We start from the raw sequence: 125,742 nt of genomic DNA, 5'->3' as shown, positions 1-125,742 counted from the left end.
TACTAAAGCACAAATGAAAATATAATACAGTTGACTACCTCTGCCAAACATTTTGTAAGGGAACTCCTGAGTAGTCAGATTTGCTCAGATTTCTACAACAAACCACCTTGCTGAAAACTGTTTGCACTGTGACATCCACTCTGAGCTCTAAACGGTCATGCAGCAGCACATGTAAAAAAAAAAAAAAAAAAAAAAAAAAACATTTTAAAGTGGCAGATACATTGTCACTGGGACATATCTCACTCTCTCTTTCGGTAGTTTAGTTGCTTCTCATTTGTTCCATATGTGTGTTTGATGACATGGTAATTAGTGCCTTTAGGCAGCTAGAATGTTGCTACCCCAAAATTAATGTGTACACCATGGATTTACTTGACTTGTGGAACGCCTCTGTATAATCATTTTTGTTAGCTTCGGTTAATTTACTACTTGTCATCAAAAGAAAAATTCATGTTTAAATGTGTAGCTGCTGAATTAACTTGTCTTATTGTTACCACAGTATATAACCGTACCTGAAGCTGTTTCATTTCACTTTGCCTGGTTCAGTATGCATGTTGCACTTTCCTGACTTGTCACTGTCTTGGGTCATAACTGAAAAATGATCCTGAGACTAATTCACATACCCCTGTTAACAACAACAACAAAAAACACGTCACCTGCAAAGGTATGTAATACCAAACTAACGCAGATTCTCGATTTACATGTATGTAAATGTATTACGGGTCTCCCTCTCTATACATTTCTCCTAGCCCAGAAACTGGTAAAATTTTATTTTTTTTATGATAAGCGTGCGCCACTTTAAAATGTAAACGAAGTCTTATGCACTACTGTAAAATGGCTGCGTCCAAAATGTTGTAACCGCAGGCAATGCTGATGCCATCCATGTCTTTTAAGATTTATTGGTTGCAATGAAGGCTTACTCAGACAGCTGTGGAAGTGTGCACTAATAGTATGTGCATGTGTGTGTGTGGGGGGTGGGGGGGTGTAATGTGTGACTGTATGTATGTGTGCCTGAGTATTTCAGAATTGTATGTATGTGGGTGTGTGCAGAGGGTACATGTGCGCGCGTGTGTGTGCGTGTGTGTTCCTGCTGTGTGTGGCCCAGCGCAATACAAATAAAATTAAACCATGACTTGACGACTTTTCCGCGTTTTTCCATCACAAAGTGACAACTATTCTAAACCTGGGAAATAAATGCTTACAGGTCACATGGATGACTTTTGGCTGCTTTTCTATAACGACTCTCCTCTATTACTACAAATGAAAACAAGTCAGACACTGAACTCTTCAACACCAAATTATAATTTATTAAGAATGCAGTCTGGCAATCAGTCTGCAGGTTAAAACAGAACCAGATGCTATGAAGGACACCAGCGCAACATTTTAGCTGCAAATCAAAAAATAAGGTTGCAGTTCACTGACCCGGTGTGCTAACTATACTTATAGCCTGATATTTAACTTACGGTTGAAATTGTCCAATTCCATCGTGCAACCCAACACTGTAGGCATGGTTTTAGGGTGCGAAGGAATGGTACCACTGTTTAATTCACATTACTAGTTAAACTATGCCATGAGTTGAAATACTAACTTGTTCATTGTTTTCAGCTTTTATAGTTTGATCTTGGTAAACAAACAGTATGTATTGTGACGTTTGGACATTTAATAAAACATATGCGTTAGATGAGGATAGCATGCTTAGAGACAATCTAAGGAGCATATATAAAAGTATTTTATACACGACATTGCTGACTGTTTTTTGAGTTATACTTTGTTTGTTGTTTTCTTTCTTTACAGACAGTTACTGTAAAGAACGTGTGCGCAGAAATTCTCTTATTAGTTGATAAAGAGAGTTGCTTATAAAGACCAGCTTCCCCGAACAACATACCAATTATACCTGTTAATTGTCTTTATTTTAGGGCATCCTTAATTTTTCTTCACAAATTTCTTCCATCCTTCAGTTGGATAATCTTTAAGAAGTTCTAAATTAATGGTACCGGTATTTCAAGTGTTCCTAGTTTGGAGGCTTATCATTTTCCCTAATTAAGGAAGTAACTGGGAGCTATGATTATTATGAGTATATTTTAATTCCTCAGTGTTGTAAACTTGGGCAAATAATGCAACCACTTTTAATTACGTTAAACAAGGAAAAGCTTTGGGAGTGTACTAAAAGAGAAGATGGGTCATTTTGTCACCACACAAAACTTTAACCTGGTAACAAAACAGGATGATTTGGTTTTAAGACAAACAGACAACAAACATTATCCGATGTTCTGAAGTATAAATGCTAGCACTTGTAGACACAGACACCATTGTTGTGCAATCCTCTGCGGCTGTATTAATCGTCCGTGATATAATAATCGAGGCCTTATCTCTTTGTAAAGGTTAGAGTTCTCGACGCTTTGGAGACTGTCCCCATCCCACACTCCTTTCTTCCAAGGCTATCCTTTTGCTTTTACAATGTCATTCCTTATATGCTTAACTTTAAAGACCTTGCCCTCATTCTGCAAGCCAGAGAATAATATTTAACTATGTGCTAAGCAGTCTTAATGTACAAGCATCTGATCACAGTATCATCAGATAAACTACTGAGCTTTAAATGTTCCAGAGGTTGGCAAATTACTAGCTGTAAACAAAAGGTAATAAACTCTGCGAGACTTCATTGTTAAAAAAAGTACTTCAAGAAAAAAGGGACTTCATGAATCGCCAGGAAAACAAAACAATGCTCCCCCGTATCACCAGCGCAAAAAACATCTTGGATAAGAATGGATTATATGGATATTCTGATGTGTCAAGAGCCTTTCATACAGCTGCTACAATGGCAAAAGAAGACAGCAAAGTTTATTTAGAGGTTACGTCTGCCAATAGCTTACTTTTCCTTCTTAACACACAGACGTGTATGTGTGTGTGTTACAGTTTCGATCCAGCAGACCTTCTCTATCTTTAATGTTTAAAGTGTATTGAAAACTACAGCCTTGGGCCTGGTCGTGGCAGCATTAGAAATCAGACAGCTTCTGCGCCTTGGATTGTTTCTTAATGAGATTGTGATGGGGGAGGGAAGGTTGAACCAGCGAAATGTGGATTGGGATGTGGATTGCGAGATAGACACCGGTATTTATTCACTTGCACTAATCCTGCTTCTGTTAGATACTATGTTTTTGCAATTTTAAAGACGTATATTTGGCTTAGACTATAACAGGATACTTACTCATAGCTTCAGCTAAACAAAATGCAATTAAAACATATATTTAGAACAGCATTTTGCTTTATTGTTTTCACAACTTGTTTATTTTCATTTTAAATGTTCATATGAACTCCTAAATATTTTGTATTGCTTTTGAGTACTTCGGTTTTGCGGACGTAATGACCAATTAAATCGTTGTTTTTATTTCTCACTTACTGGACACATTATTTTCCAGATACAACTGTCTAGAATTAAGCAAGATGGGTTAAAATTATGTGTCAGTATTTCTGACGATCGTTAGTTAATATTACTAAAAACTTAATAAACTTGTCACACACACACACACACATTTTCTTGCGACGTCTTGGTTTGTGTTTATTAAAATATTTTTACTCTCTATTTCTATAAAAAAGAAACACGCCTGTATTTGCTACGGACATCTGAGGCCTATTTGTTGTCTCAACTTTGTGTAAACAAATTGTTGAAATTATTTAGAAATGTGCTGTTTTCCCCTACTAGAAAATTGCAACTCTTTAACGGTTAATTGTGTTATGGGCAGACTTATGGATAGATATATTCAGAGCTAAAAGTGACAAGACTGGAAGCAATGAAACACTTAGAATACAAGGAAACTCTTAACTTTTGTTTCTCAAAAATGTAAAGGCATGTCCAGAGTTCACCTTAAAAAAATGCAGGGGCGCAAATTATGCATAACCGAACTTGTGCATTTACAATTATTAGTAGATTTTGCGCATAATTACGGGTTTGTAAAGTGAACGAAAAGTTTTCCTGAATTCTCCAGACTTAACGGAGGATTCATTTATTTATTTCCACGCAACAAAACTTCTGCAAAATGCCGTGTCTTTTGTAAAATCTCGCACCTTTATATTTCTATTGACACTATTCTCCTAATGAAAATAAATCCTTCAGCCCATCTTTTTGATGCCCTGTATCTTGGGTCTATTCTCCAATTGTAGTCTACTTTCTCAGGCATACCAGGTTTTGTTCTATTCCCTCTGCTCCCTTTTCTTAGAAAGTGGAGTTGCTAGACTCGTCTAGTGAACTATTGACCAACTACTTCCAATCCACAAAATTGTCTGCACACAGACTCTGTCCCCAGGAGAAACACAACATAAAACAAACACATCTAGAAGGCATCAAGTCTGCACAAAAACGGCATTGTAACGGCAAGCTAATAGTAAGCAAATGTGAGTAAAAAAAACATCTTATGACTGTTTAAATGTCTTCACATAAATGAAGTATTTATAAAGCATTCACATAGGAAAATACATCACAGTTCAATGTTAGAAATAGGGAAAAGTCACAACACAAACAAAGCAACACTAAATGTTGGCTTTCCAGCTAACATACTTTACTAGCCGTGCCTAGCAAATGAAGACACCTGGTTCCCATAAAAGTCCATTCCTTTTTCATTTTCTTTCTTCATCTTAATTTATTATTAATTAATATGCTAGTAGTTATTTACTGTTGCAAACATTTTACGCTAAAATACGCCCAAATAATATGAAAATTCAACTGCTCCATACTGTTATGGTATCTGAAAAAGCTGGTAACTGCTTTCAGACCCTCATATTACTTAAAGTTTGCGTTAATATTATTAACCTATAATTTGTTCATCAAAGTAAATGAAGTACTATTTTAGTAATATTCACCCACACCAAGTACCAAATTTTAAGAGTGATATCCTTTTCTATTTCTGCCAGCATTCTTGCCTCTTCGCAAAGCTAACCTTTAATACTATGATGTGTACTTGCCCTTCACAGTAACACACTAAGTATAGAAATACAAAAGAGAAAACAGTAACTCCTTCACCCATTATAACGCAAACGTGTAGTAGTGATGGTAATTATTATTATAAATAACTACAGTTGTGCAGTTCCTTAAGTCAAAATTATTTTGATCGGTATGCTAGTTCATATAAGCATCGTGCTGCACCGTTCTGTGCTACTAATTGGGCTTAACATTTGTAACATGCTGTAAAAGTAGATGGTTATAAGAATCAACAATTTCAGCCACATTTTCTTGTAAGTATAAACAGTGATTCCGTCAGTCATTGAGTACAAATAAATTTCATGGTTCGTAAAACCTGTAATTATGCCCACCTTAGTGAAAATACATTTCATTTAAACAGTGAATAAGGTACTGCGATGTGCCCTTTCTTATGAAGCTGTGTTTTGCTTGAAGTCATGTAAGTGTGTGTGTGTGTGTGTGTGTGTGTGCGCGCGCGCCTTTTTCTGCCTGTCTATAGGTTATATACACAGAAGTTATATTTTGAGAGTTCAGAAGTCTACAGCCAGTAGCTAAACACAGAACGTATTTGCAGTTAACAGCCACGTTCACACAAAAGTGCAGTCTACATTGTTGTATGTTGTACTCCCATCATGGATGCTCATTTATTATAACAGAATTATTACCTCCACCTTTGACACCTAGCACGCATACTGAAACTTTTCATTGCATCTGAAACAGCTGTTATTTCTACAAAATAATGGTTTCAGAGCTTGTATAATACAGGAATCGAGACACAACAATTTGAAATACAAGTTTACTCCCGTGACAGAAACACGGTGCTTTTGTTTGCTGAAAGTAAAACAATGCCTCCATTCTAAATGTTTAAATACATGGTTAATTCACATGGCAGGTTTCAGGAACACCCTGACATCTACCAGAAAAGCTACTCTAAATTCCGTATTCACACTACTTTTTTTCTTAATGATGTTAGAAGCAATCAGTCCCAAATTTAGTATGTACATTCCATTGTTCTAAGAAAAAAAGCCTTACCGCTTCAGTTGTGACATGCTTTATTTTAAAGCTTAATCTTTAAAACGATGCTGTGATAGTTCTAGCAACTGTTTTATAAAATTAATTTGACATTTCCATATATATACATCCTTTCAATCTTTTTTTAAATGTCAACAATGCTAAACTTAAAAAATAATAAGCTTAAAAGCAACATTAAACGCCACATCCAGACGAATCTTTCCAAATACGTCAAGTCATTGAATTACTGGAAACTTTGCAAGAACAGTGCTAAAAACCACGTGGCCCATTTCCCCAACAAAGAGCCGTATTCTATATATTTTTTTCTTTTTTAGTGGTGTATGTCTTTAGTGCCAGTTTCCTCGTGTTACTTGAGTCTTTTAGTTTTACCCATTCGTTGTGTGTTTTTGTTGTATGTTATAGCTCAGACTGGCCTATCTACTGCGTACTGACAAGCGCTCAAATTGGAGGCTGGATTCTGCACAGTGGCGTATCCAAAGCTGGAGTGCTGTTTGGCTTTGAGTCTCAGGCTAGCCAGACTAGAGTTGCAAGTGTCCCTGTATACATAGGGAGGAGTAGGCGGGCCATATGGGCAGGCAGACGTGGGTACAGCAGAATTCAGCGACGGGCTGCTCAGGTTGTTCAAGTTATTGAGGCTGTTGAGGCTGGAACCTGGCACTCCAGTCACCGCAGATGGTACCATGCTAGAGGACATGCTCATTGAGGAAATAGAGTTGGGTGGTGAGAACATTGTCTGGGAGGAGAGAGGGTTGACGTTCATTGAGTTGAAGAAAGGAAAGCTTTTTGTGGAGAGTGAGGCTGAGGTTAGACCTTTAGCTGCCCAGTTGTTATAGGAGTAGCTAGGGTACATGTCATCATAAGGCTGCATGAGACCATTGAACTGGGGACCAAAGCCATTCTTGCACAGCTCAGCTTGTTGGTTCCTCTCTCGTTTCCTCCACTTGGCACGACGGTTCTTGAACCAAACCTAAATAGAGAGAAACATTTAGCACTAGTTAGAATTAATTAATTAATGAGTTTATTATCATGTGTACATCAGCAATATATTTCTAATCCATCCATGGGTAGGCCACGCAAACAATTGGTGTGAAGCAGCTGCTAGGGTTCTCCAATAACAGAACAGCAATACTGAGATTCAAGCCAGACTGCTGTAAATAGTCTTAAGGCCGCTACACTTTATTAGTACTACATTGCTTAGCTGAGTATTGGCATTTTTTTTCCAAACAGCACCATGAATCCCCATAGGCACAAACAATGTACAATACTGTGATGTCTCACTGCTCATTACAGACAACGCTTTCAAAATTACATACAAACCAATAAAACACCAATCCTGCCACTGTTTTTATACTGCATTACCATACCTGAACATGAAGGTGGAATCCTGAAGTTTCAAGATGAAACAATTCCTAGAAAGGCAGTTGCAGGTACCTAACTTAACGTTCTCACTACAACCGCTGATTTGATCTACAGTTCTAAAACACACACACACACACAAAGCTAAGGGAATATAATAATTATGTTTCAGCCTTATCACAAAATATATATTTATTACAACAGTATCACAGAGAACTATGTTATAAACTAGTTATAAAAGGTGCATATAAAATACAGTTTAACTAGCAATTATACTTCGGGCATTATAACAATCATTGATGTAACTATATATCATGGGGAAAATTAATTCATATAATCTTCCAACCCGAAGAAACACAATATAATCTGTGAAATTATCCGCCATTAAAAAATATCGAAGCGGTCACACATTTAGCTATGATGAGCATTTTGAATTAATTCGTGTATTTCCATGAATGTGTCGTATTATGAAAAAAAAAGTAAACAACGTTTTGATATAAAAGAAGCAGAATAATCCTGATTGCGCAGAGTTTTTCTAGTAAACGCTCCCTGTAGGCACCTCTCATCTTTCAGAAGCATGCAAGGTTTGCATTTGATTGTTTGCTGTTGCATACACTGTGTTAAGGGACATTTAATTACAGTTCGCTCCCAGACACTAGAGAATGTGACCTCTTTGCAGAGATAGTCGCAATCCACATCCTGATGCCATAAGAACTGGGATTTGGTCTGATTCCTGCAGGGCTAAGTTGTGTATTGGAAGCACAGGCCTAAAGACCTTTTGTTTGCATTTAGTTTTTTTTTTTACATTAGGTAGCTTTTAGTGCTTTAGACTGTCCAACAGAGCCACCGGCACACAAGTAAGTACTCGAGTAACTCGGGTTTACCATGGCTCAAATATTTGTTATATACCTACTCTCAACTCTCCATGGTTTTGGACCAAAATTGTGCTGCCTGTTCTAATCCCTCCTAAAATTGGAAATTTATGAAGAAAGGTGGTGGATTACTTTTAGTTAATAATTACAATAATTAACATTATAAACTTCTTTTACGTCACGTAATGTATATAGTTCAGTGGGCTAAAAAATGGAACTCTGTCCCCACTAGCATTCAAAACACATCATCCAAAGCCTCCTTTAAAGACCTCATCAGGCAACATCTCAAGCAAACTTGGCAATGCCATGATTGCTCCCCAGGCTAGTGAAAGTGGATAACATATACATACTAAATCTAGAGCACTTGATAAATAGTTTTCAATCTTACTCACAAACACTGGCTATTCTACAATGTATATACTGTAACTGTGTACTACATATGTATTCTACCTATGTTACAAATTTCAGCTGTACACCACAAATCTATTAATTACCTTTATTTTTAAAATTAATATATTTTTGTTTGTTCTCTCCACTGTAACTGTTTATGTGCCGCATACCACTGTAAAAACATGTCTCTTGTAATTTGTGTGTATACTGATCATGTCTAAATAACTAAATGTGTCTGTAATTTTTCTTTGGGGAGCTTTTTTCCCCGGGCCTCTGCTGAAAAAGGGCCTTTTCGGCTCAGTCAGACACCCCCGGTTAACAAATGTAAAATAAATAAATAAATTCTCTTATTCTGTCAACTTCTTAATGCAGCTTGAAATCTGGCGTAGTGGTAAGGTGCACGCTTCCGGTGATTTAATTATTTGCACTGTTTTGCTGCTTAGGTGTGTGTGTATATATATCACTTCTAGAGAGTTATTATTGTTCTAAGCATGAAATATCCGGTTAGCTTGAAATTAAAATTGACAGAAATGTAGTACGAAGGAGAACGCATTTTCCGAAATGAAGCATTTGAAGCACACTATTGGTATTTTCATCTAAACTATGGTTTTCTTGTTCGGCGCACTTGCTTATTCTGGAACTGATTTATGCCAGACTGGTACTGTGCCTATGTTTATAAATAGCCATTTGGTAGTTACTAGTCTCAATGGAGCCATAACCCACTTGAAAGGCACAAAAACACGCAGTCAGTGCTGACTGCATCTGTGCATATATTAGGTTAATAAAGTATGTGATATTTATTTGACTGCGCATATATTTATTAATCTCACACAAAGGTCTTGTAAACGACATAGGCGAAAGTACATGTTGCATGCATTATACCTACTGTCTACTTGAGCATGCACATGCAACGTTATTTTCACTCTGTATCTCTATCTGCCCTATTATATGTGTGTTTTGAGTAGGGATTGGAATGGGTCCATTTATCTCAGTCCACTACCTCGCATAACAAACTTAATAAATATATAAAATAAATACAAAGGCGCGTTTTAGTGTCATTACTCTGTTTTTGAAGATCCTAAGCCGTTTCCGAAATTTGAGAAGAAACAGTAGGTGTATTTTGCCCCATAATGTTAAACAACGCTGCCGCTGCCTAATACTATAAAAACAATCATTGCTCCAATCTTAATTCTTCGTCAATAAACTGCAGCCGTGAAACAACTACAATGGTAGGAACTATATGTAACCAGGTGCTACAAGCGATTTGGAAAAAAGTTAATATGTGCCCTACATTCCCGTAGGCCCTTAAACTGAACAATGTTAATTTTATGTAACTGAAAGTCTAGTCCCCACAGAAGTCATTAAACAATTCACATCTGAAATTTAAAACACTAACTTGTAGCTAAACAGCTAATAGAAGGCCTTCAGGGGCCCAAAGTCACCTCACCACCGCAGGCTACATTAGGCAGCACCCCTCTGGCCCTTGAGTTATTTGAAAGGTAAAAGTAACCTATGAGAGGCGGTTCTTGCTTGAGTGAGTGAATAAAGGGATAATCGGCACTTACTCGCACCCGAGCCTCTGTGAGGTTGGTCCAAACAGCGATTTCCTCACGGGTGGACATGTCGGGGTAGCGATTCCTCTGGAAAGTAGCCTCAAGTTCTTGTAGCTGCTGGCTTGTGAAATGGGTCCGTTGGCGCCGCTGGCGTTTCTTCTTTGAGGGGTCATCCTGCCCAGAGTCTTCGTTCTTACTGGTCTGACTCTTCTCTTTGTCTGAAAATTCAAATAAAAACAATATCTTATCTACTATTAACGATTCATCGGCCACTCGAGTAGCGCCGACGTTGTATTATCCCTGCAAAATTATTTTAATGAACGTCAATATTTTATCACACTGCACTTCAGTAATGCAACACAATGCCACCAATTCATCAACTATTTACTTATTTATTTCCTTATCTGGATTAACCATAATCCTTTCAGACCATTTCAGTGACAACCTGAGCCAAAATGGCAGAAAAGGGCGTGGCTGCCTCAGTGTTACATATGCAGCAGGCAAAAATAACAAATAGAAGAACAACAAGAGAACGATAAACATTTATAATGCAACACTTTATAATGCAACACGTAGTGCCTAGACATGTGGCTGACTAGAAATTCGTCTGTTTAATCTACATTAATCTTTTGGGTTTAAAACAAGGAGTGAATGGTGTATCAAAGGAAACTGTAAGTAAAGCACTATTAATAACGACATTAAACAAATTATCATTAACCAGGTCTAAAGAGAGAGATTATGGATGGTGTGTGCATTTCCTCTACAGCACAGTCACACATATGCGTGGGACACACACACAAACAAATACGCACACACGTGCATATGCACAAATAAACACGTACATTGTTTACACTGTCATCTGTACATTCACAAACGCAGCATACCTCTCAACTGTCCAGATTTGGCAGAATGTCTAGCTTTCTGCCTCAACGTTTTCTGGCAAATCACTCAGGATTAAGTAACTAAATAATGACATTTGAGTTTCAGACTTCATGTCCTTCGGAAAAATGCATACTAATACAAAGTATTGTTATTTTATCAACTTTACAATTTTATAAGAGCAATGTTAAATAATTGTCCTTGTTCTGGGTCTCCACATTTTCTCTTCACACCACACATAAATAAATAGATAAAGAGTGACAACAGGGAGTGTCGCCAGCGAAAGTTAAAAAATGTTTTAAGGCACCGATGTTTCCATCCTATTTTCGTGAATTAAACACAAGTCAGTAGCCATTGGACTATGTATAATCGTTCTGCCCTTTACTAGTAGTAAGTCAGTGCACATACACTTTACTTAAGCTGGAAGAAAATGAGCTGCTTACCTATAGCTTCAGGGCTGGATGAATCTGATATAGTGTGTACCTCCAGTCGTTGGTGCTTGGAGTCAAGAGCCCGATGCAATGGCTGCAGCCCCCCCGAGGCCATGGCAAGAGCCGCTTGGTGATGAACCGAAGAAGGGGCGGCAGAGACGAGTTTAGTCCCAGTTATATGCTCCAAGTGCAGAGGATGTTTCATCGAGTTCATCGAAAATAGGAATAACAGAAAAACAAATAGAGGGTTCTTTTCTTTTTGGCTTCCAAGTCGAACTCTAATGTCAAAGTGACCAAATGGAATTTTTTTTTATTATTAACAAGAAAATAAATGAAAATAGATGTGGCAATGCATGTCAAGTATGTAAGAATCAGATACACTGGAAAATATTCCAGGCTATTAAGTTTTTCTTGATGGCTTTGCGTCTCTTAATTAAACCTTGCCACAATCAAACTAAACGTGAAGTAAAACAACAGGCTCATGAAGTTGCAGGTTGAGCGATGTCCTGGTTGACACACAGATACACTGCTTTAAAGGTTGTAGTGCCCGACTGACAGTGACAGGTAGATGATGTTAGATCCAAGAAATAATGAGCACCCTCCAGTACTGCCCGGCTCAGCATCTCCCTGTTTGCTTTCCAGCTTAAAGCCCAAGTCTCCCTTGCCATCCCCTGACGTCATATCACCAGCCCACTACCTTTACGGCAGCCAATGAACGTAGTGGTGACGTTGCCACCAACCAATCATTGCTTATGGAGATTTGAGCCAGGCACTTATTGTCCTGTAAAGAACCGCCAGGGGAGGCTCCTTAAGGGCTCTCTTCAACGGGAGTCTGTGAGGTGAAGCATTTATCTAAATTTCTGCAGACTGCGTTATTCCTCTGCAGCATTATAAGAACTTCCATGGCTCTTGACTCTTCATTCAAGGATCTTGGGAACATTTGAAAATAATCAGCTGCAAAGAAACCTGATTAGTGACACATTTTAATATGGATATTGACATAGATGATAGAATAAGAATACGTTCAGGAAAAAAAAAAAGCTGACTCTAATGACTGACCTGGCATATTTTAGAGGATCAGTACAATATCTTAAAGCAGAATAACTGGCATCTCTTGGTGGTGGTGGAGGTGTGTGTGGTGGTGGTGGTGGGGGGGGGGGGGTTGGTTTGGTTCCAATAAATTAAAACTATTTCACTGCAATATTTTTGATTGCGGTTGCATTTTTTAAGACAGTATCGTGTGTGAAGGTGACTGTCTGAACTCTGGAAACTGCAGAACAAAAATAACTTTGGCAAGTGTGCAGTTCAGGCATATCTTGCACAGACTCATAGAGGAAGCAGCTGTCTTGCAGAAAACAGTGAGCTAGAGCTGTGAGCAAAAATGGGATAAATGATGGAACAGACTGACGGTACAGGCATCGCAAAAGTTGATGCTTTAACCTTTGAAATAATGTAACTTCTTAATTGTTGCATTTGCTCTGTTAACATATGAATTAATTGCTATTTTGCGATGAATGCAGTTGTCACTTGTAATTTATTATACGGATTAACACCAACTTTTAAAACCACAGCAGAACCATTAGCAAAACAGGCAATGCATCAACCAATAATGTATACGTGCACTCTGCTATGAAATCTAGCACTTTGTGGCTGCCATGTGATTGATTTGGCATGTACTGGCACGTACAAAGCCAACGAATAATGTTAAGAAAGTAACATTCTGTACTGATCATGCATATACCAAACCACACATGTAGGATTAATACCTATCACTTTTTGAACTGCACACTTTCAGGTGAATATATTTATGCAAAATCGATCTATTTGCAACTGTCAACATCTGTACCAAATTAGGAGACACAGAATGGCATATATAAAGGGTATATATATATATATATATATATATATATATATATATATATATATATATATATATATATATATATATATATATATATACATACGCGCGCACACACACACTGCACCTGCAGCTTGCTGAGGTCGCACTTTCTGGTATCTGAGAACCTCACGTGTAGATGAAATAAGCCTTTCTGAGTAGTACATCATGCTCCTATTTAACCAGAGTGTAGAATGAGCAAAAATCAGCTCACACTGCCAAAAAAACATTGAAGATAAACTAGCTAGGCTTAAAATGGCCTGTAATAGTGGTTAGCCTAGTATTTAACTATGAACCTATATAACGCTTTTACTTTTATTTTATTCAAAAACAGCAAATACGATGGCATATGTACAACACTGGGAAAAGCGTGCGGATACCTGAGGTTATTTTATGGTTTGTGTGTTAGTGTTTTGAACGGAATGTACAACCATTTATCTGGCTCACCACTCCTGATATATACCATTAATAGCCGCATAAACTAATCTAGTATTATTAAAGGATAAACACGACATGCACGTGACGGTAGCTAACACAAACTGCCTTTTTTGTTGTTATGTTCATAGGTTCATAACCTAGTAATCTCCCATGAACCTAACTACAGAAAAGTCAGTTTGTGTTGCATCTGCGTGCTGATAAGGTCAACAATGAATAAGACAAATGTTGAACCAAGTTATGTTCGAGTCCGATAAAAACAACCTGTGATTCTGTTATACTTATGTAGTGGATAGTCTCTCCTATCTGTCTGTGGATGCTTTATTCACAGAGTATTTCTGTAGCTTGCTAACACGAGATCTTTGACTGCATATTACAATGTTTTAGCATGCATAACAGGAATAGTAAAATCAAAATAAAATGACAGGTAACACTTAAACATGAGGTTTGACTATATTCTATTTGTATATGCTCCAAAGACTCTCCCTCCTATCAGTCTTTGGGATTTTATGCATTCAGTATTTCAGAAGTTTGCTAACATGAAAATTTTCAGTACAATGATTACTTTTTTTATATATAATAGCAATACTAAAATAATAATAAAGTGGCATTTAATGGAACACGCTCACGGCAATCTCTAAACCTGTAAGAATGACATAAAAACCGCTTCCTACCTATATTCCATCCCTTTTTTCCTTCTAAAGCTTTACAATTGCTGAATTAAGGTACAGACTGCTCACTAATTATCTAGTCGTTAAAAGGTGCACTTTACCCTAAAGATTTGATGAAGACTGCCCTTCAAATCCTACAGTGTTCAGCGGAGACTGTCTACTTACAGATGTAGTGGCTTTTAATCTGATAAGTCTCTGATTTGCTTAAGTCTTTTAAATAAGGAGCTTTAGCCATTCTAGGAGTTACCTTATCGGATTCCATCTAATTACAAATAACATGCAGATGCATGCATGCAAAGAAAATACCACACTGACTGTTATTTACTTACGATTACCATTAATACGGACATAGAAACTGGAGGCTTATTTTCCAGCCTTTGCCATAGCAGTTTGAGTCTCAAATTTTACATAAACTGTGATAAGAAAAAGATAGGGGTGTCGTTTGAAAGATCTTTGACTCCACTGGCAATAGTTTTTTTTTTATTAATTTGCAGACATACTCAAGCAGAGATATTTTGATCATTAAGCTTTGGAAAACTATGGGTGGAGGGGTCTGCAGTTTGAAAATTTTCCAAATCACCGCTGCATCCCGAGGCTTTGAACCTTATTTCACTAGTGACATATCTGGGCACATGGTGTTAATAACTCTAAAAATAGCCCTACATACAGAAAACAAAAAATGACTCGACTACACCTTATTCTTTAAGGTACAAGCACCATACCCAAAATGGAACGCATCAAAACAAGTGACTGGCGAGGGCGACAACAGTGGGAAATAAATACTTTACAAGAAATAATATTTCCAGCGCTGACTTTCAGATTTCCGTAATAAAAGATTGAGTAGAACATATGAGAAAAAAATGCTATAAGTATTGGACTCAGTAAAGAATGCAATTAGATTCACTTCAGCATTTTTTGGCCAACCATCGCAAACAAAATCAGCAACCACTACCTCCGGCTGCTCATAAGTGACCGATTAGCCAACTCGGGCACCGATTTTTCGAAGATGGTGAATCAGACTCCAGCTAGTTTACGCAACATTTTTGCTTCGGCTGGTCTACACAAAACAATTGCTGGATTATTTGTGGGAAAATACAAACAACAGGACGGAGTAAACTTAATCGTCCAAGAAAGGTATATTCTTAAGTCTGTGCAGTTTAGCTCCGCAAACATCGAGCCCCGGGGTAGCCAGTCTGCAACCAAATCGTTGACTGATGGAGAAATATGTCTTCCCACACGCATAAAAGGGCTCTTCTTCTGCCAAACGTCCATCGCATAGGTAACTCGCCATGTTTTGTGATATGCGTGCATGCATAGTTTGGAAATGAACTGTCAGGATTGTTCAACATTGGAGTCACTGCAAGGAGTGCTTTCTTTTCATATGCCCAGAGAGGATATTTTTCCTTACTGAAACTTGAGACTTTGCAGGACCGTCCACATTCTTCACCAGTTCCATTTTTAAATGTATCAGCAAACTATAGAAACCATAATCTGAAGTTATTTTTTTAGCTGTTGTTATAGCATCTTTTTGGGAAGGGGGTGTTTAGGAGAGAACTAGGAAATACTTCACGCATTTCACAAGACAAGAGTTATTTCAGACTTCATATCCTTCAGAAAATGTATGTTAACGCAAACCCTGTTATTCTAGCAACTTTATAAGCTTACATGAGCAATACTGAAAATTTGTCCCTATTTTTGGGCCTTTGTCTCCCAATTTTGTCAGGCTTTGATCAGGTTTTTGCACTAAAAGGTTGAGAGGTATGGTTGTGATAGTGGTGGCGACGCTGGTTTTAGTGGAGTGTGCGTGTGTGGGGATGTTCAATGTGTGCGGGGAAGGGGGCGTACTTAATTTGAACCCAATACATGAACTCACGACTAGAATTGTCTTGTCTCTTTCTGCTTTCGAAATCTGGTAGTAGCTTCCCCATGGATGTGTTCTGGGTATATAGCTCATACAGAGGTAACTAATGTATAAGAACTACAATATGAGGACATTCCTGAAGCTTTTCCAAATAGTTCAGGCATACCTCCTAGCAAGTGCCTCATTATGAGGAGGATCCTTCCTCATTTGTGGATTAAAAAATTCCATACTCCACTCTGTTCCACATGGAAGCCACTAAAAAGGTGTGTCACACATTCATTAGTATCCTAGTTGAAGCTGTTAGTAAGCGTTTCACAGTTTGCCTGTTTGTTCAACATTAAGACAGATACCGTTCCACAATTTGGAGAAGGAGAGCTGAGAGTTTGGAGTTCAAGCTTTACAACCCTATGATGGTTCTGTTCAGGATTCCGTCTTCCTTGTCATGTTAAGTCGGGTGGCTTGTTTGAGGGCTACAAAATACATCACTGTATTCAGCTAAGGCATGTCCAAGTCAAGAAGGAATGTAGTGGGGAAATAATACCATTGGAGTGATTAGACATTTTACTTTATTTCGGTCTGTTAGCCGGGTTAATAAACTGGTTTAAGAACCATTTTCAGCCAAGACCTGTGCAAAAGGCAAATACAATAAGACACCAACAAAGTACAGTAAACCATGAATGCAAAATACGCAATCAACAATGCAGAGATAAACATCCAGACATCCAGGAATGATGTAGCTGTAGGAAATATTCATACAAACCTGTAGCAATTAGTTAAATGTATTACTCTACAGAAAAAAAAGCGTTGTTTTCTGTATAAAAGACATAAAGCCTTATCTAAAATGTAGCAGAGTAGATTCCAAATGTTAACAGTATGAGAAATTTCGTAACAATAACAGTATGAGAAAATGTGAAGCAGTTGGTCACGCTGACAATGTTTGATCAGCACTGTTGCAGGATAGCAGGAGTTATATGGCTGTTACAGATTTGGTTATTACTCTGGTTCCGTCAATAATGAGCTTTGCTTCTGTCTTTAAGGCGCACTGTTGTTAGTCTCATTTTAAGATCAATGAGATTTTCTGTACTCGTTTTGTTCTGGGAAATTGTTCCAGAGAGAGGGCACAGTTTTAGATGAAGTACATCATGTGCTTTAAAGGGAAGCCTAACTAGTTGACTCTGATCAGAGTTCCTTTAGGGGCATGTCTTCTGTTTAGTAAAAAGTATTGTTTCTAGAAGAGGAAATTGCTGTCAATGAGTAGCGTTTATAAATGAATTAAGCAAAAGCTCAAAATGGAAGCCAGGGGCATTTGGCAATGTTGATAGGATGGTATTCTCTATGACAGGCGATGTATTAAACTATTTGAATTTTATTGTCGGTAGTCTGTATTAGGGATGCACAGTGGGACGAGGAAAGGGCAACGATTAGAGGGCATATTCCATTCTGGGTATAAGTTCGCTAACAGCAATCTCTCTTCTCATTTCTGCAGTTATGTTTTGGTATTTTATTGGAGACTTTGAGTAGTGGTAATATTTTACTGGTGATGATTTCAGTATGAGGTGTTAAAGTGAGATGAAGGTCATTCTTTGAATAGGAGTGCCTGAGAGATCTGTGATAATAAAACTTGTATTTCTAAGACACTGCGGTGTACCAATAGCATAATGTTTTTTTAACTAAGTATTAATTTGTTGGTGTATAATCCGTTCCATAAGAGTGAGAAGTCAGTTTTGTAGCTCAGTAGCAATATGATTGGTGTCATTCTCCTGTTTTTGGGAAGACTATATACTCTGCATATAGTATGCAGTTTAGCTGTGGTTGCTCACAAGACAAGTCCTTGACAAAGAAAGAGACAGAATTATTAAAGATGCCCCAAGATGTACTCACAAGGAACTCGGAGGGAATATCTGCAACATTAGAGTGCCTATTGGCTCCCACTACCAGGGATGTTCTACCACAGAGATAATTTTTGAACCGGGTTGTAACTTAAGCATTAGAGTTCGACCCACTGTAGAATATATTTTTCTGACTTTGTTAGGCATAGACTGTTAAACGTTCAGATTGCTCTGTCTGGCTCTCCATGCATCTTTAATGACTGTGTTTTAAGATCTAACCGATTATTTTGTAGTTGTAATTTATGCTATTTCCCAAGTTTCATAATGCTGCGATTACCGATTTTGAAGATAATGACATTACTATTGCATCAAGTTTATCCTTTTTTTATAAACCATGTTGGAATAGCACTCGACCTATGTATACCACTAACTTCATAGTGAAGTGAGAAGAGTTCAAAAAGAAATGACCATTAACATATACCTGTCCGACAGCATTAGCAATTCCCCAGTGGATATATAGGTACCAATAACTCTCTACCATGACTTATGTCCTATTAGCATCCAGACCGTGTATACACTCACGTTTACTATTTTAGCCTGCCAATTAGCCCTTTAAATGGAAGTGTCCAGTGCACTTGCAAAATCAAGGTAAGTAGCACGTAGGTGCATAATTACACCAAACTTTGGTAAACTGCATACGCGTGTGCATGCGAGCGCCTACCATGCATAACTATCAGCTGTCAAACTTTTGAAGAATTTCCAGATTTTTGCCTCATATTTTTGGTCTGTTCCTCGTGAAATTTGTGGTTTATTTGATTTTTGCGGCAAATCAGTGAGGACTGTATTCACTAAATAATGGCAGTGGCAGACATTAGAATTTCAGACTTCATATCCTTCAGACAATGCATGGTAAACTAAGACCTTTTATTCTGACAACGTTCTAAGTTTATAAGAGCAATACTTAAAATATGTTCCTATTTTTGTGGCTTTGTCCCCTCATTATTTCACATTTGTTCAGATTTTTATGCTAAGAGGTTGAACGCTATGGTTCCATGCACACTCATTTCAAGGTTTCTCGTAAATTGGGCAAAATGCTTCGTTTGCTTGTCATTGTTACAATGTGTTGGGTAACCCCTATTAATACGTTTTGGTAATGTCATGCTGTTTATTGTTGTAGTTTCCAAGCATTCGTGTAGACCGCATTCCTTTTTTCCAGAAGGTCACCCAGTATATATTGGAAGAAATAAGAACGCCTTTTTCACCCTCAGTTGGCTCAGTTAGTGCTCTTAAAAGAACCGCTAAGTAAAACTTTGGGAATAAACAATTTTAGCTGCAGTGAACTTGGGTCCCCGTCGTGTACTCACTGAGTATCATTTAAGAACAGTTCATATTATTTAACAGGAAAAGGATATTCGCAGATTAATTAAATCATTAATTAAGTTTTGATGGTATGGAGACAGTACATCTGGATTTTGATAACGTTTCAGATTAATTAATTATCTCTTTTTTCTAAACAAGGCTTTAGTTACAAGCAAGACCATCACTCTCTGTTAATGTTAAATCAGTTCCCATGCATGTTTTGTGTTTATTTTATGGTGTACTTCTGCTACTTTCGAAGCATGAAATACCTGTAAACAGAACCTCTTAGCATGAGAATTCTGCATCATAGTGTCACGCATTCAGTGTTGGCATTTTTAACTGATACCCATGGTAAATGGGACTGATACTTATTATTTCATTAACAGAAGTACTCTGTAAGTAAAATATCACGTTTTAACCATTCAGTTGGTTGAAGTTGTTAGTAAACTGTTAGCAAGTGTTCCACATTTGCCCTCCCCTTTGTTCAACATTATGAGAGGCTGTGTTTCTCATTTTGTAGATGGAAGATTGAAAGCTGTATCTGGACAAATCCACATATAATAGGGGATAAAGTCTAGCAGCTGGCACAGCAAGTTAAAGCTAAGAGCTGTGGTCAGTCCCCTGGATAGCAATACGTTAGTAGTAGGTGGTAGGCTAGTAACTACCTATGAACTTACAACCTGGGACAGATTTAAGTAACTTCTCTTAGAAACTCAGAAAATAAATAGAATAAATAACATGTTTTACATAAGCATGCAGTTTGTGAAGGATATGAAATATGAAATTACTTAGTAACCCAATTTCGCAATGATTTGCAGACAACCCCCAGTTTTACGCGGAACAGCTCGGCAATACGTGACAAAGATCTTGGTGTGTACACACACACACGCACACACACACACGCGGTGGTGGTGCTGCGGTAGCGTTGTCGCCTCACAGTAAGACGCTGTCCGGTTCAGTTCTCAGCTAGAGCGTCTTCTGCGTGGAGACATGTGTGAATGGGCGTACATTCGTTGAAGGTTGTGCGTCAGGGCTGGTAACTCGGCACGTAAAAATCAACTACCGATCATTAGCGGACCGGAGTTCCGCTGTGGCGACCCCTAACTGGCAAAAGCCGAAAAACACGAACAATACACACAAACAAAATCTGGGCAGTTAAGACGTATGAGCAGCGTCTTTAATACCGAAAAAAAAATATCAAACCCAGCACCTTCCTGATTTTCATTTTATAAGCACTAATTATTAGCACATGCTTGAAGTATCTTCGTAGGTTATGCCTAATACATGTACTTTACATTCTTAAAAATTACTTTTCGCGATGAATACTTTAAACTGGAGACAAAGGCAAAAATGATACGTGATTTAATTTCTATCTTGTGTAATCTAACAGTTGTTTGGAGATATACGCTAATAATTCATTACATTCACATGCTTGAAATTAAAGACATTGCTAGATATACCTCTAAACTGTCTAGATTTTCCCAGAATGTCCAGATTTTTGCGTAATATTTTGGTCTGTTCTTCATAAAATTTGTGTTTTTTTCTGGCAAATCACTGAAGATTGAAGTCACTAATTAATAGAACACATTTGAGTTTCAGACGTCATACACTTAAAAAAAAACATGCTAGCACAAATCTTGTTACACTAACAACATTCTAACCTTTTAAGAAAAATATTTAAAATCTGTCCCAATTTTGGGTCTTTGTCCTCCCGTTATTTTAGGTTTTTTTCCAGATTTGTTGTGCTAAGAGGTTATGGGCTATGTAGCTAGTCAAACTGTACAAGAAACACAACAGCATGGATGACAACACCTGTGCACTGGACTTCATGAGCTGGGTCTTTCACATTCTATATCCGCTGGTCAAAGAATGTGTTTCATGGGAACAAGTGGCATAATATAATCGTCTTCCAAAGTCATGCCAAACACTGAATGACTATTGTCTACACAATCTGAAACAAAATATATTAACATCAAACAGACTAATACAAAGGGATTCTGTAATTTTATAAGAAATAGAAATAAAAAAAACATCAAACAGACTAATATAAAGGGATTGTGTAATTTTATAAGAAATAGAAGTAAAAAAACTGCAGGCAACTCAGGCAAATTCGAGTAGTGAATGTGTCAAGTACTTTACGGATATGTACTAATCCTTATATTATTAATCTGCACACACACACACACACACACACACACACACGCACACGCACGCACATACGCATGCACACAAATACACACAAATATATTTAAACCACTCGCAGACACTTTACCTGGAATACGTTTTGTTTGCAGCCTTTATGCACTACACAAAGACATTTTCCACGTGTCTCATAATTTATCCCTCACACACTTTGAGATTTTCACTTCGGTGACTTTCATTAGTGAGATATAAAAGCGACGCTCGTGCGGCTGTGCTGCAGTAACAATGTTGATGTTCCATAACCTCAACAACTGAAACAGCATAAGCAAATTTCGGACGCATCATCAGGTGTTTGCTGCACAATTTCACAAGACTTCCAGTTTATTTTAAATGCAGAATAATAGAAGAACAAAAGAGAGGAGTGTTAGGTAACCCAGACGAAGTACTGTGCACTAATTTTAAAATTACTTGCAGAGAAAACACAATTCAACCTTATTACAATGAGTTATCACTCATAAAAAAGTGCCTTTAGAAAGGAACATTCTCACATTCTACAAGCAGCCGTGGGCTTCCAAAACATCATCAGCGTGATTAATTGGAGAAACCCAGTGACACTGTATAAGATGTAAGGTTGGCGTTCAGCTAATATATGCATTTTTAAACAGATTGTGAAATAGTGAGAGAAGGATTGTGTATGTTTATGTGTGCACGGTGCGCGCGCATGTGCACGCATTGTGGGGAGGGGTGGTACTGTGAAACTAATACCAACCCTACATTCCCTCCAAACTTGCTGTTTGGTAAAGCTTTCTAATTTCCAATTTTTTGACATTGGACAGTTGAACTTAATTACTGTAACCTGACTAATTAGACATAATCAATGTCGTACTGCGTCATGGTTCTCAGTTAAACATTTTCTTTCTACCTATCTATCAATCTATCTGCAGTTTAGACTGATAATATATACGGAGAGTTAAATAGCGTGGACAAGCCATAGCACTTAACCTTTCTTTACTCAGTGTGTGACGTGTGATAAATAAGAATATGTAAGAGATGACAAAACTTGGCAATAAAAATGTAAAGTGCAATAATTTCTGCTAAATTGCAGGATAACATAAATATCAATATATGCTTCAAAATATCATTGCAATTGTGTAAAATCACCTGCTTTGTAAAGCAGGTCGGGGTATACAGAACTAATTAGTGTCAAAAGACACATTTGAGTGATATGTGGGCCAAGCTAGTAAAAATACTCATATGCCTAGTGGTAGGAATGTAACTGATAAAGAACTATACCGTTTCCGTTTATCTTCACTCAAGGGAATGCAGACATAATAATTTCAGTTTTACAAAGTCAAGGAAAACTACTTTCAAGAGGTATACATGATTTTACCCTCCGATCTGTGTGATGAGGATGATGGGGGCACTACTACTAGTAGTAACAACAACAACAATGGTCTTCTTTCGGCTTTTCCCGGTTAGGGGTCGCCACAGCGGAACTCCGGTCCGCTAATGATTGGCAGTAGATTTTTTTTTTACGTGCTGGCTTGCCGGGCCTAACGCACAACCTTCAACGAAGGAACGAACGCCCATTCACGCATGTCGACCCACAGAAGACGCTCTGACTGAGAATCGAACGTGCAACGTCTAACTGTAACTATTATTATTATTCTTATTTCCACAGACGTAACCTTAAAGAGTGATTTTATCAAATTATGCTAACCATGGAAATGTTTGTTTGTTTACTCATAATTTACAGGGAAGTACTGCTTTGAAAAAAGTTATAATATTGTAAGTAAAAGATACAGCACTAATGACGAAGACTCTTGTGCTAGGGCCTCAGTCTCTTTTCTGCACTCACCATATAACTTAATGGTTTAATATACAGGCTTTGCAAAGGCAGTTTGGACATTAAACTGCAATCTATTTAAGAAGAACGTTACTGTCATGTTTTCTACTTTTCAGATAGGCTAATATAGTTTATTAATAATGACAAAAAGTCAACAAATCTAAGAAAAAACATAATTATGGTACTTAGCATCTCAGCATATGCACGCAGACACATGCAAATACAAAACACACAGACACACACACACAAACACACACATTCACATGTAGCTGGAACATGTTTATTTCACCACCTGAACAATATATTTGTTTAGTTATATTTGTTTGATGGGATAGTGCACTGATTAGAAGTGGCTTTTTTCAGGTAGAAGCCCAGGTGGAAACAAAAAGTCACTTGTATATAACACTGGCAGTGTCTCATGCCAAGCCAAAAAAAAAGTGTACAATATATACAATACAATCAATGCAGATACAAATAACAGGATTTACAATTCATTCAGAAAACAGGTTGCTGAGTTCATGTAAAATGCATTTACAATTGTTGAAAGAGGGTAATGATGCAGATGGTGAATTTGGAGGGTGTGTGATAATACGGGATGGAACATTTAGGTGACGTTCTTTTTGAAGAAAAGAACATTTTGTATAATTTTGAAGGATGATTTTTAAGATCCTTTTTGAAGCTGGATAAGTTAAAGTTTTACTTGAGAAGGGATCGCTAGAGAAAGTGGGAGTAAATACAGAATAAGCATACCTGGTGAAATGGAGGGAGGATCTTGGAGTAGATCAGAAACATGCGATTTGAGAGCAACAAGTTTTATTAATTTTTCTCATGCAGTTTAACAGAAAATGGGGCATAAGATTTGATACAAAGTAACTTAAAGTGTTGTGCACTTAGGAAAAGGACAGCTCTCTGACACACCAAGGACTATGATAGCTTTATACATTAATATAAAAATCACTCACATTGTTTCTGGTCATAAAATCAGGATTGTATGTTTTCTGCAACTTGTATAAGGGCACATTCGATTATTGTCTTCCATCCTATCTGCCTCCAAAATTAAACAAAATAACTTACCTATCCTTTTGTTAAGTTGTTTACTACAGAGCTCACTAAAGGTGCAATGAAAGTTACTAGCAATAGGTTATTTAAGGATACTTTGGGACATCTGCAGCTTCTGCAAAGTATTTATGCTTAGTTTGGATCATACAGTTTTAACTACATCACAAAAGCAGATTCTGACTTTCTGAATCTGAAAAGTAAACACATTTGCTGTGATGTACACAGAAACTTAATAATTGCATTAATATAACCACAACTACTATAAACTGTTCATTAAAGAGAAAACTATCAATCTATTGCTGCCCTTAGTGACAATGTGAATGTTCATTGCCACCCCAAGAGTTTACTAAATATGAAGCTACCCACATTTCTCATATGATGACTGTGCTTTAGTAAACAATAAATGGGCACATTGCCAATATGTAGAATAATATACCTGCTGCAACACTTTAATTTCATGCAAGAGATGTATATTTACTCCGACCTTTTAACTGCACATTTCTGGGTTGTAGTTAATTGATATATAATTGTTCAACTCCAAAATATATAAAATCTGTTTAAACAGTGACATTTTCAAGATTACAAAACATATTTTTTTTTCTTTCCAGAAAGGCATACCCCACACGACACCCCTGACCTGAAGGCAAGCTCTCGCCTAAAAAAAAAAATCTATCTATTTATTTATCTATCTACATATACAGACATACATACATACCTCTCAACCTCTTTACATAAGAAACCTGGACAAAGCTTGAAATAATAGAAGAACAAAGCCCCCAAAATGGGGACAGATTTTAAATATTACTCTTATAAATTCAGAAAGCTGCTGGTATAGCAGGATTTGTATTAGCATGCATTTTCTAAAGGCTATGAAGTTTGAAACTCAAATGTATGTCATTATTTAGTGACCTCAATCCTCAGTGATTTGCTAGAAAATCACAAATTTTATGAGGAACAAACCAAAAACATCAGTCAAAAATCTAGACAGTTAAGAAATCAATTTATCTATCTATCTATCTATACAAACATATATATACATACACGCACACGCACACACACACACACACACACACACACACACACACACACACACACATACACACACACACACACACACACACACACACACACACACACACACACACACACACACACACACACACACAGATATATACAGAGAAAGAGACTTCACAACTGTCTAGATTTTTGCTTCATGTTACACACACACACACACACACACACACACACACACACACACACACACACGCACATTCATACACACACACACACACACATGCACATTCACACACACACACACACACACACACACACACACACACACACACACACACAGATATATACAGAGAAAAAGACTTCTCAACTGTCCAGATTTTTGCTTCATGTTTCACACACACACACACACACCCACACACACATATATATAAATATAAATATATATATATATATATGTATATATATATATATATAGAGAGAGAGAGAGAGGGGGGAGTGAGAGGGAAAGAGAAGTTAACTCCAAGGCCACACAAGCTCAGGGGAGATTGAATAAGTTATACAAATGCCGCACTCTCCTACTTGCTCTTTTCTGAGTTTACTACCATTATGAAATGGTGGTGACCTTCCAGTGGTGATATTCTGAGCACTAGTCAACTGATCTATGACAAACAGTAGATTTCCCAAAAATTACATCCGCTATGTTAAAAGAGGAAGATAGAATTTTAGAACCACAAACCTGTGTATCATAAGACAAGAAGTATATACTCAACACCCCTCTCAATCTTAAAGTGCAAGAATCAGAGACAAAGTCAAAAATAATGTATGTGTGTGTGTGTGTGTGTGTGTGTGTGTGTGTGTGTGAGTGGGGGTCAAAAGCACAAAATATGTACAGATTTGAAAAAAAAGCTCTTATGAACTTAGAAAGTTATTAAAATAACAGGTTTTGAATTATCACACATTTTCTGAAGGATAGTCTGAAACTCAAATGTCTGTCATTATTTAGTAGCTGCAGTCCTCAATGATTTGCCAGAAAACTACAAATGTTACACGGGAGAGATGAAAAATCTGATATTTAATCGAGTCATTGATTTTTGTTTTGTATATCCACTCAGTCAATTTCTAAACAACTTTAATGAATTATCACTTGTGATATTGGCAAATTTAAATTTATATAAAAGTAATCAAACTGTATTAACAAGTTCAAAACATTATACTTCACATATATTGCTATATATCATATAACCTAAGCAGCCAGGGTCGGCCTTAGGTCAAGTGGTGCCCTAGGCAAAAGGGCTCCACAGTGCCCCTGCAAACACCACCTGTGCCCCCATCCTGGTCTATTTACACCATCCAGTTTGCTGGAAAAGCTCCCCTGCTAGAATGGCGACCCTAGGCAGCTGCCTAATTGGCCTATGCCTAAGGCCGGCTATGTAAGCAGCATTACATAACTTATTCAATTTCTAACCTTTTTAAACAAGAAACATCTTTATTAAACCATCACTTATGACACAGGCAGCCATACATTTATAAAAATTAAAACAAACCACACTGACACAGTCCTAGTTGCAAGCATTTTAAATCACAAAACATACTGACACACTCCCAGTTGCAAACATTACCCATCACTTATAATCTACCGGGTCATTTTCAGTCAAACATTACATAGCTCATTTAAGTCTTGCCTTGCTTCAAACCTCATTCCTCTCCTGTATGTATTGTTCCCACAATTCACATTTTTCCTGTGTAATTTGCTCTTACCCTTTTCTAAAGATCTCAGTTCCAGTCATTTTTATCTCTGTTACTATATTCACTACTTCTAATATAGTTGGTTTAGATTTTGATTTCCATTTTCTAGTAATTGCTTTTTTGGCAGCCACCAGACACGGCAATGGCTTACCATGTCTAGGCAATTCCGATTCTGGATCACAACTCAGAAAAATCATCTTCTTCGTCATACCAATCTGCCCACCCAGCATCTCTAACAGTGCACCTCACACAGAATCCTTAAGATCTGCCAACTCACTGCACTCCCAGAAAATATATTCCCAGTCACCCCTTTCTTCACATACCTCCAACATTTTCTGCCCACCTGAGGAAAAATTATTTGAAGGCTATTTGGGGTATAAAAATGTCTCTGTAAACATTTCCAAGGAAAAATTTTAAACCTTCTAGATTTTGTTGCATATTTGGGAGACATACATATATCCTCCAATTGTTTATTTGTGAATTGCTTATCCAGTCTTTCTTCCCAATCCTTTCTAACCTCCTCTGATTGATTCTTATAGTTATCAGGCAATATTTTATATGCTCTACTAATTATTCCTTTCTTAATGGCAGATTCTGTTCTAGATTTTGCTAAAACGCTACCCACCAGTGCTGGTGTTTTGTTAAAAAAAAACATAGTTTCGAAAATCTACAGCAATTTATATTAGTTGCCTTGTTTGGAGAAATGTACAGAAGAGAACCATTCAGGCCAGTAATGTTAACCCTTAGTAGTTGTATACATGATATATTTCACAGCCTTTATGGGCTCATCAGTACAGCACAAGTACGTATGACAAATACAAAGAGGAAATAGTCTAAAATTTTATAGAAAGCAAAGCTGTGTACACAGTGACTGTAGAATTAGAAAGACAGGAGCAAAATAAACTCTTACATGTTTTTATTGTCTGGCACTTTTTATGTTGAATTAAGAGAGGTATATTACTTTCTGAAGAGAAAATCTTACCAGTTGGGGAAGATGTCCTTTTCATTTTCAGTTTTTACTCTATTGTGCCTATTCTATTTAGTAATACCTTATGTATAAAACTACAAAAAAAACTATCAGAGTTAGAAAGCTTGCTTTAAATAGCTGATGATATAATTACAATCAAGGCATTCTATTATCTTACTGATATTCAATTACACTGAGATATTTCAGTACTCAAATTATTTCTTTAGACAATAATAGCATTAAGAGGTCACTATTACTCACACACATGATACTTTTGGTCTTTCAATCTGTTTTAGTTATATAATCACCCATTGCTGTTTGTATTTATTGTTCACAAAAAGTCTGCAAACTGCAAACAGTTAAACTGCCTCTTGGTTTGAGGTCTCTTTCTTTTATAACAGATGAATTACTACAATTTCTTAGACTGCCACTTCATGTATTTGATATATAGTTCTTGTCACCACGAGCTTTACTTCTACTGTTTGGCTATTGTAAAAACAGAAAGTGCAGTAGATTCTGAAAAGAACCTAACATCTTAACACTGCATGAAATCGGATGAATTACTCACACTTAGAACGCCCTTTGATATGTAGCTTGCAATTCTTAAATATAGTTATATAACTCATTTGTCTTGTCATATTGATTTTTTGGCAGGCATGTTAAAACATGTAAAAGTAGCAGTTTCTCAGGCCTGTGAAAGATATACTTGTATTATGCTCAGCTTTAAAGGCCCATTAGAAATCATTGGATTCACCGAGAATGACAATGGAATGCTTTACACAGAGCTAACTTACAAATGTAACTTGCCTCTAAATCCCTCACTGCATGCATATCTTGAACTAAGTCATGTCCGCTCATGTGAAGAATGAGTCATAATGCCTATGTATGTGTGTGGTTAAAATGGTGGTAAACATAAAGCACATACAACGTACAGGTTATTAAGAAATACCGTACTTTAAGTGTCATTCTTATTGCTATTATTCCCTCTGTACCTTGAAATAATAGTTAAGACTGTTGCTCCTGGGAACGTGCTGCATCTTTGACTGAAAGTATAAGGCACTGTATTTTCTTGTTCTCAATTTTTTCTTCATTTCCCTAATTTTGTGGTGTAACAAATATATATATATAAGTAGTGCTTTGAGGCCTGTCAACAAAGAAACTTTTTTTCAAGCATATCAGCTTTTAAATGACTATTTTTATGCATAGTGCAATGAGAATAGGCAAGTCACTGTTTGCTACATTCTATATGTTCCTCATCCTCAGTTGGTTTCATATACAAAGCTAATCTTCAAATCGCATCTTACATCAAGGGTTAAATTAGTTGGTCACCATGTAGTGAATTGAGACTATGCTTTTGGCTTTTTGGTGGTAGACTGGTATAGGAATAAGGGTAGGGACCATAAAGGATAAATTAAGAGACTTATGTTACATAATATGCCATGTCAGACTTCATTAATATATTTGTATTGTTTACTCATTTTTTCATTGTTGTAATCAAATGTCCAGTGTAAATCTAGATACTGGTACAAAGCCCAACAGCATGACAGACAGAGACAAGGATGGGGCATTACAGATGTGTAGATATAGTGTATGCTGGTTTATGCATTTATTATATTTTTGTGATTAATATATCTCAGTTGGTTTGTAATCCTTCCACAGGGGAGACCTGAGGTGATATTACTGGAAATTTGGTAGTGATTTTATGGCTCTGTGCTGTATTCTGCCTTTCAGTGAAAGCTGCCAGAAGGACTTACAGTATCTACTCCACCAACTAGCAGAGCAAGCATACAGAACATAGTTTAACACTAAGGGAAATGGATGAAACCACAAAACAGAGATTACCACTGTTCATGCTAGACTTCATTATCACTACTGGAATATGAATGTTATCCTGTGAGATTTTTTAACACCAGTATATACACTTTACCAGAAAATCTCACTATGTGGCTTTATGGACCATTGTCACAATATCAGACATACATCAGGGAATTAATAAATCAAACTAAATAAATAAAGCCCCATGTCTTACATCTCATGAGGTTTGCCACTTGTAATGTGAAGTGTGGAACTGGAAGCAATGCCAGCACACTGGCAGGCTGGAACAAGATGGATTCAAAAATGTAGATCTTCACAACAGAAAACAGTTTTAAGGATATGGACTGCCACTTAAAAGTGTTGTGACAAAAAATACTTTTTTTAGATGCCACCATTGGAAACTGTGCTTCTACAGTTTGAAAATCGTGTGGGATACTGGTTTTAAGAGATCTGGACAGTCTACTTCCATTTTAACTAATACATAAGTAGAAATATGAAACAGGTTGCAGGAGAAGTTTATTTTTTTATTTTTACAATTTAAAGGTGACTAACTCTTGTCATGGAAGCTATATCACTTTTTTTGGGTCTATATTAAAAGCGCAAAAACCCTAGTCACCGAATACTAAAACAACGACGCATATTCCATGAACTGCAAATACACTGAATGCCCTAAACTGCGAAATTCAAAAACTCGAACCGTCATAGTTGTCCCACCCCACTGCCTGCTACATACTACCTACCCAAACAAACTAAATAAACCACATACATACACTAACCAAAACCCTACTTCTAACCCTAAACTAAACCCTACTTCTAACCCTACACTAAATCTTGCATATACCACCATGTATGCACTTACCTTAACCCGCACCCTAACCCTAAGGTCCATAACTATCGCACACTTACATTAAGAAGCTATACCCAAACAAACTAAATAGTCCACACACACATACACTTAACAAAACCTTACTTCTAACCCTACACTAAATCTCACATACATTACCATCTATGCACTTACCTTAACCCGCACCCTAATCCTAAGGTCCATAACTATTGCACACTTACATTAAGAAGCTATACCACAGAAGAACCAACCATGACGATTCGATGTTTCAGATTTTGCACTTCAGGACAATCGATGTTTTTGTGGTTTGATGAAGACGTGTCAGCATTTACGTATTCGGGTAATTATACCTTCAAACTTCTAATATAGACCCCTTATTTGATTTTAAGAGCCCAAAAAGCAGAAAGAAAAAGAAGAAGACAATTTAAAGGTGACTGCATTTTTCCTTCTTGCACACAAAACTCAGTCACAGAACATCCTAAGACATTGCTGTTTTGAGCAACTGGCATTTGAGGCTGTTGGGACTGTGGGCATTGTAGTCATAGCAAGAATCTAAACAGATGCACCATATATTGTGAAATGCTGTTCTCTGTAAGCATTCCGATTTGCTGCAGATGCTCATAGTTCTGTGAATAGAGTATACTACAAAAACTCCTCTTTATTCCACATTGTTTGCATTCCTGTGTTATAACTCCACTGGCAGGTTGTACGTTTAAGTCAGCCTAAGGCTCCACCTAGTAATTCCACTGTGGCCAAAACATTATCAGAGGTGAGCTGCATCAGAAGCTGACTGCTGACAGATGTTGCACTTCAGACAATTCATAGGGTGCCCTGGCTATGAACCAGTTTCCTGCTCTGCTTCCTTTTCAGTCTGGTAATAAACACTATCTGCTTTGGCTCAGTGAAGCAGTAACATTCACTCCCATGGCAACCATATGCCAAACATAGTTTGCACTCGCAACGTGTAGCAGATATAACCCAATGCAATTACAAATCGAGGCAATCAGTTTTGTATCTGGAAGAATGTCTCACACAAAAGCAAGATCTATGCATAAAGAGTGGAGAACAAATGGTGGACAAAAAGCAACGATGTATATATGGGCTAATAAGAAAATGATACTCAATTAACAAAAATGGTATAACGTTAGATATGAAACCAAGTAACATTTATTGATTTCATTAAGAAAAATAAATGTTCTTGGAGAAAGAGAGTGAGGAATTAGTAAGTATGAAAAACTTCCTTTTTGCTTTGATATGAATCAGAAAGTAGGTCTGCTTTATAGGTAAACATCCTTCAGCTACACGTACCATAGAAAAAATATCTAGCTGCTCTTATTAGCAAAAGATTGGGATACTGTAGTTAAAAGCCACAATCCAGACAAATTGTAAATTTAAGAAAAAAATGGAATGAATAAATTAAACATTTTTTCCTAGTGTGTGACAGGCAATTTCAACAGTGCCATAAATGAAATATGAATAGGAAAGAAATGCATATATGAACCAATTAAATGCGGCATGATTATTCATATTACACACCCACATTTTCTGTAACTGTATCTTTCAAAATGTGGTCTTGTTTACAGAACTATGTCCAAGCTGCTGAATCCCTTACAAAGGCACTCTATGAGCACCTACAAGAATGCATGGATCGTGCTATCCCAAGCAAAACCAAGACTCACTCCTACAAAAAAAGGAAAACAGTCTGGTGGACCCCTGCCATAAACAAGCTATACAATAGAAGGAGGAAACTAGTACAGAAAAGAGTAAAATCCCAAGAAGGGAAGACATCCCTGATCAGTATCAGCAAGAAACTACGATCCCTCATAAAATCATCCAAGGCTAGCTTCGAAAGAAAAATTGCCAAGGGCTCCAAAGATAACCACAAAGTGTTGTTTAGCTGTGTCAAGAACCTAAGTGGAAACTCTCAGATCTGCTCTGAGTTAGTGCAGAATGGCACAAAATACACTGAACTGACTGATATTGCCAACATTCTGGCAGACAGGTTTAGTGCAAACTTCACCCCCCTCTCACCCCCTAAAGGGCCCATAACCATACCAGAAGAATGTAGTGCCCCGGCAATCACTGACACACAGGTTAAAACAACCCTATCCAAAGCCAAAAATACAGCTTCAATGGGACCAGACGGTGTCCTAGGCTGTGTCTTACACAAGCTCCAAAATCAACTAACCCCTCACCTAAACACACTGTTCAAACTCAGCCTCTCTACAGGCTACATACCCATAGAGTGGTGCACAGCAACAGTTATCCCACTCCACAAAGGTGGAGCCACAATGGATCCCGGGAACCCTATCGCCCTATAACCCTGACTAGCCTGGTCTGCAAGGCTATGGTGCGCATCATCATGGAATTCATTAACAGAGACATTGGGAAAACTTCAAACATTGGACCCTACCCAGTTTTGCTTTGTTAAGGACAGATCATGCTTCCTAAACTTGATGGACTTCTTTGAGACAGTTGCCAAGGCTTTAGATGAGGAAAAGAAAGTCCACACAGCCTACCTAGACCTCGCAAAGGCTTTTGACATCATTCCCCATTCTGGTATTATAGACAAGCTCACCAGCCTGAACATAATCCCCTACGTTACAAGATGGGTTGCCAATTGACTCATGGATAGAACCCACACAGTGATAGTTGCAGGCTCTAGGTCTGACTCTAAACCAGTTGCAAGTGGCATCCCCCAGGGCTCAGTCCTGGGACCCCTACTGTTTGGTATATACTTCTCAGAAGTACAGACAAGCACAGGAGGACTGTGGCTGACCAAGTTCGCAGACGACTGCAAACTGGGGGCCATAACTGACTCTCCAGCTGATACAGACATCCTCCAGAAGGGTCTCACTGAGACGGATACCTGGTGTCAAAATCATGGCCTCAAGCTAAATGCCAAAAAGTGCATAGTCATCCCCTTGGGAAAAAACAAAGTACCCGTGAACTACCACATACATGGTAGTCCCCTACATACAGAAAATGTAATAAAGGATTTGGGGACCCAAGTAGATAGTAATCTCTCCTTTGATAATCATATTGCCAAGGTGATTAGAAAATCCTTCTATGTGTCCCAACTAATCACAAAAGGGTTCACATCTAGAACAAAAGAGGTTATTGTGCCCCTCTACATCTACTCATCACTCATCAGACCCATCATAGAGTACAACACCCTATTTGGGATGTACCTTAGAAGACACTTGCAACAGCTGGAAAGACCACAGAAGTACCTCACCAAGAGGGTTACTGGCCTCAAACATATGCCCTATGCAGCCCGACTGAAGAAACTCCAGCTGTACTAGGTTGCATACCGCTTACTCAGAGGTGATCTCTGCCTGACATACAAGGCCATGTCCAACCCAGAATTGATGGACATGCTCCACCTAAAAAAAAAAAAACAAATCCCCAAGAACCACACGCTCTAGGGATCTAAATGTCACCACAAAGATAAATAGGACGTGCTGGAGGGATAGATTCCTGTCCCAGACTCCCCCATGCTTTGGAACAGGATTACAATCTACATTAGGCAGAGCCCCTCACTAACACTCTTCAAGAGAAACCTTGATGAGTGGATGGGAAACAGAAGATTTACACTGGGGATCACTGCAGTGACTCTGCTGGACAGAGGCACAGGGAACTAATGGCTCTGCTGGACCGAGGCACAGGGAACTAATCTAAGGGGGCGGCGAAAGTCAAAACATTCTGGCTAGGCTTACAGATGCCCTCGGGCAGATAGCCTAGTACTTACCTATGAACCTATGACCCTATGTTCATAATTAATATTTTCTACAATAACCAGATGCTTTCTTAGGCTTGCATTTCTTTATAATGCTGTGTTCTTATGGAAGCATCAAAAACTTTCAGCTGTCTTTGACAGCCATACAACATTACCTAGCACTTTGTAATTAAAGGTCTTCAGATATATATTACAGCTGCATGCTGTTCTAACTCAGCTGGTCATATTTCATAACTGATCTCATGCACATACCACAGTTTATCATGTGGTCTTCTAAAATATGCCCCTCAACATCCTGACACAGAAAAGAGAATTTAATTTCATTTATCACATTCTTTGATTTGTGGAAAGCTTCTTCATGCATTTAATCATGTGAAAAAGACCAAACAATTAATGGAGCAGCCACTTTAATTGATACACAAAAGCAGTTCACTTTTACAATAAACCATCACCTTGCTAATTCCAGAAGCATTCACTCCATACTGTCCCGTCGGCTGCTTCCCTTTCATCATCTTCTCCTAACTTTGTTCCATTGCTTCGGTCCTGTTCTTCTTATCTTCTGGAATCTCCTGTGTTTGTGTTCTCACCATTTGTGTGATGTCATATTTATAATATTTGTTTTTTACCTGCATATCTTGCTCACTACTAAACTACTTATACTGCCAGCAGGATTCCATTGCTAGTTCTGCTGCCTAACTGTTATTGTGATAGTGATTTGTTACTTTGTTATGGGACTAATAGCTGCACCAATGTCAGTGTTCAAAGAAGCATGCAATGCAGGCATTACTTGCAGCTGTTTCCCAAAACTGTTTGATATAATTTTTTAATACATTACTGATTATGGATGCTGCATGTTTTAAGTGCTTCTGTATGCAGGATATACATTCTGTAGCAGTAGATAATGTACGATAAACTCCATTTAACATTACTATTACCCATTCAACAATGCTTGATCAGCTAAATAAATAATAATTACATTGACAGATTACTTAATGGCAGGGCCACATGAAAATTCAGTAGAAATAAAATGAGAGATCAATGGCGAAAATGTATTCTGTTTAAAATAATAATAATACTACTACTAATAATAATAATAATAACAATATCCTACATCTATTATCTAGCTTAATATTCTTAAGCGAATGTTAAAGTTTCTCACAATGCTTCACGTTTTCAGTGGCATTTTTGGGAATGACTACTTTGCTTTGACCTTTACATAAAATTGTTTAATGTGCACATGTGACTGTATTTAAGCATATGTGCAACACTGTGTTAGGTATTATTTATACGAGGGCCAAACAAGTACATTTTATGTCTATATGTGTTATCGGAGCAGTGTAACTATTTGTAATATATGAGCTACTATTCCCATGCATTGTTGTATCCATTATTTCATATTGTTTATGCACAGGACAGCAAATACATTCCTTTTGGTTTAGTTATTCAACCTAATTAACACTTGTGGAGCTTTTCTTCTTGGATTGCTTTTTAAATGGACAGCATTTAAAAGGGGTCAGTCTGGTCAACAAAATAAAAAAAAAAAAAAAACAACCAACCCACCAACCAACTGACTGAATGACTGACCAACCAACTACAAAACCAACCAAAAAATGATAAACAAAAAAAAAAAAAATGAAATATCTGCACGTTCAGGTATATGTTATATTAGATTCTGCTAGTGGGATTTCAGGAATTGTACATTCTCTTACACTGAGCAGGTGAAACGTATGAGTCTACTTTTTAGGAAAAAGATTGTTTTTGTTAAATTTTACAATAATGTACAGTATTGGTTATTCCAAGAAAACTGACTTGATTTTAGAAATTATTGAATACAGCAAAAATCTGGTGATTTCTATTTCTATTCATCAATTTTCCTTCAACTATGACCTCCAGCTTCTGTCGCTTAATTAAAGCCCAAAAGAGCTGCTATAAAATTTCAATGCATTCTTTTTAGGAAGACTTTAGTTTCTTGGAATCATTTTCTGTTTATTTTAAGTAAATTGTATATTCCCAGATTATTCCCTGACATCCTGGAATGAGGAAATTTTTTTTCAAATAAAGTCCCATGGTGCTGTTCAAAGGAATTTAACATAAACCTCATTGTCCTTGTCACCTATGCCAAGAATACTGTGGCTTGAAACCATCTTCATGTTGGGCCACACAAAATGTATATTTCAGTAATAATGCCACTAATTATCCATTGTCCTAAGTAGAGAAAGTTGCAATATTCCAACTATCATGATATGCTACATTAATCAACCTGCTCATTTCGATTCTTTGTAAGAAAGCAGATTTTTTCGAGCTGAAGTCTTTGATTTGTAGCAGAAGCTGAAGTCTCTCTCTGTATATGGACAGTATGTACAGTCATGATATCAGAGAATGCTGCCTAGGTCTTACGTTTTATGAGGATTCTCAGACAGTCACTGAGACTGAATAGGACATCATTCAATAAAAGGAAATGGTTTAATAAACATGGTACAGTACAATATTTTATAGCAGATTATTGCCAAGAAACATAGGAACCAATGATGCTTACTGCTGCCAACTGCAGAAAGTGCATTTCTTTATTAATTACTTTGCTTTCATTGTTTTGTTCCCAGCGTTTCCACATAACTGTTCCATATACTTGTTTCCCAATTATATTTGGTCAACACTTTTGTTGAAGTTAATGTATCTTTTAGTGAACAAATAATTCCTATCATTGTTCAATGTTCTCCCATATTTTAGCTCCATCTTTCACCTGTTTTATTTTTTAAATCTGAGTTTCTGAAATGTACTATATTTATCTTATAATTTATGATCACGGTATAATTAAACTTCCTGTTCCAAACCTAAATAATTCATCTCTGCATATGTACTCATGCCAAAATAGCTTTTTCTCTCCACGTGATTTTGCCTCATCACCTGTTGTCAGATTTATAGGAAAAGTCCCTTCAATGGCTTTAGCATATTTTGTGTGATAAAGTTCTTGTTTTTAAAGATACATTTTGATTGAATTACTTTGTTTTTCTTGAATATATTCTTGTTTTGTGTATCAGTATGACTGATGCAAATGCTAATTCTATGTCTGTTTTTCCTCTCCAATGTTTTTGAGTTTAGATTTACTTTTTCAGTCATGTCTCATGCTCTCTCTACATTCCTTGTCACATATTACTTTGGTCTATTTGATCCAGACTGACTGAACAATTGAATACACGGATGCTTTAGAAGTGGACATAGTATTCCATCTATGACCTCTCCAAGGGTTTCGGCAGTGGCTTCATCACCTTTTCCTTCATACTAGCAGCACCCCAGCAAAAAGGCTAAGAAGGAGCCTTCCTTCCTGCACATCTTTTTCAAACTTAGCAATGATTTTTAGGTCACTGCTGCATATCAAATGTCCATTCTACTTTACAGTTCTGATGCATTTTTTTATTTATGTAAAGTTGTTGTTGTTTCTTTCGGAAACTCTGGTCCACTAATGTTTGGTAGTGGATTTTTACGTGCCGAGTTACCAGCCCTGATGCACAACCTTCAACGAAGGCACGCCCATTCATGCATGTCTCCACACAGAAGAAGCTCTAGCTGAGAATCGAACGGGACGTCTTGCTGTGAGGCGACAACGCTACCGCAGCACCACTACCGCAGATATTTATATTTTTATTTATGTAAAGTGAATGTCTTTATTTCTAGGCTTCAGTTTCCTGTGTGTAAGATCTTATCATTGCTGAATATTAATAATACTTTACCTGAGAATTTCACTAGTTTTCTAAGATCAACTAATGCATAGAACAAACCCTCATGAGCATCAAACTGACTACATACAGCTATAACTTCAGTGAGAGGCCAGACATTTTACTTTTACTCTTTTCTTGTAAATGAAAATATTTTGGATGCCCAGTCCTCATACCAGTCATATAGTGTGTTTTCAGATACACTACATTGCTAGTACTAAACCCTGCAACAGTCATAGGTTTGATTTCAACAGACTGCATTTTCCTGATATATGACTTTAAACAAGTTACTTGACCAGGCATTAGTCCCCACTTACCCCTGAAAAAGTCCTGTGTGCCCAGTGGATTTACCTGATAAACAAATACAATATTTTATTTTTCAGAAGAGATACAGGATTGCATACCGACAATTATGTCAGCATAACATTTCAAATAGCAGAATGCTTACAAGATACCTGGAGAGATGCTGCCCATTCAGAAACTCTGACAGCTGCTAAAGGTGCGAGTATCTTAACAAAAAAAAATATATATATATATATATATATATATATATATATATTATATACACACATACATGCATATATATTTCATCATGATTTTTAGAAGCAAAAGGTTCCAAATTGCTATGAGGTAGCTTATCATACACTGCATATTTGTATATACAGCACTTCTATTAGACCAATAGCTGTATTGCTTTAAAATGTTATTACTCTAATATGAACATATTTTATCATGAAAAAGATCACTACTAGCTACTTTCATTTAACACCTTTCATACATTGGGGCTTCATGAGAATCCCCCCAGATTTCTAACAAATCTTCAAAATCTTAAAAATGTTGCCAATTGTTAAGTTTGCTTTTGATGTTAGTGTACTAGGAACTTCATTGGATAATAAATCATCAGCTTTTGAGGATGTCCAAGATGTGCCTGGACATTAATCCCCTCTCAAACCTTCTGGAAATATCTCTTGGGATACCTTTCTGGATATTTCTCTTGACACTATCATGGTTATGGCAGGCAAGGAGTCATCTTGAACACAGCCACTATATTCAGCACATTCAACATGATACAGTTATCTTTAACACATCTCCAGGTTTATTTGAGCAACTTTTCATCCTCAGTATGAAAAAAAATATTTGGGTTGCTCCCACTACTTTTAAATGTGATAAACCTGTCTATGTTCTCATTCTTCCTTCTTCCTTTCTTTATGGACACAGCTGTCTTTCTCTCTAACCATATTTACACTTTTGTCTAGAATGGTTTTGTTTCAGTTTGTCTTTTCATGGCTTAAAATTTCAGATTTTAATAGGAAAGTAAGTACATTACTCCTACTCTTTCTACCCTACAATAAATCAATAAATAAGCTGATGAATGATATATACCTGACAAAGGAGTTTTCTGATATTCCAACAAAGCTAAGTGCACATTTACCTAATAGTTAATATGAAAGCTGCGTGATTTCTTCATAAGATTTTTGACAGCCTGTACAGTCCTTGTGACTTGATCATTACACTTGAATAATTATGACATAAGTCTGGATGTCTAAGCTCCCATTGCTATAAAAATTCTCTTTACATTCATACATGCATATTGATGGCCTTTATCAGACATTATCACATCTCATGCCTTGGAAGCATAGCCTTTAGTATACTTATCACTATTTCCCAGTGTCTGGTAAACTCAAAACCTCAGGATACAAATAATAATCAGCACAATTTATATATAAACAGCTCTAATACTGAAAACAATCTTTTTACTTTATCTCAATAGTCCTCCTCAAAATGAATAAGAAATACATTCTTACTTTGAATTATTATTATTGTAACAAGCATTATACATATCACAATTCTAAATTTCTTGTTCAACCTACATGGGTTTTCCTGGCTACTATAACATAACACAAACTCTTTTTTTTTCTTAATGCTTCACAAGTCCCAAGACATGAATCCCAAATTATTGCCAGCTTTTATTTCCATTAATTAATGCTAACTGAACATCAAACCTTGCATGCTACAAATCTCCTTTCTAATTGGAAAAAAGATGTCTGTATTTCTTTTCTCTTGAAATATTTTTGTTGTGGCCACCCTCTTATGTACACTTCTCAGATCATCTGCATCTCTGAATTAACCTCAGTACTGCTGAAACTCTTGAAGCTTCTTTTTCAGTCAAAGGCAAAATGAAATTATCAAATCAATTTCTAGTTTATCACAAAGCAAATCATCTTGATGTCCTGATAAATATAAATGATACAGTGCAGTGACAGTATGCATTTCTCTTCCTAGTTTATACCTCATAACTAAATCTTACTTCTGTAATTGTAATAGCATTCTCATTACTTTGAGCAGTGCCTTAAACAACTTCATATCTGTATTCTGTAATATAGTATGGCTTAAATTTACTAAAGCATAGGACTCTCTGCAGCCATGCATTATGGCTAACAACTCTTCTATTTGTGCATATCACTGCTAGCACTCATTAAAGCCTTTGGATTAATAGGTGATTGATTTCTCTCTTTCTCTCTCTCATCTTTTTTATCACTGCACGAGTTCTGTTCTGATTGGTTCTTACTTGAAATATACATGACTCATTCACATCAAAATACTTCATTGAGGGAGCCATTTCAAATGTAATTGTATACTCTGTACGTCAGTACTATTCCATATTTTGTTCCAAAAATGTCTTTAATGACAAATTTATATCAAACACATTCATAATAAACTTTGAAATATAGCAATAAATCTCATAAGAGCTTATTTATCACTTGCCAGTAGTATTTTCACTACTGCTTTGGCTTTTTCGCTTTCTAGGTTTAAGCCTTCAGATATTAAGATGAGATACCTATATCTCACTTCTGTAAATTTAATTGTAAAGTTTTGTTCAGTTTGAGTTTATTTTGTTGTCAATCACTTCATCAATTCAATCAGTATTACAGTATGCTCTTCTTTGTTCTTACTTTGCACTAGTACATCATCAGTTATATTAACAATACAACCTGGATCCTCAATTATCTGTGTAATAGCTCTTTAAAACACTTCAGATACTGATGATATATAATAAATGGATATCTTGGAGAAATCTCCCTTTCTTTGAGGTACAGTGATCTCAGAGTTATTACATGTAAGTAATGTTGATGTGAAGGTTCCAGCCCTCACTTGGGCTGCATGGCATTTGCCTCTGGGGAAAAACACTTTTAACTAATAGAAACATTTGCATTTCACTGCTGTTACATTTAATCACAATTCGTTTTTCATGGTTTTGGGAGCCATAATGTTGAGTCTTGAATTTCCAGTAGGACATCAGATAGCTAAAAGTCCATTGATTTCTTTATCAAACTTAATTTGCCAAATCAGCAATAATGCTTTGCTCCTGACATTGCAGATGCCACTTCTTCACCTGCAGAAAGTGGACAGTATTCTTAGCAAAGCACTGTTAAGATACTGTGGCTCAATACAAGTATGATTTTTATTTAGTTTTACAATGGTATCCTGTTATTGACTCATGCAGAAGGATATGTCTTTCCTAGATTATAACTGCATACCCCATGTAATTCAGCTCTTTCTCAGTTCCACTCCTTAAAGCTATTGGAATGTCCCTTGATGGATGCACCACTGATGTCATTAAGGTGCTTTTCTGAATATGATGAACTCCTCATAGCAAATAGTCCAAGCCAGTAAATAAATTATTGCACTGTTTAAAAAAATTAGCAGTATGCAAATTTTCATCAGATTCATATGGTAACAATGTGTCACACTGTGAATTATTTTTACCCTGTCAAGTGTCTGGTAAGTCAAGTGACCTGAAATGAATACCACACTTGATATGACAACTACTGGAAGTTAATTGTGTGTTTGTCTTCCTATATTCACACATAAGCATTTGCTGACCAAATGGATTTGCATAATAAGCAGAATAAGTAAGAAAGTTTCACAATAGATTCAGTTTACTTCATTCATGTTTCACACTTTGGGTATCACAGATGACATTAAATTTCAGTTGATTCAATACCTGTGTCTTGTCTAAATGTTACAATTGAAATCTGAGCATCTATAAAATATTTTGGCTGTACTTTTTCTAGTAGTGTTCATTCTTTGTACATTCTCAAAATAAGTCATGCTCACAGATAATTCCAATACTTTGTTTTAACATATGACATCTCTCTGACTGAAAAATTATTTCATTTTGCATATTTTTGCAAAGTGATTTCTTTTCTCACATCTTTTACACATATTTACTTGTATGACATTTCTTTTGCCATTATTATAGCCACATCTTGTTCAGAAATTATGACTGGCACATTTCTCTTGCTTTCTATGCTTGCCAAAGTTCTGAAAACTAATTTTTTAACCTTTTCTATCTTGCAGTCTTCTCCTCTACATGCTTTAAACTTAACTTTTTGCGATCTCTTTTAAATGTAACAAATTACTTGTCTTACACATATCAGTTACTTGACAACATTAAATCTTATTCAGTCAATCACTTACATACATACCTACAAATATTTAAAGCATGGGCATTAATGCCCTTCTAGCTTGCCAATATACCAAAACACTTGTTCCCATAATAAGTATACAGGCTGTTCTTAAAATATCTAAATTAGTACTTGCTTTAATGTAATTTGGTAGTCTGTTCCATGTATCAGCTACTCTGTCAGAAAACCCATTAGTAAATTTCTCATTTCTATAGAATCTTCTACATAGGCTGTCTGATATTTCTGTAGTACTTTTTGTTAACCTCAAACATTCCCACATGTAGTTGTCACTAAATGCCCTATATACTTGAATAAGATCTCCTCTTAGATATCTGTAAGAGACACTGTACAAGTTCAGATATTTTAGTCTTTCATAATAACTTAAAGTTTCACATCCATGGATACCCTTGGTATATTTCTATTGTACTCTTTTCAGTTTACTCATGCTTGTTTTCTTATAGGGTTTCCATATTGTTATTCCATACTCAAGTTTGGGTCTAATGTAACTAACAAACAATGACTTCATTATTTTTGATTTCCTAGTTTATACAACCTATTGCTCTATAACTATCATTAAGCAATTGGCTAATATGATTAGAAAAAAAATCATTTGACTTAACATTAAATCTCATTCTTTAATCTGCCCTGTATGATTACTTGTGATAGCATATGTTATTTTGTTTCACAATAATGATTGATGATACTAACTAAATTCATGAAGTGTGGCTCATTTCTTTAATTCATTAATGTAAGCATCGAAAGATGGTAGTTGTGCATTTTTTCCATTGGTTCACAGTAACTCTGAACAATACATCTTATTTTGGCAATACTAGGGCAGAATTAGTAGTTAAGTTTCATATTGTACAGCACAAAATTATAGTAAATGGCCAGATGAAAACCAATAGGGATTTATAGCATCATGTTGTGTTACTGTGCAGCATAGAAAAGTGTACATTTTACAATTTATGCAAACAACTGCAGAATGACAAGCAAGTTAAGTCATGTAGGGACATAAGGAATAAAGGCATACAAATGTACATAGATGGAATGAGGTCATGATTCATAGATGAAGCTAGAAGAATGTGCTCATAGCTCTGCTTGACACAATACAAGAGAAACGCACACATAATATGTTTGATTTTCACATAGCAAAATACCACAGTGGGCATCTATTGGTCATTAATTCCACTAGTTATCATTTGTTGGCATGATAAAGCATTACGTAGTGAAGAAAATGGTCATGGCAGTGAATAATGTTCCAGAGTTTCACAGTTCATGAGATTTCTGACCATTCCCATGAAGGCTATTAGGGTCTATATCATATGAGTGAAAGTTTAAAAATGTGAACGCTCACAATCTCAAAATCACCGGACCTCGAAGTGCTTATTCTGAGATCGCGGTACAGTGAAGATTGGAATATTTGCCCTTTCCTCACTGTAGTGCGATCTTTGGAGTTGGTATATATATTTAGTGAGGGGTGTGGGGGGTGCAGCCCCCCACAATAGCAAGTTTGAGGTACGGTAGTTTGGAGATTGTGAGCATTCGTGTTTTTAAACCTTCGCTCATATGATATAGACCCAGCTATTATAGTGTGTAGAGCTCTGTTAGCATGTCACCTGCATGCAAAATTTAGTGGAATGCATGGCCTTCTTGTCCCTGAGAACATAAAAGGGGATGTATAGTTCTTTCATTGTCCTAGCCACTGGGACCTTTCTTGGACCAAATGAGAAGAAATTATGTTTATCACATGCCTTTTAGACCTCTGGTAGCTTGCTCTGGTAGGACTCACTAGCCACTGGGACTTTTCTTGGACCAAATGAGAAGAAATTATGTTTATCACATGCCTTTTAGACCTCTGGTAGCTTGCTCTGGTAGGCCTCAAGGCCTCATGGGGTAGGGGATAGTGTGTTACCATGAAATCATATCCAGAATAGAGTCTGGTGGTGAGTCATCATGCCTTTGGAGGTGAGGTGTTGTTACCATCCATTAGGATGGATGGCAGAGTGTCATATATTTCATGATGGAGGTGATGACTATGCACCCTATGATGGCTTCTCCTGCTTAACCACAATGGGTATGTAATCTACCTTAACCACTGACAACACTGCCAGTCAGGGCAGTGTTAATGTCATGTGCACATGTTTGTTTGGAGATAGAAGCTGGTGAAAACTGAATTTCTGTGTTCCAACACAGACCTCATAAGACCATCAATGACATAATGGAGGTAGAAGCTGGTGAAAACCAAATTTGTGTGTTCCAACACAGACCTTATAAAACCATCCATGACATTAACCATGGATTCCATGTGTGCATAGAGTTGCTAATAGTGCTGGTTAGGATCCTCATGAATGGCACACAGCATGGCAGTCAGCTTCATAAAAGATGCAGACCATGCCTGGATAATACTACTACACAGTTGCTGTTGTGCTATGGTAAGCATATCCACATCAGATACAGTGCACTCATCCCTGCTGTAGCTACAAGGAGAACACTGATACCTGTAGCCACAGGAGTTCCCTTACCATGGGGAAAGGTGAGCTCAAACTGTATAGTCTCAGATTCATCTGAAGGTAAGGGTGTAATTTCACCCTATACTGTGTGCAGCTGTCCAGTCAGGATGGAGACCAGCAGTGACAGTGTGTCATCTAACCTCAACTCTTTTATTTGTCTCTTGGCATTATCACCAAACTCTTCACAGGTACAAACACCAGCTTGTTGTTCTGCCTCAGCCTCCACAAGCATCATTATAGGTACACACTTTCTTAAGAAGTTAGATAAATCCATCTTATCTCACAACTACATATTACTGTCTACTTCCACAGAGCTAAAATAAGCAAAACTACATTAAACAAGACATGGAATACCAGGATATTGGAAACCCTTCATTTATTCATCGAGGTTAAGTGTTCTGATGAAGTATTTTATTTTATAAGACCAAAGTGCTTAACCTTGACAAATAAATGAAGGGTTTTCAAGGCCCTAGTATTCTCTGTCTCTTTTAACATAGTTTACTTGGTTTTACCTCCATAGAGCTCTTTATGATTTCACAAATGACTGATATACTTCAGATGTAGCTGTTTATAGCTTCATACCGACTTGTAAGGTTTACAGATATTAGCATTCAGACTGGAAATACATGCCCAAAACTGCAGCTTTATTCCACTTTGCATACTATATAGCCAAGAGAAGACAAGTACCATGACAGTCCATGAGCTGATTTATTTCACTGATGTGTATATGAGAGAAATATACTATAAAGTGCTTAGGCATATGACTGATGTCCCATACATGTGGGCTTTTGCAGAAGATCTAAGCAAGTGTGTGATTTCTACATATGAGCAGTGATAAGCTGCATTACTCACAGTTCAGAAATCACAGTGTATGAATGATTCACTGGCTACTATTTTAGTTCTCAGTAAAATACTTCAGTTTTTAGAAGGTACTCATGGCTGCTTCTGCTAGTGTCTCATGGGAAGCATCTTCCTGATGCATAAAAATGGCAAAATTATGCTTTGCCTCCTTGTAGTCAGTTCAGGGAACAGCTACTGGGGTCTTATGATGGTCCCTTTAGAAAATGTAATGCATGATTTGATCTGACTGAGGTGTTCACTGGAGCCATAAGCATTATCAGAATAGAACAGCAGTGCAGGCATTGTTATGATGACCTCCAATGTTGCCATCCGGAAGATGAATTAAGTTGGAAGCAGAATTTAGCCAAAAATGCTTGAATGGTATTATAAGTGTCTGTCATTGGAATTATTTTAGGATGTATTGCGTGCATGTGTGTGTGTGGGGGGGGGCAGTAGGGGCTGTGTGATGACTGCATGTCAGGTGAAGATGTTGAAAAGTATTGAAATATGTTGATGATATGTTTGTTGGGATTTCAAGGGACTTGTTATATGACAAGATTATGTTTAACTGTCTCAGGGTGTCAGCATGTTACTTATTTGATCTTAGCTTATTATTGGAAATAAATATAAAGCTGCTTGTTTTGTAAATTCCTTCATTGTGATGTACCTGAATACATTTGCATAGGTTTATTTTATCTGTTTTTATTAGCAATAAACAGGAACACCTTTATGGTAAAATCATACTCAATGCTGTCATATCCAGTTATCATATATAGCTCTGTGTAGGATCCCACTCTTTGACCTTGACGCAATGACTCTTTACAATACATTGACTCCATGTAAGTGATTATGTAACTCATCGCTATCTTCCTTCAAGAAACACACATTTAAGAAAGTTAATTTAATGCAAGCATCATTAAAAAACACTGTTCCTAAATTCATTGATCATTTAATTATTTTGATGCATCAAAATATTTCAGAAAAAGGACTTTTATCTAGAATTTATAGGATGATTAAAAATAGTATAAAATATTACAAAGAAAATTATTGGGATTATTTAATTTCCATAAATAACTATTACCCAAGTGATAATGAAAAAAATATATGATTCTATCATCCTCTAAACAAACCACTTCCTCATTAAAATGGAAATTATTTTCTTGGAAATGTATGCATAAAGCATACACCACCCCACATAAAATTGAATTAATGTATAGAAAAATTTTTGATTGTTGGAGATGTAAGTTGAATATTAAAGCAGATTGGCAACATATGTTTTTTGAATGCAATGTAATGAAACCATTTTGGAATGATATTAATTCTTTCTTACAGGTGCCATTCAATGATAAATTTACATTATCTAAATCATTAATCTTATTTAAGACTCCAATACCTTTTTGTGTTAAAAGAATAAATCACCCACTTCTTAGTATTTTATCAATCACAAGAAAATTGATCATCAAGAATTGGAAAAACAAATCAACTCCATCGTTGAAAGAACTTATAACCATTGCAACCAAAGTTTGCCATCTGGAATTACTTACGATCAAGGAAAGAATGACAAGAACTATCATTTCTTATAACTCTTGGTTGAAACGTAAAGAAATGCTTAATAAACAGTCATCCATTGTTTAGAAACAAAAAATTACTTAATAGTTATATGGAGTGTTTTTTTTCTCTCATGTACAGTAGACATCTTTGTAAATAGTTGCTTTTTGTTATTTTGAAATGATATTTTTACTCATTGTTTAATTATTTAATTTCTATATAAATTATATTGTAACATTTTGTTATCCTTCTGTAAAATCTTAATACAATTGCTTAAGAAAAAAAAGAAACACACATTACCAATCACTTATGTGACATTCATTTCTTTAAGAAGATTATATAATACACAATTTTATACACTCTTTTATAAACAAATTAATTTGATATTTTGAAACATGTTCAAATCCATCACCTCACTTTTTTCAAAGTTTGCTGTATATTGAATAGTTACAGAAATTAGTTTTGTTAAAAATCATCTTTTTTATGACAGATACCTTTACTTTCCAATGGTAAAAGGAGTCCAGCAGTAAGATTCTGCTTGCCGACACTCATAGTTACAGACTTATGACACAGTTTGGGGTCCAATAATTGACCAATCTCTCTCTCTCTCTCTCTCTCTCTCTCTCTCATTTTCCTGTTTGTCTGTCTGTCAGTCTGTCTGTGTCTCTGTGAGTGCAGCTGTATCATCTTTTCAGACTCAGGATTGGACTAATTTTCATTGCAATGTTTTACTGCTCTGATATCTTGTTGATTGGGCAGACTGGGTCAACTCTAAAATGGCACTGCAACTACTGATCCACAAACTATTAATTTCTAATAACAGCCCAAATTTCTAGTAATATGTCTAATGCCTCCTAACCATTATGCCAACCTCCCACTATCTGGAGTTTTAAGTCAAAATCTTGATTTTAAAAACTTTATACTCCATTTTTTTTCATTTTTTTAGTATAGGAAATGCTTGTATAGATTTGTCAAAATGAAACTTTTGTTTATGTTATTTTTTCTTGAAGGATTTTTGAAGGTGTTTGTTTACTGTCTGCAGTCAATAAAGTGAATGGTGTAGGTAATTTGGATTTTAACTATCTAATCATAAGTTGTGCTGAAGTTAAACAGATTGTAAAGGGGCATTCCTACATTCTTGACTAGAAATATATAACCATCAAATGGTGTACTGAGTATGCACAATTTGGATATATCTTCATCAAGTTTAACTTGCCACCAGAATCAATAGCTACTCTTAGTACAGAGGAGAATTTTGCAATAGGTGTTGTTTCCTTTTTGACAGCATACTTAAATTTCTTTATGACTGCTGCCATACTATTTAACCATTCAAGTCAGTTCAGTTTGTTTCACCACAACTTTCACAGCTTCCATACAATCTAATTTCTACTCATTTTCAATTCTGAGTACCATGGGAACTCTTCATATAACATGAACCAAATGCCTTCAAACAAATCACAGTATTTCTGCAAAGAAACATCAGAATAACAAACTCAACATTCTGAGTCTATTGTTTCTGTATGTGCATAAAACACCAAGCAGACAGAGTAAGACACTTTATTTGAAATAAAATAATAGGTTCATAGGTTCATAGGTTCATACTAGGCTATCTGCCCGAGGGCATTTACAAGCCTAGCCCATCATTTTGTGGCTTATGCCACCCCTTTAGTATGGGGAACTATAACCATTATTTTGCTGTGCCTCTGTCGAGCAGTGACACTGAGGTAATCCCTGGGGTATATCTGCGATCTCCCATCCATTGGTCAAGATTTCTCTTGAACAAGGCCAGCGAGGTGCTCTGCCTCACATGTACCGGGATTTTGTTCCACAGCATAGGGAGTCTTTGGGTGATGAATCTATCCCTCCAGCACGTCCTATTAATAGCCGTGTCAAGGTTTAAGTCTCCCGCCCTTGTGGCTCTGATGGATCTAGATTTTTTGAGGTGAAGCATATTCATCAAATCTGGGTTTGACATGGCCTTGTATGTTAGGCAAAGGTCACCTCTGAGCAAGCGGTAAGCGACTGAATAGAGCTGGAGTTCTTTCAGTCGGGCAGCATAGGACAGATTTTTGAGACCCTTTATCCTTTTGGTGAGGAACTTTTGTGGCCTCTCCAGCTGCTGCAAGTGTCGGGTCAGATACATTCCGAATGGGGCATTGTACTCAATCATTGGTCTGATGAGTGATGAGTAAAGGGAGACTATGACCTCCCTTGATCTAGATGAGAATCCCTTCATGATAAGGTGGGCAATGTAGAAGGTCTTCCTAACTACTTTAGCTACATGGGTGTCGAATGACAGAATAGAAGCAAGTCAAGCACAGATATAAGATTTCACCACAGGTGACTTCGACAGATCTGTGACCTAACCACACAAAGCCTTTGTCAACCATGACCCAAACCAGGGTGAAGCACGGATATCCACTATGTAAAAGGCAGCCAGAAATCTCTCCACATCCATGAGATGCTAAAATTGCAATGTTGTAGCATTCAGACAGATCACAATTACAAAATACACCTACATATGTAGTACTAAAGCAATCAAAATATTAAAATCAACTTATTTAATAACAAACCAGAATGAGTTAAGAAAACATAATATAGATAGCAAACATTGCCGATGCTTACCATGTACATCAGATTCAAAGTAATCCAAAAGTAAAAATGCACACTATATTTGTGCTACACATAAGGCCCGATTCCTAAAGGATAACACAAAGTGCACACTAACTACACTTTGTGTACAGTTTCTGAATTCAAGGACAGTCCCACCACAATGCTTGTGATGTCTATTCACTCTGAAAGGTTACACTAAACATACACACAGTGTACACTTTGTGGGAATCTTTATGAATCTGCCCATATATTCTGCCTCAGAGTTCAGCTAGGTGAGAACCGATTGTATCTGTGTAACTGGAGATAAAGCATCATTTTGGATGCCTTAGGGAACACACAAGTGTTTATTAATAAGCTTTTAGCTTCTTACTATACTACATCGAACATGAAGATTGTTCTAGAGCACAGATATCCTGTAGAATAAACATGATGTCTGGTCTAACTTTATTTTCTATAGATTTTAAGAGTGAGCAAAAGAGCAAAGACAGCCAAGCAACTGAAGTAGGACATAAGAGTAAAGCACAGCAGACTATGTCTTCATCTATTACTGCACATCGTCACTGACAACTTTAAGCACCTAACAGAAAACCATTAAGTACTGCACATAATAGGTGCTATGTTCCCCTGGTTCATAGCTTATGGGTCAAGTAAGACCATATTTAATTAGCATTTCCCTACATCAGTGGTAGGTTAAAACATTAAGGAGCTGGAGTTGTTGAGACTTCTGTATAGCTTCAGAGCGATGAGACAAGTTACTCTTCTGGTATAAAACATGACAGACCTTGTAGCATTTTTTTTTTAATTTTTATAATGTAAGCAATGACAGTCAGGGTGGCCAGATTCTTATTATAGTGGCATAATCCTTCTGTTCTGAGGCTTCCTTTTCTTCATGTTTGTAGTATCCATTTACCTTAAATGATTATCTTAACTGTTATAATAATTATCAGTTAAATACTTCAGCTTTTGTTTGTAGAAAAGGAGGGTAGTAAACTATACCGCAAAGTATCTGAAGACAGAAGTTGTTCATAGAGAACATACATCTAAGATTGCTACCACCTTGTATTAGCCAACATTTCTGAGATTTTAAGTGTCATCAAATAGAACAGATTTCACTTAGTAGTGTTAAGTGTGATGTAATACAGTATGAACCACTGCAAAACTCCGAGCAAGTCATTTTGTACTACATCTATGATCACATTATGACCAGTAAGCACTGATTAGGTTGCACTTGAGGAACCCTGCAGCAGAACACAGGAAGATGAAAATTTTGATGCAGCGCAGGCAGGCACACCTTGGGATGATCCCATAACTATCATCAATTAGATATGTCAATTCCTGTAACATTTCATAAAACGCTGAGGTTTGTCTTCCTTAGCATGAAATGTAAATTACCTGGAATGTAAGCTTTATCTTAATAACTTGTTCCTAATTATTATGGTAATCAGCCAAGTGGATAGGAGAGGTTTACTTCATGCTAGTTAATGTATTACATTACTATTCTGGGGTCTGTTCCTGGTTTGAGAATAGAACTGATTGAGGAACTGTCAGAGCTAGGATGATGGCTAATATATCTAAGGATGATGTGATGCTCTCTGAAATGGAGATCACAGCACCTAATGATTTATGTTCTTTAGATGAGATTTCCATGTATAATGTTAAGCATCTGTTGCTGATGCGTGATTCACACTGGAAAACAAAAGGCAACGCTTGAATGATGACACTATTATTTTTTGTTGTTGAAATTTTACAAAGATGTGCATTTAATGACTGGCTATGCCAACAGTACAATTCATTCACCATAGCTGGAGTCAAGTTAAGGGTAAACTCTGGGTATGCAGCACTCGGACTGTGTATGTTGTGCAGTTACCATGCAATTTTCTCATTTGAATCTGGCAGAGATATCATCAGGATGAATAAGGATATACATGCTTTTGCTTTTGATGAACTGTTCTGGGTGAGAAAATTGAGAAACAGGTTTATGTTTTCAGGGGAAGTGTTCACAATGGCTCCCAGCAGTGTCTCTGTCTGAGTTTCCAAAGTGTGATTTGTGGAAATTCAGACACATTTCTGAGATACAAAAGTTCTGGGTAACTTTCTGTGTGAGTAATTTCGGAGTCTTAACAAGCTGGACTTGTATCAGACAAACATCCAAGTAATGACAACACTCTGAAGCCTCAGGCAGGTAGAAAATTTAATTCCATATTTAGAAAACACCAAGATAAAGCAGAAAGACCACATGGCAAGGAAATGAAATAGTAAAAGCAGAGTCCCTCTTAGAATCTTAGGAATCATTTGTTTGTTACCATTTAGAATTAGAATATGATGAAAAAGGCATCCCAATATTCAGTATATTTTTAACCAAGCCTTCTGAAAAAGAAAAGTGTGACAGCTGACATCATGAAGTCTCATTATGAAGATACTGACATGTATGAAACAGAAATACAGAATAGACCTCCGTTGTTCTTTTCTCTTTGTTACCACAAAAAAACTTGAGTAAGAGCATTTCCCTAACTCAAAAGGAGATACTGGCTGAATTTTGTAACATCATAATGTGATGATTCAGAGGGGAGATGCATGAACCTGACCTTCTACAGAATGAAAATGATGCTGGAAATGGGAAAGAGGTACATATTCTGTGGTGTAGCCGTGGAAATGTCTTTTATCATCAATATCTCTGCTATTGTAAGATATCAATGTTTGAGAAATAAGGAGCACATTCCTGTTCTTTGGCAGAACACTAAAATGAAAGGATGGGGTCAATGGTAGAACCCATCACATGGAACTAGAAGTAAACAGTTTCATTCAGATATTTGTGTGACTGCTGCTTTCATTCATTTGAGTGCTGGTTCTGTTTCCTTTATGACTGAATTTTCCAGAAGGATTAAGTCTTGGAAGGGTAATCTCTGACATATTTGCAACTTGGGGAATGAGATATTTGCCTTACATTGCAAATAGCCTTGTGCATTTCCTATATTTCCTTAGTATTATTTTGAGAGTGACCAAATAAAAGTGTTCTGCTGGGAGTGACACCCAGCAACTGAACCCTAACATTTGGGAACAGTTTTTATATTTAACCACACACATCTTAATAACACTAAGACAGCTGTTACAAAGCTGGCAGCTATAAAGTCATTACCAAACTTGATAAAATATGACCCTATCTCATCTGCAGTCTAAACCAACTGTATAATTTTCTTCTTAAATAAATTGCCCTGAACATCTAGAACTTAGTTAAAGGAAGTACCCAGAACATCTAGGACCTAGTTAAAGGAAGTACCCAGAACATCTAAGACATATTTAAATGAAGTACACAGAACATCTAGGAGTAGGTCCTCCTTTCTGATAAAGAGTGCACCCTTGTACTGCACCATATGGGTCTGATTCCTGCTGCAGACTCTGAGAGCTAAAGTAGCAGACACACATATTCTCTTCCAAAATCTGCTTAATATTCCATTATATTTTTCTTTATGAAGAGTACTTTGAGAGAATTTGGGTGTGTTGGAAGGATATATACATCAGCCATTGCTTTTAGGCAGAAATATTTATTGCTTCAGAATCCTGTCAAATCAGTTAGGCTTCTTTGGAGCAGGAGCCTTGCAATGCAGTTCTGGAAAAACCCTAAGAAAATATCCTGAAATTATTCAGTAGTAAAAAGGACTGGTAGTATTTTGAGTCCAAATTGGTTAATCAGTTTAAGATTTCCAAACTTCAGGGAGGATATGGGCTTCTCATGCCATGTAAATGTTCTTTCATTAGGCATAACATGTTAACAAAAGAAGCAAATGCTGGAGGGGAAGCAAAGAAGAGTGGGATCATCTTCTGAATCTGCATCAGGTCCATTAGGGATTCAGTGTGATCTGAATAACTTAAAGCTCCATGGAGTATTAGAAGTCCAGAGATCACAGCTGCACTGTTGTGGGAGCTGTATCAAAACTGATTGTACAGGCCTGTTTCAGTTCATTGTTGCAGCTGTCTATAGACTGCTTGAAAGTGCAGAAATCATCACTATACAACTTAACCAGCTTGGACCTCCCTTGAAAAGAGAACATTAGCCTATCTGTAATAATTGTAGTTAAGTATTCTGTGCCTTGCACAGTTTTCTGACATTGTGCACCCTCATCTCTAAGTTGGGGAACAAAACAAAGTATACTCTGAGTTGTTGATGACCCCCAAAAATACTCTTCTCCTGTAATATGTGGCTTGTTACAGCTAAAATGCCACACAGAAAGCATCACCGTGCTTCAGGTCTAACCATATAGCACACAGAAAGCACTGCAGTGCTTCAGGTCTAACCACATACCACACAGAAAGCACTGCAGTGCTTCAGGTCTAACCACATACCACACAGAAAGCACTGCAGTGCTTCAGGTCTAAACACATACCACACAGAAAGCACTGAACTGCTTCAGGGCTAACCACATACCACACAGAAAGCACTGCAGTGCTTCAGGTCTAACCACATACCACACAGAAAGCACTGCAGTGCTTCAGGTCTAACCACATACCACACGGAAAGCACTGCAGTGCTTCAGGTCTAACCACATACCACACAGAAAGCACTGCAGTGCTTCAGGTCTAAACACATACCACACAGAAAGCACTGAACTCCTTCAGGGCTAACCACATACCACACAGAAAGCACTGCAGTGCTTCAGGTCTAACCACATACCACACAGAAAGCACTGCAGTGCTTCAGGTCTAACCAGAAAGACGGTATTGGCATTTTTATGTGAATGCTGCTACTTTACTGCAGTCCCATCAGTATCTCCTCTTCTTGCCCTCTAACACCTTGCACCCAGGACGGCTATCCCTTCGCACCTCCCTAGCTATGCTTGTTGCTGGGACTAACCCAATCAATGAAGACTAAATACATACATACATACATAAATAAATAAATAGGTAATAGATAAATAGATAATCCTGACATGGTTGGAGTAGAGGATCAGCAAGTGATCTGTGGGATATTAATTATTTTTAAATCTTGAATTTTTAGGTTCATATGTTCATAGGTGTGTACTAGGCTAATGGCCCTGGAGCCTTTACAAGCCTAGCCCATAGGATTACCCTGGCATTGTGCCATCCGACCTTAGTTTCCAGTGCCTCTGTCAAGTAAACCCACTGGAGTGATCCCTGGGGTGAATTTTCTATTTCCCATCCACTCATCAAGATTTCTCTTGAAGAGGGCCAGTAAGGTGCTCTGCTTGACATATACGGAAAGTCTATTCCATAGCATGGGCAGTCTCTGGGTTATGAACCTGTCCCTCCAGCATGTTCTCTCGATTCTGGTAATGAGGTTGAGGTCTCTGGAGTGTGTGGTGCGGAGGGATTTGGATTTCTTCAGATGTAGCATTTCTAACAGAGCTGGGTCAGACATGGCTTCGTAAGTCAAGCAGAGATCACCTCTAAGTTGGTTAAATAAATTTAAATGCACCATGTGACTGCATTTTGATAGAACAAGACCATAGGATGGCTGCTATGATACATTAGCAGACTGACTACCTGTCTGTGTTATGCTGGGATATAACATGATGGTAAGGAGAGACTCCGTGCATGCTAAACATTTCCTAAAGGGTGATGATTATGTGTAGATACAAGGAATCAGTCTGTTGTTTCCTGTATGATGCCCTTCAAGGCTGTACAAGTCTTAAACCTTCATCATGAGGACTGCGACCTGCCTAACTGATTGATTTTTTTTCTTTTAATAAGCTGGAAACATGCCTTAGTAGGTTGAAGAATGTAGCCATGTTTATTTTGTATCAGTGCCACCCCTGAAGTATCCCTCTTAGTTATTCAGTTTAAGAATTATTACATAGCCTACTTTTAGATGGGACAGATTTTTAGAATATAAGAACTGCATTTCATTTCATAAGATGATCACTAGTGATTTTTAAGGAGCACTACTTATAATCAATATCCCTGCTTCTGTTAATGGGATATTCAGTTTTATTTTATAAGGCTTATTAATAAAGAGAGATAGATAGATGTATTTATATATACATATGTTGTTACAGATAAACAAAAACAGAGATGTATTTGTAAATAAGTGACTGCAACAAAAGTGAAATACAAATGCTTTATAATGAAAATATGTGTTAGTATAACCTTGATAAGCTGGATGAATTGATGTATCTTAGTGAAAATGGCATTTTATTTCACTTCAGTTTCATCATTCATGCTTCAAGTACTGAAATAAGTAAAACAACACCAAACAAAACAAGGGATACAAAACTTTTAAATATATATATATATATATAGTGCTGTACTACTGAAATTTATACACTATATATACATTATGAGAGCTTGAACATCAAAATATGGACCTTGGTAATCAGTTTTTCATTGTCATTAATAACTGCTGTACAGTATTGATAAAATTAAAAACGAATTGCAATTAATCTAATCAGTTTTGTTAATGGGAGCTTCCATCACTAGGGTTGACTATAATCGATGCATCTGTAATATATTTACTTCCTTTTACATTCTGTACAACTACTATGTTACAGTTCTTGTAAAAAATCTGCAATTCTTGACAAATATGACTAATTATTATAGTGGAGGAACAGACTGTTTGATATGTATGCTTGTCTTGCTAAAGTCTATATATGTCTTATCCTCAGAGTCATTGCAATCTAGAAATTTAGCAACCCCATGAAAGAACTCTAGTGGACTTGCCCAATATCCTCTACCCAAAGTGGGTGCATGTTTTCTAGGGTCTAACACTCCACTAGCCTCTAAGTACTGAAAGGGTTATTACCTACCCAGGGTTCCATCATATTTCCATTAACAGATGAAGGGCAACTGTGATGTAATTTCCCATCTCTGTCCTGCTAACTCTGTTGTGAAGTGAATGCTTATCTGACTTCTTATGGATAAAGAAACAACTCTGTCCTACAATTTGCTAAAGAGACTTCCTAGTTATTTCACCAGGTCAATCATTATTTCTTTTAGAAATCTGAGGTGAATTTCATCTGGTCCCAATGTCTTACTGACCTACAGAATTAAAAGATAATTCATAGCCCATCCCTATGTGAAAGAGTTTGAATGATGTTCCAAATGACAACATTTGTACTTACTTGAAAAAGTATATGTTTATCACCATTGTTTTGTAAAAGAGTTCTATTTGAAGCAAATATTGAATTGATCTGCCTTTTCTGTAGCAGATTTCATCAGTTTTATATCCCCTTGTTAAGGATCACTATGTTTCCCACCTCACTTCTCTCCTTAACATGCTACTTAGGCATTTTATCCTGTTTCCCGGTAGTACATTCAATTTATTCATAAGTCTGGATCATCTTTGCTTGACTCCTTCTGCTTTACCTCATATTCCCTGTCCTGTGAGAATCAGTGATTTTTTTTTCCTTTTTGTTTTGTAAGTAAAGTTTTGTGCAATGCATGTTGTTCAGATGTTAACAATGTTGAATCCTTCCTAGTACGTCTGTGCAATGCATGTTGTTCAAGTGTTAATAATGGTGAATCCTTCCTAGTACTTCTGTGCAGTGCATGTTGTTCAAGTGTTAATAATGGTGAATCCTTCCTAGTACGTCTGTGCAGTGCATGTTGTTCAAGTGTTAATAATGGTGAATCCTTCTTAGTACTTCTGTGCAATGCATGTTGTTCAAGTGTTAATAACGGTGAATCCTTCCTAGTACTTCTGTGCAATGCATGTTGTTCAAGTGTTAATAATGATGAATCCTTCCTAGTACTTCTGTGCAATGCATGTTGTTCAAGTGTTAATAATGATGAATCCTTCCTAGTACTTCTGTGCAATGCATGTTGTTCAATTGTTAATAATGGTGAATCCTTCCTAGTACTTCTGTGCAATGCATGTTGTTAAAGTGTTAATAATGGTGAATCCTTCCTAGTACTTCTGTGCAATGTATGTTGTTCAAGTGTTAATAATGGTGAATCCTTCCTAGTACTTCTGTGCAATGCATGTTGTTCAAGTGTTAATAAGGGTGAATCCTTCCTAGTGTTTTCCACTATAGCCCTTTGAGGTTTTTTTAGTGAAACATTACATCATCACTTTCTCATTTTGACATTTTTAGTGTGCGTAATGTCCAGTGGCCTGTGTGTTGTATGGCTATTAAAAAAATCATGTGCTATGAACCAGATGTTACTGTAGTCACGTTGCAGTATCTATTTACCCACTTTCTAATCACGTTCATAGGTTCTCTATTCAGAATATTTAATGAGTAATAGGCCTAACACTCATCTCTCCTGAGAAGGTTTAAATTTATAACAGATTACTTCTCTGACTTGTAGGAAATTAAATAGTGTGTCTCCAGTGGATTTCTCTATAGCAGATCTGCAGCTCACATCTAGCATATTTAGATCCATCATCTATAACACCTTTTGTCTATTCTTGCATCCAGCACAACCATCTAGTGTTGTTCTGTCTCCTCATCGTCTTTCATTGAAGAGCCTGTAAATAACCTTTTATCTGAATGTGTTCCTGTGTGCGTGTTGTGCTGTGATCAGCATTTTCCCCTCACTTTCTTAGTTCTTTACAAATTCTTTTTTTTTTCTTTCTTTGTTTGAAAAGCCAGTTTTCTACAGTTAAATTTTCCTAGGTTTTTAACAGTCAGTCCATTGTATGTCAGTGTCTGTGCTTCGGCAGCTGATTCTCATTTGTCTGTGATGATCACTACAACATAGTTTCTACATACTGCTGTTATTAGGAAGGAGTGCTGTATTACTGGGTTGTCATTTGCAACTCCAGGACATGAGGAGAGGTTTGCTTTTTAGTTATATATAGACACAGAACACAGTCATGTTATCCCCTTTGAGAACATGTTTGTTTCAAATGCGCTCCATGGCAAAGACAGCTATGTTCTTCAGAGAAATGAAAACACTCAGTCATGTGGTAATTTACCCATCTTTCTGATATTCTGGAAAGAATTAAAATTGGGTACATATCTTCCCCATGGAAAGTAGAGGAGGTAGCCAGCATCCTACCTCATGTTCGCCAGCAGCTAGAGCATCAGCACTATCTGTTGTTCGAAAATCACCGGTAACATGGTTAAGATCAAAGCCTTCAGGTGAGTGCGGTTGGCTACCTGTCAGCTTTGTTAACTTGATTCCCTCTTTTATTTATTTATTTTATTTAGTAAGCCACTCCACTACCTCTCATCCCTCCTGATCCATGTGGTGTGTTATTCATCAGGCTATGTTAATGCCTCAGCCATGACTCACAGTGTGCCAAATTTATTTATTTATTTAAGCTTCTTTACTGCTCAACTCTCCAGATTTTTGCAGCGTGTCCAGATTTGTGCCTCATATTTTTGGTCTGTTTCTCATAAAATATGTGGCTTTGTGGCAAATCGTCAAGGACTTAAGCCACTAAATAAAGACACACATTTGATTTTCAGACTTTACATCCTTCAAATAATGCATACTAACACAAAATCTGTTACCGTAGCAACTTTCCAAGTTTATAAGAGTAATATTAAAAATATGTCCATGTTTTGGGGCTTTTGTCTCCCCTGTTATCTTAGGCTTTGTCCAGACTTTGTATGCTAAGAGGTTGAGAGGTTTGCTCCAAAATCAATGCTGGCATTCAAAAGATTTTCAATGGACAGAATCACAAAAGATCCTGCGACTTATAATACAACAACAATAATAATAATAAATATATGTGTGTGTGTGTGTGTGTGTGTGTGTGTGTGTGTGTGTGTGTGTGTGTGTGTGTGTGTGTGTGTGTGTGTTTATAAGCAAGCAGCAACATGGTAAAGAAAGAACAAGTGCTTATACATGGTTCCATTACCCCTATATCACCCATAAAAGTGGACTTCCCCCTCTATATCCACATTACTTATTTGTTCTCATTCTAATATTATTTCAACATAGAGAAAGAATGATGCTTCACATAAATGTAAACCATGACTGTTATTTCAGGGCCCATCAACGTGGTTTCAGGGGAGATATGCAGGTGGAATGGTTAGTGACCAATAAGTAAAGAAATATACCTTTAGTTGAAATCTTCCAGGAAAAGAAATTTAGCCTCGAGCATGTCAGGGTAAATCATACACAGATGCACATATACTATGTGCTAATATTTTTAATTTTGCAGGAAATTCTCATATTGCTCATTATGCAAGTCGAGAACATCACATTTTCAGAAACTAAGCAAAATGCATTTCAGACTTCTTCACTGTGTCATGCATAAACCTAGAACACCAGTCCTCTTAATAGCTGGTGTAACATGCAGTTACAGAGACCAACAAACTGCCAGTTGCAGACTGCTTATTATAGACACAAGCACTGTGTGATGAGCAACACTTCAGAGCTGCAGTTTGCACTGTGCGCACTCACATTTACATTTGACAGTAACATCTTCTTATAAAATAAAGCTTACTAAAAGTTTTACTGTACAGAATGCTTCCAATTCAACAAATGGGGCGGTATATATATATATATATATATATATATATATATATATATATATATATATATATATATATATATATATATATATATATATACACACACACACACACACACACACACACACACACACACACACACACACAGACATTAATCTGACTGCTTAATTGGTTAATTGGTTAAATACACTGAACATGACTCCATTCAGCAAAATAAGTGTTGTAATTATTCTATGGTAAAGCAAAGGCTTCTGAGCTTCAAACCTCTAAGGATATCTGAAGAAAGGAACTGTTACACTCAGATTTTATTCCAAACTCCACTCGACTTTAGCAGACAACTTATATTCTATAAAAAAACATTCATGGAAAAATTCCTTTGGTAGCCTCTTATTCAGAACTGTAAAGCAATTTATTTCAGAATTTGTCACTGATCACCATCAAAAAAGAAAATGGAAAGAAATGCAGGTATCAGCCGTAAATTTAATTAAAAAAAATCAGTAAGCTCACACAAAAGGATGAAGAAAAACGAACATGCTCCAAATACAGGACTCCGTGAACTTCAGTTAAGAATAGTGTGGCCCAGTATTCATTTTTACCTAGAGTTTTGCTGGCAGACGTGTTTGGTGTACAGAAATACTGCGAGTTTTCTTTCTTGAAAGGAACTTATCATCACCTGCACAGGTGGATCAAAATAGACAGCGATACTTTGCACTGCGTGACAGAAGAAATGAAGTCACCCAGAAAAAGTGGCCAAGTTAGCTAACCCTCTGGGCATTCATTAGGCTGTGGTCAGAGATTTCAAGAACTAATGTGTTCAAATGTAAAGTACAGTAAAGTAGCTCTATTTAGCATACCTAATGTTATGTGCTTTAAGGGCTCCACAAAGTGTGACAAATGTCTAACTCCGAGGATTCTTTAAACAGGATGGGAAAATCCTGACAGATACAACAACAAAGCAAGGGAGTAAAAATATCTTGTCTCACTACAGGGGACTTATAATCATTCTTTCTCCTAAAACTGTGAAATAGCTAAGACAAAAATGTAAAAAAAATGCTTGAGCTTGTTATGTATATTTGATTTAATGGCTAAGGCAGAAATGGTGCGATTGCTCATTCTTGTTAGGACTTATCCATCCATCTAACTGTCTACTGATCAAGCTATCTGTTTATGCATAAAGATGCTCCGGTGTTAGTTATTTATTGCTGTCAATAACAACTGTTGCAGCATGACAGATGGACATAGAAGTCCATCTTACAACTTAACTATAAGTATAGATACATGAACGTTTTGTCTAAAGAAGCACATATGCAGAGCTAATGTTGTACTCATTAATATATAAAATTGCACAGTATTATATAAAATTATATGTTATGTCAGTTCCAGTATACATGACACTTTACAAATTTACTGTAAAACTGCTCAGTTGAATGCTGACAGCTGGTGTTTTGCAAAGTAAATGTAATGATAGCAACTGAAAAAAAGATCATCTATCTCAAGCATTTCTTACAGGTAGAGGTCAGAGCAAGTGCAGCTAAATGTTCTGTTTGTAATATCTGAACAACTTACAATGTATGGATGATCCTTGTAATATGAGAAAAATCAGCATCTTAATCTCATTTTTCACTAATGGATCATGTGAAAACTGTAACTATGAGGTTTGATGCAGAAGATGATGTATATTGGAATGAATATTGCTGGCAGGTGATCCTTAATGCCTACAGTGTACCAAATTTGAATGATAAAAAAAATGAGTGTTCATCTTTCTAGAAGGACGTTAAAACATTGAATTAGCTGAGTGTGGTTGTATTACTTTTTATGTGTGTCTAATGCTACTATTTGTTGTTAAACATCGTATGATAAAGTCGAGTTTGTTTTTAGCAACAGTGCTTACTGTGTTAATTTTACTAAAGCTGATAAAAGTAAAGTTTTGAAAGTATTTTTGTGAATTTGGTTAACGTTAGATCTTGTTAAGATGTCTTGTGGTCCCATCTTGGGGGGTGGGGGACTAGGTGGAACCCACCTTCACAAAAATGAAACTATTCCTTGGAGAAGTGGCAGTAATGCACAGGAGTGGCCTGTAGGCAGAATTCAGGCTCACCAAACCACTGATAGGTGATAGTCTTCATAGCAAATGTACAGAAGTGTGTACTGTCAATGGGAGGGCACTGTGGGCCACAGCAGTGAAGCAGTTTTCACATTCCCTACTGCCAGTGGGAGGAATTTTGTGGGCCACAGCAGTGATGTAGTTTACACACCCCTTACTGTCAATGGGAGGGCACTGTGGGCCACAGCAGTGATGCAGTTTTCACATTCCCTACTGTCAATGGAAGGGCACTGTGGGTCACACCAGTGATGTGGTTTACACACTCCCTACTGTCAATGGGAGGGCACTGCGGGCCACAGCAGTGATGTGGTTTTCACATTTCCCACTGTCAATGGGAGGGCACTGTGATCCACAGCAGTGATGTAGTTTACACTCCCCCTACTGTCAATGGGAGGGCACTGTGATCCACAGCAGTGATGTAGTTTACACTCCCCCTACTGTCAATGGGAGGGCACTGTAATCCACAGCAGTGATGCAGTTTACACTCCCCCTACTGTCAATGGGAGGGCACTGTGGGCCATAGCAGTAATGTGGTTTTCATACTCCCTACTGTCAATGGGAGGACACTGTGATCCACAGCAGTGATGTAGTTTACACTTCCCCTGTGATCCACAGCAGTGATGCAGTTTACACTCCCCCTACTGTCAATGGGAGGGCACTGTGGGCCATAGCAGTAATGTGGTTTTCATACTCCCTAATGTCAATGGGAGGACACTGTGGGCCACAGCAGTGATATGTTTTTTACACTCCCTACTGTCAATGGGAGGGCACTGTGATCCACAGCAGTGATGTAGTTTACACTCCCCCTACTGTCAATGGGAGGGCACTGTGGGCCATAGCAGTAATGCGGTTTTCATACTCCCTACTGTCAATGGGATGACACTGTGGGCCACAGCAGTGATATGTTTTTCACATTCCCTTTTCCACAGTGTAGGTTTATGCTATCAAAATGCTCTCATTGCTTGAATACCAGTAGGAGCATATACGTTATAACAACACCAAACTAATAAACTTATAAAAAACAAAAACTTGAAGACAAAGCAATGTGACTGCAAGATACTTCACTGGTGCTTCCTGGTACCTTGGCCACTGTGGTGTGTAACTATTCCCTTGAAGGCAGTGGCCGAGGTACCAGGAAGGTCCAGTAAAGTATCTTGTACCATTAAGTATTTTTTCTGTAAGAGACTGTGATTACTTCCTGGACACTTAAGGAAACAGATGCTGCTGAAAACACATGCACACCAGTTCTATAGTTTTACATGTTTAATAAGAAATATAGTAGCACTGGTGCCAAATATACAGGATCAAATGAACCGAAAAAAAAAGAAGACATGCAAAGAATACCAGGTGGGCTGGTGAATCAAATGCCGAACAATGCGCTGCGTGAAATACCAAGGAGCTGTTACGGTTAAATGATAGATATGATCACTGATAGGCTGAAGCAGCTCTGCACTAAGCACATGCCAGGCCACATTCCAAAAGGCTATTTATAAAAACTGATGTCTGTGTGCCAGATTCAGACTAGTTGTGATACTGGATGTTTGCCACTATTTCTGTTGCAGAGTTGAATGGAAATGTGGAGACAGTGATTTTGAACACCTAAGATCACTCTCTACAAATATGGCAAGAGTGTGTGAAACAGCATTATAGAAATGTGATAACATTTCAACTTAATTATAGGTGATAGTCGTATTACAAATAATATATAAATAATATGGCAAAGTACCAAATTAATATAATAATGACAAGTATTGTCTATATGTAGTGAAATGTGTTACTATGGTAGCTTAACTTTAGTAAACGCTTTTAGAACTACACAGTTTATACTTTAATTAACAGTTAACAGTAAATCATATTTATCAAAACTTAATCTTTCAATTTTAAATATGTGGTTTTGTGATACTTTAGGGAATGGCTTGATTTTAACTGCAAATATATTTTGCAGACTCAAAGTATTCTTCAACTTTCCCAAATAATTGACCTTTATTAAATTTGTATTAACTAGCGATGCAAAAACCACCTTCTTTCTAAGTTTATATTATCTTGTCTTGGCAAAGTCCTTTTGTTGAATAATATATAAACACATTTATTTACATTAACTGATATCTCCCATGTTATATGTGTTATATACATGATATGAATGTGCAAATAATGATATGAAAAAGGGATGTTAGTGCAGCTTCATGAGCAGAAAGAAAAGGTCAGTGAGCACGCTCTGGAATTTATCTCTCAGTCAATCTCATCAGTTACTACAAAGATTTACAATCAAGCAAAGCATATGAAGTTTAAATGAGCAAATTTTAAATTACAGCTGGAAAAAGAAGGAGTAAAGTATATACCAAATTAAATACATTTCAACATACATGTGAAACAGACTATGAAAAATGGTAGTATTGTAGCTACTAATATGCATGCTTTAAGATAATGGGCATTCTAAACAAATCCACATCATGTACTTAAAATGGGATCTACATCTTTAAAATAGCCAAGACCTTTTGCCCCACTCCTGTTCTGTGTGGCTTGTTTTGTTAGAAAGCCTCTAAATGGATGTTCTTAGCTTTGCTAATTTTCTCTTTTCCTCAGTGTCAGCTTCTCTGTCATTTTCATTGTGACCTTGGGAAGGCATAGAGTATAACCAAAGTTTTATCACACTCACATCTGGTATGAATACAATTAAGCTCACAAGTCATGTTTTCATTAATTTAACTACAGCACTTGATTCTGGTAGACGTGATGTACTACTTAGTAACATTAATTGCTTGGTCTAGTTAAACATTTTTGCAATGGTTCTCTGATTATCTCACATGTTCAGCCCACATTGTTAGAAGTCTCTAATAGCCTTTTCTCTTCTGTATATTATCAGGATTTGGCATTTGGCCTTCTACAACTCAATACATATAACAACCATTTGTGTTTGCTTTCATCCTTATCATTATGTTGTCTGCATAGGATATCCTATTATACTCGGTTATCGTGTTATTCTATTCTATTCTAGTCTAGAAATAACCATGTCTTTCCTTCAGCTTAACACTCTTTCTTATACCCACACAACTCTTATGCATACCATTGATAAAGGCCCTAGTTATGTTTACTGAATGTAGACAGAAATACTATTGTGCAATCCCAATCACTTAGACTCCTTTGTGAAATCCTTTAGCATGCTTTGTGGCCACCACTGACCACATTGCTTTGTCTCCAGTTATCTAATCTCTGCAGGACAATAAAGTGTTGGTTAGATACAGCTTATAAAAACTCTATCATTCTTACCACAACGAGTCATAAAAATATTACAGACCTTTCTACTTCCTGCTGTCACTTATGATATAGCTGCATCCTCTCACACACTTGCTTATAAAATCAGATGGAACACACAGTAAATCTGTATTCTATGCTTGAAACATACATGGTCCACTTTTACCAGTCTGGATTATCAATCACATACATTGAACTGACTTTTGTGTTGTGTCCCCTGCATAAGAGAACATTCTGCATGTTTACTCCATATTTCAGGTTTCTAAGCTATTTATAATAAATCCTACTTCCTATACCTAGGCTGTAGCAGAAAATGCAGTATGATGGCTGTGTGGAAGAACAGCTCCAAGGCAATTAAATTAAAGTGTCACAACATAGACAGCATCCATGGTGTACAAGTTTATCAAAATATAAAGACAACCTTCCATGTGGTAGCAATGTCACTTCTCCAGAATCCAGAGGAAAGACAATTGTTATGGCTGGAAATTATTAGCAATGCTAGCAAGTATTACATATACTCCAGGCTTGAGGTGAGAACCAAGTTGCTAGCTATAATGGTTACAAGCATTTGACGGACTTGTGTAGCTTTGCATGTGGCTGGGCACAGATGACTTTAATTATATAAGTACAAAAATTCTTCCAGGGCATCTCTGAAATAGAACGGTCATTGGAAATCTAAGAGCCCATGAGGTACTTGAATCTGCTCTTTTGATGTAATGCAACCAAACTCTGAATAAACAGAAATACTATGCAAAATGCATAGTGCACAAGCAAAGAGCACCACTGACTGAAATGGATGAGCAGGAGAGTCAGAACTACTAAAGTAATGCATACATAGTTGGATTACTGCACTTAAATAGGGTGCTAGTTCTGCTCTTTCTTGAGCATCATTTCCATACCTGGAAGTGAAAGACTTGTAATTACAAGTGGAAAGGGCACACAGGAAAAACCTGAATGTGTCACTAAAACTTGATCAGAGTAACCATTGCATTGCTGAACTATAAAAACAAGGAAATTATTTTAAGTACAAATGACAGAATGACGCCAGGTGAAGATGGGGCAACACATTGTTTGCATTACATAGGACATGTCATCTCTTTAACAAATTAAATTAATTAGTTACAGCTCTTGGGGACACAAAAAGATACTTACTAAAATGCAAGCCTCAGCAATGGGTCTCATAAGATCTAACATACATTGACACTGCTAAATAAACAGGGCAACAAACCAACACTATTGCAATCAGCTATGGCAGAATCCAGTTAAGGAAATGCTTGTCCCTTCAAACAATATGCATACAATTTTAATGAGAACTCAAAACAATACTGTATTGCAGTCTGCTACTCAGGGAACTGGAAAGAGAAGCTCTTCTTTTTAATAATAATAACACTGACAATACTCATTTGTTAACCAGGTAGGCCCACAGGGCACCTAGTCCTGACTCCCTCTTCAGGGGTGAACCTGGGGCAATTTCTAAGTGATATTAAACAATAAGCAGAGTATTTTATTGCCGTGCCACAAAGAAAAACTATCTGGTGAAAAAAGTTAGAAGCAGTAGAGAATTGCAATTTTTTAGCCACAGACAAGCACAAATGGGGCTCAAGAGGAGGCAGTAACTTTGTGAAATGTTTATATTCTTATTCAAGATAAAGATTTTTATTCAAATCTGAAAAGTCACTTAGGAATGTTTTCATTCCAGAGGATACTCTCATAATTTGCAGATAATGTAAGAAGTATTGCAGGACATTTGTGCTTATTTTATAGTTTTTGATTTATGGGATGAAAGCATTCTTAAGGTACTGGATTTAAATATGTATCTTCAGGTTTACCGGCAGCTATCAAAACTGATCATCTATAGTTTCAAACAGATTCAGACATTTAGATTATTAATAATACACTGGTTTGTAGAGTGATGTGACCATGAGTCATATGATATGGTAAAGTCCAAGGTGTCTAAATCCATTAGTGTTTAAGCAAACAGATATGAAGCTAATGATGAAAACATTGGTTCAATACATTGTAGAGATTAATGAGGGAAGAGAAATGCAGAATACAGGGTCACTGAAGCTATCTTTCAAGAACTGTGTTAAGCAAATTAGCCCTCTGTTTCAAAAAATAAAGTGATAGGGAGTAGAAGCGGGAAGTATTGGCTTTGAAACAACATACTGATGCATTGTCTAAAAAGATATTACATTGGAACTGTGTTAAAATATTAATATGACATGAAGCCAGGAAGAGTTTAAACAGTGCGGTGGTGGTGCTGCGGTAGCATTGTCACCTCACAGTAAGACATTGTCCTGTTCGATTCTCAGCTAGAGCATTTTCTGTGTGGAGACATGCATGAATGGGCGTACCTTCATTGAAGGTTGTGCATCAGGGCCGGCAACTCGGCACATAAAAATCTACTGCCAATCATTAGTGGACCGGAGTTCCGCTGTGGTGACCCCTAACCAGGAAAAAATGAAAGACACAACAACAACAGTAAGACAGCAAGACAATAAGGACCAGGTGGTTACAGAAAAAAATATTTTATTGGTCATAAGATGAAAAGTGAGAAAACTGTCTGGCTTACAGTTAGAAAGAAAGAAAGAAAGAAAGAAAGAAAGAAAGAAAGAAAGAAAGAAAGAAAGAAAAAGAAAGAAAGAAAGAATAAAATGGTTATTAGATAAATGATAAACCACAGAAAATTGCAAAACTGCTACACAGCAACTGCTACAGGTGATGAATGGTGTTTGTGGAAGAATTTATGAAATCCAAGAGCAGGTAGAAGGGAAGAAGATTAGAGCTACCTTCATGACTCAACCTTACCAGTTATTTGGGAGTCAGAGGAGGAAGTTTGCCACAAAACCTTTTCAGAAGAAGTACAGCAAGCAAATGATTTAAAATGTGCTCCTATTGCATATATGAACAGTATAAGAACTGATTTTTTATAAGTGACCTCAGAGAAAAAGGACCCACCTGCTGGCTAACATTTTAACAGTTTAAGGAAGTAAAGGAATGACTCTTTCTTGGGTAATGATAACTTAATTATTCTGCTTCTTAAAGCTTGGACACTAGCAGGGTCACCAGGTACTCACAGGGCCAGAGTTCTCCTGTCCACAGATGTTCATAACCTTTGACACCAGCAGAGTCACCAGGTACTCATAGTGCCAGAGCTCTCCTGTCCGCAGATGTTAATTACATTGGACACCAGTAGAGGCACCAATTACTCATAGGGCCAGAGCTCTCCTGTCCACAAGTGTTAATAACCTTGGACACCAGCAGAGGCATGAGGTACTCATAAGGCCAGAGCTCTCCAGTCCACAGATGTTAATCTTTATGCTCAGCTTTGGGCCCTAAGACTTGAATGTTTAATTGCTTTAGATATAAATAATTGCCAAGAGAGATCTGTGAAATGGAGAAGCAATGATGCTCATACCAGATCTCTGCTGAATCTAAGGTAGTGACCAAGGGTTAAGTAGGATTCAGTAGCTGCTAGCTGCTAAGATATGAAGAAAGTTCGGTGGTAATATTTTTGGGAGGCGCATTCAGTGCACTGAAGCTATATGAGAAGTACTGCCTAATCTTGGCAATCTTAGCTGCAAATGCATACATAAATAAATAAATAATAGCATCTTCTCACTGAGTGATTGATAAAACTAACTAAGCAATAAAATTAGGCTAAACAGCATTTATGACACTCACTAAACATGGTTGAATGATTAGATAGCATTTTTTACACGTTGTTTCTGTTCAGCATACTAAATAAGGAATCTCTAAATGTGCTATCAAACAGTCAAGTATTTCACTGTTTGCTTTCTAACTCCTATCCCAGCCAGTGATACTCATAGCATAAAAACAAGCTATGGGTCATGGTGAACATAAAGAGAGGGAGTGCTAACAAGCTGGGTACTAGCATCTGGATTACATATCACAATACAAGTATAGGCTAAGGTTAATGAAACTGGGTCATAACACTATCCCTTCAGCTACTGGCCCAATGTAGGTATTAAAATGAATTGATACTGTAAAGGTGCATACCCTGAATCAGCTCAATATGAGGTGGAACAACTGATGGGGACCACAACATAATGTGAACAAGGCGATGGTCAGTCCGGGAGACAGATTTCACAGGTAAGCAGTAGGCTAGCTGCCCTTGTGGGTCATTTTAAGCCTAGACAATTTCCCTCAAAGGTGAGAATCAAACTCTGCACCTTGTGTCTGTGACATAAACACAGACAACTGTTGTGCCAACTCCCCAACTAAGACAGTGTCCAAGCTGGAGACACAAGACAGGTGAGTAGCCAAATTTATGAGTATCACTAGGTACTATATGAGCAAAGAAAATACTCCCTAAAAGACTGAGAAGTTCCATAGTATGTAAATTTATCTCAGTGCTGACTCAGGCATTAATAAATTTGATAGCTAACAATCTCTGGTACCTCCAAAAACTTGATGCTGAAAATTTCCTAGATGACCACATGGACAGTATGCCAGGACAAATATGTGGTTTGCTCTTGCCTCAAGAGCACTCTCAAAGCTGTTGGCAACTCCAACATTCACCTGAAGGCTATACCATCACCGATACTATACAGTGATACCTGGAAGAATGGATGCTGTTAAATGATGTCTAAAGTTGAAACTTAACCAGATCTCCTTGATAAATGCCAAGTCAATGCTATGAAACATGCCTGAGACTATGCTTGTTCCCAACAGTGCTAAAAAACAAGTCTGAGACAATGTTTGGTTTGCTCCAAATTGACATAACATTAAAAATAGTAGTTTGAGACAGAGATCCATTCAAAAAGGCTATTGTGGAGAAACTTTGTGAGCAGATAAATACTTGTGGCTGTTAATAAAATGCAGATATTTCTTGAGAAAGCAAAATGATGGAGAGTAAGCTGCTTTGTGAAAGAGAGCAAAAAGTATTTTTGGATGAAGGCAGAGAAACCAGAAAACATAATCATTGGGTACAACAATGGGTGTACTCACCAAAGAAAACACTCTGGGATTTTAACTCTGATGACATGTGACTACTTACCAGTTTAGAAACTGTAAAGTACTATAGCAAAACAAATTGAGATCTTTAAAAAATGGAAGGAGCAAACTAGATAGGAAAAAATGGGAATTGTTGGAACAATATACGCAGAGCAGGAACGAGGTTTAAGAGGCAGGATTTGAATGAGCTTAACTGACAGTGACTGGATGGTTTATAAGTGATGTATAGTGTTTACAACTACAGTTGCTTCAATGGTGCCTGTGATGTAAACTGTTTGCAACTAAAGTGATATCATTTTATGTTTTTCATTTATATAAATGTAAGTTTGTCTTTGTCATATGTGTAAATTTAATAAAGATATTTGGAAAAAAAATACATACATACATACACACATACATACATACATACATACATACATACATACATACATACATACATAACTAACTAAATAGAAAAGGGAACAGAATGGACCAGTACTGAATGATATGTCTGTCAGACTTCAACATATTGTGGTAAAGGTTTATCAGAAATGGAGTTTGTCCGACTGCCCTGGGTGTTTGTTTGGCAGAAATTATTTGTAACCAGAGTATGTTTTTCACCTAGAGACACTACAATATTTAAACACATGATGGATTGGAATGTGCAGATGACTGCTAAGGAAGTACTAAGAAGTGGAAATACTTGGGGTGAAATGCCTGAACTTGGTTCAGACTGAACTCTAGAAATATTTTATATTAATTCCTTTAAATAAGCTGCAGTAAGAAAATATTACTGTATTCAGGTATGTACTAGTGACAGACATGAAGTCTTCCTACTGCCAAGACTGCATTGCATTGTAAAGACTGAACCAAGATGTGCGCGTAGAGTCCGTTAGGAAGCTTACTTTGAATTGATTATATTATTATAACTCTAAAATCAAACCTTCATTATTCAGGTAAGGAGATCTTTCAGGAGGTCAGCAGTGTCACTCCTTTGCTGCAGTGACATCTGGATGTTTAATCATGATGATATAACACTTCTGATTCTTTCAGAGCATGTCCACTTTCCTTTTCTACACAAAATAGTGAAGTTAAAGAGGTTATTCTGAATAACTAGAAAGCAGTTAGTAACAACACTAAATTATTAAAAATGTATATGACCTAAACTTTATTTCACATATACAAAGTAGGATAACCTGAAATCATTAATTGAAAAGAATACAGAAGTAAGTAACATACAAATAAGTAACAATGTTAGTAAAAAGGAAGGTACCTTCTCCTGCCATTCATGTAAGCCATATTGGTTTATTAATATTGATAACATTTTGTTTTAAACCACTTAGACAAAAATGTTATTATTAAGGGCAGGTATGACTGGAATATTAAGAAATAGCATCTATTCATATATATATATATATATATATATATATATATATATATATATATATATATATATATACACACACACACACACACACACACACACACACAAGCTGCCAAAGTTTAATAATAAAGATAAGAACAATGCTCTTTACAGTCACTCCCCAGACTGTAGTAATTTCAAAAAGTTTATTAGATACTATAAATATTAAATATGTCCTAAAATAAAAAGGTGCATGTAAAATGCATTTAATCTTTCATTTATTTTAATGTATTTTATGCATATTCCTATAGTTAAAAAATTTTTATAGGTGTGGGTGGATTATATAAAACAGTTTTTGATTTTTTTTTCATTATTATGTGTTTACACATTTACTTTTGGAAATATTATATTTTGGATAGGTGATTGTCTTTAATATATACGGCTTAACTGTGTGGTGATTTATACCATGTGCTATGGGGCTTATTTAAACCAATTATGTTTTCTGCAAAGTTTCATCCTGAAGAAGTTCTTATATTATTAAGCAATGAAAGTGCTAAACTTATCAAACATTGCCTTCTATTCTTTGACTGTTTGTGTGTGTGTGTGTGTGTGTGTGTGTGTGTGTGTGTGTGTGTTATTAATCAATGAAAGCACTAAACTTATCAAACATTGCCTTCTATTCTTTGACTGTGTGTGTGTGTGTGTGTGTGTGTGTGTGTGTGTGTGTGTGTGTGTGTGTGTGTGTGTGTGTGTGTGTGTGTGTGTGTGTGTATGTGTGTGTGCATGTGTGTGCTTGTGTGTGTGTGTGTGTGTGTGTGTGTGTGTGTGTGTGTGTGTGTGTGTAACATTTCCTGTTACTTGTCATTTATCCTGTTACCTAAGTCTCCATTGGAATAATATGTAATGTATAACATACACCGCATAGTATTATGACTAAATATCCAGTCTGTGTCTGGAAATAGCAAATACATGCCTAATGCAGACTGGTGAATGAAAGCAAGTAGATATTTATTTACTTATGTAGTTAGTTAGTCAGTTAGTTAGTTAGTTAGTTAGTTAGTTAGTTAGTTAGTTAGTTAGTTAGTTAGTTAGTTTACATGTGTTAACTGGGGAAGTCCACTGGACACAGGTCCATTTTTAGTGGAGGCCCGGGGAGAAAAGCTCCATGTAATACTAAGAATGTATACATATAAGAATACAAATAGGCATACATAAGCAAGCATTAACAATTTCTAGGTAGTTTCAATAGTAAATGACGCATGCAAGAAAAACTTGTTACATTTTTTTTTTCACTACAAGAAGGTTGCTCATTCTTTTCAGAACATTACATTAGTTAAACAGGTCAACAGGTCAAATGGCTCTACAAAGGACTTATCATTGGAACAGTTGGATCATGACAGACTCCTAGCAACAGTGCAGAGTATGGATTAACCTAGGGAGTAGCATGAGCTATATTCTTTTTATGCATTAAATATACTTGGGTCTGCATTTTATATGTCTGTAGTCATTCTGCACTGCATGTAATTATCTTGACTCATTGATAAGGCAGAAAGAGAAAAGAGAAAGATTGAGTGATTTAAATTTTATCTTTTTAAAATTTTTCAGGATTGCCACAGTTCTGCAAAATGTTGCACTGAAGATGTTCAATGTATCATTAACTGGTTAAAATATACTGAGTGCATTTCATGATACTCTGGTGAGCCTGAAATAACAAGAAAATATGTATCTTAATGAAGATAGTGATGTCAGCAACAGAGCTTCTTCCTATCAACTCGATCAACTAGATTTATGATTATAACATGGCCTGCACTAACTCACTTCTGATGATGTATATGTATAACTGATCAGAAGTATTGCTTAAAGCGTAGAAATTACTCCTGGCTAACTTTATCCGTATTTTAGGTTGCTCTTATTTGCGTAGTATGTCTATAGTTCATTACCCAGATCGAGCATGGAAACAAGTTTTTATTTACTCTTGCACATCCCAAGTTAGACGTGATTCCATGTCTAGGCTGCATTTCTTCTTGTCATAATCTCCCTGTATGACCTACAAGAATTCCTTTCAGCTATCCCCGATTTTCAGGGACGTCCCTGGTTTAGACTCAAATTTTAACTCTGCCTCTTTATCCCTCCTAATGTCGGCCAATTTTGGAGAAGAAGTGGTGAATTACATATAATAAATAATGATAATAATTACATTCATACACTAATTTTATTCAGAAAATCTGTATTAATTCAGATTCTCTGATTGTGTTAATGTTTCAAGTTAGAATTTTAAAAGTGTTTCTGATTATTTCTGAATTCGTCACTGATTCTATTCATATTTGTCCCCGACTGGTTGAGTGTTATGCCTTAAGTAATTATATTTTTTTATGCACGCCCGTGCAGCCTCTTTTAGAGCAGCACAATGACTTGACTTTTTACAACTAATAATGATAGCTTATAATACTGACCCATTTTCTGTCAGTGACCATTGTAGACTCTTTACATAATATATGAAAAGCCAATTCATCATAGCGTATAATAGCGGTTTCATATCTAATCAATTATGCTAATATCCAGGAACGGCCTTAGGTCAACTGGTGCCCTAGGCAAAAGGGCTCCGGAGCACCCCCCCCCCCCCACAATACCTGGTGCCCCTATCCTCGTCTACTTACACCAAATAAATACTGGAAAAGGGCCCCTGCTAGTGTGGTGCCCTAGACAGCCGCCTAGTTGGCATATGCCTAAGGCCAGCTATGCTAATATCTAAGTCTATATTGATACAGATACGTACGTATCTATTCCCTTTCTTGTTCTTTCTCTCTTTCACACGAACACACGCACGCACAAAACACCTACAGGAAGCACAGATGATTACAATGAAACATTGACCTCTTTGCATTTGCCAGATTTTTATCTTAAGGGAGAAAATGTTTGACATTCAAAAGAGCAACTACAATTGTGTGCCATAAAACTGTTTCATGAACACAAAGAGATCTTGTATTTATTTATTATTTTTATTCTTAAGAAGCAGTCAGCTCTGTCGAAGACTAACTTCACCACTCACAGAAGGTCATATTCAAACTTCAGGGCTCAGTAGCTGATTGTTTTTATCCAGTCGTATATGCATGGTGTGAAACTAGCTTATGTGTATTCTCTCCCGTTGAAATGTCTATGCATCTTACACCCCTGTTTTGCAGAGCTTTAGACAGTTTTGTAGACATGTATATCTTGAGTGATCATTTTATATTTAAAAAAAAAAAAAAATATATATATATATATATATATATATATATATATATATATATATATTTATATCAGTCTGTAAGAATTTCTAGAGGATCGTGACTTCTAGAAACTGACATTATTCCAGTGGTCACAAATCACACAAAACGGCATACAAGCACACATGAACTGTAACTATGTGCTTGTTTCAATTCCCAAGTGAGTTATCTAAAACAGCTACAGCCCTAAAAAAAATCTCAAAACGTTGTTTTACGGGGAAACTGATATACGCGTGCAGCATTATTAAAGTTTATTGAGGGTGGGTCTGCTAAAAATGCATATAGATTTATCAGTGGAGGCACGAACAACCACGGTGCTTTAACAAACAATATATAAGCATGTCTGTACGAACTGTACATCCTCCATGTAAAATCAAATAAACACACAATGCGCGCGCGTGTGTTTTACTGTTTTCCAGTCATGCTGTTTCATGTGCCTTAATCGGGTAATGCTTTATTAACACCATCTTTTTTATTCCCAGTTGTATTCTACTCATTTTAAATTTTAATCTCGTTTTAATCGTGGACTCGCTTAAGCAAATATCCGAGTCACTAGGGCAACGGCAAATACATGAGTCACAAGGGCAAGAGCAAGTGCAGTGCACAAGGACACTAGTCCGGGGTGGTCAATCCACCAGCTTGTTGTACTGTACTACCAGGGGAAAACTCACTCAGACACAGGAAAAACTTGTAAACTCCACACAGGCAGTGGCCACATGTCAGGAATGAGCCGTGAACATTGAGACAGAAACGTTAACGTTGTCCATTGTTTCCTATATTACCACATGGGGCAGTTGTTTATGAATTAGCAGGTACTTGCTCTTTATGAAGTCTGCCTTCCTAAAAAACTCTGCTAGATGCCAAACAAGACAGAAAGACCCTGCTATACATCAGCTGTTGCTGTCATGTGTATAACAGGGACATTGCGCTCTCCAGTAAAAAATGAAACGTTGTCAGTAATTAATTCACATTTACAATATGGCTTGATTTCCGATAAAGTCTGAGAGAGGGCGATAGTGGAGAGAACTTGACTGAAATAGTGTACTTGCGTGATGGTTGATTTTTTTACGGCAGAAGCGTAGTTGGACGCATGCGCACTGCTCCCATAACATTTAATGATCGCAAACACATTATTTTACTGCAGTGCACTCCATTATATCTGGGTTAGCAGGTACTATAATGTCTAAATGTGTTAGTTATACTTCAACACAAATCTTGGATACCCCCCTCCAGCATTTAAAAGTTGCAGTTAGCAGTTACGAAGCTTACTCGTAGTTGAGATTGCAGTCTGTATTTTTGGGCACGTCTCTTCAGGCATACCTCTTACTTGGTTTTGTTTTCTCTCAGAATGTTGCGAGAAAAGGTGGTGGACAATACTTAATGGATAACTGCAATGATGTATAGATACACGTTATGCTCAGTCCAGTGCTCTCCATTATCGCACAGTGGAGGTACTACTGCTTTGTTTCTTTTGCTATGACTTAATTATGCAGATATATATTATTTTCAAATAAAATCAAAGGAAACTTAAGAGTGCATGCTCAAAATGAGCAGATACATTTTTAAACACGTATTTTTTTCTAAATTGAATTCTACACTGCAGTATGGATGATGAGGCCTGACAGAAGGTTTATTTTTATAGTTCTGGTATGAAATGCCAACTTCCTGAAAGTCGATGTTCCAAAAGAACGGACAAAAAGTGTTAAACTCTCTTGTTTTGTCCTCCCCCCACCCTTCACCGCTAACTTATGTATACCAACCAACCCCACGGTCACACCAAGTCGAATAAGATAGAATCTCTCTAAAAAATAGTCATTGCTTGCGTAAAACCGCTACTCGCAGCGGCTTTCAGGAGTTCTGCGTTACGTCGTTCTTCTGTTTATTTTCTGCGAGCTACTGACGCTCGAGGAATTTTACTTTGAGCATGATGATTTATGGAAACATTTTGACAGATTAAGCATTTACATACGCTTAACAAACTGCATCTAACAAAGAAAAAAAATTGGGTGGGTCCCTCATGATATGTTGTTTCCAAAGTACATTACACATATCTATTTATGCACAACATGCAAAGTGAAACATCCAAAAAAAAACACTAACAATGTAAGTGCTAAAATTAACCCTTCCTCTTCCTCACTTTTTATTTATAATTACTGGCGTTGCCTTATATTTTTATCATTACACTGAGGAGAAAATGTACTATCTAAATAAAAGTGCCAAAAATGGGGTGGGTGGGGCGGTATTGTTCTTTCCTTCCAGCATTTAACGAATTTTAATTGTTACTGCAGCTTCATTATTTATTTATTCGATACATATATTTAGAAAAGGAATTTCTGCAGTGAAAACACCAAGAAATGGCCAAATTCAAAACGCCTTTGTTCTCTGCTCCTCTACCAGTTTCGTGCGTGCGTTTGTGCGCGCGCGTGTGCGTAATGCGTGCGTGCGTGTTTGAGACAGACTAATCATAAACAGGCGTGCTATACGCGAACCACTGCGCTCCTATATACACAAAAAATATAAGTTACAATAGTAGCTGGGACCCCTATACAGTATATTCCTCAAGAACTGTACGTGAGCTCTGAGCTTCATGGCATTGTGACTTTTTAAACTCTTATTTTATCTTCGTGAAGATCACTCTTTCTTAATTTATCGCTCTTCTAAATGGATAAACTGACACTTAGGTGCGATCTTCAGTTAGTCCTGATGTATTTTACCTTTGGTCTGCTGTCTTTCCCCTATCTTGGATTACTGGTTATTTCTCCAAGATGAAGAGCCATTAATTAACCATTCAGTCAATATTAGGAAGACGACAAAGCTTTTTACATAGGATTAAGAAGACATCAAATTGTTCCATTAGTATATTCCTGCTCACGAATAAGCTTTCATTATACATTTAGTTTTCCCTAGAGCCAGTCCAACAACTACCGCATATATTACAATCAGGCTGTGGAAAATCGCAGTTCACTGATCAGGACTATACGTATAATCAGCAACTCACAGGCAAGTAATCTTTTATTCTTCAGCGTGCTAGAACAATTATTAAAATAAATGTGATAGTAGGTCCATAGTTTCCTTCTCTGATTTGCTTCTCATTCCCCTTAAGTTTGCCTAAAACAATACAAGTGGTGTGCTACGCACAGCAATGAAAAACGTATGTTATTACTTTAAAAAATGTGTTTAATGATACCAACACACCATGGAATGGCCCTTTGAAAGATTCTGCAAGACAGAAAACAGCAATAAGCACAAATCACCAAATCATCCAAACACACAAGCAAAAACGTGCATGTAGTAGTCAGCCAGCACTTCACAAGTACCACTGAGAAATACATATTTTCCAACACTGATGTGAACCATTACACCTTACATAATGACAGTGTAAATTAAACAAATGCAATAACCAGAAGTAGGTGAAAAGCAAGCTCAAAATCTGCTTCATTCTTTTCAGACTACAACCCATTGGAATGTACTTTAATAATAACAATCTATTTGCTTTTAAAACGATAAAATATAGTAGAATAAGTAATTGTGCAGACTATAATATAATCTACACTTTTAATTACACAATCTGACCATGAAATTTAGAAAATGCACATTCATGTGGAAGTGGTTGGTTGCACCAAATATTTTAACTCCTTTAAATAAATGTTTTATTAGTAATTGTATTTAAAATGTACGTGCAAATAATTATCATTGGCTTCTTCATATACCCAATCCAGCCTGACTGCATTTAAAAGTATTTGTTGGCAACTGACTAAACATAACCATACTGTAACAAAGAAGGCCCTTGTGCTACTCCGAGTGTAACAGAAATTACTAAGTGAAATTGCAGCAGTAAATAAAAGCAATCAAAGATGCTGTAACTACATAATAAATATACTGCATGTACATCAGTGGATATACCGATTTAATGCGTACTACAGTAAGCATCTACATTCTTGAGAGCGTATATGTGTATATAAACACACACACGTTTTATGTATATGTAAAGAGAGAGAGATAGAGAAAGAGAGAGAGAGAGAGAGAGAGAGAGAGAGAGAGAAAGCAAATATGAATTATTATAAACAGGACATTTGCAGTGGCCTAGTAATTATTTCCTATAACACACAAACATGTGTGTACGTTTCAAATAATTGCTTTGCTCTACAAAATCAAATGATATTGATTGTTGCAATACACCGAAGAGTCCTGATGGAAGCTGTTCTGCCATGGGTGTAACTGTGTGAAACCATATTAATACTCTGATGTAAGGTACTGAAGTGGCCGTTTGTTGTGCGGGTCTGAAAACTGCAAGCTGTGGAGATGTGTGAGGACATAAGGAAGAGCACATTAAGCAATCCTTACAAAAGAAATGTGATTACCTGTTTTGTAATCCATCACTGTTCAATCGATGTGATTTTTAAATATGCTTATGAAGAACTATACAACTGAAAAACTATTAATATTTATTTCTGCTACAATGTAATTCATATGAAAATGCATTTCAAAATGTATATATTGCTAGCGGTGTTTGAATACCTTTTTGGCATTTACTATTTTTTTCTTTTTTGTTTTTAACCATACACATTTCAAATAACTGCAGTTATTACCTCTTGGTGGAAACAATTTCACTTTTAAACTTATATTGGCTTTTCATTGTGTAAATCTTGCAGCATACCCCTTCGCGTGGTTATACAAATGAGCTATATGCGCACTATACTGCATTTATTGAAATTAAGTTGCGTTTGAATACATGTGTAGTTATGCACATCACCGCACACACAACATTTGCATTGTCGATTGTTTACCCACTGATTAACGCTTCGCCACCAACATTAGGATTGATTTCCCCACATCAGGACACGGGCTACTATCGATGGACTGTTTCATCAATTAACATACTGGTGAGTTATATGCACGACTCTATGTTTTAATTTAGGATGTTGCACACCAACACTCAATAAACAATACAAAGACAAAAGCTTTACTTCAGGCACCCAGTCAGTTAATGTTAGAGTCGGGAAAAGAGAATTAAACCAGAAAGCCTAACTACATGGATGCTCTTCTGCTACCAATATTGTAATCAAATATATAGTTACTGTCCACTGCTTCTGATGTAGTAATATACGTAAGAACAGTTTGTTTCAACACATAAAACATTTTGTTGCTTTTGTTTTAGTCATCATGCTGTAGTGATTTAATTTTAGGGCTCAGCTGAAGGTCTCCATTAAGACTTACAGAGCACATTTGCGATGGATGATCGGCTTTCAAAATATCAGTCTGTTGATAGAATGGTATTACATCTTGAAAATGTTTATGCAAATCACTTCACAAAGTGTGTGCATCGTTATTAAAGTGCTGATAATATAAAAGGCATTGTAACAGTAGTACAATACAATCTTGCAATATTTTTAGATAATATATAGAATACGTGTATACCAAGATTCGAAGAAATTATTTAAGGAAGTTGCCAATGCCATATGATGCACGTCGATCAGTTGGAGATTAAGCTGCACACCCTTTCGTTTTGTCCTTACTGAATGGATGGTTTCAAATAATTTAACTTCTGCTCACCTTACCTACCAGACCGTTTTTCTTCCCGAATACTTCATTAATACTTCACTTCATACTGCATAACTCTCACGTATTTTTTTCAGGGACAGTCCAGATTTTGCCCCATAATGTTACCGTTTCCTTCTTAAATTTGAGGATTTTTTTTTGAGGGGGGGCAGTTTGTTGCAGTCATTAACGTATAACTGACAAAACAGTTACAGAAATGCAAGTTAATACATTCTGTGCTCTTACTTTGTTGAAAGATGTGCAGGTGGGACATAAGACTGTGTACGCCTTATATATATATATATATATATATATATATATATATATATATATATATATATATATATATATATGTATATACATATATCAAAAATAAGGTCCCCTTATTCAGCTGCATTTACATATATTTCACCATGCGTAGTTCCATATGGAAAATTAACTTCTCTATTTATTTAAAGGCATTAGACGCATACAAAACACACAAGCTACAAACACAAATTTTCTTTTCAAATTAGATTAAGTAAGCCTCATAAATGAGTATTATTATGAATGTATTTCTTGTTGCACACCCTTAAAAACAGTGTTTTCCCGAGAAATAGGGACGGACTGTGTTCAAAAAACAATGCCAACCATTAAAGTTACATGCATATCAAAAAAGGTATGTTTAGTCTATGTCCTTTTACTGTATTGATTTTCCAAACCAGCAGCACCAATATTAAAAAAGATGTTATTGATCTGAGGCGTTTGCCCGTGATTATTTTGGACTTTGCTCCTGAGTGTGGCAATGAGGGATACAGGGATGATACTGACACCTTATAATTTGCTGCGTTACCTGCACAACTAACATGTACTGAGTCCTAAACACACACACACACACACACACACACACACACACGCACACACAATCTCAGAAGCGTGATAACCTACGAGACAAGTCCACATATTGCACATGGCTTAGTTCCTGAATTCCTGGCGTGCAATGCAGCTTACAAGCACCAGATGGCGCCTTAACACAGCTCCACAACAGCGAACCGGCTACACAGACTGAAAATATTTAACGCTCTCTTGTGTGCAACACTATTTTACCTTTTTATACAATGCACTAAAGCAATCTGAGCTGAAGTTTTAAAGGATCATACAGGTTAATCAAATATATTGTACAACTTCCCTTACCATTGGATCCGTGATGCTGCTTAGGAAACAATTTGCTTTCTTTCCTGGAATCCATAGCATCGCTTAGATTAAGTTCCACTTTTTTAATTTCAGGATCTTTAGAAAACAGACATTCCACTACAGGCTGCTGGCACGCTACAACAATTTGAAAATTAAAACAGCAACGTTTAACTATAAATGTTTGGCAATGTTGTCTAAAGTGCAATTTTAGTTCTATCACTAACTCACAATCAGAAGTGCACACTTGCACATAATACTTACTACCTTTCCAGTGAACGAAGAACGTGCCTTACCTAACTGGACAGAAGCCGAAACAAGTTTGCGGCAGTTTGGTTCCATTTCTTGTTTAACCCCTTTTCTGTAAAACATTGAAATGATCGAATATCTGGAATTAAAAAGACGCAGTTCTACTATGGTGCTCTCTGATAATTAAAATAGCATACTTTGATGTATTTATCGTTAAACAAAGACATCATTTTACACTGAGATAACTTCAAAATTACACTAAAATAAGCTGACAGCATCGGTGAACACATTTAGCAAATGTCCAGTCAAACAAAAAGCATAACTGAAACCAGCAGTCATCTGTTATGCTTACAGTCCCAGTCATTTTCCAGAAAAAAATAGTACACTTCACTGAAATTTGATCCAAATCACCTTTAGAGTAGGATAGTTAAAATTAAAGACAGGTTATCTATTTGGTGTGTGTGTGTGTGTGCGTGTGTGTGCGTGTGTGTGTGCGTGTGTGCGCGCGTCTACATCTGTCAGCAGCTAAGTTTTGCCTGCCATTCGGACCCAAGCCACATACATTAAAATTCTGCAGTTCTGTGTCTACGTGCATACGCACACAAATGTGCTACCCGCAGTGGAAAGCACGTCAACTACATTACAGTTTATACTTGCTCTTCTTTAAGTAACAACAGCCATTCAAGGTTTAGGAGCAGGACTAAACCCTCCTGATTACAGTCTAAGATATTAAGATAATTAAGAAAACGTACATAGCATGACTGCAGGCTGTCACAGAAAAATAAAAACAATTCTGAAAACTGGTCTATTCCTTCAGTGTGACTTAATGAAACTGAAAAGGGAATTATAGTGAAGGTGTTTCTAAATCCACTGGTTGCTAAAAAATCGTTTGTGTCAGACCTCGTAAAACAGGCTTTTTGCCTTCACAGCAACAAGTGGACAAGCGAGCTAAATCATTCCCCCACATAGTTTGTAATCACACATGTTAAGATTGTTGCTGTTAACATTAAGTCCAACACTATATCATTAACTATTATTGACAATTTGACATGAACAGATAGTACGTTGTTTATCTTTCTACTAAACGTTTGTAGATCTCAACTGGTCAAAAGAGAATTTAAGTGAAAATCAAGATAGGTGATTAACATTTCAGGAACAGGAGTCCGAGTTTACTGTTCACCGTGAATGAAAATGTGTTAAAATCCCGAATTGTCCATGTTCTTCGGGGTAGTACAATAACTTCTGCTTTCTCTGCAGGTCATACCACTCAACCTCTTAGCGCAAGAAATCTGGACAAAGTCTAAAATAATGGGGGATAAATACCCCCGCAAAATAGGTACCGATTTTAACTGTTCCTCTAAGCAACTTTACAACGTTGCAAGAATACCAGTATTTGCGTTAGCATACATTTTATGAAGGTTATAAAGCATGAAACTCAAATGTATGTAATTAATTAGTGACTTCAGTCCTCAGCGACTTGCCAGAAAACCACACATTTTATGAGGAACAGTCTAAAAGTATGAGTCAAAATCTGGGCATTCTGCAAAAATCTGTACAGTTGAGAGGTATGCGCAGTGCAGGTCTTGGACACAAATAAAAATGTGCTTATTTTCAGTAAATGCGATTCTTGTTCAGACGTTGACAGCTGCATTGTCACTTATTGTATTCATTTCACTGTTTTTCCACTCTGAGGGAATAGTCAGCTTCAACTAGGAAGGTCATATGATGGCTAAAATATGCTGGTTTTACTTATAAAAAAATATTTTAATGAATGAATGTGACTCATTTCTATTTACCCATGACTATCAGTTAAAAAATTCCGAATACTGAATGTGTGACAGATTCTTTCAATGTAGAACTTTGTGGAACATGAACTTTTTAAGATCCCAAATGAGGTACACTTGAGAGTTATGCACACCTAGATCGAAGCTGAAAGAAGAGAGGTTTGAACAACTACTAGCAAACACGGGTTATGACCACTAGTTCACTTTTGTTACATGACGCATTACTTATAATCAGAATTACAGGTAAGTGTTATCTGAAGTTATTATAAAGATTAACGCTTGCCTCCTGTTCTTAACCTGACAACTGTATGCACAGGCCTTTTAGGGATGGAAATCTTGCCTTTGTATATTTGCAGTATTAAACCCAGTCCGGAAACTGACTAAATCAGCATCCTGCTCTCAAGTCCATTAGGGATTTCCAAGGTTTGTGCCAAAGAACTGCAGTGGTAGAAGGTCGGCAGCAGGTTTACCGATCCCGCTGTAAAATCATGGGATTAGACACTGATTGAGATGTCTGTTGGTAAGATATTACAAAATTCATTATCACCGCTCTCTACTAACTCGATATGAAGTAACACAGATGGGATTTTATTAGCCCAGGCTTCAAATGTTTGCTTATGATAATTTCAGGGGAAAATTTGCATATCATCACATTAATTCTCTACAGACCATCACAGACAGGCACACACACATCCACGCGTTTACACACACACACACACACACACACGACTTCAGCTGTTCTGATCTATTTACTGAGATACTTAACGGAGCAAACAATAAACGAATACATTCAGTGCATCCATTCCGCTAGAACCAGGGAAATAAATACTAAAAGATATCTACATAACTTTTGGTAATAAATGTCTGTATCATTTTTTGTTAATAAGTGCATGTATTATATTTACCACAGCATATTAAGCAAACAATACACGCTCTATTTAAGACGGATGACATATTTTACAAGAATAGCTTTAGCTTTAATTTAAAATAGCTCAATAAACTGCTATGTTAACATGTAAAATCTTTACTATGCGTTTTACCAGTGGCTCTTTCCTCCACGTATGCTTTAAGGAAAACGCTGTTTCTTGTTACACAGAGCGAAGTCCTGCTGTACAAACTTCGTGCCGCAACTGACTACAAACAAGCTACTGCCTTTCAATGATTTCACATACATGTGTGAGGCTCCTAATGCTACTTAGCTAAGCCCATTTTTGTGCAGTTTAATGCACTTCCTTAAAACATCACAATCCTGGGCTGCAACGTCATTACAAAATTAAATGTAAATCCATGATTATAATATATTTCAGACCAAATGGTAAAAGCCTATAACTCATTTCGAAATGTGTATATTTTTTTCTAATATTTCTTTGACCATTTGCAAGATAGCGAATTGGCTGGTGAGTTGATTCTGCAAATAAATTCGTATTTCTGTAAAAAGAAATATAAAACTTAACACGTTATCTAACTAATAAATATAAAAGGTCTTGGCAATCTTGAAACCAGCAACATTGCAACACAGTTTAATGGTTTCTGGCTGCACAACAACACATTGCTTAGGTATAGTGCCAGGGGTAAATAAAGCTCAGAGCTGTAATAGCGACAAGTAGTTTGCCATAGTTCTATTGCCGTTAGCTGCTGTTAACGTTGTTACATTTTCTAGGTATTAATAGGCAGCAGCATATTCCTCGTACTCAGTCTTGCAGTCACCAAAAATAAAGCTTTCAATGACAGCAGCGATACAGGTGGAAGGGATCATAATAAGATGCAATAATATTTGCTTATGTTCTGCATAACTGACTTTTATCTGGCCCAGAGCCGAGGATAATCACAGTCTTGCCATTGTGTTACTGAGCTGAGGAAGTCCTTTTTATTTGCACTGCAGTTATTATTGGATTTACATCTGGGTTTTGAAACCTTTGTGAATGAGATACTGAGGCCATGCATTTACTACGCAAGGTACTGGCTAATTTAAATCACACTTAATAATCTTGTTTTGATTTTCCTACAGCGCTGTTGGTGCATTCCGTGTTAAAAGGTAGCATGTTTAACTAAATGACTTGCTTACTTCGTGCTTTGTTTCACATTTAAAAAGTCAACCTATGTTACAAAAGAAAATTGACCTTAAAAATACTGAATAATTCACGTTAACTGACTTATTTAGTTATTGGGCGTTATTACCATTATTTGAAACAAGCTTTAGAAAAAAAATGCTCCTGCCAACAGCCTTCCACAAGAAACAGACAAGGTAGTGAACTACAAGGCGTTTAGAGGGAAACCATATGACTACCTAAAAGAAACCTACAAATGTTCATGTAATCTAGACAAAGGATAATCTCCCAAACACACTCCTCATGACATCTAGCATGCTTTCTTCCTGCTAAAGTAACTCCCATAGATCAAACACAATATTGCTACCATATTATCCTTTCTTTCCTTCTCTGATCTCCGTTACTCTCTTTTGTCTCTAATTTTCTTCACTCATTTTATGACTTTTACAGTGCTAATAACTTATCTCTGTCTCCTTACTATAACATCCTTTTTTTTTATGTGTACACTATAGTCTTGATATGCTGCAAGAACGTATTGTCTGTCATATTCCACAACCTTTTTTTCATTTGACAAGCAATTTGCAATTCCACATAAATGAAGTTAATCTTCTATTACTATTTAACAGCTGGAAAGAGTTACGCCACAAGATGTTAAACTTTTTAAGTAACCTGTTAAGTAGACTTTCTTACTTCTAATTGCTCTGCCTTTGTCATTGTAAGTATACTTTCCAGTGAAGTCGATTATATATATATATATATATATATATATATATATATATATATATATATATATATATATATATATATATATATATATATATATATATATATAAGTATTTTGGCCTTATAGTTCACTGTGCATATGTGCTTTTACATTATGCATGTGTAAATTGCTATTGTGCTTCAGCGTCCAGGCCGTGACTCAAAAAGGGTCCCTGGACCAGCCTACCCACCCGGTTAACGAACATAATTAGTTACATGAAATAAATACTCAGGAATAAAGGTGCTGCACCTCTAAACTCAAAATGTATACGGCGATACAGCTCTGGCGATAATGCCTATTATTATGGAATATCTTTTAAGTTTACAAGTCATACGTACGTCTGAAATGTTACCGAGTTTGCACTAGATGGTTTGTAAACATGGATACACGGCATGAATCTGTACTTGCTAGCAGTTATTGACACGATCTAATAAAACGAACCGCATAAAGCTCACCAAAGACATCACTGTTTTGTACCACCGTCAGGCGTTATTTAGAATGCTTGAAAAATACAAAAGTGGAACACATCCTAATAGCTGCATTACACCACATCCAAAGAAGGGTGGCCTCTACTTACCGGTAACACACAAGTCGACTGGCTGGAGTTGTCCCACTTTCTCTTCACTTATTAATCGTAGCAGTTTACCAATCCCATGGGCAGTTAGGATAAAGTAACATAAAATTGACAACAAATTGAAGCAAGAGCTCCTCCGGTTAAAGTTACAGCTGCACAGCCTCTTACTTAGGGGCTGTGAATCGTAGCCGCTTCTTCACTATCGGCCCCTGGCTGCACTGGGAAATGTGTGACGTAAGGAGCAACCACGAGCCCAGGGAGGGAGGGGCGGAGTTGATGGGAGAAAAACACCACTACAGTAAGATGGCAGTACTGGAGGAGTTATTACACGGTACTCAAAGGAGAGCTGTGAAAGAAGGACTCTGACTGCTAATGTGTGTGTCACAGTGTGTGTGTGTTTTCTCGATAGGCTCAAGGCAGGGTACAAGTCAATGCCTTAGTTAAGAACAGAAGGGAAAGGCAGGGCGTGTGCTGACATGCGGGGTGACAGACAATGTACACCTCCTGCCTGTCTTGTAGGTGTGTGTGTGTGATTTTGTGTGTGTGTACGCGAGCGTGAGTGAGTGAATGCGCTCAAGCTTGCTTTTTAATAACTAATGCGAAAAAGAAGGCACTAAATCCTTGCTTTACAGTGAATGAAAAACTGGAGGAAAAAGTGAGGAAAAAAAAACATGGATAGAGAAGCAAAAACACTTGGTGCCGTGATGGGTACGAGATAAGGCATTGGATAGCTTTAGGCTTAGGAGGGCCTTCTGTGGATGACTACGTCTGATATATATGTATATATATATATATATATATATATATATATATACACACACATACATATATATATATATATATATATATATATATATATATATATACATATATATAAATAACGGTGCTGTAGAATTAAGTATATGCCGCAATTTGAGCTTTAACTTCAGTTCCACTTCCCAGCTTTCTTCAATTAGCATCAATGCTATCCTTAGTGCAAGTGCGTGTGCGGCGCGCATGTGTGTGTATCAACCTCTTAGAGCAAATCTGAACAAAGCCATTTATAATGTTGGGAGCAAAGGAGCACAAATAGAGGCATTTTTTAAATATTGCTCATACAAACGTAGAACGTTGATAGAACAAAATGTTTTGCTTTAACACGAATTTTCTGAAGGCTATGAAGTCTGAATCTCAACTATATGCCATAATTTTCTGACATCAGTCCTCAGTGATTTGCCAGAAAACCACAATTTTATAAGAAACAGATCAAAAACACAGGAAAGAATCTGGACAATTTGCGAAAATCTGTACAGTTGAGAGGTATGACTAGTAACTTCTTAAATTTGTAATAGCAATATTTAAAATCTACCACTATTGTTAGGCCTTTGTACACCCCATTATTTTAGGCCTTGTCCAGATTTCTTGCGCTAAAAGATTGAAAAGAATGGCCACTATATGTGTATATGGGGGCCGGGGGATAGTTTCTTCTAAAGGTCACGCCCCCTATTTTTAAGAACTTGTTTTAGGTCAGTTATTTAATAATTTAGATACACATTAACTGTATTAAATAGGGATACAATAATCAGAAGTGGTAAGGGTAACATGAAAACAAAAATTATACTATAACGTTTGCATAAGTCATTAAGTGGAGTGTTTGTGTCTGTATATCTGCAGAAATAAACAAAAAAAAAATAAATGTCTGTTTAAATTAAACGCCACGCAAACTGTGGCATAAATAATGACTGTGCCATCAAGCTTCAGAAATGCTGTTCATGAAAATCATAACATTGTGTGTGTGTGTGTGTGTGTGTATATATATATATATATATATATATATATATATATATATATATATATATATATATGTACGCACACTTATGTACACATGCACATGCACGCTCACACACGAATCTATGTATCTGTGTACATGCTCTCTCGCTCTGTCTCTCTCTCGCGTGCGCACACAGACACATACAAAAACACAGGTGCAAGCAAGTTAATCAATTGTATGCTCGCAATATCATATTGTTATCGTACCAAACCACTTTATACTTAAATGTGTACGATTTTCCCCATGTATTGCCCTCTGTATGCTTAATAATGTATGCACGAATACTTTGTAGATGTTTTCTCCTACAACTAAAACAAAAGCTGTTTTAGCGAATTATTTCCCTCTCTGAAGTAAATTATGTACATAGCTATGTAGCATGCATTAACTTACACAGTTGGGAAAATATTCTGGCCATAGTAAGCCACGGTGTCTATTTATCAGGTATTAGGTAGTAAGTGTGACTGGGGCAATTTGAATTAGTGGATTTTGCATTTCAAATGCATCACTAAAGATCATGTGTAAGCTGATAAAACAAATAATCAAATCAGTGGATGTCAGTATTGCAATACATGCTTCTTAGGTAGTTAGATCAATAGTAGAAACTGGAACAGATTGTGTAAAATGTAGCAAATGATACCTCATGGTATGTGTATGTGTCTGATACAGGTAATGCATAGCTCTCAACCTCTTAGCACAATAAATCTGGACAAAGCCAATAATAATAATCGGACCTCAAAGTCCCCAAAATGGAGACAAGTGTTAACAATTGCTCTTATTAACTTAGAAAGTTGCATTTTTCTGAAGGATATGAAGTCTGAAACTGAAACGTCTGTCATTATTTAGTGACTTCGGTCCTTAATGAATTTCCAGAAAACCACAGATTTTATGAGTAACAGACCAAAAATATGAGACACAGATTTGAAGACTTTAGGAAAATCTGGACAGTTGAGAGCTATGTTAAGTGCCGGAATCCTTTGTTTCTGAATTATTATCTTTGTTTTGATACTGTGGCCTCACCATGTCCCAGCTGTTGTTTCAAGAGAGTTTACTTATAATTAACTCGAACATTTTAACTGTGTAGTGCACCAGTGTTCCTATCACTAGTAAATCCAAGAAAGACAGCAAGCACTCAAGTGGCCTGGACATTGCAGATGGGTGGATGCGAATTCGTAATTTTTCTATTTCAAAGAGTTTCTAGCTGTTGCTGTGGCAGACAATTTGAAACTGTTAGAGCAAATGTGATGTTGCATGTCTTGTGAGTTTTGCCTTCCCTTTTCTTTAATTAATTAACTTGAACATTTTGATAGTAAATATCCCGAAAAATGCACATTTTAGTTCTGAGTATCTCAATCTACAGCTTGGTTTTATATTAGCAGATTGTCAGTTTGTGGATGATAAGGTTGTGCAGTAAAAGTATCGTGGAACTATAATTTTATAAAATAAAAATCAGCGACAGACGACAGCATCCTCCTAGGGAACGGGATACTCCTCAATGTAGCTAATACAAATAATTGACTTAAGTTTGCAAGAAGCGAGAAGTGGAACTGATGCCATCATACCTTCTCTGTGTGCGTGGGTCTGTGCGCGCGTATATATATATATATATATATATATATATATATATATATATATATATATATATATATATATATAAGAATGTAACTGTTCTTTATAAAGTAATTCACACACAGAAGTCTGACATTTTCTTACAGACGGCTGTTTATAATTTTTATAAAATGGAACAATATTTCGGCTTGGCTAGGACAGTTTTGGGTGCTCCCAGATGATTATTGTACCAGTGAGTATTAATATTTCTTAAAGTTCACGATTTATATTTCAATGTATTTCTTCTTTTTTATTTTATTTTTTCCAGAACCGTCTTACTGTCTAAATAACATACCGTTGAGAAATATGCAAGCAGTATATATCTAAAGTTTGTGTGACTGCTATTACATAGTTGAGATGCTAGTGTTTTCCCAGACATTGTCTAGGGCAGTCTTGAAACAATTTCATCGATCTTTTTTTTTATAACAACGACGAATTCTTCAAAAGGAAATAAATAATGTAGCCAATTTTCTTAAAATAAACATGTACATAAAGCATTTATTCAGAAACCACTTACAAAACAAATAAGATGAAAAAATGTGCTCACTTCTGCAACACCTATTTACATATCTGCAAATAACTATTTTAGCTACATTTCCAAGCCTTTGCCTTTGCTCCAGTCTTTAAATACCAAACCGTCTCATTTGCTTTATCATTCAGGTTGCAACACATATTCTCTATAAAATAATTGTCATAACGAGTTTGTGCAGCTGAAGTGAGCAGCTGCGAGACATGCAAATGGTTGCACAGTAGCATAAGATGCAGCGTGTTTTTCATTCCCTCCTCGAGTGCCTGGAAGGAGCCGGACATACGTTTCAAGCTCTTAATCCTTCTTTTACATTTTCAGTCATACTCCTATCAAGCAAGTAATTAATGTTCAGCATCACAAGGGAATACAATACCCAATTTGCTGCGGCAGAATGGGATTTTACCAAGATAGAAATGAGGTCTGTTGTTATCCATGAGCTGTCTAAAGGTCTGGGTATCTTTCTGTCTACTTACTTACATCAATGCCCGTCTGTGTGTCTAGTACCTTTAAATTTAGCAACTTACATTACTTAGATCTACATAAGAAAAGTTAGCCCCAAGTTATAAATGTTTCGCTTAACAAGCAGCCCTAACAAGGCATAAAAGTTGAAACATCTTTCAGTGATGCTAAGCAGTAACGGATGAACACACGGTATTGTAGAAGAAGGCATTTATTTATATAGCTATCTGAATTTTCAGTTGCAAACTGTCTTTCCTGCCTATCTTCTTCAACAGGACACTAGACAAAACATCATTCCAAGTTTTGCTCAGTTCCATAATGGACCGAATAAAGCAGATGTACAGAATAATTCAGTTCACATTTTTTTCATTTTATCCTACAACTGAATGATTTTTCATTTATGCTGTGAAAGCCTACTAGGCAAACACATTGTTTAAAGAATATTGTGCATTATTACACACACACACACACACACAAAACTTAGAATTATTAACCATTGATTATACATTGTCATAAATGTAACTAATGGAAAATACGATATCCTCTAGTTACATTATCAGTCCGAAGTGCTTATTGCAATTGTTGCTTTGATGTTTTCTTCACTTGCGTGTCATTTTTCAATATACATTGCCCCTTACATGGCATTTTACATTAACTCTGTCTGGCAGTTAGTGCAGGTGACTGATGCTATGAGCAGCTAAGGAGCGCATTCCTGAGCCTGGAGTGCATGGTTTGATTAATTTCACCTTCATTTGTGTACTGTGTGGCTCTAATCAAATAGTGGTCCCAGGTCGACTATGAAATGAAAGAATTTGTCTAGCTACAAGCAAGGAAGAAAAAGTCTGCTGAACCTAACGTATGCCCATGCAAAAAATAAATACTGCAGATGTCACTAGTTAAATAATTTGGAGAGATATGCATAACAACTGTGGCATGAAAACTAATTTATAGACTTCACTACTGAATAACCATTCTAAAATTAGTGATTAAATGCTTAACCAAAGAGGATCACGAATGTTCATATCGATTAACCAATGAATTAGCATCAGAGGGTAAAAAGTATCTAAGACTACTGCTGGGCTTTTAAGTTATTAGTGATGTAGCTACTGTTTCAGCGTGAATGGATTCGACCTGGGAAAACAAACAAGAGCCAAAGGACACCGATGCTATTTCCACACAAATGGGGCAGCTAAACGCAGCATTTCAGCTCCATCTTACTTTAAACTGCACGCTGTTGTTGTCATGCTCTCTCTCCGTTTTATTACAGAAATAAGGGATTACACTGTCCTAGTAGTCCTCTTCCATAACTTGCATCTTTTGGACACGCGCGCGCGCGCGCACAGACACACACACACACACACACAGACACACTGTGTTTCTCCCTTTATCTCTGTTAGGCTGGAATGCAGTCCCTGAGCATCCTATCCATACTATTGTCTTCATTAATATCTGTATGTTTCTTAAAAGATTGTGATCAGGTTCTGATAAAGACCATACACATAAAAATATCCTGTATCGATAACACACACGCAAACTACATTCTTACCTCTGTCTTGCGAATAAAATGAAAGGTAACACCTCTGAGACAGTCAGTGCAAAGGAATGTTCAAGTTCAAATAAGGCTGGTGGTGAGGGGAGCTCTGTACCCTCCGGGAGAATCAGCATTCCCTTTCATTTCAACCACTTATCGATTTGCTGTTGTCATATTTGGCGTCGCAGAAGGGCACTTGAAAGAATTTGTGAAATGAGACTCAGATCAGAGAAATCAGGTTAAATAGTGTAGGCTCCCAACAAATTGTAATCATTACGTTACTTATCACTCCACTACTTCCTGAGCAACACGTTCGTCGTGTTATTCCTGGCGAGATACTCTATTTTCTAGGATTTATAGATCCATTCCTTTCTCTCCTCTCCTTTTCTCGCCTTTTCCCTGCCTGTTTTCTACTACATACCCACCTACCCAAATACAATCTGCAAAACATTTCAGCAGAAAACACAGCTATTGGGCTTTATGTCAAGAGGCAGAAAAATCGCAATGCTTAAAACACCGACTCCTCTATTTTTGTGTGTGTATTTGTTCGTGCGTGTGTTTGCGCGCGCATCTATTGGTGTACATGTGCGCAAACGTGCAAGTTTGCGTTTGCATTTAAGGTTCAACTTTATGAATACAGTCAAGCCTTTCACAGAACTCTCTCATATATTTTACATGTCGCTTCATAGCTGCAATGCTCATTTAGCATCTGTTACAAACGCATTTCATGTAAATAATTAATAATTCAATAAACACGTTACAATCTTAGTTGATATAGTCATACTCTTATGCATATGAAGGTATATTTGTTCGGAAGTCCCTTTTTCCTTCTACCCTTACCCCCGTTTGGGCATACTATTTGCTTAATGAGTCCTAAGACATCCAATCCCCCAAACTTGAGAGCTAGTTTCCAGTTATTTTCTTAATTTCACTTGCAACTTCAGATTCCTCCCTTCCACATTCACGTCTAGTCCTACATTGTTCCACCATTGCTTTCTCCCCTTATTCATCCAGCCATACACATTAGTCCTATACGTTTGTCTGGTGGTTATCATCCATTCTATTTTCATTTCCCCGCCCTTTCCTTACCTTTTCTTCCACTTGTAGAGTTTCTCCCACTCTGTGCTGTCAGGCTTGTACAACTCACAACATTTTCACTGAGGGTGGACTTCAGGTTAATGGCTTCTGCAGTGCGGCGAAACCCTATGACTGAAAAAATAAGGGTCACACATGAATAAAAAGGTGTGTGGTGTTTCGCTGTATAAACAGGTCGCTAGCTAGCTGCATGTGTGTGTGTATGGGTCTATATCTATAGCTGTAGCTATAGCTATATCTATACACTGTTGAGAGAACACAGCGGAAGCAGTATCAGAGTTAGAAATGCAAATCAGGTTAATCTTTACAACTGATATATTTTATCTTTACAGTACAGTGTAAAGTTTTTTCCTCTCTCTGAATGAAGACTCAGTTGGTTGTTTATGTGTTTATGTACTTTTTCTACTTGTTCCAAGAATGTCTTAGAAACGAAAAAGTGAGACTTCAGGTAAAAACTGAGTAACCAGCGCAAACTGACGTTATGGTACCCTCAAGGACTACAAGGAATCTATATATGTCTATCGCAACGTGTCTATGCACACGTGTGTGTGTATGTGCACACACACTCACATACAAACATATGAATGCATCTCTTATGAGCTAAAAAACAGAAACAAATAAAACTTGGATGCCGCATCCTAATCAGCTAGAGAGACTGCGAGTAACTGGCTTTAAGCAACCTTATCCGGCTGTAAATATTTTCCCTTGTTAATAATTTCGGTAGTTCGCATGTAATAAACGAAGATCTATTTAAAATTGGGATAAATTTTGTCGATACTGGGGTGGTAGGAAAACAACATTGTTTCCGTGACAGACTCTGTTAACTAAGTTAACACGCTGCGCCATTTCACTCTGGCCCCTCTATTTCCCACGAAAGTTACAAGAAATAACTTAGCTCTTAACTATTCACGTTCACCATATACCCAGATGGTAAATAATCAATCTTAAACATGTTTACATTTAGCAAAAAATTACCCATGAGTATTTGTGCTCAATCGGTTAGTTAACACGATGGGTGTACACAATTGTTTCCAAGGTGGCAAATCATTTTTTTTTTATTCAAAAACCCAACGCAGTGATAAAGGTAGACAAAGTAAATGCGGCCAAAATGAGAGACGAGCTCGTTATACCCCCACGCACACCTACACGCATGCCCACAGGATGGAGATGGGGCTAACATTTTAGAAGTTTAGTGCAGAATCCTAAAATTCTGTCTTCTTCACCCACGTCTTTCAAGTTGCAAGTCAAACTGAGGGATACAATCTTAAACGTGCTTTTTGATAAACACCTGCTAAGTTAGATTTTGGAAGATCAGTCATAGGCGTAGCCATGCATACCCTCTGTACTCTAGTGAGTACATTTTTTTTCTGAGCATCATATCGACATGGCTTTTTTCAGGTCATATTATGTTTGCAACTGTATAAATGAATGTCTTTAACAATAGATACAGTATTGCTAATCTAAAAACAATATTTTAAAATAGTTTTAGGGGAGCAGCTGAAAATGTTACTTATATTTCTTAAGTGTTGAGGGGGACATTATTTTTTGTGTTAATTTTAAGTGATATCTGTCGAAGGTGGGTAGCAGTAAGAGAATATGAGTACAAAATTGAATTTGTTTGATATATCCCCTGGGATCAATAGGTGTCCAGTTTTTGTCTTTAATCTTCGCATCTACCGGTGTAAAAAGTCTGAATATTTATTTATTTTTTGCCAATAATTGGCTGCCGGAACTGAATAATCTATCTAAAATGGTTTATCATAAACTAGGAACTAAGCTTATTGGTTCTCTCCATGATATATATTTGCACTTCTTGATGGTAAAATACATATAAAGTTTTAATTTTTTTTTGCTAAGCACCGTTACCAAGTCTTGTCCACTATTAATCAAAACATTCCTTATAGACAAGGGTAAACTATTTATTTATTTAGAAACGTTCATGCACCTATTGCAGAAAACTAGAATTGTCTAGAAACAACAATTTCAACAATCTTCAGCATTACTTCCAAAATAAAGTGAACAGATTAGGTTTGTTGAGTTTATAACTTTAATTGAATGCCCATTCAGTCAAATGCCAAAGGACTAAATAAAAACGATTAACAGACAATTTAGTTGAATGGTAATTTAGTTTCAAGACAAGCTGTTTTTACCACCCCTTCTTGGTTGTTCAACTGCGATGAAACGGGAAAATATCACACGCAAGGAATAATTGCTGACGAGCAACCAGAAAGCCCAACAGCACGAATCAATCACCAAATTAAACTTATTCATATATTTCTATATTTATATTTCCTTATTACAAAACTATGTGGAACTAACCAAACTATGGCCACACATACCCGTCAGGTGTACCTCGTTATGTGGAGCGTTCCTTCTCTGAGTCTTAAAAATTCTGTGCTCACCCCTAAAGATTAAAAGGGGTCTAACGTATATTCATTAAGAGTTCTTTTAACAAATACCCGTCGAGTAATATCAAATAATAGCGAATAATGTTAAATCACCAAAAAAAAAAAAAAAACTAATTTTTAAGTTGGGAGAAAGCGTTACACACAATGCTATCAGCTTCCTACCTAGTCATTAGTAAATGCTCCAGGTTATGTGAGCTATAACGTTGCGCATTTTGGTTATAAAAGGATAATACTTTTGATGCCACATTGGGATGAGCCATTTGAATTCAATCTTTCAGGATTCAGACAAATGACATTCATCGAAATATCATTATACAAATTTATTATATTGTTGAGGACTTGTCCTTCCGACTCTCTGATTTCAGTAAACAATGCTCCACTTCAGGGCATCTGGAAAGAAAACATTTTGGTTAATCAACCTAAAATGCAAGCAAATCATGCTTACATCCAGCATTTGCATCATAAAAATATTTAGTGAAATTTTGACTTTCACAATTAGTCAAAAACATTAATTTCAATTTGACATGATTCCAGGTCCTCTGCCTTTTCAACAAGTCAAGCTCTTGACATGGGAAGCTAGTGAGAATTCATTCTCATAATGTAAAATGGTGTTGTTATCAATGGATGTAATGCATGTACTATGTATCAGGTAATTGACAGCATATACAAAGTAAGCTCGGTTAGCTTTAATCTAATTCCTGCACAACCCCTCCCCCCTCAAATCAGTACTGACTGCTTGTATATATGCACTTTCTAATTCAATCCTTTCAATTACATCTTCCTTCTTAAGCAAGTTCACTAGAAAGAACATCTGTAAGCAGGGGTGCAACATACACAAGATACACTTCAGGTTTCTTATGTAGACATCAATATACTAAAATCAGGATAGTTAGGGACAAAATAATGGTTTACAAAAATCAGATGGTAGGGACTAGGGTTTAACAGATTTCTTTCAAATGGTACTTATGCTGTAGGTGGATTGGACACTCTAAATTGGCCCTAGGTGTGAGTGTGTGTATGCCTTCTGTGGAAGGTTGGTTGCTGGGCTGGCAACTTGACACCGTAAAACTCCACTGCCAATCATGAGCGGACAGGTGTTCCGCTGTGGCGACCTCTAACCGGGAAAAGCCGAAAGAAGAAAAAGAATATGTGCCAGTATAAATCTGTATAGTAATACATTATTCACAGAAAGCTGTCAGTGTGTCAATTATGACAGCAAACCAATGTTTGTAAGAAAAGAAGCATATAACAAAGTGAGTGGCATTAACTGATGTTGCATACAAGACAAAATAAGGCAAAAAGTATTATAGGCTACTCAATAACATTTTGAAGAGGTTGCAGAGATACACATTTGGGTGGGTGAAAAGAGGTTGCAAGCCCCCAAAACTAATCAAGTGACCCTGGCTAAAAATTTCAAAACATCTTGGCTGAGATTTGTAGCATTGCCTGTACAAGTTTTGTCACATGTGAACCACCCTGCACAGAAAACTCCCTGAATGTTAGTGCTGTGTATGTATGCAGTGCTCATGTATGAATTCCATCTCTCATCTGAAAATATATACTTTTCATAACCCAGCTTGCATGCAATTTAGCTGCATCAGTCATCTTTGAAGCTGATGGAATCAGTCTTTTTTCCATCTCTATTTACCAGTAGGATAAGAAGTATGATACAAAATTGATATTTTTCAGGCACAATTCAACTAGAAGAATAACAAATTCCAGATATTCACATTTAATGTAAAAAATCATACACATAATATTGCAAGTTCCATCTGCTAGAGCATAGAGTCAGAGCGCTGCTGCTTAGACAATCAATTCCATAATGAGTAATGTTTAATCATAAGGAGCACAGTGCCATCAGAGTACTGAGTGCCCCCCACTTATAGGTTCATAGGTAGGTGCTAGGCTATCGGCCCGAGGGCCTACGTAAGCCTAGCCAACAAGGTTCCCTGGCTTACGCCACCCAAGAAAGTTATTTTCCTGTGCCACTGTTGAGCAGAGGCACAAAAGTGATCCTCGGGGTGTATTTTCTATTTCCCATCCACTCATCAAGATTTTTCTTGAAGAGTGTTAATGAAGAACTTTGCTTGACATAGATGGGTAGCCTGTTCCAGAATATGGGAAGTCTCTGGGACAGGAATCTATCCCTCCAGCATGTCCTGTTTATTGTGGTGGCAAGGTTTAGGTCCCTAGAGCATGTAGATCGGAGGGATTGGGATTTCTTTAGGTGTAGCATGTCCAACAGCTCTGGGTTTGACATAGCTTTATATGTTAGGCAGAGATCACCTCGGAGTAGGCAATATGCTATGGAGTAAAACTGGAGTTTTTTGAAATGGGCAGTGTAGGGCATCTGTTTGAGACCAGTAATCCACTTTGTGAGGTACTTCTGTGGCCTTTCCAGCTGCTGCAGATGTTTTGTGAGGTACATTCCAAAAGGGGCTTTGTACTCTATAATGGGTCTAATGAGTGTCGAGTAGAGGGGAACAATGACCTCTTTTTTCCTGGATGAGAACCCTTTTATGATGAGGTTTGCCATGTAGAAGGACTTCCTGACTACTGTGGCGATGTGACTATCAAAGGACAGACTACTGTCCACATGGGTCCCAAGGTCTCTTATCACACATTCGGTGTTAAGTAGACTGCTGTCTATGTAGTAGTTCATGGGTACAGAGTTTTTACCAAGAGATGACAATGCACTTTTTGGCATTGAGATTGGTGCCATGGCTCTGACACTAGGCATCTGTCTCAGCGAGACCCTTCTGTAGGATTTCCACATCATCTGGGGACTTGACTATGGCTCCTAGTTTGTAGTCATCTGCGAACTTCATTAGCCAGAGGCCTTCTGTGTTAGCCTGTACTTCAGAGAAGTAGATACCAAACAGGAGCGGTCCCAGGAAGGAACCCTGTGGTACTCCACTTGTCACTGGTTTGAGGTCAGATTTGGAATGTGCAACTTTTACAGTGTGGGTTCTGTCAGTGAGCCAGTTGGCAACACATCTTCTGATGCAGGGATTTATACCTAGTTTAGTGAGTTTAGCTATAATTCCAGAATGGGGGATGGTGTTGAAAGCCTTGGCGAGGTCAAGATAGGCTGTGTGAACTACCTTACCCTCATCTACTTGGGAGGACAGTCAGAGTACCAAGTGTTCCCTCAAGTGGAGATTGCAAGTAATAAGTGAATTTAGTGCATTTTCTGGCAACTCTAAAATGTAGCTGCTACAGGAGCTATTTTTTAAAAAACATGATTGGTTGTGGCTGATTCAAAGAACTGGATGCATGGAGTTCCAGAAATGTGAATTTGCATGCTTAGCTCTTAGGGCTGTAGTGAAGGTATGAATCCTCTGTTTGGTATAGATGGTGACAATAGTCCTTGGTATTATATGGGGAAACAAATCATTTTAACCAAACAAGGCATGCCAAATTGAAACACAATCCCATAAGTAGTATAGGGACACAATGGCCTTGTGAGTCTGGCCGCAGATCTCTCTGAATAGTGGCTGATGTGGCTGAAATACAGGCTTCCAGAGTTGCAGCTTAGAGTATGATATGGTTAATCTGTATTAGCGGCTTTATAAATTGGACATTATGCGTGAATGGGCATACCTTCGTTGAAGGTTGTGCATCAGAACTGGCAACTCGGCACGTAAAAATCTACTGCCAATCATTAGCGGACCGGAGTTCCGTTGTGGCGACCCCTAACTGGGAAAAGCCAAAAGACAGAACAACAACACTACTGATGCAAAATTGTTTTGGTAGGGACAGACAAGGATTTCTATAAGCAAGGATGATGTGAGAGGTTAGTTTTGGTTAAGGCTAAGGAGATGATATTACATAACAATGATTCCAGGTAGTGTCTAAACATTTAGATGAAATGGGAATAACTCAGTTTGCATAAACAAGATTCATCAAACTGCTCTGAGGAAGCTAATTTCATAAGCCTTACAGTTGTATGTTTTTAATCTGAATCCACCCTGTTTAATATAAAATATAAAAATACATTTTCTTCCACTTTGTGGATATCTACACTGAGATTCGTTAGGTATAAGTGGGAGTAGACAAATCAATATAACCCCTTCCATAAAGGTTTGTGGTCAAGCCACCCCCCCCTCAATAAAAAAATACATAAAATGCTCTTGAACTTGTCTTACTTTCATGGGATCCCATATGTTAGTGATTAGCCTTGTGCATCTAATAAATACATTCTTTTTTGTTTTTATTATTTTATTTTGTTAACATCAGCACCGGCAATCTACATAAGCATTTTTAAGTTATACCATCAATCTAGCAGTGTATTAAAAAAAAAACACAGTAATGTTTATATTCCTTCAAATCAATATTTGTAAAGGTTTCACACATTACACTTTTTCCCCAAAATATTAAGTATTCAGTCAATTCTTCAGTTTTCAAGTTTTAAGAATATTCGTCAACAATAATCTAATCACCGACTTTATCTACCAGTACAGTCTTTCTAATATTAGATTCCACTGTTTTTTTACCAAGCAACCAGAACACAGTATTGTTCCTATCAGGTAAGTTTTCATTTAGTGTCTACCTAGTTGTGTATCACTTTATTCCATACATGTATCATTTATCGCAATTTCATATTATATGGATGTAGTCTGGAATGTGTATTTCACACATCCATCAGTTGCTGTTAGTACAACATCTCTTTCTCTATAGTCTTGCTGGAGAATGCTGCCGCACATTTGCCATTTTATGCAATTTGGAAGATAATCATGGAAGTAAACTATTTGCTTGATACTTATTTAATATCTTAAACCACGTTGGTAAAGCGAATGATCAAGGTTGGTATAATGGTTAACTTAGTCGCCTTGCACTCAATGGTGCAGCGTTTGATTGTCACATGGTGCAGCATTTGATTGTCACATGGTGCAGCATTTGATTGTCACATGGTGCAGTGTTTGATTGTCACATGGTGCAGCGTTTGATTGTCACATGGTGCAGCGTTTGATTGTCACATGGTGCAGTGTTTGATTGTCACATGGGTTTATTGGCTAGGTTTAAAATTGCCCACGAGGGCAGTTAGCCTTATACTAATTTGTGGTGTGGGAGGTTGGCATAATAATTAAGGTTTTTACCTTATAGACATAAGGTTCAGGGTTTGATTCTCATAAAGTGGTAGTTGGCTAGGCTTAAAATGGCCCCAAGGGGAGTTAGCCTAGTACTAACCTATAAATGGAGTTTAAGTAAATTAGCCATTTGTCATGTGTGTCATATAAACTATCTATATGCATTTTAATTAATTTCTGGCAATTTATTTAATATGAAGTAAGTATTTTTTGCCATTTGCTTGCTTAGTCTAGGAAGGATGGATGTATTTCATAATCTATTGATTGTATCTAAAAGTCACATTGTTTTTATCATGTGTAGTCAGTTATTCATGTTTCCTGTGATTTCTTTGCCTTTTCAGTCTTAATTCGTGTATTACTTCCAATGAAAATAGTACATTTTCTCCATGTCAAATAAAGCTATAAATATTATATCTTTGGCCAGCCAATTTTCTCAATATACCTTGTTCTGGTTAATGGGATGCACCATGAATTGCAAATTTTTGTTTTGCTCCCAGTATCACCTGCTAATCTCCATATGTTTTATTTCATTCATTGTTTCCCGTTGACCTTCATAGCACCTTAAGCATGCTTTGAGGATGTTCATTTTCTAAAGTGGATTTACTTTATTGGTAACTCATCTCTGAGAAGCCAAGTGAAGAATGGAAAACACTATGGCTATCATATGGCAAAAGTGCCCTTGTTTATTCCCAAAGTTCTTGATTGTATCAGTGTAGATGATTGACATGGGCTGCATATAATATTGGCTATTGCACTCTCGGTTTTGTTACCACAGACCAAATGTCAAATGAATAAGTGATTCTAAGCCACTGGCCCAGTGCAGATAGATACTCAGTCCACAATGTTTATAGAATCGTAGTGAATTCCTCACACTGGAACAAGCATTGCTTACATCATATTAACAAAATATCTGCTGACTACAAACAAGCAGGCTATAGCAGTTAGGTGGCATCTAATTCAGAAGGCCAGAATATACCAGAAAACTTGAATTGCTTGGCAGTGCATGCGCAAAAGACAGTAAAAGTAGTAAAAGGGAATACTTATCTGACAGTGTATATACCGATAAGATAAGTAGTAAAAGGGAATACTTATCTGACAGTGTATATACCGATAAGATAAGTAGTAAAAGGGAATACTTATCTGACAGTGGATATACCGATAAGATAAGTAGTAAAAGGGAATACTTATCTGACAGTGGATATACCAATAAGATAAGTAGTAAAAGGGAATACTTATCTGACAGTGGATATACCGATAAGATAAGTAGTAAAAGGGAATACTTATCTGACAGTGGATATACCAATAAGATAAGTAGTAAAGGAATACTTATCTGACAGTGGATATACCGATAAGATAAGTAGTAAAGGAATACTTATCTGACAGTGGATATACCGATAAGATAAGTAGTAAAAGGGAATACTTATCTGACAGTGTATATACCGATAAGATAAGTAGTAAAAGGGAATACTTATCTGACAGTGGATATACCGATAAGATAAGTAGTAAAAGGGAATACTTATCTGACAGTGTATATACCGATAAGATAAGTAGTAAAAGGGAATACTTATCTGACAGTGTATATACCGATAAGATAAGTAGTAAAGGAATACTTACCTGACAGTGTATATACCGATAAGATAAGTAGTAAAAGGGAATACTTATCTGACAGTGTATATACCGATAAGATAAGTAGTTAAAGGGAATACTTATCTGACAGTGTATATACCGATAAGATAAGTAGTAAAAGGGAATACTTATCTGACAGTGTATATACCGATAAGATAAGTAGTAAAGGAATACTTATCTGACAGTGTATATACCGATAAGATAAGTAGTAAAAGGGAATACTTATCTGACAGTGTATATACCGATAAGATAAGTAGTAAAGGGGAATACTTATCTGACAGTGTATATACCGATAAGATAAGTAGTAAAGGGGAGTACTTATCTGACAGTGTATATACCGATAAGATAAGTAGTAAAAGGGAATACTTATCTGACAGTGTATATACCGATAAGATAAGTAGTAAAAGGGAATACTTATCTGACAGTGTATATACCGATAAGATAAGTAGTAAAGGAATACTTATCTGACAGTGTATATACCGATAAGATAAGTAGTAAAGGAATACTTATCTGACAGTGTATATACCGATAAGATAAGTAGTAAAGGAATACTTATCTGACAGTGTATATACCGATAAGATAAGTAGTAAAGGAATACTTATCTGACAGTGTATATACCGATAAGATAAGTAGTAAAAGGGAATACTTATCTGACAGTGTATATACCGATAAGATAAGTAGTAAAAGGGAATACTTATCTGACAGTGTATATACCGATAAGATAAGTAGTAAAAGGGAATACTTATCTGACAGTGGATATACCGATAAGATAAGTAGTAAAGGGAATACTTATCTGACAGTGGATATACCGATAAGATAAGTAGTAAAAGGGAATACTTATCTGACAGTGGATATACCGATAAGATAAGTAGTAAAAGGGAATACTTATCTGACAGTGGATATACCGATAAGATAAGTAGTAAAGGAATACTTATCTGACAGTGGATATACCGATAAGATAAGTAGTAAAAGGGAATACTTATCTGACAGTGGATATACCGATAAGATAAGTAGTAAAGGAATACTTATCTGACAGTGGATATACCGATAAGATAAGTAGTAAAGGAATACTTATCTGACAGTGGATATACCGATAAGATAAGTAGTAAAAGGGAATACTTATCTGACAGTGGATATACCGATAAGATAAGTAGTAAAAGGGAATACTTATCTGACAGTGTATATACCGATAAGATAAGTAGTAAAAGGGAATACTTATCTGACAGTGTATATACCGATAAGATAAGTAGTTAAGGAATACTTATCTGACAGTGTATATACCGATAAGATAAGTAGTAAAGGAATACTTATCTGACAGTGTATATACCGATAAGATAAGTAGTAAAGGAATACTTATCTGACAGTGTATATACCGATAAGATAAGTAGTAAAGGAATACTTATCTGACAGTGTATATACCGATAAGATAAGTAGTAAAGGAATACTTATCTGACAGTGTATATACCGATAAGATAAGTAGTAAAGGAATACTTATCTGACAGTGTATATACCGATAAGATAAGTAGTAAAGGAATACTTATCTGACAGTGTATATACCGATAAGATAAGTAGTAAAGGAATACTTATCTGACAGTGTATATACCGATAAGATAAGTAGTAAAGGAATACTTATCTGACAGTGTATATACCGATAAGATAAGTAGTAAAGGAATACTTATCTGACAGTGTATATACCGATAAGATAAGTAGTAAAGGAATACTTATCTGACAGTGTATATACCGATAAGATAAGTAGTAAAGGAATACTTATCTGACAGTGTATATACCGATAAGATAAGTAGTAAAGGAATACTTATCTGACAGTGTATATACCGATAAGATAAGTAGTAAAAGGGAATACTTATCTGACAGTGTATATACCGATAAGATAAGTAGTAAAGGAATACTTATCTGACAGTGTATATACCGATAAGATAAGTAGTAAAAGGGAATACTTATCTGACAGTGTATATACCGATAAGATAAGTAGTAAAGGAATACTTATCTGACAGTGTATATACCGATAAGATAAGTAGTAAAAGGGAATACTTATCTGACAGTGTATATACCGATAAGATAAGTAGTAAAGGAATACTTATCTGACAGTGGATATACCGATAAGATAAGTAGTAAAGGAATACTTATCTGACAGTGTATATACCGATAAGATAAGTAGTAAAGGAATACTTATCTGACAGTGTATATACCGATAAGATAAGTAGTAAAAGGGAATACTTATCTGACAGTGTATATACCGATAAGATAAGTAGTAAAAGGGAATACTTATCTGACAGTGTATATACCGATAAGATAAGTAGTAAAAGGGAATACTTATCTGACAGTGGATATACCGATAAGTAGTAAAAGGGAATACTTATCTGACAGTGGATATACCGATAAGTAGTAAAAGGGAATACTTATCTGACAGTGTATATACCGATAAGATAAGTAGTAAAAGGGAATACTTATCTGACAGTGTATATACCGATAAGTAAAAGGGAATACTTATCTGACAGTGTATATACCGATAAGATAAGTAGTAAAAGGGAATACTTATCTGACAGTGTATATACCGATAAGATAAGTAGTAAAAGGGAATACTTATCTGACAGTGTATATACCGATAAGTAGTAAAAGGGAATACTTATCTGACAGTGTATATACCGATAAGATAAGTAGTAAAAGGGAATACTTATCTGACAGTGTATATACCGATAAGATAAGTAGTAAAAGGGAATACTTATCTGACAGTGTATATACCGATAAGATAAGTAGTAAAAGGGAATACTTATCTGACAGTGGATATACCGATAAGATGAGCTGAGTCTCATCTACAGATGGTACCTTAAGGTGTCCATTAGTCAGAAGATGGTGGCAGTTGGATACATATGGACATTAATGCACGGTTTATACTGCTTATTTTGTTATTTTTCCTGCTGTTGTTTACAGATTAGGTCTATCATCACTGCAATTTGGACTTTTCATCATCATTTCTAGTTTATCATTAACATTTTTTCTGAAATGCTATGGGATTCTTTAGTTGCTTTACACGCGTGGCCTGCTCTTTTGTTTCAAATCGTGCCCCTACTTCTGGCATCCTGCTGCTTTGCTGCAGTCTGGCTGTTTGATTCAGCTCAGTAAGCCCAGGGAGTCTGTACTTTCTATCAGAATGTTTGTTTCAGAAGGGACGTGTTGCTTGGACTTTACTTGCAGCTTTGTTTGCACTTTGGGAATTTGGCCAGTCGGCATAGAAGTTGTTGTGTATTCCCTGGTTGGATAGGAAGCTGAGATGAGAGGGCTTTGTGTTTATGCTTCATTTTACTGGAGAGACACAACATTATGGATAAAATTAGCATTAGTGTTGACATGTTAGACAGCTACCTTTTTGCAGAATTCAATCAAAAAGAGGTACATTTTTGGTTGGGACTAGCATTTGTGCTGCAATTCTGAACAGCTAGTCATCTGTTGGCTTTCTTTAAACAAGATTCTGCTTTGGGCTTTTATATTTGACACATGATTATTTTTGTTTAGCACATTATGTTCACTCTGACTTCTTTTATTTATACCTTATTCTCTGCTTTCAGGTTTCTATTGCTTTTACTTCATATATTATACTGTTTGTTTCTCATATCGGCAGGAGGTATGTGCCTATAAACACACATCTGTTTTTTTCTGCATTGTACCTGATTGTATTCTGTTTGTAAGGGTGATTAGTTACTTAGCAATGGAATAAATCTGAAGGTGGACTCATTCAGGGCAAAAAAAAAAAAAAAAAACAAAGAAAAAAGAAAGCAGCTTCTTATCAGGAATGCAAAATCATCCCCAGCTGCTTGATTTTTCTGTTTGTAATCATGTAACAGTACCCCATACATAGAAATGGTTTGATTAAATACCTTAGGTATTTAACACCACCAAGTATTATTATTATGATTATTGTTATTATTATTATTATTATTATTATTATTGTCTTTTGTGAATGCCAGTAGTGACATTGTGTTGGGCCTTTTTCTTTGCATATGCTAGGTAGTGCCATATGACCTGGTAAAAAAAATGTCACAGATTCGTCATTTAATGCACCATGCCAAGCATGGATTGACAGAAAAATGAACTACACCTTGTTTAATGCTATACGCTGCAAGTGGAGTCATGCGAACCTGCTTCTATCATAAAATGTGGTCAAAGAAAACAATGTACTGTGGGGAAAACAGAGCTAGAAAGCAGGCTATTTGTACTCACTTCATAGATGATATGTGGTGCTAATCAATGAACAGCTTGTGTGTGTAAAACATTCTTAAGGTAAACCCAATACCAACTATCCAGAAACTCCTTGTTAGTCCAGAGGCTCTGAAAGTTGCACATAATATAAGAAGTCTAAGGTTCAGCTCCTAGGAAAAGATTTATGGATTCTTTTCCTGCTTCATTTGTTAAACCAATGTTAGGCTGAGGATTGTACACTGCATTTGGGTACATGTATGGGTGCATAAAAAAAAAATCGCTATAATGTTGTTTTCCTAGCTGAAAGGAGAAATAACTGCTCTTAAAGGAAGATAAATACCTAACAGCTGAGAGGAAGTGACAACCATGTGGAATGTAGGACATCCTGGGCTCAAGTCCTGGACAAGTGGCAATGCTTTCCTTTCCTGTTTCACAAAATATTGCTCTGCACTATAAAGAAATATAGTCATCCCCTTTGGCAAAAACAAAGTGCCCACAAATTAGCACATAGGTGGTAATCCATTAAGTACAGAAGAAGTAATTAGGGGCCTGGGGACCCAAGTTGATAGCAATCTCTCATTTGACAACCACGTGGCCAAAGTGGTTAGAAAAACATTTTATATAGCCCACCTAATCATGAAGGGATTCACATCTAGATCAGGGGAGGTCATCGTGCCTCTTTACTCATCCCTCATCAGGCCCATAATTGAGTACAATGCCCCTTTTGGGATGTACCTTACCAGACACCTGCAGCAACTGGAAAGACCCCAAAAGTACCTTACCAAGAAGATCATAGGGCTCAAACAGATGCCATATGCTGCCCGGTTAAAGAAACTCCAGCTCTACTCTGTGGCATACCGCCTGCTCAGAGGCGATCTGTGCCTGATGTATAAAGCCATGTCCAACCTGGAATTAATGGACATGGTGCACCTCAGAAAATCCAAATCCCATCGAGCTACGCACTCATGAGACTTGAACCTCACCACTGAAATAAATAGGACATGCTGGAGGGACAGATTCATAACCCAGAGGTTCCCTTCACTCTGGAATAAAATCCCAGTCCAGGTTAGGCAGAGTCCCTCATTGACTCTCTTCAAGAGGAATCTTGATGAGCGGATGGGAGATAGTAGGTTTACCCCGGGTATCACTTCTGTGTCACTGTTAGACAGAGGCACAGTATACTAACCTCAAAAAAGGGCATAGCAAAATTAATTTAAAATGGGTGGCGAAAGCCAAACACACTCTGGCTAGGCTTATAAATGCCCTAGGGCAGATAGCCTAGTATGAACCTATGAACCTATGAACCTATGAAAGCATAAACTGTAATCAGGTTGACAATCGTATTATTGGACCAAAATGAATATAATATAATATAATATAATATAATATAATATAATATAATATAATATAATATAATATAATATAATATAATACAATACAATATAATATAATATAATTTAATATATAACCACAACATTTTAGTATTTTTTATTTTTATTACAGGGTAACTGAACTGACCATTGACCAAGTTCAGCTATGACCTTGACCAGAGATAAACACACAGTACAAGATTGACAGAGTACAGTACATATGCCTATTTATAACAAGCCCATCCTACAAAGTGTCTAGCTTTACAGTTCACTTAGTATGACTGGCCCAATTCACAGCCACAACATGAGTTGAATAAAGGCTTAAACCAAAGTAAATAATCAATTTCCCCATAACAGTAATTTAAGTCACATCATGTTACACACAATGCCAACATTTTATAATGGTTACATGTTTCTTTCAAGGCTCTGACCTATAATCCTTGTAGCACTGTCCGATAGCTTATCCCAGATCTAAGAGATGTTTTATTCTCCTTCAGTAAGTTTCCTCTTGTTCTGCCAAGAATCAAGAAGCTTCTTGTTTATGACCTTGGTAAATAGCTCTGAGTCTTTAGCTGTAATCTCTGTCTAGTACTTCTCATGTTAAAGAGTTAAGAGACTGGCAGGTCATTTCTGTGATAAGGAGACAGGAGACTTGACAGAATGAATAACAGCATTCTCATATATGAGCTGATAGATTGCCCTGAGTCTAAGATGCAGTTTCGTGGTACAGGTGCTATTTAGTTCAATTAGTAAAGGGTTATAATCTAAGTATGAATGTATTTCTCCAAATTGTCTCGCTTCAGGGACAAAATGCATGTTTATCTTGCAGGGCCATCTTAAACTGGGTTCTGTTCTTCATGGCCACCAAGTGAGCCAGGTGATCAAATGAGATCAGGTGGTTAAACCATACTTCACATACTAGAAATTCATTATTTGCATACTAAGTGCATCAGTTAGTACGGGCAAAAACAGGTACGTTTATCAGAATTCAGTGCAGATCAAACATTTCAGTTTCAGAAACAGTTCATGCAAGTAAGGCCAGGTGCGCAGCAAAAAACATTTGATATATACCAAAACACAAACCATCAGTGCTTCTGATGAAGGTAATTAAGCCAAAATCGGTATGCTGTTGTGGTGGAATAAAACTATGTTTGCTTAGTAAAGAATTGCGCTATTTATTTATCCATTCACCATAGTGTGAGGAGTGCTGGCTTGTATGTTGGTGCAGATCAACCATTATCACATTAATATTTGTAGTGCTCACCTGTAGCTTTTTACTGTGAAATCAATTCCAAGTGTATCTTGAGATTTGTTTTAATATATGAAGGATATAATGGTGAGTGTGGAAGAGAGGTGAAGAAGAGAGTACAGGCAATATGTAGTGGGTGGAGAAGAGTGTCAGGAGTGATTTGTGACAGACGAGTACCAGTAAGAGTGAAAGGGAAGGTCTACAAGAGGGTAGTGAGATCAGCTATGTTATATGTGTTGGATACAGTGGCACTGACAAAAAGGCAGGAGTCAGAGCTGGACGTGGCAGAGTTAAAGATGTTAAGGTTTGCACTGGGTGCGACGAGGGTGGACAGGATTTGGAATAAGTATATTAGAGGGTCAGCCCTGGTTGGAAGGTTTGGAGACAAAGCTAGAGAGGAAAAATTACATTGGTTTGGACATGTTTTGAGGATGGATGCAGAGTATATTGGGAAAAAGATATTAAGGATGAAGCTGCCTGGTAACAGGAAAAGAAGAGGGCCTAAGATAAGGTTTATGGATGTGGTGAGAGAAGACATGCAGGTGGTTGGTGTGACAGAGCAAGATGCAGAGGACAGGAAGAAATGGAAACAGATGATCCACTGTGGTGACCCCTAACTGGAGCAGCCGAAAGAAGAAGAAGAAGAATAATCTGGAAGGTTTTGTCTAAAATAAAGGCTGAATATAGAGTATGATAAAGGCTGCTAGAGCCAGAGATTGGTTTGCAGTGCAAAAAGAAAATAGCAGATATCCCCGTTCTGATCCAAAGGAACTCTTTCAGAGACTTCACTTTTAGTAGATAAAACATAATCATCATTTACTTTAGTAGTTCTACTAATAAAGGAAGTTTGCAAACATGTCAGTTCACCTTAACCAAACTTGAGAGCCCTAAGCTGAGCTATTAGTGAAGTACGGACAAGTGATTCAGAGGCTCATTTTGTGTCAGCAAACATGGCTTCTCACAAACCACATGTCCACTTTGTTGAGGTTGTTAGATGAAAATGATAGAATGCACTAAGGACACAGTGACATCCACCGAATCAGTGTTTTTGAAACACTTTTATTAATGTCTTGCATTTACAGTGACATGGGTACACATACAGTTATAAAAGAGAAAAGAAAGGCATTACAAAGATTTTTCTTTTACATGTATTATACATATATGGTTTCTTATCTTAACAATTATCATTCAGTTTAACATTACATAGATTTTTCAAGTCCTGCTTTCCATGAAATTTCATTCCTTCTCCTGAACATTGTTCTGCATGCATTGTTTCCATGGATTCTATTTATTTCTATGCTGTTTGCTCCTTCCCTTTTCTAAAGATCCCTCCTCCAATTCTTTTATCTCCTTTACAACATTCAATAATTTTGTTGTGGTTGGTTTAGATTTTGATTTATATTTTCTGGTAATTACTTTTTGAGAACCAATAGTATTAAACATAATAGGACCCTACAATGTCTAGGCAATTCAGTTTCTATATCCCATCTCAAAAGAAACATTTCATCAGTTGCATAATTTGCTCACCCAACATTTCTGGCAAATTACCTTATAGGGAACTTTTAAAAAATATCAATTCAATGCATTCCCAAAACATGTTCTCAAGCACCCCTCCATTCCTGTCACCCCCCCCCAAAAAAAAAAAAAACTGATGTCTACCTGTGGAAAATTGGTCTGTTGTCTACTTGGGGTATAAAATTGATATGCAAATACTTCCATGCAAAAATCCCAACCTTATCTGTTTTGTTGCCCATTGTTTCTTTGAATACTGCTTCAGCTTTTCCATTACCGTGTCCAGTCCTTTTGAATTTATTTTGACTTATTCTTATATGTATCATGCATTATTTTATTTGCCCTACTAATTATCCCTTTTTATCACAACTTGTATTCTTGACTCAGCTATAAACTCAGGCAGAGTTGGTCTTTCATCTAACACTCTCCTATCATTTTCTCTTTGCCTCTATTCTATCAATCCCTGGTAGGAAAGCAGTCTCCAATGTGCAATACAAATGTCTGATTGGCCTCATACAACTCTATGACTTTTCCCTTCCCAGTGAATTTCCCATAATACCTTGCTTCCTTTTCTAATTTCCTCTAATGCATTTCAGTACCATCTTGCTTATTTTCTGTGTCCTCAGTTGGAGACATTAGTATTGGTCAAATCACCTTTCTCTATTCCTGAGTTGGCTTACTTCTGAAAATACTCTCTAATATGTTGTAAATATAATATTTTTGATGGTTATTTTTTTTAATACATTTCTTGTTCTCCTTAAGAGCCGTCATCTAAAATTCTACCCCTTCTTATTTTATAAACACCATTCCAGTGTTTCAACATAATTTCTTTCCAATTTCATTTGTAGTCTTCTGTCTGTGTTATGTATATGAACGAGACACTGTTGTAGCTCTTACACAAATCTGATAATTCTAAACTACCTTGTTCTTTGGGGGAGAAACAGCTTATCCCACATAACACTTGTCTCTTTTCTTTCCTCAAAAAACTCCTTCAGTTCTTTATGAATCATGTCCACAGCTTTTCATCTGATTGATAATCACATGCCAGGGTATATAAACATTTCACTGCTTGTGCTTTTCTATCAATATCCATAGTCCAGAGCTTCCAGCTTCTCAGTTTTGTATTTTTTCTTTTGTTTAGTCTATTCCCACATATCCTTAGCTGCTATAATACTATCTTTTTGTTTTATTCACCTAAATATTCATCTATCATGTCCTTATACATATGAGTATTGCTGAACCAATTTATGTGAGGCGAAATACTTTACCACAAAAAAAAAAAAAAAAAAAAAAAAAAAAAATTAAAAATGCCTTAAAATGTTCCACAACACTAACATATCCTTTTCTGGATTTATCAGGTACAAAATAATATCATTTGAAAATAAGGCAAAATTATCTTGAGTACCACATCAGTTATATCCTTGAGCATGTGAGTCCCTTGTTTTCTTTGCCAGTGGCTCTATGCATAAGGCGAATAACAAAGGGGAAACAGGACAACTCTGCGTGGTTCATCTGTTCAAACACAACTTGACAGGGGAACCCTCCCACCTTGATTTTTGCCTCTGACCTTTCATATATCTTCCCAATTAACCCCTTTATTCTTTATGGAAATGCAAATGCCTTCATTGTCCTACTCATAAAATCCCAGTTACCTGTACTGAATACCTTCTCTTCATCGAAACTTGCAAACAATTGCGGAGTGTTCTTGCACTCTGCTACCATGTGGATCATCATTATTCTGTTAATGTTATGAAATGTTTGCCTCCCTTCACAAAATCACATTGATCTATAACTGTCAGTTTCAGCAATACCTTAACCATTCTTTTAGCTAGTATAGGCATACATATTTTATAATAACGATTCAAAATTAAAATTGATCTTTATGAAATTGGGTTTAAAGGGTCTATGCCCTTTTTGGGTAGTACAGCTATTACATCTTTCTTCCAAGATGCTGGTATTAGCCTTTTTTTTAAACTGTCAATCAAAACCTTCCAAATCTTTATCTGTTTCTTCCATTCCCCCAACTTCCAAGCTTTTACAGGAATATTATCTGCCCATCCCCATTTTAGCTATTAATTCTTGAACCTCATCTTTCATTAACCTCAAAATATCTAAGTTTTCCATAAATATTTCCATTTATGTTGTTTCTTTGTTTACCATTTCTATGCTCACTAAATATTTTCATATAATTTCCAAGATATTTGTAATAGCTGTAAAGGGTATCTGGTTATTTCTTTAATTATATGCTTCCTAAATATGGCATCACCCCTTTCTATTGTCTGTTAAGTAAGTAATCTTGTTAATAGTCTTTGTGTTCTGGGCTTGTAAAAAAAACTGTTTGCTTAACAGTAACACCTGTAAACTCACACATATTATTCAAATATTCCCTTATTATTACATTTTAGCACTCAATAGTTGCTCACCTTCTTGTTCTGTAATATTTCCTTCAATCGGCATCAATTTAGCCTTTGATAATCTGTCTAAAAATCTTATTACTTCTTTCCTATATCTTTCTCTCTCATTTCTTCCATGTTTTTAAATTCCATTTTCATTTTACCTCAGTTGTCAGCCACCCTTTCTAATGAAATGTATGTCTTCTATAACAACTCCAGAATAATTTCCAGCACCATTCTTTAACTTCCTCCCTTTCAAGCTGGTAAGTAGGACAGTGCGTGTGACTCATTTTTACTGAATTACAGTGCATCTTTACATTATCCTTTAGCGGTACATGGTGTGAAGTAGGTATCAGATATATTTTAATACTTTCAATTAGAACCCATGTCCCTTTGAAATGTAATTTCTATCTAATCTAACCCAGTTATTGTACCTGAATAATATATACATTCTGCATAGGTTCCTGATAGTAATCGCACATGTTCTATTCCAAATATTCTAATATATTTCTTCAAAATATGTACATTTTTGCTGTATTTTCCCTTCTAGAACCCTTGATGTATCTTTATTATTGCACTCCATGTTCCAGTCACCAAAGTAATATTCCCTCTTGGAAGATAATTCTCTTTCCTTAATTCTCAAACTCCTTAATCATAATTTTAGGTGGAATATAAATACATGTCAGTGTAATCCTCTTTTTCTGCCACCAGCTCCTTATTTCCACAAACCTACCATTATTGTATTTCTTCTCCTTATCCATTACTATTAGAGTCCCTCTTGCAATCAGTATTATTACCTCCCAATCTTTTATTTTGTCCTGGTACTCTGCTAAATAGCCAATCTGACATTCTTTCTTCCTTTGCCAAATTTAAATACTCATTTCAGTCTAAGCGTGTCTCCTGTAATTTTGCATCATCAACTTCTTTATTTAACTCAATACTCTTTGTTTCTTGTCCATGTCTACAGTGCCATTCACATTCTGTGATATGATTGATAAGGCGATCATTCTGATAAGATGTTATTAGTTTCACATATTCTACATGACAGATTTTCTGGACTATGTTTCTGACTTGCAACTTATGTGCACATATTAATGTTTGGCAGGCTGATCTTATATGCTTCTCATCTTTGTTTGGACCCATGTCACATTTCCCAGACTTTTGTTTCAGTAAAAAACACAAGAAACAAAGAAATAAACAAACAAAAAAAAATGTACGTTTTCATTTTAATCCCCAACCTCTTTTAACTCACATCAAACACACGCAACTGTATAAACTTTCCAAAAAAAAGGGAAGTTACCCCTTCCATATACAGGCAGATGCCACAAATAGACATCTACACCCACAGGTTTTACCCATTCTAAAGTTAGGTTTAGTCATGCTGAAAATGCATGCTAAAGCCCGTGTTCCTTCCTGCACCCACACCATCAATTCTTTTCAGTCTCAACTTCCCTCCAAGATATGAAAAAAAGCTTGCATACACTCATTTATTTGTTTTTAGCATTAAGGAAAAGTGACATGGATACCATTAAATGAATATATTTTGTATTGTTGTGATTTATAATGAAGTGATTGATGTTGCTAGGAATGCATGTGCTTTTATTGCCTTTAAAATATCAGATTTCATTTATTTTTCACTGAACTGCATGTTAGCTCTCCTTTATTCATTAATTTTAGTGTTTTCCATACAAATGTCATAAAGTTCATAATTAAGCCATTTCCCGATTAATTGCCTGGGCCTACAGACAGTTCATATGCAACTGCAAAGCTCTCCTGGTAGATAGAAAAAAAGACCAGCTAATGGATTTGCAATTGCTTGACATAAGTCATCTGAAATGCTGAAAAAAAAAACTTTTTTTTACATGATTTCAGTGAACACTCCCTTGAAGTGAAATACTAGGAAATCCTTTATTGTGGTAGTGCAATTAAACTGACCTTGGGATTCAGAGACACTTAACTGTAAGTATATAAACTGCCTACCACAGGTAGGTTGATTTACACGATTTTGAAAAATGTCATTTAGGGACAGCTTTAGCCACAGTTCAGAAGCCCTCATTATCATCTAATTTACATGTCTCTGAATCACATGTTCTTACCACTCACGTTGAAATCCTTTTTCTATGGTAGTGTCATCTGGGGGTTCAAGGATCAGATTGGTTCAGGCACTGTGCATAGTGTCATCTGGGGGTTCAGACATCAGATTGGTTCAGGCACTGTGCCTCTCAACTCTCCAGAATGTTTGCAGAATCTCTCTCTCTCTCTCTCTATATATATATATATATATATATATATTTGCCCTATCCCTAATAAAATTTTGGATATTCTGGGAAATCACCGAGGATAACAGATAGACAATAATTCCAGACATTACAGTTCCATACTTGTTGTCATTTAGAAAATGCATGCTGAGGCAAAATCTGCTGTGCTAGTAACCTTGGAAGTGATTAGAGCAATATTTGCAATGGTCCATGATTCTAGATATTTATCCACCCATTATGTTTGGCTTTACTTAGAATTCTTGAGCAACAACATTGAGGGGTATGACAGGCTCCCCCAACACACTCTCTCTCTCTCGCGCGCGCGCACACACACACACACACACACACACACACACACACACACACACACACACACACACACACACACATACACACATTTCCAGACATTCCCACATGCACACAGACATCCACTCAACATCATACTCCTTCCCCTACACATACTTAGACTCATGGGCACACGTACCCATTCACTCACATGCACATTCTGACAGACAAGTGCATGTACGCAAACACACTCGTGTGCACACACACACACACACACACACACACACACACACACACACACACACACACACACACACACACACACACACACACAAAACTATCATCCCTATGGTTCTGTAGAACTTTGCTGAACTTACCTACATCTCATATTCTTTCATGGACTTTATTGGGTGACCAACAACTTTAGGTTGAGTTAAATGTTTTTGTTGACCATAGCAATTTATACAGCCAAGTGAATTTTCTAGATTGCTTGGCAGCACAAATTGGCATCCTTAGGCATTTATGGGAAAACGTGACCAATTATCCTTAGGCATTCCCTGGATTGGTTAATTAGCACCTACCATAGCTGGTGGGCAGCCTTTCATGCTATGCTTCCTCTCATGGTAAATCAGTGAAGTAGGGTGGTCAATCAAATGGAAAGGGTTACAGTGAGGGGTTATCTGCTGGTGAATTGGTTTAGTATTCTAAATAACTCTTTCTGAATCCCAGAGTGAGTTTGTTGTCAAAATGTATATAAACTACCATGCTAGCTGAATCCTCATTGGAGTCTACAAATGTTCTTACCTCATTACATCAGTAGTTTTTTATCAGTGATGACTACTTTATTTTGCTGAGGTTGTTTCTGGCCATTTCAGACAGTTTATTTTAGTCCACAGTTATGAAACTTATTATGTAACAATGCAGAGAGTTAACTCTGCCATTCATGGATGATGTTACCAATCTATCAGGTCTGTGGATATTTTATCTGTTCTTTGACATTACCAAGTAAGCATTCAAGAATAAGAGATGTAGATGATGGATGTGATATACAAGTTGTTATTATTACAAAGCAAAGTATGAGTCTGATTATAAGCCATTTTGAGAACAACGGATTCTGGCTTGAGTCCAGCCTACTCTTTGGACCTGGAGACTTTTCTTAACAAAAAAAAAAAAAAAAGTATTTATTTATTTATTTATTATTTATTTTACATTTGTTAACTGGGTTAGTCTGACTGAGCTTTTGGTTCATTTTCAGCAGAGACCCGGGGAGAAAAGCTCCTCAGGACAAAAAAACAATTTATTAAATTTAAGTAACATAGTAGTAACAATCAGCTTTAGGATCTTACAAGCAAAGACCTGGAGAGAAAAACAGCCCGTCAGGCAATATATATACATATATATATATATATATATATATATATATATATATATATATATATATATACAGAGTATTAACAATTGGCAGGCAAGTATGAGAGTCGTTACAAACAAGGTTTTAACAATTAGCAGGAGAATATGTGACTAGTTACAACATCATTTAAACTGCTTAGAGCAAAATGAGTTAATAGTTAGGCAGATGCTTATTTAAAGTGGGTAGGATCTAGTTGTATAGGAGTTCGGAACAAGAAAGGAAAGTAGGAATGGCTAGTAGGAGATGTAGGGGAGATAGAGTATAGGCGATAGACTAGACAGGTAGGTTGTATTGAGACTGAAAGAATTAAGAGTGGTTGGAGACAGAGGAAGGGAAGAGGTAGAAGAGGCAGGGGAATAGTGTTAGAGATACATTAAGAGTGAGGTGGTGAAAGGATGGTGGTTTCAGGGTGGTTGGCTACAGTGGCAAGACCATTTTATTTTTAGGTATTTCCTTGTGGCTAATTTGAAACTTTTGCTATGCTGGAGGAATTTTATTTCCAAGGGGAGTTGGTTCCAGGATGTAGCTGGGTTATAGTTTCAGAGAAAGCAACCTATTTTGGTTTTGGGTTTGTAGATGTCTAATAATTCTTGATTTGAGCTGCATAGCATCCTAGCAGGGGAATATTTGGATATGATAGTGGAGAGGCTGGGGCAGAAGGAGGGTAGATAGAGGATGGAGTGGATGATTTGTAGTTGGTATAGTTGGAGCAGCTAAGGGGATTCTAGCCAGTCTAGTTGCTGTAGTGCTAAGCAGTGGTGTGACTTGTAGGTTTGGTTAGCTGCAAATCTGGCAATCTTATTATAGGTAGTTTCAAGCTTGGAAATAAGTGTAGAATTTAGGTTTGTGAATATATGGCAGCTGTACAGGAGTGTTGCGAGTAATAAAGCCTGGGAGACAGTTATTCGGGCAGTGTTAGTTAAGTATTTCTTACTACGGAAAAGGTGTCCAAGTTTCTGATGAGTTCTTTTTACCGGGTTAGTAATATGTAGCTCAAACTTAAGCTGATCATCTGTTGTTACACCTAGCAATTTAGTACTAGATTCAGCTGAGATGGTAGTGTTGTTGCAGGATAAGATGGTAAATGTACTTTTGAGTGTGGTGAGTTTTTAGGAAGGAAGATTAGGAGCTTACTTTTTTTTTGGATTAAGTATTAGTTTGTTATCACTAAGCCAAGTCTCAATGGTGTGGAAGGATGCCTGGGTAGTTGAGTGGAGGTCAATTGGGTTGTCAGCAATGGTTATAACAGTAGAGTCATCAGCATATTGCGCAAGAGATGACTGGGGACAAGAGGAATAGAGCAAGTTGGTGAAAATATTAAAGAGTAGTGGTCCAAGAATGGACACTTTGGGAACTCCAATTTGTATGGTGAGAGAGGAGGATAGTGTATAGAGCCATTTGACTGATTGCTGGTGGGTAGAGAGATAGCTGGAGAACCAGGAGATAGTAGGGGGAGAGAAATGTAAGTTAGTGAGCTTGTCTAGAAGGAGTGGGTGAGAGACAGTGTCAAAGGCTTTAGAAATGTCTAGGAATAGGCATGAGACAAGTTTATTGTTATCATGAGGAAGGGAGACTGTGTTGATGAATGATATAAGTGCAGTAGTTGTGCTATGCTTGGGACGGAAACCATGATGTGTGGGTGTGAGAAGGTTTTCCTGGTGAAGGTAATGCATTACCTGCTTGTGAATGCATTTCTCTAGGATTTTTGAGAGCGGAGAGAGTATGGCAATCTGTCAGAAGTTGGATGTCTGAGGAGTTACCCCCTTTGTGAATGGGTAGAGTAAAGAAATTCTTCCATACAGTGGGGACATAGGATTCAGAAATGGATCAGTTCATCAAGATGGATACAGGATAGGCAAGAGGTTCAGAGGCAATCTGCAGGAAGTAAGAGGGTAGCTTGTCAACAGATGGGGAGCAAAGTTTAAGTTTAGTGAGTAATGATTTTACATAGTTAGATCCAGACAAAAAGTTCCTTGTAGATCTGGATGAAGGCTTGCAAACCAAGAAAATATAGAATATAGCAACAACAAAGAAGTGGAATGCAAGTCCAACCAATGGCTTCAACAGAAATACTATTTATTTGACAAAGAACAGAAAATAAAACATAAGTGCTTTTGCAGTGTTGTCCCACTGCTTCCTCAGACATATACATATTTGAAATGGAGCTTCCACTTACATACTATTACCATCAGTCACTAATTGAAAGCACCTGCTCCATGCATTCTCTTCTTAAAGTCATATAATGCATGATCAAAAACAACATGTTGGATCCCATGTATTCTGATAAAAATACATCTAATGTACTTAAACCACTTCAGTATTCTAAAAATATATAACACAGAACAATATATATATCCACATAAAATATATACAATGTACATAGAAAATGTATATATGTTACAACTTTAAAAACCTATAATACATATAAAAAAGGAGTGTATCTCACCCCCCTTTTTACATATGTAAAATATAACAGTCCCAGAAGTGTACTGAATATGTGTTAGTGTTTTAGGGGTCTACTCTTTAATATAGGCTCATCATTCAGACCCTTCCCAGAGTCAGCCCTAAGCCTAACTATCCATTTGGTTTCGTTGGTTTCTGTTCCATTTCTCACATCACCTTGTCTACTGTTTTCAATCATAAAGAACTTAAAGTTATGTTGTTCTGTGGTGTTCTTCACATGCTTGGCTAACGCATTCGTTATGACCTCCTTGTGAATGTCATACAGGTGCTCCTTAATTCTATGCTTAAATTTTCTATCAGTTTTGCCTACATAGAAGGCTTGACAGATTTGACAGGAAGCCAGATACACTATGTGCTCTGTGTCACGTCCCATTTGCTTTGAACCAAAAGGTTCTGTTTAAATCTGGATGCTGATATTGTTTTGACGTGTCAATAAATTGGCAAAAAACACATTTACTACATGCCTTAACCTCTCTATTTTGGTTCATGTTGTTAAATCTGGGGTAGCATAACTGCCTTTTAATGTTAGTCATATTCCTATACCCAAAATTAGGCCTAGTACCTACAACTGCTTCAATTTTTGGGTCCGCTGTTAAAATCAACCAATATATCTTGAATATATCAGTGGCTATCCATACATTGTTAGCATATTTCAGACATCCTATGTTTTTTATTACCCTTTCTCTTAGTCAACCTTCATACTACTCTCTCAGATAAATAACGTTTCCCTTGTTCACCTCTATCATCTTTAACTTTTTCTATTATGTTCTTCACTTTCCTCTGTTGATATCCTCTCTGTACGAACTTATCTTGTAGACTAGACATTTCCAAACACATGTTGTGGGTGCATGCTTGTTCTATGGAGATATGCATTTCTATAGCAGTCTTTCCTGTGTACACCAGTGGTGAGTTTACCTTCCTCAGTGACACTGATTTTGATGTCAAGAAAGTCTAATAGCATGGTAGAACTCTTCATAGTGAATTTTAGAAAACTAGACGTGTTATCCAAAAAGCTAAAGCATTCAACTAATTCATCTTCAGTACCTTCCCATATGAAGAAAAGATCATCCACAAATCTCCTATAGAACTTAATGTGGCTGTTGAATCTACCTTTTAATCATTTTCCCATATGGTCATAACAATGTTGGCATAGCTATTGGCACATGGTGTGCCCATAGCTACGCCATCTAATTGAAGATATATATGGTCATAAAAATGAAAGCATTATTTTCAAGGAAAAGCTCCATTAGGAGTGTTACCAACTCTTTCTGTGCTGTGTTCCCTTCCCAATGGTTGTCCAAAAACCGCCTTAACATATGTATGCCCTGCTGATTGGGAATCACTGTAAATAGTGATTGAACATCGATACTTACCATAATGTAGCCTGTAAAGCTTCCATTAGTGGTACACAATTCAAATAGATTTACTAAGAAATTTTTAGAATCTTTTAAGATATATTGGTTTTGGTCAACCAGAGGTCTCATGACCTTTTCCAGATATATAGATATGGGTTCGGTACACCATCCCTTGCTTGAGATGATGGGTCTCATCAGTAGATTTAAAGGATCCTTATGTACTTTCGGCATACCTTGCATGACCGGAACCAATGCTTTGTCCACGACAAGATACTGATATAGCTCATAATCTAAAACTATCAACTCTAAACAGTCTTGTAGTGTGCAGACAAGGTGACGTGAGAAATAGAACAGAAACCAATGAAACGAAATGGATAGTTAGGCTTAGGGCTGACTCTGGGAAGGGTCTGAATGATAAGGTCCCTATTAAGCCTATATTAAAGAGTAGACCCCTAAAACACTAACACATATTCAGTACACTTCTGGGACTGTTATATTTTACATATGTAAAAAGGGGGGTGAGATGCACTCCTTTTTTATATGTATTATAGATTTTTAGAGTGGTAACATATATACATTTTCTATGTACATTGTATATATTTTATGTGGATATATGGGTCTATTTCTAATGACCGAAACGCCGATTCGCCGACAGTGAAATAACCGACGCCAGAAAACCGACAACACACAAACCCGACAACGCGAAACACCGAACACCATAACACCGACACACTACACGTAAACAACACAGTACACTACAACACATATCCACTAGCCCTAACCCAAACCCTAACCCTAAGGTCCGACACTACCGCACACTCTCCCTACCTGCACCCTAACCCTAACTCACTTACACACCCGAACCCCAAGCTCCGACACTACCGCACTCTCCCTACCTGCACCCTAACCCTAACTCACTTACACACCGAACCCCAAGCTCCGACACTACCGCACTCTCCCTACCTGCACCCTAACCCTAACTCACTTACACACCCCGAACCCCAAACTCCGACACTTCCGCACACTCACCTATCACACACCCTAACCCTACATCCCTGAGTATTGCACACTTACCTGTCCGCTCCCTACTCCTAAATCCCTCACTATCGCATACTTACCAGGTCGCGCTTACACATTCCCCTTGTCGGTCTTCCGTCTGTCGGGATTCGAGCGTGTCGGTCAACTGCGTTGTCGGTCGTTTCGTGTCGCTTATTTCACTGTCGGCGAATCGGCGTTTCGGTCATTAGAAGGAGACCCGGATATGGGTCTACTTCTAATGACCGAAACGCCGATTCACGACAGTGAAATAACCGACGCCAGAAAACCGACAACACACAAACCCGACAACGCGAAACACCGAACACCATAACACCGACACACTACACGTAAACAACACAGTACACTACAACACATATCCACTAGCCCTAACCCAAACCCTAACCCTAAGGTCCGACACTACCGCACACTCTCCCTACCTGCACCCTAACCCTAACTCACTTACACACCCAACCCCAAGCTCCGACACTACCACACTCTCCCTACCTGCACCCTAACCCTAACTCACTTACACCCAACCCCAAGCTCCGACACTACCGCACACTCTCCCTACCTGCACCCTAACCCTAACTCACTTACACACCCCGAACCCCAAACTCCGACACTTCCGCACACTCACCTATCACACACCCTAACCCTACATCCCTGAGTATTGCACACTTACCTGTCCGCTCCCTACTCCTAAATCCCTCACTATCGCATACTTACCAGGTCGCGCTTACACATTCCCCTTGTCGGTCTTCCGTCTGTCGGGATTCGAGCGTGTCGGTCAACTGCGTTGTCGGTCGTTTCGTGTCGGTTATTTCACTGTCGGCGAATCGGCGTTTCGGTCATTAGAAGGAGACCCGGATATATATATATTGTTTTGTGTTGTATATTTTTAGAATACTGAAGTGCTTTAAGTACATTAGATGTATTTTTATCAGAATACATGGGATCCAACATGTTGTTTTTGATCATGCATTATATGACTTTGAGAAGAGAATGCATGGAACAGGTGCTTTCAGTTAGTGACTGATGGTAATAGTATGTAAGTGGAAGCTCCATTTCAAATATGTATACATCTGAGGAAGCAGTGGGACACACTGTGAAAGCGCTTACATTTTATTTTCTGTTCTTTGTCGAATAAATAGTATCTCTGTTGAAGCCATTGATTGGACTTGCATGCCACTTCTTTGTTGTTGATATATTTTACATAGTTAGTTGATACTGTTTTTAGAGAGAAGGAGTTAGAAGGGTTCGGAAGAGGTATAGAGTTTGTGGGGGTGCTAGTGTTGTTTCTGGGGGGGGGGATTTATTATGGAGGTTATTGAGTTTATAAAGTGATTGTTTAATTTGTTGTCTGTCTTCAGGTGTTGCACTGGGACATGGGTTAGGAGAGGAAGGGTTTCCTGGATGTAAAATCTGTTTAATAGAGCTCCAGAATTTCTTTGGGTCAGATTTAAGAGTAGTGGGAGGATTGGCATAGAAGTTTATTTTGTCATAATGGATGATTTTTTTTATTTTATTTCTGAGTTCTTTATATTTCTGAAGAAGAGAAGGGGTCCTAGTTTTAGTCCACATTTTCCAAATCCTATCCCAGTCTTTCATGAGGATTCTGGTAGATTTAGTGAGCCAGGGAGCAGTATTGGATTTGATTCTAATTGTGCGAAGAGGAGCAAGGGAGTTAAGAATGTTTAGGAATGCAGTGTTAATGGAGTGGACAGCTTCATCTAAAGGAAGAGTGGTGAGGTAAGACCAGTTAATTTTGGAGAGTTGGTGAATAAAGGAGTTAGGACAGAAATGAGAAAGTGAGCGGGTGGTAATACATTTGTTAGGTTTGGTAAGGTGGGGATTATGTCTGGTAACCGTTATAGGGCAGTGGTCGCTGAGAGCATTTGGAAGGGTTTGGGAGTTATGATAGTTTTGATGTGGGAGACCAATATCCAGTCAAGAAGAGAGCTAGGTAGGTGAGATTTATTAATGTAGGTTGGGGTTGTGATTAGCTGCTCAAACCCATGTAGGTTTATACAGAAAGTAGTGTTGGGAGCTTGTATTGTAAGCCAATCAATATTTACATCTCCCAGTATAATGATTTCATTGTGGATGGTCTGTGAGAGGCGAGATAGGATGTTCTCGAGTATGTTAATATTATCACCAGGGGGAATATAGGGATCTATATTATAACATCGAAGTCTTAAAACTTTGAATGTTAT

At 36.9% G+C, this 125,742-nt stretch overlaps 1 protein-coding gene across 6 annotated transcripts; it reads right to left on the bottom strand.

Moving 5' to 3' along the window:
• Positions 1–5,730: 5,730 nt before the first annotated feature.
• On the bottom strand, positions 5,731–93,793 carry PITX2 (paired like homeodomain 2). 6 transcript variants are annotated; one of them, XM_044061454.1, is made up of 5 exons: positions 93,777–93,793; positions 82,706–82,797; positions 82,413–82,547; positions 10,164–10,369; positions 5,731–6,947 (listed from the first exon to the last, which is right to left on the bottom strand). In XM_044061454.1, exons 2-5 carry the CDS (start codon positions 82,779–82,781, stop codon positions 6,384–6,386), a joined length of 981 nt encoding a protein of 326 aa, XP_043917389.1. In that variant the 5' UTR covers positions 82,782–82,797; positions 93,777–93,793; the 3' UTR covers positions 5,731–6,383. The 6 variants fall into 6 exon arrangements, with proteins under 6 accessions (XP_043917389.1, XP_043917390.1, XP_043917394.1 ...); XM_044061455.1 differs by lacking the exon at positions 93,777–93,793 and adding an exon at positions 87,831–88,222; XM_044061459.1 differs by lacking the exon at positions 93,777–93,793 and adding an exon at positions 87,831–88,222 and having other exon boundaries at positions 82,706–82,770.
• Positions 93,794–125,742: the final 31,949 nt, after the last annotated feature.

Source organism: Protopterus annectens, chromosome 2.part0, assembly GCF_019279795.1.
Source record: "Protopterus annectens isolate FY-2018-M chromosome 2.part0, PAN1.0, whole genome shotgun sequence".
Taxonomy (NCBI): domain Eukaryota; kingdom Metazoa; phylum Chordata; order Ceratodontiformes; family Protopteridae; genus Protopterus; species Protopterus annectens.
This window is presented reverse-complemented; position numbering and strand designations above follow the sequence as displayed.

Coding starts and splice junctions, on each gene's coding strand:
- PITX2 (XM_044061454.1), bottom strand. CDS start 82,781: ATGTTTTACAGAAAAGGGGTTAAACAAGAAATGGAACCAAACTGCCGC. Junction 82,548..82,705: donor TTCGGCTTCTGTCCAGTTAG/GTAAGGCACGTT, acceptor AAATTGTTGTAG/CGTGCCAGCAGCCTGTAGTG. Junction 6,948..10,163: donor TCACAGAGGCTCGGGTGCGA/GTAAGTGCCGAT, acceptor CTCTCTATTTAG/GTTTGGTTCAAGAACCGTCG.